The 125,367-nt window shown below is 35.0% G+C and overlaps 8 protein-coding genes across 13 annotated transcripts; 5 read left to right on the forward strand and 3 right to left on the reverse strand.

Annotated features, from left to right (window-relative positions):
• The first annotated feature begins 8,242 nt into the window (after positions 1 to 8,242).
• On the forward strand, positions 8,243 to 15,100 carry LOC136812453 (uncharacterized). The gene is made up of 9 exons (XM_067068949.1): positions 8,243 to 8,441; positions 8,713 to 8,924; positions 9,746 to 9,853; positions 10,609 to 10,697; positions 11,064 to 11,134; positions 11,996 to 12,073; positions 12,932 to 13,084; positions 13,352 to 13,456; positions 14,031 to 15,100. Exons 1-9 carry the CDS (start codon positions 8,373 to 8,375, stop codon positions 14,088 to 14,090), a joined length of 945 nt encoding a protein of 314 aa, XP_066925050.1. The 5' UTR covers positions 8,243 to 8,372; the 3' UTR covers positions 14,091 to 15,100.
• Positions 15,101 to 16,149: 1,049 nt separating this feature from the next.
• Positions 16,150 to 24,755, reverse strand: LOC136812456 (heat shock transcription factor, Y-linked-like). Of its 3 annotated transcripts, XM_067068957.1 has the most exons (7): positions 24,407 to 24,755; positions 24,063 to 24,118; positions 21,138 to 21,227; positions 18,663 to 19,170; positions 18,210 to 18,429; positions 17,553 to 17,638; positions 16,150 to 16,659 (listed from the first exon to the last, which is right to left on the reverse strand). In XM_067068957.1, exons 2-7 carry the CDS (start codon positions 24,114 to 24,116, stop codon positions 16,298 to 16,300), a joined length of 1,320 nt encoding a protein of 439 aa, XP_066925058.1. In that variant the 5' UTR covers positions 24,117 to 24,118; positions 24,407 to 24,755; the 3' UTR covers positions 16,150 to 16,297. The 3 variants fall into 3 exon arrangements, with proteins under 3 accessions (XP_066925058.1, XP_066925056.1, XP_066925055.1); XM_067068955.1 differs by lacking the exon at positions 24,407 to 24,755 and having other exon boundaries at positions 24,063 to 24,387; XM_067068954.1 differs by lacking the exons at positions 24,063 to 24,118; positions 24,407 to 24,755 and adding an exon at positions 21,516 to 21,728.
• Positions 24,756 to 25,083: 328 nt separating this feature from the next.
• On the reverse strand, positions 25,084 to 46,261 carry LOC136812454 (arf-GAP with dual PH domain-containing protein 1-like). 4 transcript variants are annotated; one of them, XM_067068953.1, is made up of 12 exons: positions 46,241 to 46,261; positions 45,735 to 45,798; positions 39,110 to 39,212; positions 38,426 to 38,565; positions 33,816 to 33,907; positions 33,044 to 33,135; positions 32,715 to 32,827; positions 31,916 to 32,077; positions 29,304 to 29,387; positions 27,771 to 27,833; positions 26,554 to 26,625; positions 25,084 to 26,259 (listed from the first exon to the last, which is right to left on the reverse strand). In XM_067068953.1, exons 3-12 carry the CDS (start codon positions 39,192 to 39,194, stop codon positions 25,945 to 25,947), a joined length of 1,218 nt encoding a protein of 405 aa, XP_066925054.1. In that variant the 5' UTR covers positions 39,195 to 39,212; positions 45,735 to 45,798; positions 46,241 to 46,261; the 3' UTR covers positions 25,084 to 25,944. The 4 variants fall into 4 exon arrangements, with proteins under 4 accessions (XP_066925054.1, XP_066925053.1, XP_066925052.1 ...); XM_067068952.1 differs by lacking the exons at positions 45,735 to 45,798; positions 46,241 to 46,261 and adding an exon at positions 45,583 to 45,705; XM_067068951.1 differs by lacking the exons at positions 45,735 to 45,798; positions 46,241 to 46,261 and adding an exon at positions 44,363 to 44,437.
• A 5,146-nt stretch (positions 46,262 to 51,407) lies between these two features.
• Positions 51,408 to 66,374, forward strand: LOC136812457 (aconitate hydratase, mitochondrial-like). Its single transcript, XM_067068958.1, has 20 exons — positions 51,408 to 51,632; positions 51,823 to 51,996; positions 57,252 to 57,305; positions 57,449 to 57,528; positions 57,717 to 57,783; positions 58,007 to 58,198; positions 58,502 to 58,594; positions 58,853 to 59,011; positions 59,274 to 59,424; positions 59,794 to 59,990; positions 61,173 to 61,278; positions 61,533 to 61,626; positions 61,897 to 62,034; positions 63,596 to 63,732; positions 64,009 to 64,262; positions 64,525 to 64,622; positions 64,800 to 64,893; positions 65,100 to 65,232; positions 65,477 to 65,598; positions 66,031 to 66,374. Exons 2-20 carry the CDS (start codon positions 51,967 to 51,969, stop codon positions 66,157 to 66,159), a joined length of 2,328 nt encoding a protein of 775 aa, XP_066925059.1. The 5' UTR covers positions 51,408 to 51,632; positions 51,823 to 51,966; the 3' UTR covers positions 66,160 to 66,374.
• A 4,209-nt stretch (positions 66,375 to 70,583) lies between these two features.
• Positions 70,584 to 81,310, forward strand: LOC136812458 (glutathione hydrolase-like YwrD proenzyme). The gene is made up of 9 exons (XM_067068959.1): positions 70,584 to 71,595; positions 71,763 to 72,043; positions 72,892 to 73,054; positions 73,260 to 73,466; positions 73,785 to 73,938; positions 74,358 to 74,613; positions 76,670 to 76,832; positions 78,917 to 79,087; positions 79,687 to 81,310. The coding sequence occupies exons 2-9, from the start codon at positions 71,766 to 71,768 to the stop codon at positions 79,987 to 79,989; spliced, it is 1,695 nt and encodes a 564-aa protein (XP_066925060.1). The 5' UTR covers positions 70,584 to 71,595; positions 71,763 to 71,765; the 3' UTR covers positions 79,990 to 81,310.
• A 3,909-nt stretch (positions 81,311 to 85,219) lies between these two features.
• LOC136812459 (dynein axonemal light chain 4-like) lies at positions 85,220 to 86,877 on the forward strand. The gene is made up of 3 exons (XM_067068960.1): positions 85,220 to 85,429; positions 85,821 to 85,904; positions 86,348 to 86,877. Exons 1-3 carry the CDS (start codon positions 85,352 to 85,354, stop codon positions 86,510 to 86,512), a joined length of 327 nt encoding a protein of 108 aa, XP_066925061.1. The 5' UTR covers positions 85,220 to 85,351; the 3' UTR covers positions 86,513 to 86,877.
• Positions 86,878 to 87,767: 890 nt separating this feature from the next.
• Positions 87,768 to 101,208, reverse strand: LOC136812460 (ribonuclease H2 subunit A-like). The gene is made up of 9 exons (XM_067068961.1): positions 101,160 to 101,208; positions 92,664 to 92,817; positions 92,332 to 92,403; positions 91,177 to 91,303; positions 90,859 to 90,946; positions 89,387 to 89,524; positions 89,121 to 89,202; positions 88,841 to 88,964; positions 87,768 to 88,340 (listed from the first exon to the last, which is right to left on the reverse strand). Exons 2-9 carry the CDS (start codon positions 92,788 to 92,790, stop codon positions 88,193 to 88,195), a joined length of 906 nt encoding a protein of 301 aa, XP_066925062.1. The 5' UTR covers positions 92,791 to 92,817; positions 101,160 to 101,208; the 3' UTR covers positions 87,768 to 88,192.
• A 15,163-nt stretch (positions 101,209 to 116,371) lies between these two features.
• Positions 116,372 to 116,848, forward strand: LOC136812379 (ADP-ribosylation factor-like protein 2-binding protein). The gene has a single exon (XM_067068875.1). It carries the CDS (start codon positions 116,372 to 116,374, stop codon positions 116,846 to 116,848), a length of 477 nt encoding a protein of 158 aa, XP_066924976.1.
• The last annotated feature ends 8,519 nt before the right edge of the window (positions 116,849 to 125,367 follow it).

A 125,367-nucleotide genomic window follows, 5' to 3' on the forward strand; every position in this document is an offset into this window, starting at 1 on the left:
GGTATGCGCACTGCTCTTGTTTTGAATACCGTAAGTTGGTCTAATTTTGTCATCCTTCTTTAGAAATAGGAATTTCCGGTGGGGTTACTAGTGGTCACCCATAGCAGTACCTATAGAGCAAGAGAAAGGTGTAAAAGCCTCGAGCCGTCTCTTTTCAGACTCTCCCATCCTACACACTCGATATACATATCGCTACATTTTTTCAATTGAAAACCAATCAAGGGAGCAAGGGAGAGGAACTGGAAAAATGTGAAATAACATGATCTATACCAGACTTCCCCTCACTTGATAACAATCAATTTAACTGTTTCCGATATAGGTATATCGAGTAATAAGAGAGGTAATCAAGTCTATTCTAAAATCTTCAGGAGTTTCTGTAAAGGGAATATACTGTGAGGGTCACTTACTGTGTTAGTAGAGAAAAGTCCAATTACCTTGGACATGTCTTTTCTATTTCTATTTCTATTTGGTTGAGTTGCAGGAGACTTTGAGGCCTATTTTCGCAACTATAGATGCTTTCAATGAGCACCCCGTCAGCACCTTGGACTGACTACCCAATTCCCCTCACATGGCATGGGTTGACCCGAGCAAAGGTTCATTCACTTGTGAAGTGAACCGCTGCAAGTGGGAATCGAACCTCAGTTACCTGTGCAGCAGCCAAGATCAATGACCACTATAACACAGCACCTTCTTTCTTTGGCAGTTGTTGGTGTTAGAAGAAGGGAATGTAAATTGAGGTCCTCCATAAAAGCTGCCTAAATAATAAAGCAAAGGGGGCATTTTCGCATCAATCTATGATGGTAAAAAAATGTTGAGTATAGTTTGCTACAGTATCAGGGTCACTGGTCAAGGAGGTGTCAGTCATGATATAGTTAGAGCATTCTGAGTTGGCTCCGCTTGATTTTGATTCACAAACACCAGACCAGACTTTTTTTTCAATGAAAATCAAAATATCTGGTATAAAATTTTAAAATCTGTCTTTGGATTCTTTGGGTTTTATCTTTTTACTTTTTTAGTTTGGTAGTGGTTGCACTGTTTTAAGAACTCCAGGTGTTAGCCATGATTTTAATGTGGATCTAACTTTGCATATTGCTTGTGCTTGACTGTGTGCAGATGTTGATCCACAAGGGCTTTCATTTTATCGTTGAAGACATTGAACCTCGAATTTGAATGATAGGAAAATTTCTCAAATAAAGGGTTCCATTAAAGATGAATTCTTCTTGATTGAATTTTGACCAATCTTGAAAAATGTAGGATTCTTACAGGGACACAACGGTCATAGGATGGAAAGAGACAAAACCGAGGTTAATGGCCAGATATAGAGTAGCGAAGGTAATTAGATATAGCTCCAACTAGAAAAAATGCTGTCAAACAGTGTCCAACAATTAATCTTAATGATGGTCCTGTTTGTTAATAAAAGTGTGAAATATACAGGGCTTTGAAGAATCAGTTGGTGTATATATATAAAAAGCTTTTCCCAATCATGTAATGCAAAATCTCCTTTCTTTTCTAGAGGACTTGTAGTCTCAGTGTCAGTAAGTGTTGTGTAAGTAGGGGAAGGAGGAGGGTTGTTAAATACAAAACAATGGACCTCACAAAACCAGACATTTAGTGGAACTAAACTTAAGTAAACATAGGAAATGGTTCAAAAGTTATTGAACGCTTTGTAGTCAAAATTCAAAAACTTCTTAAAAATACAAAAACACATTGAAAAAATTGAAATTGAGCATTTATAAAGGTTTTTGAGGAATTGCTCAAATTCACAGTTTCTTTTTCTATTTTTCCTATACAATGTTATTTGAAACTAGCCATACCAGTGTCGTTCACTTTAGGATCAATATAAATTTTCTGTCCAACTATCGATTTAAAAAAGTGGGTGTTTAGAAAACTGAGTGACATTATTAAAATGAATTTCTTGAGACAAAGGCAGACATAATTCGCAAAAGAGAAGGGTCTACCTCTGACTCTATTTTGAATGTCAAATTCAAAAAAATAAGAAAATTTCAAGTTTGAATTTTCAATACATTAACACCAAACCCCAATGGAAAAGACATAAATGCTGAATGTTTTTATGCTTAAAGATTTCGGTTGTATTTGGCTCTCTTATATTTACCAGATTTCAACAAGCTAACTCTTTTGCTGTCATTCTTCTAGTGTCATTTCTTTATACTATTAATTTAGCATTTAGACATTTAGAATGTCCTCAAAGGAAATTTCAGAAACATTCGTCCAAATCAAATCGTTTTAAAAAACACAGACAGGCGAATTTCACCATTTCAATTTACATCAAATTTTCTAAATCTAAGCATTTTCAATTAGGAACCAGCAAAAAGGGAGAAGTAGATGAGGAGTAGATTTACAGATTAAAGAGGTTCCTCTTTTTTCTATTTCCAAATAAAGAATGATAGATGGGGGTTTTCATCTCCCACAAGTTTCCCTCCAGTGTAGAAATTTCAAGTGTGACTTTTTATGCACACTTCAAAGGAGTTGGAACTTTAAGTGATGATCTGTAAATAAATTTAAATAAATTATAGCTGAAAATGATATACACATTTTTTTTATAAGAATATCCAAAATTTTTGAAGCCTTCGGATGTTCTTAATTTTTTCAGTTTTAAGCCAAAAAATGTTCTTAACTTAATGTTCTTATTTTTATTTTGTGACCATTTTTACCCATTTTCCTAAGAAATTGGGTGTTTCTGAGTCTGCAAAGCCTTAAATGTTCTTAACTTGTTCTTAACACTTTTTGCTATCTTTTAATTATGTTCTTGTATAGTTTGTTCTTACATGGTTTGTTCTCATAAAAACAGCGTGTATTCATTTTTCCTTAATTTTTTGTTTTCTTGACTAAGCTAGTCTAAAAACTAGCGTATCCTCTTTTAAATGGGAGCATTAGTTTTATCGAGTATTCAGTAACTTGTAGGTCGAAATTTACCTTTCAGTATGGTATGCTTTAAAGCTGATTCTGTTCACATTATCTGTACAGCCAAACCGCATAGATTTTTAAGCAAATGCAATGTATTATGGTAAAGCAAAATAGTTATTTCAATTGGCGATTTAATGTAAAATCTAATTATGAACCATCTTTGATAATGTTTTATCAAGACACAATATGGGGTATTACAATTTCTTATTGTTTAGTAAACCTATGTCGCAAAAAATGTCTGTATTTTTTACTTTGAATGACATTCTTTTCTCGGTAGGGCCATCCCTTTTAAAATAATTTCCTGTGAAAACAGAGGGTTTTTCCCATTATCATCTTTTAATCTATTATTCAACATTTTTAAAACTGGTAAAATCCTTAAAACAGATTAACTTGATTTCTTATTAAAATTTAAAACATTAATCTGACAATTTTTTACTTTTCGGATGACATTATGATTGATTTGGTCTGATGTTAAGACATCCCTCTTCCTAGACACTTTCTTTCTAATATAATTATTTAATTGAGTTGGTTTTTGGACCTAGAGCTAAATGATGATATTGGCGAAAGTTGTCATGTACTTTTGTTTTCACGTTTACAGACAACGATCAGATCAGTTTTGCTGATGATTGCATTCTTCTTTTCTTTGTTTCGATAAAAGATGTATTTTATAATCAAATAAAAGAATGCCATTCTTTTGCTAAAATTACGAGGTAGAACTGTGAATTTTTGTCTTGTCCTATTTTTATCAGGTTCCTGCATGCTCCACAGCTAGGGTTCTTCTAGCGTAGATATCCAAAATGTAGATTAGGTTTTATTTTGATATTTCTGCTCTTTACAGTTTTGTCAACCTGATGCATGGAAACCCAGGGTCAGTAAAATTTAGTTTTGTGCAATAAACAAATCGATGAAATATGCATCCTCTTCCTTCAGATATTGGAATGAAAACCATTTTAGGAAGACCAGGCTTTAAACTAGAAACATCGAAAATAAAGTTTAATCCAGGCTAGAGTTTTTCAGAAGTGTTACTGTGATTTGTGAAATTGAGGCAGGTTGAAACAGCTTTTATACATATACAGATCTATAGCAATAATAATATTTTTTTCTTGAATACGCGAAATTTGATAGCAAAAGATGAGAATTTGGAAGAAAATTTGTTTCGTTTGGAAAAATTTGGACAAGAAATGAGATATTCAACACCAGGTTATAAATGTTTAATTTCCCAAGAAGAAAGAAAGAAAAAAACTTTGCTGCTTTGAACAAGCTTTCATTTAGCTTTGGTACAATAAAGTTTATCTTTTTATTTTAGATCTTAAAAAATTGATTATTATTATAGATGGTACAGATTTTGCAAAGAGCTTTAATCGTATTAGACCTCTTCTGATAAAAATGATGCAACCTTTTCCATTGTTTATTAATGACCTTTTTATAAAAACGATAAAGCTTTGACAGAGAAAGGCTGTACTATTTTGTTTTGTTGTGTTTGTTTATGTTTATGATCGTAGAAGTAGTTCCTGAAATCTCAGATAGATCTTTACAACTGCTCTGATAAGAGTGTGTGGGTGATATGCCAGACTTAGTGGTTTGTGGTAGCCCTCATTTCGTTCTACGCTCGTTTTTTTATAAGAACATCCAAGTTTTGAACCCTTCGAATGTTCTTAACTTTTTTTAAGCCTAAAATGCTCCTAACTTGTTCTATCTTCATCATTTTGTGGGTATTTTTTGCGATTTGTGAAGAAATTGAGTGTTTTAAAATGTTCTTAAAATGTTCTTAACATTTCGGTCATCGAAGGCTGATGTTTTTATAACTAGTTTGTTCTTATAACAAAGCATGTTTATGATCTCCCGTGTACACTTTTTTTAATAAGAACTAGTAAAATTTTTCCTAGGCTCGGCTGTTCTCATTTTTTTGGCACTTTGAGCCTCAAATTACTCTTATCCTGTTCTTATTTATAGAGTGTAATTGAGGTATTTAAGGCGTTATACCCAATTTTTACTACTTTGACCCCTAAAATGCTTGAAATTGAGTAATTTCAGGGATCAGTATTGTTCTTAAATTGTTCTTATTTTTTGGCGATTCTGAGTCTCATTGTTATAAAAAAAGGTGTAGTTCATCAAGAAGATGTATCTGGCATGCACAGAACTAGCAGTGTTTGGACAGCGCTTTACATTCCTACTTGAAAAAGAAGGAATCTCTGAACTTCAACTGAATAATCATTTTATTTTCAAGGACCAATTTTAACTCTACTTAATTCTGCATATAAAGGAAATTGATTTTAGGAGCGCCAATAAGAACATATTATTCTCAGAATTCTCAAAAAAATAAGCACTTCTAGACTCAGCCCAAACTAAGACATTCTAGTAAAAAACTGTGTAATAGATAACGATTCACCATAGACCAATCAGCACCAGGCTATATCATTAGACGAGGACAATGATTCCGTATAATAATAAACATAAAAGAATGGAGTTGTTTGCAGAATGATCTCCCGGTGCATGTGTAATTTGACACTGGTTCTCTTTAAATTACTTCTGTAAGTCTAAAACCACTTAAGATTTTGATGTTCTTGATGTTAAAGGTTTTGTTTTTAAATAAGAGTGATATCGTTTGCTTACTCATCAATTTTAATTCACAAACCTTTTCACATTGGATTGACACGGATGTGGAGCAAAGTTGGTCAGAAATAGGAAAAAGAGAAGCATTTTTTGCTTATATCAGCATAATATAACAATGTCAAGACACTGTCCTGATATGAAATATGTGTCTGATATGAAACGGAAACACTTATGTAAAAATCGTTTTTGTCAGGTATAAACTAATTCAAATGTAATGAGAAAGAGAAACTTGAAATATTTAAAGACACAAATACTCGTTTTTTTATAAGAAAAACCAAAATTTTTTAAGCCTACGGATGTTCTAAAGAATTTGTGCTTATAATCACCGTCTTGTGAGTACTTATGTGCAATTTCCTTAGAAATTGGGTTTTTAGGATCCATAAAACCTGAAATGTTCTTAACTTGTTCTTAATATTTTGGTCACCAAAGCCTTTTATTTTTATATAATTTTTTCTTATAAAAAATCGAAGGCTTTCTACAACTAGTCATGTGATTTCTAAACGACGGCATGTGCCGCCAAAAAATGGCTTTCAAAATCGGACCCTTTTAGTGTACTCTATCAAAAAGTACACCCTTACAGTGCATTTCGAAGGTCTCGAAAAACGTACCCTTAAGGGCGGCACATGCTGTGGGTCGGACCATATAAGTGCCCCTCCCCGGTATTATTTATGTTTGTAGCGTGGGTGCTCATAAATGGGTCCAAAGAGTGTGTTCTCGTGGCTCCACAAAACAAAATGTTTAAATATGTTTTAAGGTTTTAGTTTTACATAAGTGTCTCCGTTTCTTATCAGACACATATTTTATATCATGCTAGTGTCTCCTATTGTTATATTGTGTTCGATTTCGTGCTGAATAAGCAAAAAATTTCTTATCCTCTTTCTGACCAATCTTGCTCCACACCCGTGTCAATTCAATGTGAAAAGCTTGAAAAACTTTTAAGCTTGCCATGTGCCGCATGCCTTATTTATGATTACATTGGGGGTGTGACTCAATTTATTATTATTGTACTTGCATATATGCTGCAGATTCATTATTCTCACGTTCGACAATAAAAACCAATCAAAAACAGGAAAGTTTGGTACAGCTTCTTTTTGTCGCCATTTTAAGATTGGTTTTGTTACTAACGTTATATATTGTTTCTAATTTCGGTTTTCTATAAGAAAAAGTGAAAAGTAGCACTCTCAATTATTAGCAGGGTAGACAATGGCAACTCATCTTTAGTTCTCTGTTAGATGGCCCTCTTTTCTCCCTGCTTCTTCTAATTGTGGATTCAAGTGGGCAGAAAGTTGGAGGTCTAAGTCAATGCATTGCCCTCTTTTGACGTTAATGTAAAGACTTTTTTCAATCTTTTCAGGCCAACTATCCGCCCACTTTTTACATATCCTTAGAATTATATTTAGACAGGGCAGAAAGTAGGCCATTTAAACTTATTAATTACATCTTTGATAAAAATTTTGGGCAACTGAGAAGTGAAAGTGAACAAATTCTGATTCTTACAGAGCAAAAGTTATTTCTTATTCTCGCCTAACCTTAACGGATTGAGGTGTAAAAGAACTTCAACTTTTCCCAATAAGTCCAAAACAATACAGCTCTTTAATCGCATTCATTATTTTTTCAATAACACTGTACTTTTTATCATAAGCCGAACTCCAACTTTACCATTGCAAAACTTGGCTCCTATTGGACTTGAGAATTTCAAAAAAGTGTTATTTTATTGGTATCGGATGAATATGATATTCTTCGGATGAAAGAATCAATTTTTGGCGTTTTTGGGAAGTCGTTTATGATCTATGTACACGTTTTTTTTATAAGAACATCCAAAATTTTTGAAGCCTTTGGATGTTCTTAACTTTTTGAGTTTCAAGCCTAAAAATGTTCCTATTTTCCCCATTTTTAATGTATTTTTCCCCATTTTCTTAAGAAATTGGCTGTTTTCGAGTCCGTGAAGCCTTAAAATGTTCTTAACTTGTTCTTAACATTTTTGCCATCGAAACTATGTTCTTATATAGTTTGTTCTTATAAAAAATACGTGTATTACAATAACATGGGTGTTATGATAATACGATATTTGATACGGGGTAATATCAGTTTGTATTATACTTTAATTTGTCCCGTCCATTATTTTTTGCCTATTTTCTTCAATATCTTCTGAACTAGTCGTCTGGCATGCTAGAATAGACAAACGCGGCTCTTTTTCGAAATTAAATTCCACGAATATTCTAAAAAAAAATTAAAAACCACTTCTAAAATTGGTCTTTTTAGGGGCAAAATAGGCAATATTTTCAACAAAAAATTCTCTCAACCGCGAAATTAAATCTGCGAAACTTCCGAATTTTGAGCTGTGAACCGCGAAAATTTCTTCCCGTAAGGTAGGTTGAATCCCCATGGCCCCCCATGCCACAACGCCACTGATCAACAACAACCTTGGTTCACAGTTGATAGATGCTATAGTCTTTATCTTAGCTTAGTCGTATTTCAAAGATGAAAATTCTTATGGTTTGTTTTGTCTTTTGTCTTTTAGGATTTTGGGTTGTTAAAATTCATTGGTCATTTTATTGTTGTCATATGATGTGGGAAAAGTTTTAGTGTTTTCTGAAATTTGATTAGCTTCTTCAGATATAAAAATCCGAGCTATCAATGTCAACAATTTTAAGCTGAGTGAAAAACAACTCAAACTCATCCTAATGTTTTACCTTTCAGGACTAAAAAAGAGAAAACAAAAAAACCTAACGTTAAAAATCAGCTAGTTACCGAAGGCTTGATTCTGATAGAGAAGTACTCGCTTTCGATTTAATACAAGAGAGGGGCGGTTTCCACCCTTTGATTGTGGTGTAATGGGGCGTGAATTGGAGTTGGATGTGATTATCAAACAGCTTCTTGATGTCCAAAAAACTCAACGACAGGTGAACACGTTTTCATTACTTTTCTATTTACATTGAAGGCTCACTTCAAGAGTGCTCTAACAAATGGGGGACATAACATAATTTCGGGAAAGGCTTTAGTTATCCATGTTTAAAAAAATCGTGAGTTCACTTTTTGTGAGTTTGGGAACTAACAATTTGACAATTTTTTTTAACTCGAAAGTTTTAACTCTGGTTTCGCCGGGCCTCAGTTCAATAGGTACCGTACATTTTTATGTAAACTGTTTCGTAATTCATTTCGATCTTTCAAAAGGCCGCTATTACTGAAACCAACATCCGTCTGCTATGTATGAAAGCACGTGAAGTATTTCTGGAGGAAAGCAACCTGACAGAGGTTCAAGCACCTATACACATCTTTGGTGATATCCACGGACAGTTCTTGGATTTGTTGCGACATTTCGAACAAGTCGGATTCCCTGGATCAAACGATAATAAATATATTTTCCTCGGTGACTACGTAGATAGGTATATAAGTTTTTCTCTTACTTTACAAATTTGTTCTATCTTATGCTATTTATTACCTAAGAATTTAATTTTTTCTAACAAACTTTTAAGTCATAAATCTCGTACCCAGATCCACTTGCACCACTTTGGTTTTACTTTATAAAATTGCGTGAATTGCTATCAGAATCAGAAAAAGTGAACTAGGGACTGGGTTCGAGTTTGGAGAAGTGAGGTTTATCGTCGGTATTCCCGGAAATGGGTTGTGAATTCTGGTTAATTTTGTCTCAGATTTTACGAATCTTTAGTGTTGGGAAAATTAAGAGTGGCCTTCCATTCTGATGATTCTGATAAGGGACATAGTTACACTTTCTATTCTTTCTCACCGTAAAATTTACATTTATACTTCAATCGAATTAATTTTTTAGAATTAATTTTTGCTATTTTCGCAAGTAAATTTTGAAATTTAATCTTGCGAAATCGCAATTGAATTCATGCGTTACACTAAAATTTGTCAATTTACGTGTTTTCAGAGCCGCTTTAATCTAATTCTTTCGCTGTTTTGCAAAATTAAATCCACGCGAAATTTTTCAAAACGCTGATTCACGAAAATAAATCGAGAATTTATTTCTGAGTTAAAAATTTTTTGTAGACGGTGCTCTCGTCCGTCAGAGGGATAGTAAACGCGGGAAAATATAAATGCGTAGAGTTTACAGCCATCGCGGCGGTTTACGGCGGTAGAGTTTGGAACAAAAACTGTAAACACCTCCGCCGCCTCCTAATCTATTCCCTTTTCTATTGATCTTGTGTGGATCGTCTAAGTATTTTGTATCTCTTTCTTTCAGAGGACAATACTCATTGGAAACGATATGTTTACTGCTGTGTTACAAACTGAAATATCCAAAACAAATGTTCTTATTGCGAGGGAATCATGAATGTGCTAGTATCAATAGGTAACCTACAGTATCTATTAAAGTCTATTTCAAATTAGCTGACATTCTTCGTTTTTCATTTTCGTTTTTCATCTTCTTTTTTCCAATTGTTTTTCTTTTTTGATAATATTCCACTCCGTATTATCTTTTTAACGAGCACAAAACCGCTAACTAATTAAAACTGTATCGAAAGTTATTGAGGTTTGAAAAAACACTGCCAGCTAATTTGAAATAGACTTTAAACGTTTAGACGTTGATGACGACAGACTTCCATTCCTCGTTCAATAGTTTAGAGCCTGAATAACTGATCTCTAAATATTTTGTTGGATTGGGCATGCCATATAATGAATTGCGTGTCTAGTTTTTGAGCTAGCGAGTCCGCCATGTTGCCTTCTATTGCTTCACAACCTCCGAGATTCGAATGTTTTGAATGAAATTCGAACGCTGGTAAAATAGAAAACAACATGGCGTCAACTTTAAAACTGGACACACTTCCACGGGGAATTTATGACCAGTTAGCCTATCTAGTGAGTACAGGATTATGATATCTGTTTTCTGAATTGTTGTAATGCCAGTAAAAAGTACACAGAATATACATTTATGGGTTGGAATTTAATGAACAGGCCAAGGATGGAGATATAGTCGATATTTTACGTGGATAGCCCAGTAATCTATGACTTTAGACAGTCTTTCGATTGTTTTCATTGGGTCCACGGCCAGTCGGCTTGGTTATCTATGATAATTTTTTTTATTGTGTTGTCATTTTTTTCTTTCAGGATTTATGGTTTTTATGACGAGTGCAAGCGTAGATACAACATCAAGCTATGGAAGACGTTTACTGATTGCTTCAACTGTTTACCGATGGGTAATGCAATAAAACCTTCCTTTATTCACTTATGGTTATTTCTACGGGGGTAGGGATTAGACAGCAGCTTTTATAACTTTTTGATAATTAATTTGTTACAGTGGAGCCTCTAATTCAAACCTCTATTACTCCGATGCTTCCTTAACTCGAACAAGTTAGTTGTTTTAATTAACAAACTCTTATTGATGAGTCTCTATAACTCAAAATTTCCGTAACTTTAACAAAATTTGCATTTCCCGTGGGTGTTAGACTCCACCGTATTTTTAATTAATCATCAGTAGTGTATCCGAGAAAAATGCGATCTTGTGACGGCAAGGTTTAGAATTTTCACAATTGTGCATAACTCTCAAATTGTCTTTTTAATAGCCGGCGTTGTCGAAAACACTATATTTTGTGTCCACGGAGGACTTTCACCTGACTTCCAGCATCTCGACCAGGTATTTTGATTTGTTTTTATTACACAAGGATTTCTCGTAGCTAAAGGCTAAAACAGGATTACACGTTTTTTTTTATAAAAACAAAATATGGCCAAAATGGTAAGAATAAGTTAAGAACATCTTAAAGCTTTACAGACTCTAGAACATCGAATTTTATAGGAAAATGGACAAAAAATACTCAAAAAATGCCGAAAATAAGAACATGTTAAGAACTTTTTTAGGCTTAAAACTCAAAAGTTAAGAACATCCCAAGGCTTCAAAAATTTTGGATGTTCTTATAAGAAAAAACGTGCAAGTCGCTACTCCATGGAGAAAGTTAATATATATAAGTATACCCTTATGATGCAGCTACTCGATGAAGGTGTAATTGCAACAAGTGCGCACTGCATCTGCTTTTCCTTGAAAAATTTTGCAGTAGCTCCGTTTGACGTTAGGCAAAGTTTAACATTGCAATGATTTTCTTTCTGGTTCAACTTAAGAAAAACACCGTTCAAAAATAGCGTTATATCCGTTAGACCAGACCAGGCTGTATAAAGGTCATTTGATCAAGTCAGCTTAGAGTTGAGAGAAAAAAAGTTTGATTTGCTTGCATAGTTGGTGTTACGCACTGGCGGATTTAAGACAATAGAGCAATTACGTTGGAAACATGCAAAGTAGTGTAACGCTCGTTAAAAGACAATGAAATTACAATTACAAATCTCTTCCCCTGATAAGTTCGACAGGGTCTAAAACTGCCTATGGTTACGATCATACGATGGAGCAATGGTGATGCTTCCATTTTGACGATTGCTTAGATCAACCATCGTGTTTTCAGATATCTTAACATAATATTCCTTTCTTTCTATCTCGCTTTCTCAACAGATTCGAAATTTTGAAAGGCCAAGCGATATCCCTGATTTTGGATTAATGAACGATCTACTATGGTCAGACCCTGACGAGGTAACCTTTCCCTTTTCTTACTTCTTTCAATTTATTTTATAACGAGCATGTCCATGAAAGAATTTGTAAAGTACTGTTGCGAAGAAGGTATTTTCGAGTTCATGCACGTGTATTTTTTTCTGAGACAGAGACGGTAAACTTGAATTTGTTTAGATGGGCTGTTTCGTTAACTTTCTTGCCACTTTTTTAAGCCCTAAAGGTTATTTGGAAATATGGTTATTATTTGGAAATAATGCCCTTGCAACAGGTATGAAATTCGGTTGCTAAGGAAAAAATACAATAACAGGGTTCACAAAAAAACCTTACACCTCAAAAATATTAATGCTACAGCTTTGAAATTTTCAGAACCTTTAGAGCTTAAAAGAGTGGCTAGAAAGTTAACGAAACAGCCCATCTAAACAAATTAAAGTTTATTTGCAACAAGTCATACAACAAGTGTCTGCCACTTGGTCAGGCTCGTGTATGCAAGTTTTCAAAGTATCCAGGCATAGCTTATGCTTATTATATGCTTATGAATCACCCCGAGCCAAGCTTTTAGTGGAATTTCAGAAATCTTGTAAAAATTTGTTCAAATTTTTGGAGCAGTGGAATGTAGGAAATCGTGGAATGTCTTTTTTTTTACTTGACCTCAACCAAACCTTTTTAAACAGATAAAAAATGACACCTTAAAAAATTCAGGCTGACATAATATATGATTATGTTATGCTTAGGAATTCTGCAAATCTGACCGTTCATATGCTTATAAGTGTTATGCTTATAAAAAACATGTACCAAATAAAAGCTCTTTTTTACCGGATTTCTGAGCGTCTCGTAAAGAAACCTAATAAGGTTGCTGAAAGATTCTGATTCTGATTTCAGGATATCACAGGATGGGGTGAGAACGATCGTGGAGTGTCATGGACTTTTGGTGGTGATATTGTTAATTCTTTCCTCAAGAAGAACAATTTCAGTTTAGTCGCAAGAGCTCATCAAGTTATCGAAGATGGCTACCAATTCTTTCAAAAACGAAAAGTATGCAATCTTTGATTGTAGATTCTCTTCCTAACTTCACTCTCTAGTGTTATTAATTTTCTCGGTTTAATTTTCTTGCGAAGGTCTCATATTGCTCTGAATAAAAACGGATTTTGCTGCGCAGAAAATCCTCTTAGGTTCTTTCAATGATTCTTGATATTTAGCTGTGCTATATTTTGGTGACATCCAAGCTAAAGCCATTCAATGAATTTGGATAACAGGATAATTCTATCAAAGTTAATGATGAGTCATTTTTTTCGTTCACAGCTTGTCACGTTGTTTAGTGCGCCGAATTATTGCGGTGAATTTGATAACGCTGGAGCGACAATGTTCGTGTCAGATGAGCTAGTTTGTTCTTTCAGTATTTTAAAGGTAAGAAGTCATTATGTTTTTTTTCAGAAAATTTCGCGATTTTTTTGGTTCGCGGAAATGTCTCACGAAATTTAATCCGATTAAAGTCTTGCCCGATTGAATTTTCTGTTCTTATAAGTAATAGCAGTAGAGAATACAGCCTTAGTTTTTTGAAAGAAAGAAGTTTTAGAAAATCTCCACCATGAGTTTTCGGAAAAGCAAATATTTCGTTCATTCTGTTCAACTTAAATTTTTTGAATAAGTATTTGATCCCATCAAATAATCAAGAGTCTAAGCGTATCATCACTCAAATCCTTCCTGGTAGAAAGGGGAAGCATGTATCCCAAATCATACTATACAGATTTATGATCTTATGTCTTTGGTAGTAGCGTGGTGGCAGGAGGTTATCCCCGCCAAATGGCCAATTTCTCTTACTGAAAGGCATTGGTATATCTAACGGGCACCTTGATTTTGCCGTCCAAGAGGTTAAATTAAGAAATTTGTCTCTCGAGTTCACTCCGACCTTTGGACTACTTGTCTTGGCTAGTTAAACGTAGGCTTTGGTTAAATTCAAGATTCTATTTTTTCTTTGCAGCCTAAAAGTATGGCTGAACTGGAAGCACAACTCGAAAACAAAAACAAAAAGAAGAAGTGAATTTCAAATGATTTTTAGAGTAGAGTTTTTTGAATATTTTTAATTTCTAACTTTTAGATTTAAATTTTAAGAAAAGGTCGTTTAACGACCAATCCTGATAACGTTTGATCAACTTAGAGATTCGCTTTCCGATTTTAGAAGGTTGAACCTCTAGTCAAAATACCTGAGATTTTCTTGAGATTTTGCTTATCTTTTATTTAGTTCTGTTGTTTTTTAAAAGAGATTTTTTCGAAGATGTTTTAAAGTTTGTAAATATTCATTCATTCAATATTGTTTATATTTCATGAAATTTATAGCGAGTTGAGTTCATCCAGAAGATTAGCAGCTATGACCTCCCTTAAGTAATTCGCTTTTGAGAGCAATAAAATTGCTGATTTTGAGTTTTTGTCATTTTTAATTTCTCTCGTAACGGAAATGTTTACGCTTTTTTAGCAAAAAATTAAGAGCACTCCCTGCCTCAGATTTCAACGATGGCTAAAAAAATGCCAATTTTAAGCCCCTTTTATACAATAAGTGAATGTTGTAAACAAATATTAAGCCAGAATATTACGAAAAAAAACAACAAGAATAGCCGAGCCTCAACTAAAATCAACTGGTTCTAATAAAAAGAAAGCGTACAGTAGGGGAGTTCGTACATGAAATGAACCAAGGTTTATAGATCATTTTATTCGAGGTGAATCGAGAATTTTTTTCACGATATATTCGCAATAGTTCTATTTATACTGAGACGATTAATTTGTCTAAGACGAGCAATTTAGAAAATGAGCATTATGGAGGAGTGTACTTTCCATTCATGTTTCAATAAATAGGATCTCCTCCACAGATCACATTTTGCAAACTAAACGTCTCAGACGATTTTTTCGTCTCAGTATAAATGGAACTAATGTCTTCTGGTAACTCAACTCTACAGAGAAATTGTAAAATAGTTTCACACAATTTATTGTATTATACAGATTTTCCACGGTTTTCATATTTATTTAGGCGAAAGAAGATGGTCTATTTTCTCATAATCTTATAAATTGTCCTTAAGTTTTTGAATTTCCATCTAAGAGTTCTAGTTCTGATGTTACAAAAAAATTATTATTTTTTCCCTTTCTTCACCGTTCAATTTTGCCAAATACCTTATCGGGGAAAAAAATGTCAGAGTTTTATTTAAGCTAAGGCTACACTGGTGGCCTTAGCTTTAGTCGGGGTTTTTTTTCGTCGGGGAAACATTTCGTCACCTAGAGCCATTTTCGTCACTTTCCCCCGACCAAAATTTCAAATTCGTCACTTTTCCCCGACGAAATTTACAATTTAGTCACTTTCACCCGAATAAATTGTCCAAATGAAATGGTTTCCTTCACTAGCTCGAAAAAAGATCTTGTAATTCGACGTTTAAAGCATTAATTTCGGTTAATAAAGGTGTAAAGTATTTAGATTTTAATTTTGGTTTGGGTTTAAAAAATCGGATAAAAGTTTTGGTCGGGGATAAAAAAATCGAGTAAAAGTTTTGGTCGGGTGATGAAATATCGGGGAAAAAATTCGTCGGGGGGAAATTTCGTCACCTACTCAAAATTTTCGTCACTTTCCCCCGACATTTATTTCCCCGATAAGGTAGGATTAAATGATAAGGTACTCTGTGACCTTTAATTGACCGTCGGATTTTTTCACTGTCACGTGTATTTCTGATACGAAAAGTCCGAAAATGACCTTTGGTCCCAAATGATATAATAAGAAAGGCCAGTCAATAGGAAACTGAGGTGGTTTGCAGTAATTAAAAATTTTCATTTTTCTAAATTTTCATACAATAAATTTCTAAAAAGAAAGTCCTTAGGTTGGACTTTTCATGTCCTTAGGTTGGACTTTTCATGCTATAACAAACGATAAATTAAAAAATAATAAGTTTGATTTTATAAGCATAAAATTTCTAAAATTGCCTAAGATAAAAATTGTGAACAAATTATTGAAAAATTACATAAAATATTCCCTAGGATTGTGTGAAGAGAAGTATTGACTTTCTATTTGATTTCGAATGTTTCAGAAATTGAGATCTTTAAACTCTCTTTTGACACTCTTTGGAATGATCCGAAAAAACGCTACTAGTTTAGGATAAGAAAGGGTCGAAAGTGTGGAGAATAACAGGGGTGAAAATTTTAAATTCTAAATTTCTAAGTAAATAGTTACAAATGGAAGCTAAGTTTTCCAAAAGTTCAAAAAAGTCATTTTCAGTCATCACAGCCCAGCTCGTTTTCTTTGTTTGGGTAAAACAAAGAAGCACAGAAATCAGCTAAAGGGTTCAAATTCTCTTTTGACATGCTTGAATCAAGTAGGGATTGCTCAGCAGCGGGCGGCAAACAGGGCGGTGTTGTGAGATGGGTGGTTTTCTCTCGAAGAGACACTTGTCGGTTCGTTGATGGAGATTGTAACTGGTTGATCTGACAGTCGAATCTCGGTGACACATCTTCGTTTGTTGTGCTTGTCGAGGAGTTATTTATGTTCGAGATATTTCCCCAGTCGATTGCTTGCAGGTTTCGTTTGACGGAAGAAGCGGGAGAGAGACGTTGTGCGGAGGTTGTCGCCATCATGGCTGAAAGGCGAAAATCAAAAATGTTTTTCGTCAAATTCGCGAGAATAAATGTCGAAAATTTCACAACACTTCGAAAATTTCTGACCCCAGAAGTATTCAAGGGTAAAGAAAGGTGTTTGAATATTACAATGAAAAAGCCAAGTTTGACGATCCCTAATTAACCTCTCTTTGACTTTGCAGATTTAATGGTGCATTTGCCCTTAAGAAAGGATTATAGATTAGGGTGCATCAAAAGATTACCCTGACACCTGTTTTTAGGATTCACCTGATTTGAAAGTTTTGTGTTCTCTCGATGAAAGTCTAAAGCTTTTAAAACTCAGGGAGGGGGATCGGTACTGAAATCTCAGTCATAAATGTATACTTCTCAATGTGCTAACTAACTCAAATTACCCTTAAAGATTATTTGAATTAAAGAGAGCATCAATAATAATAATACCATCTTTATCATCCTAAGGGCTTTCGATGCGCAAGCTAAACCGGCGTTTGCAACGACGGGAGCCGTCTAGTGTATACCAAAAGAGTTTTAAAGAGTTGTTATTTTAGTATACATGTACTAAAAATTTCTGGAACATTTTGACATAGAGACCAATTTTTGTCTTCCCAGGGCAAATATTGTCTTCTCAAGACCATTTGTCTCAAAAAATGCTAATTTTTTGCAACATGAAATTCAATTTTTTGTAAAAATTAATAGGCCTTAATACTTTTAAACGAATTTTCTTTATGAATGGAGCAAACATTAAAGACATCTGCTGTAAATTTTCTTTAATTAAGAAAATTTAATTGTTTTTGAAAAATTTCGAAAGGTTGAGTGTTGTCCCATAACGACAAAGCCATGTTAACTGTTTTGCACCTAGTTTGAATGTTAAAAAAAAGTCGTTTCACAACATTCTTACCATCGCGTCCAGCAGTTAAGAATTGATCAGGTTGTGGTAAAAGGTTAGGGTATTGCATCATAATTTCACTTGCTGATGGATTGTACCTGCAAACAAAAAGTGAAAATTGTAAGCTCAAATGAGAGGGGTAAAAATGAAGGTTAAAATTAAAATATTAATTTTATATGAAAAAAAAATAATAATTTTGAGTGGTAGGCGTTTAGCATATAAATTTTACAACTTCGCAAAAATTGTACAACATCTTCAGCAACTCTCTCAGCAGAAATACCAAGCATTTCCTTCATTCTTTAAAGTTTTAAAGTGAGTAACAAGTATTTGTTGATTGAAGACAAGAGCTCGTCTAGATCTCCAAGATAACACTAATGATACTGTTAACTTAGGCAAAATTATGTATGGGGCGTACTGCTGGTCTGGGTCTATTGTTTAGGGTCTGGCTAATCTGGAAAATTTATTAATTGAATATCCGACACGGTCGATTTTTGGTTAATTCTTTTCTTTTTCTTTTTGTCTATTTATTTTCAGGGTGGAAAGTTTTCGTCTTCTTTTCGATTTTTTGTTCTGACAGGGTCACAAATTTACCAAACATTCATAATATTTGACGGCGGCACGTTAAGGTCTCCCCCTCCCCCCGCTTAAGACGATCAAAAGGAGACTTACGTTTGTTGAAGATTTTCAGACTGTGATTCTTGGAGTTGGGTTGAAGATTGTTGTTGATTTGAAGCAGATGAAGATGCTACCATGTTTGAATATTCTAAAAACATATTTCGCCGTTTCTTTGGGTTACTGACGGACGACGTTGACGGGTAAGATTCGACGGGAAAACCTTGAGCTTTTGTTTGTTTGTGTTGCTTGACTTTACAACGTCGTCTCACTTGCTCTACAGGAATGTAATAAAAGTTGTTGGGAGACTAACTAAGGAGGTGAGACAGTACTAAAATCTAAGACCATGTTCACACTCTACGGTTCCGTTTCGCTACGATATCCTGACGATAAGTGAGTGACGTTCTCATATACCAAAAGAGCTTTCAAGTTAGGGCAAAATCAAAAAAATTAATAAACTTGGGAGCTATCATTAGACACCTAAATTAGAGAAAATAGAGCTTTACTCACCTAAAAGTTCTTGACGTGATCTTTTGAAAGATGAATGCGCAAAGACGGTTTCTGGCCAACTCGCTTTATCTTTGACGTTCAAATGCGAAAAGTTTTTATCCTTGTCCAACTGGACTTTGTGAAAACCATACAAGTTCAACTGGCGAATGAAAGACTTCATGCTGGTCGTTTTAAAGATACGATCTCGAGGTTCGATCAAAACCTTATCTTCAAATCGCCCCTCTGACGTAATAATGACGTAATTCCCATCATCACTCCACTTGATTACGTCATCATAAAATTCATGATTGACCAAATACCATAATCGAAACGGGAAACTTTGACCTTCGAAAATGGGGAGAACTTTGTTAGCTGTGGAAGGAGCTTCTATGAATGTAGGGTGTTGAGCCTGGAGTGTCTGGTTAGGCCACGCTTGTTGATGATAGGGTTGTGTGTTATGTTGTTGTAAAGTCTTTTGGTGATGGCTTGCTGGTTGTATATGCTGAGGTAATTCCACGCCTAAATTGAACTGAAATTTGAACATGATTTCAAAAATTAGTTTGGATGAAACAAGTGCCCTACCCTAGGCAAAGCTGCTAGAAAAAACGACCCCAGGTGCTCTCAAGACACCCCTGAATTGTTCGTGATAGAGAGTTAGCCTGAAAACCATCGTGATTCTCAAAATATAGATGTGTAGGAACAGTTGAAGACCTTGTTCACCTGCAAGTGCCCCATATTGCCTGCGCTATAAAGGGATAATCAGATGGTTTGAGATATTTGGCCTGAAGAAAGCTTATGTGTGAGCTTGAGTAAAACCTCCAAGTATGTTTGGGTAATTATTTTCCACAGTCGAGATTTCAAAATTTGAAATTTCTGAAAAAGGGTTCTCACACGGTTCTTACGTTGAAATTTTTTACTAAAAGTCAAAAACTTGTAATTAATAGACTTTAGAAAATATTTAGGTAAAATATTTTGAGATTTTGCTCAGGAAAATAAAAAGATTACACATGCCAAATATCACAAACCATCTGATTATCTCTTCTTTTAATTCAATTTAGCGTTGAAAACTTTTTTCATTAAATCGATTAATTTGACGATCTGTGACGATCAAATTTCTCAATGTTTCCCAATCGTTTTGTTTGATTAAAACCCTGACGTTGTTGCAACAGGCATACACATCAATCAGTTACATCAATATGCCAAAAACATTTTGTTCAACCACCTTCACTTCAAGATTTCAGCCTTGCACTCCATCACAGAGCCTATTTGAGATATTTTATTAACTAGCCCAGAGAAAAATTTTAAACCTTTATTATTTGAATGCATGCCTTTTTAATACTCAAATATAAAAAAATTAGAAAAATTTAACTTGGTCATTAGTCAAAAAAGTCATTAAAATTGATTAGGCTCTGCGATGGAGTGCAAGGCTGAAAGCCACATGAATATGGTTCATCCTATAAAAGGAAGTTCATTCTATGGTGGCCTATCTTGAAGTGAAGGTGGTTGAACAAAATGTTTTTGGCATTTTGATGTAACTGTCAATGATCTATGAGTTAGCTTTAAAAGTTCAAAAATAAAAAAAACCATGAAATTCAAACAAATGAAGTAACGTGAAGTAACCCTGAACGGAATAATTATGGGCGTTTAGGATTTATCCTCAATCAAGATGGCTAGAAGCCTCTATGGGGGCGCTCTGGAGTTTGAATCAATGAAGTATAAGCCCGAAGGGCTAGAAGTCAATCTCTTTGGTAGGATTTGAAGCCAACAAATCCTACCAAAGTTGCACGGCCTTGAGCGGCTCGCCTGGTTTTTACACAAATGACAGATTGAAACTAAAATTTGCCGCTAAATTTCGAAAAAAAATATCAATCGTAAACAAAGGAATTGCTAGATACAATCTGTTGTCAAAAAGTCGGCGCATTTTTTAAGGCTTCACTTTTTGTTGCCTGAGAAAGGTTAGAGATTGAACTCTAGCCCTTCGGGCTTTAAACTCAATGGTTTGAATGAATGCGCAAATGTGTGAATGGGGTATTTGGAAAACTTTTCGTGAACAGAAATTGCATGAATTTAGGAAAAAATATTCGTGAATGTGTGAATTTGGAAAAGAAAATTGCACCATCGCGTGAATCATAGGTCTTTTGAAGGGCCTCTCTAAAGAAAATGAAAACTGATTTTCTTCGTTTATAGGCTTGTGGAATGGGTAAAAATCTGTTACTAAAGATTGGCCTAAATAAAGTACACTGGAAATGGCCAAAAATGAGCAAAATAGACTCATTCTGCCGAATATTTTGCTCAAAGAAAGATTTGACAAATCAACGAAGTTTAAAGTCCAGGAAAAAGTATAAATTTAGGATTTTTGGTCCATTAGAAAAAATCCTCTCTCGGGATTTTTGAGAGATTTTCTTAAGTCTTAAAATCATCCACTTAACATTTTCTTTTCCCCATAAGTATTACTAAATTTTTAAGAATTTTGAAAGGCATTTAAAAAAAACTTACTGCATTGAAAGCAGGTTCATAGACGGAAGAATTTGGAGGGATAAGTTTTTGTTGTTGAATTGCACTCCCATCGGTGATCGGAACGTATAGCTAGAAATGAGAAAAAATAAGGATAAATTTTAGTCAAAACCTAAGAACAATTTAAGAACGATCAATGAATTTCATAATCCCCCTAGTAAGACAGGTTGAAAATTCAAATCTAAATGAAAGGTATATAATGTCGTAATTTGTTCAGATTAAGGTCCCCTCGTTGGATCTGGTTGGATAAAACCTGTTGACACATTTGTTTTCTGTGAAGTTGATATTTATCAACGTACTGTAATCAACGTAAATTTTCTGCGAGATTAAATTTGTAGAAAAGTAGAAAGTTATAATTACATCATCTAAGACTCCAACCCTTGAAATTCTAATGCCAGCATAACCATAAAGTCTCAATCTGAATGCATTATCAAGTGATCTTGTCACGTGACCCCATCTCCAGGAATCAGAGAAGCGAGAACGTTTACAATTCGAACGATGCATAGAGACTTTCCAGAAATCCCAAACTAACAAAACACAACTTTCAAAACAAAAAACCAACACAAAAGAGCTATCAACAGCACAGCAGTACAAGCTAAATGTTTTGAAAAGTGTAAAAAAATTTCGAATGCTTTGATGTCGATTTCATGCTTGACCAATCAAAACACTGCTAGGCTATAATCGATTTCATTTTTAACGATCGGGAAGAAAAATTTCGACCCAGTACTCCGCAGTTATCAAAACACAACACATGCTTTCATGAAGTCGGATTTAGAAGCTGACAAGAAAAATATGACAAGAGATTAAAAGGCAGCGGCTAAAATCAACTAAAAGTCAACTTACAAAAAGGTATTTAAATTTTACGTATCAAAAAATTCTTTATCGATTAGTAAGCGTTTGAAGCTAAAATATTTTGAAGATTCTTGGGAAATTCCCCTCATTTTTTCACCACAAAAACTCCAAGCCTTTGCCTCAAAATTTTTAGACTTCGGGCTTCGTGTATCAGATTTGGATTCGGCAGCCTCAAATTGAATATTTTCGAATATTCTTCTTATTTAACCATCCACTGCCCATGACCAGTGGGTAGAGACAAGAATTTTTGTAAATTATTACCCGAAAGTACTATTAATTCATAATGTGAACCCCTCCCCCTTCCATAAGGGGGGTGTCTCACTTTACAAGAAAGGCTTGATACAGGTTTTTTTTATAAGAAAGAACTTTATATAAATTTTAAAGTGGTTTTTCTTCGCCGAAAATAAGGTTCTCAAAGTTGAAAGAAATACCCTTCTTGGCAAAATTCTTCATTTTCTTCTTCATCAAAATTTTTTAATGTGATTTTTAAATTTTCAGATTCAGGAATAGTTGGACTAACAGTATGTATAACATGCCATAGTTTTATTGGTTACATCAGGCAGAAATCTACATTTTGTACAGGGCAATATTAAAAATTCATTATGGTCAGAGCCCTTGCGAACATTTTCAGGCTTGAACGGACTCTAAAACATCCAATTTCAAAAGAAACCGCACAAAAACACTCACATAATGCTGAAATTAAGAATATTTTTAGGCTTGAAATTCAAAAAATTAAGAACATCTGCAGGTTTCAAAAATTTTGAATGTTCTGGTTTGGCTTTAATGGTTGGGGAATCTAATAAAGGTAAGGTGTTAAGAATATTTTTTTTTTTAACATTCTTTTATTAGAACCCAGTTTATAAGAACATTGAGGCTGAAATTCGTCGAAAAATTAAGAACATCGTAAGAACATGCCCAGCCTCAGTTTGGAAAAAAATGACAAGAAACTACAGCAGAAAAGGGCCAAAAACGTTGAAAAACGCAGAGTCAGCAAAATTTCAAACTCAAATATCTCATGATCTAGCCTAGGAAACCCTATAAATGACCCCTCTAATCGATAGTACACTTCGAGACACATCTGTTAAAATTGGTATCTTTCGCTGAAAATTTTCTCAAAAATGCTGACGTCAGCACAAAATATTGCATTTTTGAAGACGTATCGGCCAATTCCGGGGGACTAAGTCCGCCAAATGAGACAAATGACCCCATTTTGGAGATCTACTCTTCAAGCTCTATCTGATGGCACAATCAGTTTTAGCTAAATAAGAACTTCAAAAATCGACTTTCTAAGGACCCCCAGGCTAAAATGACCCTACCCCCTTCAAGCCCCCATAAAAAATTTTCCCCGGCTTTGCCAGCTTGGCAAAAACTGGTTTTGGGGTCCCAAGGGACCATATGATGGGAAAATAAAATAAAAACCCATATTTACTAATTGTAAGGGTGATCCTGGATCGCCGCCGGACTAATCCCAGATTTACCAAATATCCATATCTGAAAGGGTCCATTTTTCACACTACAGCGGCACGTACCCGTTGTCTGTCAAGGTCACCCCCCCCCCCTTGACAAATTCGTGTTCTCAATGCGTGCTCGAATTATGGAGACACTACTGTATATTTTATAATACAAACTTTCGTAAAGAGCAAGATTTAAACAATTTGCCCTTGATGGCCGCATAAAATCAAAATCAATTTAAATTTAAAAATATTCAAATAAATTTTGTCAGCTTTCTTACCATACAGTCTTGGCTCATCATGTTTGAAAAATGAAATAGATTTGTAGATTTCTCTTTTGTTTGTTCGTGTCTATTTCTATTCACTAGGGAATTAGTTCTTTATTTCCCCTTTGTTTTGACATTTATAGATATAGAATTCCATTTTTTATTTGCACATTGATTTAATCAAAGGGGCCGAAGTCTTTCCTTCTGGGTAGGACCTTTCTCCAGTCAGACAAAGGGAGAAAGGTCACGCAATATTTTTTCTTTGTGTGCAATAAATAAGTTTACAAGTTTATTTCTTTTCCCTTTTGGACAAAAACAGCTAAAAAGTCTAGACTTACCGAGATTGGGTTGCTGAAGCTGATAGCTGTCTCTTCGCATTCTTTATCAGCCATGACTGTGTGCGAAAAAGAAACAGAAAAGGAGCCATCTTATGTCTTAGCTGGAAAGATTTTTGGCTTCAACCTCTACCAAACACAACAGAATCAAATTGGGCTTCAGACCAGAGGAGACTTGGCTTTTATGTAGATTTTTTCGAACATTCAAGCATTCGATTGGGGTTCGACATTCGAAAGACAAAAAATTCGATCTGAATCATTCGAATATTCAAAAGTAAACACTAGCTGGCCTTCTTTCAAAATGGGAAAATGAATAAAATCACGATAAAAAATAAATAATGCTGTACCTTCAGTTTATCTTCAAAAAACCTAAAAAACTTGCAAAGCTTTCTAATTAGAAAGCACTAACAAAACGTTTCGAAATCGAACAAATCTCAGACGAAAGATTTTCACTTTGGAAATTCCAGCAAAGAGAGGACAAAATATGGACAATAGACCTAAGTTTTGGGATATTCGAACACTTTAAGCAATGCAGTGACTTCACTTGAAAATACGCGCCCTTTTTCGATTTCTTGCCCTGCCCTTCATATTCTTTTTCTCTTCGTCGGTGTCTCACACCTTTTTTATTAGAAACGTTTGAAAGGCAATCCAAGGCAATCTCTAGAACTCGAAACTACATAGGGGGAGTTACTTCTTAGGCAAATGGAGGGTACGGATATGTGCCGACCTTACTTAAGGGTACCTTGTTAGTTGTACCTTTTTTGAATTCAAAAGTCCGTTGGAAAAATCAGAAACTCAAATTTCAGTCCCAATAAGCGAGCCAATAAGGGTCGTAAAATTTACAAAATTTTCCCTTTTTTCTTCCCTTTTAGTCCCGCTATACTAAGGGTCCGAGGGTCGAATTTCGGGCAGCACACCCTCGTCAGCTCGCAACCCTAGTTCCCGCCCTAGTTAGTATCCCCGGGTACACAGGGAAGGATCCCAAGACTAGGCAAGCATCTAAGGAGCTACACAAACAACGCGGTTTTCCAATCATTATCATAATTGCAGGTACAAAAATAATGTATGTAAATTACTTTTATAAAAAATTAAAATTACTGATAATTTACCAAAATAATATATTTACATTTGATATCCCTTTATGTGTGAAATGAATCGCCTCGCACGAAAAAGCAAGTACTTTTATCTCAAGTATCTCTCCACTATATAGCATATGCATTGTACGTAAAGTATGACGAGAAGTATGAAACTGTGCACGTAGAGATATCGGGTTTGGGAGTATTCTAAAATTCCAAGGGGACCGGGGCAAATTTGCTGCCAAGTTCTTTTTTTTTGAGTTTCTCGCTCGATTCTGGTAGCGCTCATGTAGTTAGTTTACATCGCATGTTATTATCTGATATTTCGACGGCGTATGGCGGGCGTGCACGCTAAAGCTCTAAAGGAGCGGACCAATTTTCGCGGAATTAGATTTCGCTGTTCACAGCTCAAAACTTAGAAGTTTAAATTAATTCTAATCTTTGCTGACGTAATCATTTTTTCAAAAGATTGACTTTGATGAGCTACATCTTTGGTTAGAGTTTGAAGGGAATTGGATGAACAGATGAAATTTGAAATGTTTAGATCTTATGTCATTGATCATGACGTCATAATCTGTTTTTGTGGTTTTTCGCGAAAATGAGCGGGAAAACAATTAGGCAACACATCAGGTTAGAAACTAGACCATAGTACCTCTCATGTTCAGCCCTTTTTCTGGTCATTTTCTGTCGACTAATGCGATCTAAAGATGATAGTCATTTTCAGTTTTTGAGACATACCATAAGTTACTTACCCGATTAGTAAGCTTATTCGTTAAAATAAAACTGCAATACGTGTGTAACGTATTTTCTTACGTAGCGTAAGACGAAGTGCGTGAAAAGTTGGACATAAGGGATTGTCTTTTATCCGTTTCTTTAACGGCACTTAAAAAGTTCAAGTCCTCCATTCCTTTTCGAAAAGCATTCATCCATATATTCAAATCTTCACGTGATGCAGCGCAAAAATTATACGTCGGTTTTCGGCCTTTTAGTGAGGAATTTTCGTGTGCTCGTACCATGAAGCAGTGTTCAGAAGGAGATTGTGGATGGTTACCATCGATACCCTCCATAACAAAACATTCCATTCCCGCTTTCTCGATTGAGACTTCCCCAATTGGTTCTGAATCCTTTTGAGAAAAAAAATTAAAGTTAGAAAATTAATTCAAAAAACGAAATTGCAATTTTTCAAAATACTTCCTAAGATTTTCCTGTTTCTTGCAACTCCATACGAAGGGAATGACTCCCGCGGCGGCCTGCAACCTTTTGCAGTGGAATTAATTCCAACTTCTATTATTCGAATCTTTCTATATTCGAGCTAATTTTCAGTCCCCGTTAATCAAGTGGAAAAGCCTTGCAAATTACTTTCTATGTTCGAATTTCTCTGTAATAATATCAAAACTATAAAGCCAAAATTTACTTACCAGGGCTTTTTCGAAGTATAAAAAGCGATGGAAATCGACACAAACATATCTTTTACGCCAACTGTCTCCATCCTAAAAAAGTGATAAAACAAATTATAAGAAAACTCAAAAGAGTGGAGACAAATTTAGGTTTTAGGTTAGACGATGCTATCGTCCGTATAATATATTATTATGATATATAACATGGTTTGTCTATTATAAAACGTAATATGTTTCGCGTCGGATAGAGTCTGTGTTTAAGACAACAGCCATCCCCGTAAAAAAATCCCGTCTTCACGTTTGTTCCTCTTAGATGTAACTCATAGCATAGTCTAGTTTTAGGTAATCTCCCGTACAGAGCCATTGAACCACTTAGTTTTGTAGTGTTATTGATGGGTTTGAGTATGAGTTTCACGTGAAAGGGTATGCCTTTTTTAATCTTTTGCAAATTTTCCCCAAAACTTCTTATTCGAGGATTAGCCATAATTTTATGCCAAACTTATATCTACCGACTCACATTTACTTCTAAGCCGTCTGACTACTTGATTGGTTTCTACCCCTAATCTAGGTCATAGGCAAATGGAAAGTTAAATTTGGATTTAACACAGGTTAAATCGCGGTTTTACTTTTACTTGATAAGCGCTATATACACTCTCTAACTGAAAGCTGACAGGATGAAATATTTTACCTCCCTCCCTCCCTGCAGTTATGGTTGTAGGCGATCCTCACTTATTTATACTAATACACGTTTTTTTTTTTTTAAGAAACACACTTTTAAGAAACATGAGGCTCAGAATGTCTAAAAACTAAGAAACATCTAAGAAACATGCTGAGGCTGAGAATGAGAAAATAGCATTTTTTAATTCGTTTTTTTAAGAACCTTCCAATCAAGGTTCCAGAAATATACATACATAACAGTTAGAAACACTTGAGAAAGTCAGAAAATCAATATGTAGAAGATATGAAAGTACCGTAAATTAGTCAATTAGACTATTGTATTATCGACATGCGTCCTTTAAGGCTTTAAGCTTGATACAGTTTAGAAACATGTAAGAAACATTTAAGGCTCAAAAGGTCGATTTCTTAAGAAACATTGAGGCTGCTTGGTAAAACTAGTTTCTTAAAAAAAAAAAAACGTGTATTGTACTTATCGGGACAAATTTTCCCAAAAACTTCTTGAAGGCATGACGGCGCATAAATAGGATGGAACCAAAATTTTTTAGTTAGACCAATCTTACTTTGCCTCCAGTTTTGTGTAGATATCCTGATTTGATAAATTTCCTTGATTGCAAAAAGTCAACCTAGAAAAATTAAAAAAAACTATGATCATCATCTGTATGCTTGGTTAAAAAGAGAGCATAAACTTTAGACTGCAAGTAGCATTATAAAGGGAACGTCGACTCAAACCACTTTTTTTTATTTTTCCACGAATAACTTTTCTTGAGAAAAGCTTTCTCGAAATAAATTTTCATTTTAAGTACATTTTCCGGACGTCTGGAACTTAAATTTTCAAAATCCCCTCAACAGTTAGCTTTTGCGGTGTCACTATACCTCAGCCCTCCATATTAAAATGCTTCCCACGGCACTAGAATTTGCTGAATAAGAACAAACGTTGGTAACGTAGGTATTAAAAAATGTTTTTCTTTCTGGCCTATCTGGCCTGGCTAAATAAGTCTGTTTGGAAATAGTAGCTTTAATCATGGATTTGTTATAGAGACTCTGGATAAACATCAAATGAAACGGTGGAGAGAGAAGTATTGTCTTTCTATTGTTTCAGAAAACAATTGATGTTCTAGCTTTATCCGCAAAGGACAACTGTCATGGCGGCGCGAAGGACTCTGATTTTGAAAAATGATTAATACTCTAATTTCTAAAAAGTTTTTTAACTTTTTCTATTCGTACTTTTGCTGGCCAAAAGTTTGAAAATAAATGCTAGAATACCAAACGGATACATTTATGAAATCTGATGTGAGAAAAAAATCATCAGATGAGTAAAATCAAACAAAATGCTTATAATGACACGAATTTTGAATTGGGAATATCTTTCCAATATATCTCCTAGAAGAGCTGAGATTGACATATATTAGATGTGAGTCTCATAGCTCCACTGTGGTCTGAAAATCTTTTGGTGGCACGGTGGTGGCATGGTGGATTTTTTGAGGTTGAAGTTTAAAAATTTCTGGTGTTAACATTCAATTTCTTATACATAACATGTTTTTCCATCTTTCTCGAAATTTAAAACGTCAGAACGACGTATAATTAGTAATTAACTAGACGAGTTTGAATCTCAGAGGAGAACTTAAAGTCTCATTTGGGAATTGGATAAGTGTATTTTGATGAGAAATGCAATTAAAATAATACGGAAAATCATTTAATGGTGGAAGGAGGGTGAACAATAATGTCATTACTGCGGACAAGGCTTGTACATGAGAAATTGGCAAAAATCAGCTCATTGTTTTTCCAGTGTCTATAATAATTCCATGCTTTAATAGATGGAGATTGGCTGAAAAACTTTTTGACGTCAAACAAAGTGACGTGCCATGTAGCCAATTCATGTTATTCGTGACGTAATATTTTATATGAAAGCACTCAAAATAATCCGTACGTTTGCCACTAGTTTAATTGTTAAAGTCAAAATTAGTGGCAAACACCCGGTCTTTTATGGGTGCTTCCGTAAATAACATGACGTCATAAATATCACGAATAGCTAATAGCCAGATCAGTCCACGCCCATATTAAAAGACGACCTTAGTCCAGAAATGATCACATACCACTGGACGTTCAACTTCGTATAAATAGGGTGTTAAGAATTTCAGGCGTGCTCCACGAATTGTTAGATACCAGTCAACTATCTCCTGAAAGAAACATCAAAATGATATATACTATTTTAAAGGTTTTATCTTACATAAGTATGTTCCCGTTTCATATCAGACACATATCTTATATCAGGACAGTGTCTGCTATAAGCAAAAAATATTTTTCTTTTCCCCTTTCTGACGAATCTTGCTCCACATCCCTGTCAATCCAATGTGAACAAGTGATACTTTTATGGACCTACCTGGTTATCAAAACTAATCAATGAACATTGAAACAATGAAACACATAAGACATAACTGGACAAAATAAAAAATATATAATGAAAGCATGTCTATTGGGAGAAATTATCAGCCCTATTATTGAAAAAGCTAAAAGAAATTATTATAAACGCTTTTCTTTATAAAAACAATCCACTTTCAGAAAATACACAGCTTAATAAATAAGGTTTCTAGAAAACTCAAACCATCGCCTCTACCGTGACATTTTCTACTTTGAGAAAAAAAAAATCAGTTTTATTGACAATCGAATCATGATTGATGGTGGGAATTGCTATCAATGATGTTTTTTTTTTGAGAAAAAACAAAGAAATGTTAGGAAAAAGCCCAATAAAAATCTGCAAAAACGGCGATTTCCGGCATATTTCCGGCATTTTCGGCTGTAAAAAAAATTTTCTCAAAAAATCGAACTCTGTCATGTTTTGAGCATTGCGAATACGCATATTTCTGCAAAAAGATCAGAAAAAACTAAGGATGAAAATTCGAGAAAATGTAAAAAAAACCGGTTTTTCCGGCATATTTCTGGCATTTTCGGCCGGAAAAAAATGTTTTTCGAAAATCGGGCTCCGTCGCATTTTAGGTATTGTCATTTTGCATCAGTGTGCAAAATTTCATAAAAAAATATAAAGTACAGCTCGAGAAATTCAAGAAATACTGTCTTTCCGGCGAAAATAGGTTATTCCGGTGATTTTTTAATAGTTCCGGCTTTAAAAATCAATTTTATTGAAAATTGAAACACGCTTGATGGTGGGCATTGCTATTAATAATGTTTTTGAATGAAAAAACAACCAATTATATGGAAAAAGTCTAATGAAAATCCAGAAAAACGGTGATTTCCGGCATATTTCCGGCATTTTCGGACTTGACCATGTTTTGGGCATTGTTAATACGCATCTTTAAGCAAAAAATCAGAAAAAACTAATGATGAAATCTCGAGAAAATGTCAAAAAAACCGGTTTTTCCGGCATATTTCCGGCATTTTCGGCCGGAAAATTTTTTTTTTCGAAAATCGGGCTCCGTCACATTTTGGGCATTGCCATTTTGCATCTTTGTGCCAAAAATCAGAAAAAACTAATGAACCAATCTCGAGAAAAGCTGGTAACAGACGGACGGACGGACGGACGGACGAACAAAGGTTAATTTATAGGACCTCCAGGTAGGTCCAAAAATCTTGTGAATTAAATTTGATGGGAGTAAGCAAAGGATATCACTCTTATTAAAAAAAAACCTTTAACTATTTTTGAGTTGCGGAAGCACCGCGATCTTCAGAATAATTTTTGAAAATCTGGGAAATTTAAAGTTTAATTTTTGTAATAATTTCAAAGTAACTTTTCAAAACGACCCTATCCTTTTAATAAATAAAGCGCATATGTGTACAATTTGAGCACAACTAATTTTTACTTCCCTATCAAATACCCTCCCTTTCTTTACGACCAAATTTAAGCATTTTTCTAATCCGCTAAATCCGATTAAAGATCACCGTGAAGTTGTTGCGCTATTTACAAGGGACTGAACCCTAAAAATCTTCAAAATAATAATTTTAAATTTAGGATTTCTTTGGGTACCCTGTTTAAAGTTAATTAAGGAATTTTGGAGTCTACTGCTGGCTGAATAACTTTTGATCATGTCCAATGTAAATAAGTTAAGTTTTGAGAAGCATGGTGTCATTGGGACCCAATGTTCTACTTTTATTATTTTCTCATTGAGAGCAAGTCTAAATTCTGTTACATCGCAGTGAGTCATATCCTCAACAGTGTTATTATTAGGAGCGATGGCCGAGTGGTCAAACACCACGTTCAGCCGCTACGTTCCGTTTTGCTCCAAAACTAAACAGTTCCGAAACACTGTGTGAACGTCAAAAGTGGAAACGTCAAAATAGAAGACGCTACAAAGCAAAACAGATCGAAAAGACTTCGCTCCACTATTTTCATCTGTAACGTCTGAACATGATCTTGTAAAAATTCCAAATAAAAGGGGTGGCTTGGACAAAAAAAGAGGGGGGTTAATTTTTTAGGGGGGGGGCTAGGAAGATTTGCCAATTTACAAAAGAGTGTCTTTGTTTTCCATTCATTTTTAAATTTCTCAACAATTATTATTTTTATAGTTAGAAATTGTAAGAGTTTGTGAGTAAAAGGTCGAAAAAAGAGGGGGTTAAACTGAAACCTGGAAAATAGAGGGGGGTGCCATTTTAAGGGGGGCTTGATACCCACTATATGGTAACCCTATGTAAAAATGTTTGCTGATTGAAACAGTCAAACGAAGCAAAGTAAAGGATCTGGGTCCTAACTTACAAAACTTTTGTCCGCATATACATAAATATGCCTTTGTTTCGATTGGTTGTTTTGCATGATGGGAAAAGTGATTAGCATGCTATGTTTTTCTCCGGTGACGTCACTATGAACCATCATTAAATTAATTCCACTGATGCTAATCTTGTGTTTAGGTTCATTGTCCTATGAAGAGGAAAATAAATGAATGGGATGTATAATACAGTCAAATAAGTAGAATCACAAAGTGTTCAAGAAAATTCGAAAAATTCGAGCAAATATTGAAAGCACCGCGTGTAGCAGCTGTAAGTTACACGTTTTTTTTTTTATAAGGAACCTTAACTTTGCTCTGAGCCTGGAGTTTTTTATTTTTACAGAGAATTTCAGCCTCAAAGTTCCTTATCGAGTTCCTTATTTACATAGCTGCTAAGTTTGGATAACCATCTCTTACTGTTCCTTAAAACTTGTTTTCTTATTCTCAGCATGAGCAGTTCCTAAACAATTCCTTATTTTTTGAACCATTTTGAGCCTCGAGTTCCTTATAAACGTGTTCCTTATATAAAAAAAAACGTGTAGTTCTTTATTCCCGATATAATGTGTAATGTATTTTATATAAGAGTTAGAGGCTGGTTTTGGTAATTTTGAGTCCAAAATGTCCTTTAACATACTATCCCTATTTCAGTATATGCATACTATAAATGCCTCCACACATGGCACACTGTAGACCATGGCTTATCGTAAGAGAATCTGCCCAATTTGGCGCACCGACTGATCTTTTCATCCCGATTTGGGATAAATATTATATCAGTAAAGACTTTCTCACCCCTTGTTTGATGTACATTTTGAGATATCCTTCCTCCGCGGATAAGACGAAAAATCTGCGTTGCCATTTACTGTCCTTCTTCTTTTTTTTCATCAGAAAACCATACTTCGAACCTGAAAATCCATAAAAAATTAACACCTTAAAATAGTTTTCAATCAAAACGAATAGGTTATTCGAACATTGAAAATAAGTAAAAATGCAAATTTAGAAGGCTCCGATAATTAACTAACATTAGCCGCACTTAGTATATGGAATAGAGGGTTACTTGTTTTACCGTACAATTGAGAACAATGTCTTATTTTAGGATCTGAAATAATGATCCACCTTACCTACGCAATAAGGTCTTAATTCCTCAGTCACTTGATTTTCGGTGAATTCTTGTCGCTCGTATTTCGCTCGTATCCATTGCTCAATTAGATCACTGAAGGTGAGACAATTAATTTTAAGGAAAAACTTGATGACGAAAGATCCCTTTAAAGCCGCATTTTTACCGTCTTCGATCTTGTGGATCCAAATTGCAGGTCTTCCTCAATCGTTTTATTTACCCCCCCGTCCTTAAAAGGGTTGATGATTTAAGGACCGAAGTGTATCTGTATCCCTATGAGTCGTTTGTTTTGTCAAGATTTTATCTATTAACATTTTTTTTGGTTCAGATTGAGCAAATAGCTAAACAACAAATTACCGTATTACTATTCTTTAAAACGCCCCTCGTTTATTTGAAACAAGTAGCTCGTGGGGTACCTGTCGCTTTTCAAATTGCCGTTGGTTGAAAATGATTTAATAAACGCCCCTTCCTTTAAACGTGCCCTCGAATAAACAGCTCTCCTCAAAACTAAATAATTAAGCTCAAGCTTAGACGACTGACTTTCTGCCCTGCCTATTCTAATTGTTAAAGTAAGCAATTTGGCAGTTAAATGTTTGCTTGAAAAAGGTTGAAAGCAGACATCGCATTGATGTCAAAAGAGGGCAATGCATAAACTTTAGACAGCCAACTTTCTGCCAACTTCAATTCATAATTAGAATAGGCAGGGCGAAAAGTGGGCCGTCTAGATCTAAATAAACATCAGGGACTTTTATTCGAATTTATACAATCTCACTTACTCTGGTGAATGTTTATCAACAATTGGCCAACATTTTGGGACGTTTACTTGCCATTTTTCTACACCTAACATATTCCCACCAGCTTCCATTTGCTAGAAAAATAAAATGTAATATAATTTTTTGGATGGATGGGGTTTTGTAAGCCTATTTGGCTGTGAAGTTAGGTGTATAAGGGATACCTTATCGGCCAAAACTTAGTCGGCCTTATAATTATTAGTCGGCCCTAATTTTAGTCACTAAGGGTCGACTAATAACTAAGTTTTGGCTATTTCTAAATTTTTAGTCGGCCCTAATTTTAGTCACCAAGTCAAAATTTAGTCACTTAGGGCCAACTAAGTTTTGGTCGATAACGTACAATGAAAGAAATTCCTGTATTATTAATCAGTTTTGATATTTGGATGATTTTGATGTGCAAACGGTTTAAGTAGTATTCATCTTATGGATCAGAAATCACTAGAATAAGCCACGGCAGGGGATTTCACAGGGTTGATAAAATCGGGAAAATTTGCCAGAGAGAATTTTTGAGAAAGATATTAATGGTAAAAAAGCCACTTTGCTGCCAGGGAGTGTCGAAATCTCATATAAATCTACAGTGTGTCTGGAGAGAAAGTAATCTGTACCAGAGTATACACTCACGTTTATCGCTTCGTAGTACACTCTGTGCACATTGTCTGTTTGATTAAAAAAATTCCCATACGTGGGTAAAGTATGATTAATAAATAGCAACACTTCTCTCATCCTCTCCCCTCTCTCGCCAACACTCCATCGCAGCGGCCGATTTGAAAAATCTCAAATGAGAAAAGACAATGACAACAGACCCTCTACGGCAATGAATTTTGAAATTGTGTGTACAGACAAGAGAAAAAGCGGAGCATATTTAAAAAATTTTTATCTTGAGGAGTTTCACGGACACACTGTATTTGGCTTTTAAAGAGTTCTGTTGGGAAATTCTTTACTAAAAGGTTCTACTTGAAATTTCAACTTTACTTTCTTTCCAAAATGTTAAGACAATTCATACAAATTATGAATATAATAGATGAGATTTTAACAAGAATTTATCATAAATTGGTACACATATTACAACACATAACCAACAGTAATAACAGGATCTGGTGGTTTTGTATGCACGATCAAAGTCGATGATCATTTTTAACTAAATGTGAAGATAAAGTCGAACAGTAATATCAGAATGAACTTGTCCTGTATCGTTTCTCTGGTTTTCTTCATGGCTTTCAGTTTGTGTAGAAACAGTGTGATAGCCATGAAAATTCTCTTCCCTGTTGCTGGGCGGCGGGTGTTTTGTAGTGGGCGGCGGGTGTTTTGTAGTGGGCGGTGGGTGTTCTGTAATGGGCGTTGGAAGTTCTGCCGTGTGCGGTGGGTGTTCTGTAGTGGGTGGTGGGTGTTCTGTAGTGGACGGTGGAAGTTCTGTAGTGGGTGGCGGGTGTTTTGCAGTAAGCGATGGGTGTTCTGTAGTGGGCGGTGGGTGTTCTTCAGTAAGGGGCGGGTGTTCTGAAGTGGTCGGTTCGAGTTTACCCTGTACATAATCATGATTTAGTTGATTATGGCATTCAGAATATAATTGTGAGTTTTGATTCGTTTCTTGTACTGGGATAACCTTGTCTACCAAAATGTTCCTCGGCTGCCGTAAATCTGGCTGATCAGGGCGCTTCGCTGGTTCAATTCCTCTCTCATGTCTATCCTCGTGTGGATCATTATTTTGATTAGCTTCAATATTTCCTTCAGCCATATATCTTGGATTGTGCTCCCCATTCTGTAATAGCGGATCTTGTTCTGGATTTTCAGGACCCTGATATCTGCAACAATATTCAGACAGAACATCGCTAGTCCAGACACAGTATAAGAAAATTTGTTGTCGGAATTTCCTCTCGATTGCTAGTATAAGTGTAACATTAAGCAAGGGAGCAATCAAAACGAAAGAAAGCAGTAAATCTCCATCATCTAAAGAATTATTGATCTTCCATGCCTGTAATATACATTCTCTTTGTGATGAACAAAGATCCGAGATACGAGATAGATACCTTTATCAAATATATTGAGATACGTGGTAATGTAAAAAGTCAATCCAGCACCATGAATTATAGACAATACACAATAAACCCAGAGTGAAAAATCATCCAATACCGGGTTGAATGCATTATCTCTCCAGCAGCAGGAAAACCTCCATGCGCTTTTCACAGCGAGTATGTAGATAACAAGACCACCCAATGTTATTGGGCTCAATATGATAGCATAATACGATGTGATAATGTTCTCCGGGTAATAAAACGCAACAATAGTATTGATTACGATGAAGACAAAACCTTTACAGACAAGAGAAATATAAAGCTCCCCTCGTAAGTTTTGGTTGGCTGTTTTGTAGTGTAGGTAGTAATCGGTGATTATAAATATGAGGACTAGTAATAATTGAGCCATATTAAAGCCGAGAAATGGTATTAGGGTCTCTCTCCAACTAAAGAATAAGTCAAGAACAACTGATTGATAGTCATAGTATTTATCGTTAATATTTATATCGCTTAAAATCCAATTTAATGTAACAAAAGAAAGTAGCTGTAAAAACGAAGCTTGCTGTACCAGGAAAATGATAGGTTTGTTAAAGCAATCTGCACCGGTTTTCTGAAGCAAAACAATTAAAACAATAAATCCAATGATAGTCCATACATTCAACAGTGTAATACCTGATAGGAAAAGACCATAATGATTCACTACACCGGATACGAATACCCCAGAATTTCCATATTGATCCCCAAACTCTAATTTGAATGTTGAGTGTTTTTTACCAAATAGCCATACTGTGATAACAGTTAGTGAACAAATGTATACAAATACGTGGATGGATAGTAATAATTTCGCCATTGTCATTTCTGAAGCCTGCTCCTCTAGTCTGAATCCTGCTCCTCTAGAGATTAAAATATCTGTCCATCACTCAAAACTTTCGGTAAGAAATTTTTGATTGGTTTGGTGGCTGACTGCGTATTGTATACAAATCGCGAGGCGATTGGACTTGCAATTATTGAATCTACTGATGCTTTTATACTTATCCTTAATGAACCCCACACTGTTCCATTTCTATCCAAGAGTTTATATATGTATGTCTATTTTGCTTACACTGCTACGGTATCAATTGGTCGAATATCCCTTAAATTCAAAGACAGGACAGAACTGGAAATATGTCTCCGTAATGTAAACAAGATATGATATGCATGTGATGTGTGTGTCGAATTTCACATAATATCAAATATAGACTGAAGTCGTTTATAATCCGCGTAATACAGTAATAATAGTTGTTATACGATAATACCATTTACCAATTGTTACGGTATAATGAATTGCTTTGTCATATATATAGTCTAGAAGTATAAAACCTTCAACTACTCAAAATGGAAACACTAAAGACCAAACCCACAAAACAAAAAGACAAGACAAATCACAACAAACATCTAGAATGAACATTCACAGAAAATCAATCAGGTCGGAGTTGAAAAGGAAAATATGATGACATAGAAATCCATCAATGCAAAACTAGTGATCTAAAATGAATATAAGGAAGAAAGCAACTCAATATGAGTTAAGATGGAAAAAAATAACTCAATATGAGTCAAAAAAATATTTCATGAAAACACATAATCTGTTCCTCAGTTTTCGACCTACACAGAATTTCGGCCTCTTACGAAAATATCCTCCTATATGATGGAAATAGGGTTGTGTAAGTAGGCGCCAAGCAGTGTTAATTAGACACCACCACAGATAAAATATAGTAAAACAATGTGTTTAGTGAAAGAAAACCACGGAACCAGTCGAAGAAACTAAAATAACAATGAGAAAAGAAGTATACTTTCTACGTGTTTCTACTAGACAAAGTTACCACACCTTTGACACGTTTCTGCCACAACGTTGAAGAAAGCATACTAGAAGAGAAGGAACTGGGATTTGATCGCCACTATCCAACCCTGTGGCTCTATATAATTTCTTTATCATACCCCACTTTTTCTTAATTAGTCGTCTGGCATGTTAAACTACATCAAAAACCATATAATATTCAACGTATATGTAGAGGTAAAAGTAAAGGTATGAAAAGCGCTATCTCCTCGAAATACTTGGTTTCAAGAAACAAGCTTCCCGAAACGCAAAGTCGAAAAATAAAGTCGACATATGCGTAGATAGCCTTGTAATGTAGGACTTTTCGACGGTCTTTTAATTATTTTGATATGTGGAATATTGGGTATTACCACTTGACACTTGCACTTGAAGCAGGAGCAACGGGCTAATGATATACTTTCATCTCGTACACCCCTGTCTCACAGCCCCGGTTAAACTTTTTCCTACAGTTGGGATGAAAATTTCGATTGAAATCTCAATAGGGATAAAAATTCTATTGTTCCAAGGTTAAAATATGTTTAAAATAAGGCATTATTAATTGAAGGAACACGAAAACTTGTTCAAGTTATAGAGGTTTTAAAACTTGCTTACTAGAAACATGAAGAAATCTCTTGAAAAAAAAAATCCTCCAAAATTACAAAACATCTTAAGAACTTTTTGTTAAGGCAATTTTGTTGTTGAGAATCACTGCCATAAAAAGCTAAAACACCTACCTTGACTTTGGCGTCGTCAAATGTGTCAAGCAATATGGATTTCGTTACGGAGAATCTCGTTCCCAGGGCCCTGTGATGGCCTGAACATTTGATGCAAATGAATAAACCAAGATTCAATGAAACAAAGTTTGGTTCCGGTTCTGAACAAACAATAACGATGACGAAACATGATTAAGGACATAAGCATACAGGCTAATAATTTACTTCTGACTCGGCTCGCTTTCTGAGTCTCAATAAATAGACTTCTAGTAGTTATTGAGAGATACAATTCATGATATTCATGACGTAATGCTTCATACGACAAGACCCTGGTTTTTGCCAGTAATGGCAAATTTTGTACAACTTTTGTCTAGTTAAAATTTACCACTACTGGCTAAAACCGGGGTATTTCCGTTAGAAAAGATTACGTTATGAATATCATCAATTGACTAAAAGAGCCTTGGGAGCTGCTGGGGGCCAATTTTTAATGACGTTATTTTACACATAAACAATGAATTTTGATCATTATACAAACATCATTTGAAACTAAGTGATGAGAGGAAAGTGCTAAAAACGTAGATAATGAAAATTGTTCTTGTTGTCCTATTTGGTCCACCAGGGCTCCTGGATTTTTACAGAATTTACATTAATTATTTGCTGGGTATAATTATTTGATACAATTATTTGATAATTAATATTGACAACCTTCAGTTCCACAATCAGCACACTGGCTGTTACCAGGGATACGCATCAACTCTTGAAGACGATGAGCACATTGCTCCGATGACATCGCTAACGTGCTGAAAAACTAAAGAAAAAAGAAAAAATACAGGTTACGTTAAGAGAACAAATTTTCGCAGGAACAAATTTTCGCGGAACAAATTTTTGCAGAATTCAATTTTCGCGGTTTTTCGACAAATCCGCGAAATTAAATTCCGCGAAACACGAATATTCTCATGATTAAAAAAAACACCTATAAAATTGGCCTTTTTTGGGAAAAATAGGCCATATTTTCAACAAAAAATCCTCTCTCAACCACGAAATTAAATTCCACGAAAATTTCTTTCCTTAAGGGCTTTGACCACTGTGAATTTTTCATATTGTCGTGTATAAAATGTGTTTTTATGACTGATATAACCGACAAAACTATGGCATGTTATACATTTTCTGTTAGACAAACTATTCCTGAATCTGAAAATGAAGACATTTGCGAAGACAAGTATTTCAACTTTGAGGAGCTTATTTTCGGCGAAGAAGAAAGATTTTGAAAATATTTTTGCTAGATGGTGTATCTTTAACCAAACTAACAATAAATTTTCGGAAAATTTTTGTAAAAACTTCTTTGTCTCAAAATCTTGAAAATATTGGTTTTGACCAATTTTTCATCCCAATTTTTCGTACAAAAAGAGTTATAACTTTTGAAACATCAATTTAGAAAGAAAATTTTTAGATAGTTCAATCTTTTGCAGACAATTCAAAAAATTACCCATTAAAACTTAGCACTTTTTGTAAAAGAGGGTAATATAACATTTTATTTCATTATTTCAATTCATTTGTATAAGACTGGTCTCCACTTTTGCGCGAAATGGGCGACAGCTTTTTCGTAACCTTTTTTGCCTGAAGAAAAGATTACGTCATAAAAAAGTTTCGCGCGAATACATTACATTAATTTATTTCAAAATTTCTGAAATTTTTTAATCAAGTCTTTATGATTAAAAAATTTACAAGTGTAACAGTCCTCTTTTAAAGAAAATAAAGACCTATAAATTCTTGAAAAAGAAATCATTTCTTGCGATTCTTTACCATTTTTTTTGGTAAAGAGTTTAAAGTTTTTTTCTTCACTTCTCTCGAGATCAAAGGCACCGACATGATAGTTCTGTACATTTTTTCGATGAATGGATTTTCTAGCGTTTAGAATTTTTAAACCGTAGTATGGCTAATATGAGATAGGGGTGATAAAAATTTGCGATGAATCCTTGGTTAAGCCTCTTATGAAGATCTATCAATTTTCTCTTGAGTCTTGTATTTTTCCTGATAAATGGAAGAAAGCAAACGTTGTCCCAGTATACAAAAACAAGGGGGACAAGAGCGTAGTTAAAAATTATAGACCAGTGTCTCTTTTGCCTATTCTTGGTAAAATTTATGAAAAATGCATCTTTGACTCCGTCTACAGCTATTTCGAAGAAAATCAACTTTTCACAAATTCCCAGTCAGGTTTTCGTAAAGGAGACTCTTGTGTATCTCAGCTGTTATCCATAACGCATGATATCCTCAAAAATTTTGATGTAAACCCACCCTTAGACACCCGAGGTGTCTTTTTAGACATTTCTAAGGCCTTTGACCGAGTTTGGCACGAAGGCCTTCTTTTCAAGCTTAAGTCATATGGGGTTTCTGGCTCTCTCCTTCTTTTGATCCAAAATTTTCTATTTGGAAGGTCACAGAGGGTAGTTCTTGATAGTCAATCCTCTGAATGGACCCCGATTTCAGCAGGTGTTCCTCAGGGTTCCATTCTGGGACCCCTCTTTTTTCTGGTATATATTAACGATCTCCCCGAAGATATAATTTCCTTGATAAAAATATTTGCTGATGACTCTTCTTTGTTTTCCTTGATTCTTGATCAGATTCGCTGTTCTCAAGAACTGAACAGTGACTTGCAGAAGATAAATGAGTGGGCTCATCAATGGAAGATGTCCTTCAACCCTGATCCTTCTAAATAGGCCGTCGAAGTCTTCTTTACAAGGAGGGTAAACCTAGATCCTCCAGTAATTACATTCAACAATTTACCCATTGCGGTTCAAGATCATCATAAACATCTTGGTCTTATACTTGATCAAAAGTTAGCCTTTGATCGTCATCTTGATGAAAAAATTAAAAAAGCCAATCGAGGTATTGGTCTCATCAACCGGCTTCGCGAATTCCTCCCACGGGACTCACTTCTCACTATTTACAAAGCCCATGTAAGACCACATCTTGCGGAGATGTAGTATACGATCGTCCAGGTAATTCCACTTTCTCTGAAAAAATCGAATCAATTCAATACAATGCCTGTCTTGCGATAACAGGATGTTTCAGAGGAACATCTAGAGAAAAAATTTATCTAGAGCTAGGTCTTGAAAGTCTAGCAGACAGGCGACTTAGCCGCAGACTTATTCTCTTCTATAAAATAATTAATGGCTTTGCGCCAACTTATCTTTCTAATATCCTTCCTCCCCAGAGGGGGGAGGAGGTTGATGAAGATGAGGATGCTGGTGGAAGACGTAGGATTAGACCTCCTTTTGTGCCACCCTTTTGTCGAACCGAACGATATCGTGCTTCCTTTTTTCCTTTTTGTATCAGTGAGTGGAATAACCTGGACGAGAACATACGAAATCTTCCTTCAATCTCGCTTTTCAAAACCGCGATACTCAGATTCTTAAAACCCAATGCCAATTCGGTTTTCAGACTTGATAACAATAGAGGTGTGGTTCTACTTAACCGTTTAAGGGTCGACTTCAGTCATCTTCGGGAACATAAATTCAAACACAATTTTGCAGACACAGTTGATCCTTTTTGCAACTGTCGAAATAACTCTATCGAAACTACACAGCATTTTCTGATGCATTGCCCTGATTTCTCCGATGATAGACATGTAATGTTTGACAGCCTTCTTCAACTTGACATATGCTTGCTACCATTTAACCCAAGAATACTCTCCAGAATACTTCTCTTTGGGGATTCGAATTTTAGTAACAACCTAAATCATGATATAATAAGTATAACCGTAAAATTTATCCAAGATACTGGTCGATTCGAGGGTCCGTTGTTTTGATTGTTCACAATGCTCATTTAGCTTGTTTTTTGTTTAATTTTGCCTAAGTTTTCTATTGTTTTTTTTTTCTCGTTTTTCTTTTTATAAGGTTCCTCTCTCCTGGCGGTATAATCTAGCGGTTTTTTTGCGGGAGGGCTGGAACCTTTTAGTGTTTGTATTCTATGTTCGTGTCATTACTTATAAATAAAAAAAAAAAAAAAAAGAAAAAAGATAGGGGTGAAAGATAGGATAAGAGAAAGATTTTGCATGAAGGATGGATATCAGCCACGAGTTTCTGTGTTCATCCTGAGATATAGAATTCTTCTTTTCTTCTTGGTCACGTAGACGAAGAAGTTCAGCAAATATGTTGTTGTAGGCACTTTTTTCGTTCCTCAACTTTAGCCACTTGCGTATTCAGCAAGACCTTTTAAGCTCGACTTTTCTTTTTCGAATATTTCCTCTCAAATTTCCGTTACAAAAGAATTAGCACAATACGTGCTGCAGCCTTCCTCCTTTCACTCATGTCGTTTGTTGAGTGAGAAAATAAGTTGAGAAAAAAAGATTGAAGATTTGATACAACATTTCGAAAAGACTTTAAAGAAAATAGTTAATTTCTTTAATGTATTTTTGATTAAAAAATTTCAAAAATTTTAAAGATATTAATGTAGTGTAACCACGTCAATTTCGACCAATAGAATTCCTTTATTTTTCAACCGACCAATGACCTTACAAAAACGTCAAAAAGTTTTCGCTCATATTGCGCGAAAGTGAAGACCGGCCTTTACACAGCAGTCTTTAGCAAAAGAAGGAATAACTTTCAATCTTTAACGCACCGCGTGGACACAGATTTTTAGAAAATATTTTGTTTATTCTGCTCTGTCAGCATAAAAGGCGCGCTGATTAAGCAATTCAATTGAAATTTGACGTTATCGTTACAGTGGATGTGAGCAGTACCTGTCGATAATATATCTTTTGTTTTTTCTGACTGTTTACGTAGAACTGTATATCTCCTATATTCTTGGTTTGAAAAAAGCTTTAACTAAGACAGGCAGATCTAATACATACATAAATCAGGGGTATACCTCAAGGGAAGAAATTTTCGCGGGACAAATTTTCAAGCTATAGATGAAAGGTTAATAAAACAAAATAAAATAAATCTCTGAATTTCGTTGCAAACCTCATCAGTTTGACTTTGTCTATAAATCCTCAGTCTCTCAAGATCGGAAAGTCGGCGAACTCCTCGTCTCGCCCCAGGACTCTCTCTGTCACTGGACGAAAGCATCCTCTTAAATTTTAACATTTTGAAATATCCAACAAATGAAAAAACAATTCCTCCTATCCTAATAATATGCTCAATATTCAATGATCAACTTTTTAATGAATTTACTCGGTCGTATAAAATTATAGCATCTTAAAAACCCAATGGTTTTGTATGGTTTTACACTCAGTATTTAGTATCAAAATAGAACCAGAGCTGAATGAAACAATCTGACGATGAAATCAAAACTGACTAAACGATGATATTCTCAATTTGAAGCTCAGCAATCAAAGTTGTCGTTTCATAACAAACTATTTACTTTTTGCCAAACATTCTTCACATTCAAAACAACACAACATTGTTATCAAGTACGGTCACGTTAATTGACCTATTAATTGAAAATTAACAACATTGCTATCATTAATTCACTTCCATAGAAATATCTATGCGATCGAAGGCGCGCGGGCGATTTTCAGTATTTCCACTTATCCCTCACTATCTTATCACAAGCACTTACAATAAAACGCATCAACATCGCCCGTGTGACCCCGTTCTTGGGGTGAAATTCAACAACGTTGCGGAATTTGACACAATAAAGTTTCGGGATTCCGCAGCGCTGCGATTCTATGGAACTTCCCGAACTGATACACGGAGATTTGTTTTCTAAATATCCCTGGGTTAATTCAACTGAAGCTATCCAAATTATTAGTGAGTTTATGTATTTGCATTTTTGAGGACGGTAAAGTGACTGAAGCGATTTGGAATAACCCGTAGTTTTGACCTGCAAAATCGAGGACGGTAAAAGTGCTGTTTTACCGTCGTCCTCAGCTGGTCAGGATCTACTCAAATTATAAACCTTACCGTCTCCGTCGCAGAAAAATACACAAACATAAACTCAGTATTACGTACTTACAGGGCTGTCTAAAAGTTCTTGCAAAGAATCCATACAACTTCTTTAGCTTCTCAGATGCGTTGAAGAAATGATTACCTTTCGTTAGCCTTTGATCAGCTGCTACTGAGATGTCTCCAAAGAGTTCTAACCTTTCTAATCCTCGATTTTCATTTCTCAATCATTTATAGAGAAAAATCGACTTTATGCTATTTGATTAACCTTTCTGGCTTCTTAATAGTATCGAAGGAATATCAAATCCTCTATTTAAATGACGTCATCTACTCTATGATTTCTATTTCGGTTGATTATTAAGATTAATTCTGGCACTATACTGCAGTCTCGATAGTTGCAAAAAGGTATTTACAGCTTTGTTAAAGTGATATGCAGGTTGCTTAAAGCCGAAAAGCGACAAAGGTTTTTGAGTTATAAACCTTACTTAATTTTAAAAGATCTTTTTCCCTGGAAACTAAATATTTATCAAGAACTAATATCGTAAAGTGGGAAACCTAAATCTATTTGAAATATAAGGGACTCTTATAGCTAACTCTTTCTCAGGACTCTTTATCGAATTTTAAAGCCATCTCTTTTATGGTATCTCCACATGTGACGAAAGTAATGTTTTATACCAAGGAATTTCCCTGATTATTTTAATAAGCACTCAGTCAGCTTTCGAATTGAGTTTAGTTATATAAGAATAAAACGGTTTGTTTATAAATATGAAATTGAATTTTCAATCTCGGAGAGTTTAAACTACAAACAAGTGCAAAAGTGCGATTCTGAATGAAAAATACTATCTGTATATATTTTAAAAATGCCACAGAGTATAACCTACATGTTCGTGTTTAGTACATATTGCGGAAAGAGGTCTGATCCCCCTTCTTGACATCCCCATAACCTTTAAAAATGTCCATCCCCCAAGGATTTTAGACAACAAATAGCTAACAAATATATGAAATATCTTTAGAGAGAGAAAGCGAATTAATAAACATCTTTCTTCTTTTTGACCCAGACTATAACTACAGAAAACTTTCTTTCATGAAGACCAAATTTCATAGCAGTGATTGCAAATAATCTACAATATATATGTAAGCCCCCTTCTTAAACTATCCCTCCTTCCTTGCTATCAACCCCTTTTTTCAGGAAAATTTCTGAACCCCCCCCTCTTCTAAATTTTTCCGGAAGGCGTCATCCCCCCTTAAGAAAGGGGGGACGAAGTAGGTAGTACACTCAATAAATCATACCTTTTTCATCCTTCTTGAATTTTAAAAATGTCCTGAGGTGAGTTGGCTTCAAAACAGGCTTGAAAAAGGCTTTCTAAAAACTTCAAACTTCAGAAATCGTAACGTAATACACACATACATTACAGTAAAGAAAGCATAACATAAAAACATACCTTATCACAGCTTGTTTGAGAGTTACAGTTACTTTTTGATTTCTTTGTTATAAGCTTGTATTAACTAGAAGAGATAAAGGATAGATGAATATAGAATTTACTTTTAGTGGTTAAATTATCAAACGATTGAGAAGTTATATAATACACTTAAATTCGTGGAACAGAAAAAGTTGATGTAGTATAAAACTATCAATTATCATTGTTTTAAAAAGCAATTTCTTTCACAAATAAAACTTGGAAATTATTAAAAACAACAATTCTATTAAACAATTTCCTATTACAAATTTACTTTTCAAAACCAGATAGTTATTACATTATACACATAGTGTTACTATTTGCTTAATGTCTCAACATCACCCAAAGAGGAACGATAAGAATTCTTGCATCAACAAGCTATTATTCAAATCCTTCAGCAAAATACTTTTGTAAATTGATCCCGAGATTTATATTACAGATATTTATGAATTTCTTTTGTTATAAATAAAATCACTGAATTGAATACCTACTTGAAACAGGGATATGTTATAGCGGAGCTGGATGAAGGACGAGAATTCCTTAGCGGATTGCTTCTTTGTCTTTTCTATTGTAAACTGTTGAAAATAGAAATCCATCTCTGTCCCCTTGAGTGTTCTGTTTTTATAAGAAAAATTAAGCAGGCGAAGTATTCATGCAGTACGTTTGCACATATTTTGCTATGATGTTCCCGCTTTTCATCAAAATAATATTTGTAGAATATACCCCAAAAGCTTCCTTGTAAATGAAATCTATTTTTATCAGCGTGTGTTATGAATTTGAGAAGCTTTCATGATTTCTCTTTAAAAATTTCGGATGTAAATATTTCGACAAATATTGTTTCAATTGACTTGAAATTTTTTTCGATAATCAGACATACCGACTTGCTATCTGAAAATATCAGTTAGAAAGTGAGGCACCCTGCGGTGTAGCGCGGTATTTCAAATGAAAAAGTACTATTTATAATCTTAGAGAAGAAACTTCTTATAACTTTACTAAGGAAAACAATGTTTTTTATTTTCTTTAATTGTCATTCACCAATGTTTTACAGACCCTCTTGATAATTAAAAGTTTTTAATCGTGAACGATAAATGCAGCAGCAGAATCATTGGCTAAGAGGAAATCCAAATTTCACGAGTTTGTAATTAAAAATGTTAAATTTCATATCAAATTTTAATGTCAGGGACAGAGATAGAACAAGGCTTTTTTAAATGTACGTTATCCAGCTCCGCTATAACATATCCCTGCTTGAAACCTAGTTCTAGAGAAGGAGACTCTTGCTGAGTTTGGGCTGTAGACGTTTTTTACACGAACCTTTTGGTTTTGAAAGCTTATTAAAATAGGTTTCCTAATTTCTAGCTTAATGCCTTATATTCTTTAAAGTACTTAATATTCTCGTTTCAATACAGCCAAGCCAAGTTATTAGTTGCCCATTTCTTCATAATTCATAGCCTTAAATTGCTAACTGCCATTCATTATAAATTGCATATATGCAAATCAAAGTTAGTTGTTTACATGTTACTGATTTATTTTATTTCATGCATTTCCCTTTCCATTTAAGCAAGATAGTGAATTAGTTATCAGCCTTGACTCTAGTCCGGTGTCCACTTAAAGCTTTTTAATAGACTGGATGGTTGATTAAGTGGCCCAGCAGTATATGGATGGTAATATGCCATTTACTTAGGCAGACTGTAAAACAGTCTGCCAGATTTTAGTTGTTTTATGGAAAGTAAAAATAGAATTAAGCCATGTTTTTATTTGAGAATAAGAGATTGAAAATCTAATATTGATGTTTATTTCTCCTTTTTAAATTATATTTTTCAACTCCAAGTAGCTTTTTTACTATTTGGATTTTTAACATTTTCATTCAAAATGGCGATCTCGTCAAATGCTCCTGCTAGTCTACGCCCAGGGGGGGGGGTACTTAGGCAAATGGAGGGTACGGTATGTGCCGCCCTTAAGGGTACCTTTTTTGGACTTCCAAAGTCCCTCTAAGGGTCGGAAAAATCCAAAAATCAAATTTCAGTCCCACTAAGGGTAGGAAAAATAGGAAAATTTCAACTTTTTACCCTCTGAAAGATCGAAATTTGGTCAAAATTGGTCAAATTTGTCCCGCTAAGGGTCGTAAAATTCCCAAAATTTTCCTTTGTTTTCTCCTTTTTAGTCCCAGTAAGGGTCCAAAGTTCGAAAGTCGGGCGGCACCCCCCCCGTCAGCTCGCAACCCTAGTACCCCCCCCCCCCCCCCGGAGTCTACGACACTGAACTCAGTGTCTTTAAAAATTATCAAAAAACAAAGTTCAGCCAGAAGTAGACTCCAGTCTACCTTGACTCCTGTGCAGGAAGTCAAGGCTGGATTCCCACTTAGCGCTGTGATTTACTTAGAAAGTGGATGTGCCTTCTCCTGGGTTAACTCATGTCATGTGAGGGGTGTTGGGTACCATGCTTTGATAAAATAGGCGTGGCGGTTGGTAATACCTGTCAGGTCAGACCATTTCATAATGTACTGTTCTCCCAAGTTGTTGGAGTATAGCTACTACACACCAGCAGCTTCTGTATCTCATATCTTTTTAACATACAGATGAAATACTTTTTATATATCAGATTTTTTAATTAATAAGACAAGCTTTTTCCTGGTACTATTGTATTAACTACTGAAATTGAAATTTTGCAAAAATTTTGGTCAGCTTGGGTAACTTAATGCATGTCCCAGAATTACATTAATTTTTCTGCCCCAATTCCAGTCCCTAAACCATAACAAACTATACATTTTTGGAAGCATATTTGGATGTAGAATACAGTATTTGGTGTAACTTAATTTTTTTCTCAGCAGAATTTGAGTTTATTTTAAGAAAACGTGATTATGATGTCATTATTTATGACGTCATAATTTTAAAATGTTGAATATCTCAAGAACTAATACTCGAAATTTCATGAAATTTGGACCAATGATAGAACTCATCAAGAGGAGGAGAATCTTTTTTTTTTAATTTTAAAATTTGCTGATGTCAGCATTTTATCGCGAAAATTCGAATTCTTTTGCAATTTCTGCTGACGTCATTGATTTTGGGAAATACTTTCAAAAAATTTTGAAACATCTCAATGTACTTTATCACTGGTCCAAATTTCATAAACTTTTGATCTATATTTCTCAAGATATTCAACTTTTTGTATTTATGACGTCATCAATCATGACATCATAATCAAGTTTTCTTGAGATATCTCTAATTATATAATAATAGCAATAACGTAAAACCAAACTATCAAAATCAGATGAATAAAGATAATATTGATTGACATATTGATTATTGATTGCAATTGTTAAATCTTAAAAAAATCTTAGAGCCAATCGATATCATTCAATCAATGAATAATTCAATTGAGAGTACTTTAATGGGATATATTTTCGCGGGGATTAAATTTCGCGGTTGAGCTCATCCGCGAAATTTTAAGATTTCGCGGGGATTAATTTTCGCGGATGAGGGATTTCCTGATTTTTCGCATGGATTTAATTTCGCGGATTGGGGTACAAATTAAAATTTTTGAAAAGGGTCAACAATGAAATAAAATTTTTCCAGGAAAATTAAGAATTTTTTTTTGAAGTAATAAGAGGGTGTTTTGGAATAGGGCGAGGAGATATGTATTACAACTATCAAAAGTTGAATTTGAACTTCCATGGTGCGGAGCTAAATTTGCAAAAAAAATTCAAATTTTTCGCGGAAACTAATTTTCGCGGATGGGCCTTTTTCAAATTTCCAATGGGACTTATTTTCGCGGATGACACCCAAATCCGCGAAATCCGCGAAAATTAATCCCCGCGAAAATTTATCCCATTAAAGTAATAGATACCACCGTAAGATCCGGTAACTTACATCAGTGGATGCTAACATGCATAGACCTTTTTTCAAAGAGGCAACCTTGTTGAATAATTATGTAGTCCAGCCATACAAACAATGATACAGCAATGCATAATTACTGTTTCATGTTTCTTGTAATAATTATGCATGGGCGTATCATTGTTTTTCTGCTGGACTACATAATTATTCAACAGGGTGGCCTCTTTGAAAAAAGGTCTATAGCCCTCAAGTGAATGACCTGGTTGGTCATTAAAATACAAAGTTAAATCAAAACAAACCTGATTTACCAAATTTACGGTTGTAAAATGTATATCTCACAATAATAAGTGATGCAGGGGGGGTCACTTGGTCAATTTCAGACATCATGCCTGTTTTTGGGGTGGTGGTCAATCTTTCAAAATGTTAAAAAGCAGTTAGTACAGATGTGTACTAACTGCCAAAGGGGTGGTGTCTGAGAAAAGTTCAAGAAAAAGAACTGTACTAACCAGTACTAACTGCATTTCCTAGGAAGCTCTGACTACCAGATCTTCTTTCCAAAGGCTTAATATGCGCTTTTTTGTTTGAAATCTGTTCTTGGTTAGCTCTAATTTTGCTTCTGTTTTTCTGTGTCGTGCCGTTCTTTTAGAATCGTTGATGTTTATCTCGTTTGGTAAAATGTGCGCGCGATATATACTAAATTGCCCTATATGGCTAAACTTTTTTGAAAATTCAGTGTTTCGAGTATGACTACATGACACCAAAATCTCGTGTTTCCTCAGATCGCTCCGTTTTCGCACTAAATCCTCATATTGCAGCAAAAGAACCCCTACGATTGGTTTGTTTTCCCCGTTTTCCCGCGCGTTTATTTATTTGAACCGGTTGCTATTGCCTACCTACAAAAACTTTCGTTGATGTTTACATAATCCGTTTTCGTTTTCGCTATAGAAATCCTGGTTGACAGACCCTTTTTCAATGTCTAATACGGATTATCCTGCCCGTTGTTACCTGTTTTTTTCATTAAACCCCCATTATTTTGCCTAGGAGCCGATTTTAGGGGGTGGTACCCAAAAAATAGAATTCAAAAACAGTTAGTACAAGTGTACTAACTGTCAATGGTGGTGGTCAAAAAAAAAATTGTCAAAAATCAGTTAGTCCGGATGATTTCTTGTACTAACTGCTTGCCCCCCCCCCTGAGTGATGTCTTGCATAATTTTGTTTAATATCATTATTAAATTTGAGATTGCACATCCACAAGACTCGGACAAAAGGTCTGCTGAATTTTCAAAAATTCCTCAATAATGCCAAGAAAAGCCTTTTTGACACCTCAGAAATTCCCCAAATGAACCACAAGGGATTATTTGGCAGAAGACACCTACAGGCTTGCTAGTCCTTGTGATTTTTAGACTTCCAGAGAATGACTGAAAATGACTGAAAATGGGCGAACTTGAGGTGGGTGCACCAGATCAGAGCTGATCAGAGAGCTCTGAAAAGTTGTTTATAATTGATTAAACCATCTCAAATATATTCTAATAGATGTCTTCTCGAAAAAGTTGAAGGCCAAAACTCATTGAACCTTCGATCTTCAATCTCAGACAAAAAAAGGCTTTGAAAAGCTTAGTCCAGCCCAAATATCAACTCATAATATTAAATTGAAATTTACATAGCTTCTCATAAAAAAATTTAAATTTACAGGAGCTTCTCTCATAAAAAAAAAACATGCATACAAAGTGCTCAAATCAATTAATCATTAAAGCTCTAGGGTAAAATTCAATAATACTCTTTAATTGCTTGAAATGATTTCGTCATTATCTACCAATTCTGTCTACAAAAGCAGAAAAAAATCAGAAAGAGACATCTTATAAGGACAATAAATTGATCCGTCCAAGTCAAATTACACTACACAACCACAACAGTGTCTATTCAAATTTCACTTTCGATTTCGTGTAAACATGCTTTCCAAAAATGTGTAAATTGCCGAACAGAAACACGGGCTTTTGCTTTTGCTGTCCGTTTCATGAAAGCTATGGTGTAAAACCAAACAATCACATTTGTGGTAAGTTTAGAAGTTTTGCATCTACTAAGCATCACAATATTTTTCATCAAAGTAGTATTTGAGAGAAGAAAATTGTTTCAATCTTTAAAAATTTACAATTTCAATTACAGAACTTAAACGATCGATAATTTTATTTCGAACAGGTTTTTTCTTAATTTTTTTAAATCTTCCGCTTGTCTTTCCGTTGAAGTCCAAGGAGCCAGTCAACGAAACGAAGTGCACCAACTTTTGCAGTGGCGAAGCTACAAAGTTTGTACACGCCGCTCCAAAAACATTCTTCCATCCACACCTGTACAACAATTGCTCAGCTACACGATTAAAGTAATCAATAAAAATGTCACTTCTACGAGCAGGAAAACACAAGGTATTTTTTACTTATTTCTTTGACCCAGCCAATAACAATTAATTTATTGCTATGCGTGTAAAAATGATACATGTCTGCCGAAAATTTACCTACGTTGAGATAATTTTGTATGATATTAACAACACATCCATCTTATGATGACCAATTTATATTATTATCCAAATATGTTTGATTACGATCTTTGTTGGAGAAATTTTCAGGGTGGTGAAGTATGACACCACGGTGTCAATCGAACTACGTATCGAACTTGTAAGTTTGAACGAAAATGGTGGTCGAACCATGAGCAAGATCGAAAAATTGCGATTTGATTGTTGAACCCAATCAAATATCGACCATATTGGCCAATTCCTGGGTATTATTCGATTGTGTTCAATTGTGCTCGAATGAAGTTTGATCGAGATTCAATTATTTATGTTTGATAAGATTTGGCTATTCCATTTTTAAACCATACAGGGGTATTGACAAACCTTTCCAGGGCTGCCAGGAGTAACCTGATAACAGCTGTGGAGTTTTCTTAACGCGACACGCTGAAGCCCTAAAGATGGCTAAAAACTAACATCTGAGGAAATGAAAATGGCCGTATCTCTATGGAAAATTTGAGTCAACTTTTTGCCTCGTGCCAAAAACTTAAAAATTAAAATGGCGCTCCATGAAAAGTGCGTTTTATTGAATATAAATATAGGAATGTAGGAATATATATTGAATATAGGAATTAAAATTCTGTCCCACAATGCTTTGCGAGTGGAAAGGTTTCAAATTGGAGGCGGAAGGTGAAAATGAATGTTTGTTATTGTTTTGAAACTCAAGTTTTTTGGTCTTTATACTTTATAAACTTCATAAAAGTATTCAGTAATGGTTTGTATTCATTTTCTATAGCTTCAGTTTTCTTCTACTGATAATATAAAGATGTTTGTTTATGATTTTTCTCTCTTTTTAATAAGTGATATTTGTGTATGATGTTATTATACTTTGTTTTCTCTTGTGTGATCAGTTTAAAGCAAAAAAGATTCTTTTTTGAGTATATTCATCCATTAAAGAACCTTGTTTGTGAAATACAAAAATGTTTTGCATGCTTCTTTTCCAAAAAAGTTCTGAATTTGCTTTGAGAGAACTTGACATATCTCCCAACCTAAAAGTTGTTGGCCACTACACCCTTCCCTGTCGACATTGCACTCGGACCTGTTCCTCTTAAATAAAATTCTATGCGATCCGCTTACAGGCGCGTGCGACCATATAAACTATCCCCTGGAAATCAGGGGTCGACACCCTTGGAAAGTGAAATTTTTTATGAAAAAGGGTCTGGAAAATGACTATTGATGTCAGTTTATGAGGAGAGAGCCCCCTGGAAACCTTTAATAACCCCCTTGGAAAATCTGAAAAATGAACAAAAATCCCTTAGAAAATCAAGGCTCAGACCCTCCTGGCTAACCTGATAACAGATTGTGTATTTTCTGGCCCAGTACGCTAAAGCTCTAAAGACATGGGCGAAAATATACAATCTGAAGAATAGACCTTTTTTCAAAGAGGACATCCTGTTGAATAATTATGTAGTCCAGCCATAAAAACAATGATAGAGCCATGCATAATTACTGTTTCATGCATATTGTAATAATTATGCATGGTTTTATCATTGTTTTTATGGCTGGACTACATAATTATTCAACAGGACAATGATAGAGCCATGCATAATTACTGTATCATGCATATTGTAATAATTATGCATGGTTTTATCATTGTTTTTATGGCTGGACTACATAATTATTCAACAGGACGTCCTCTTTGAAAAAAGGTCTATTCTTCAGATTGTATATTTTCGCCCATGTCTTTAGAGCTTTAGCGTACTGGGCCAGAAAATACACAATCTGTTATCAGGTTAGCCAGGAGGGTCTGAGCCTTGATTTTCTAAGGGATTTTTGTTCATTTTTCAGATTTTCCAAGGGGGTTATTAAAGGTTTCCAGGGGGCTCTCTCCTCATAAACTGACATCAATAGTCATTTTCCAGACCCTTTTTCATAAAAAATTTCACTTTCCAAGGGTGTTGACCCCTGATTTCCAGGGGATAGTTTTTTATCCAAAATTTCCAGGGGGGGGGGTAGTGAATTAAAAGTTTGTCAATACCCCTGTACAATTTGTTTTGGAATAGCCCATTGATTGCAATTGAATTAGTTCACCCCTCTAGAGCTTTATAGCTTTAGCCTGGGCGGCTACAAATACCCCATTGGAAAATCAGATAAGAGCGAGTGCGTAAGTATCGCACAAGACAAGGGAGATTAATGTGAGTGAATGTAATCGAAGCAATCGAACAGCAAATCCTGGGTAATATTCAATTACAATTCAATTGCAATTATTTGATTGTGTTCAGTTGATTTGACGTTCGATTCGTTCGATTGACACCGTCTGGGTATGATAGCGTACTACTAAGATTTTAGAATATTATATTCTATACAATAGATGAAGCTCTCATTTTTAAATTCAGTTCCTGGAAAATGCTGTTGTAAAGGCTGAGGTTTTAAAAATAAAGGTTACTGTAGACTGGTATCAGGGTCATTAAACATCTTCCCATTCATGTTGCTTAAGACGTGATCAGGACTATCGGATAATCACTGAAGCAATATTGATTTTCTTTTTGTCTTTCAATATAGTGGCAATTTTTTTGCACATATTTTTGAGGTATCTCTCCATCAGGCCAAGTTGGATAACGTATTTAGAAAAAATAGAAAACCATGCTGACCAGAAATCTAGGAGGCATGCCTCTTATAAAAATCTCAAAACCTGAATAAAAAGGCAATTTTCCATTATATAAGTAGATCCAAAAATGAAACAATAAAGGTCAATATAAAAATCTTTAAAATATATTTTTTTAATAGTATTACTATTATATTCTAGAGAGATTGAACTCTAATAACCTGTTAGCATGAATCATGTGACCACACTTTTGTACCCTTTCTTTTCTGTGCTGCTCTGTGTAATCTGCAAAACTTAAATTTGTTCCAGGATCGTGCTTGCTACCAAACCATAGTGCAGAAAGGGGTCTGACCCCCCCCTTCTTAAATGATCCCCCCTTCTTGGATTCCCCCTTACCTTTAAAAATGCCTATCCCCCAAGGGTTTTGGGCTAAATGTTTTATGGAAGAAAGGGAAGGGAAACAGTAAAGAAAAATTAAGTCTGGAAAATATAACACCACTTTTTAGTGAAAATAAAGAACTTCCTTTCAGTTTCATGCAGACCAAATTTCATAACAGTGCTCCCCCTCCTTGCTATCCCCCCTTCTTGCTACCCCCCCTTTTTAATGAAAATTTCTGATCCCTCCCCTTCTTCACTTTTTTGGAAGGTGTCATCCCCCCCCTTAAGAAAGGGGGGTCCGAAATATGCAAACAATCCAATATCTGAATGAAGATGATTTTATCCTTCATGTTTCTTGAAACCAACAGCACCAATTTGTGTCCAGCCTAGCTATTTAATGTTAAAATTGTTATCTTCACAAACTTTTAAGGCTCTTTTATCGCCTACTTTCACAACCATCCCAGCAGTATCATCAATTTGGTCTTTTTTTTTTAAGATCTCCTGGGCTGTTTTCTTCCCACAATACAGAAATCAAATTGTGGTTATGAGAAACACACTGTGGGTCCGGTAAAGGTGCTATCCATCTGATTCTTTCTCAAGACTATGCTATCTTTGACAATCTATCAAAAGCTATCAAAGCTTTCCCTTCACCGTAGAATGCTCAGGAATATGCGAGACAAAACCTAAAGTAAAACATTGCTTTCAGAAAGGATTTCAGCATTCTGAACTCAAAGTGCAAGGCTATCTTTGATATCCTCTGCTATGATATCTTTGGGCTGTGAATCATGAATGTGTTTTAATTATTTCATTGTCTCTACTTCTTTCATATAAGACTTATCTAAACTGAGAGGTAGAGGTGTCGGGTTTGCCCCAGATAACAATGTCAGTAATTTGAACAGCTTAGATCCCTCCAGATGAACTTAGATTTTCTGACATTAGAAGAATACACTTTGGTCTACAATACTGTTACTGAAAAGAAATCTTATCTTACAAGCCAGCTGCAGAATCAGCACTGGTGGGAGTGTTTCAGAGAGATCATAATTAAAATATATGCCCTAGAATATGCCCTAAATGATTTAAAACCAGTCCATTTTCACAAATGCATTTGATCTTTTTGGATGATTTCTCTGGCTAGTTTGGTTTAAACACTAAAAAGAAGAAGGAAACAGTATGATTTATTATTGATATTATATTATTAAAAGGATATACAGTCCAGACACACTAGGGCCTCTAAACTGGTCCATCTACATAATAATTACAAAAGTGATCTTGAATCGTAACTTAACGGGTGCTTTATCCATGCCTGAGTCGGTTCTTTTTAAAATGCTTTGATTGACTCAGCATTAACAAATTGTTTGCTGGTTCCACGCCGGTATGCATCTGTAATAAAATCACTTTGTTTGCACACCCAGGGGGGGGCAAGCAGTTACTACAAGACATGATGTGTAGTAAGTGCTTTTTCAACACTTTTTTTCACGACCACCACCCTTTGCAGTTACTACACCTTGGTAGTAACTGTTTTCAGAAAAGATTTCCAGGTACCACCCCTGTTTTTGAGTGATATCATCAAAAACATGCTCGAAATTACCCTAAATTGTGATTATTTTTCAACCTAAAGCCATTTTTGTGCTAGATTTTCTTTTAATTTACTTGGTTAACAGCTGTTGAGAACATTTTGATGATAATTAGGGAAAGCATAATTTCAAAGTTGGGTCTGAGAAAAATTTCAAATTTTTTTTCGTCCATTTATAACAAAAACATTTTTTTAACAAAGAATTTTTTCACAAAAAAATTCATTTTTTGTGAAAAATTTTGAAAGTTCTTTAAAAAGAATTAAAATATAAGCACTTACTACACCAAAAGTGCTAGTTTTAGTGTTTGGCACCACCCCCAAACAGCAGTTACTACACTGTGTAGTAACTGTTTTCATAACTTCTGAATACAGTACCACCACGGTAGTAAGTGTCATACTGTCTTGTAGTAACTGCGTGCCCCCCCCCCTGGCACACCCCTTAATAATCCATCATCTGAGAAATTAGGGATCAATTTGTAATCATGTTTAAGATGGGGACAAGTTCGGTGAGAAAACTTTTTGACAATGGTATTTTTGTCATAAAAGTGAAGGTGTTTGTATATCTGAACCATGTCGCCATAATTGAAATGAATATATAAATATAGATTTTTTATTTTAGCTTGCAATTAAACAGATTTGCCAAAATGTCAGATTCTTGTCAAGTGGATCAAAGGTTTGCAATTAATTTTTCTTCTGCTTCAATCTATGAAAAGGTTTCTGTTTCTACTGCCATTTTTGACTTTACCATTCTAAAATGCTTCAATAATTTATGGATTATATTATGTCTAATTGTTTTTGTTTCTGTTTTATTTCCAGGTTCCCATCAGTCATTTTGACAATGATACATATATGCCCTATGATAAAATGAGTGACAATCTCAAAATTGTAAAAGACAGGTAGGTAACCTAGTTTCAGTGTTGACTCTCACCCAGCACCTGTTGTCACTCAAAACTTGCAATGAAAACAGTTTATTTGATTTGTTGAGATTTTGATTTGCTTGACGCTGTAGTATGAGGATATCATGTTCACTGCTATAATACCCTGATTTTTTGAAGATGAAAACTGATTATTTACCCTACTTCAGACTTGGACGACCACTCACTATGTCAGAAAAAGTTGTTTACAGTCACTTGGATGACCCAAAAAATCAAGTAAGTTGTGGAAGGATAAGTTTTTATAGTATTATTATAGTAATCTGTAAAATTGCAGGTTCTAAAGAAATTCTCACCAGAGGGTGGTACTGCATCAAAAAAATAATCACATGAAATTTTATATCTTATATTATTTTATGTCTTCAATTTATCGTTTTTTTTGCATCCCAACAATTGAGGCAAGATCTTTTTTATTAACATCCCTAATGCTCAATTTTTATAGGACATTGAACGAGGTAGCTCCTACTTGAAACTTCGTCCAGACCGTGTGGCTATGCAAGATGCTACAGCACAGATGGCCATGCTTCAATTCATCTCCAGTGGTCTTCCACGAGTTGCTGTTCCATCTACTATTCACTGTGATCACTTGATCGAAGCTCAACTTGGCGGAGACAAGGATTTGAACAGAGCCATTGTAAGTCTATTATGTTTCACTTAATTGCAACTTTTCTAACTGTGGAAGGAGACTATAAGTAGCATTTTTAAAACCATGTCTGGATTTGGACATTTCCAGATTCTGCAAAATGGCAGCTAAAGCCTTATCTCATCCTGTGACTGTGAGATTTTGAATATGTATAAATTAACACATTTTATTGACAGTGCAAACCTTATTAAAGAATGGTCACATGTAAAATTAACTTCTCTTTCTCTGGGAATCTCTTTTGTCTATTTTTACAGCAGCCTTTGATTCTTTGATATTTTTTGTCCCTTTTCTCAGGATATCAACAAGGAAGTTTACGACTTTTTATCATCAGCAAGTGCCAAGTATGGTGTTGGTTTCTGGAAGCCTGGATCCGGTATCATCCATCAAGTATGTATACATATATAAGAGTTGATTGTTTATTATATTCTTCTCCAAATTAAGATTTAACAGTCCCAGTCCCAGATCTACAATACATTAGGCAGTTCTCAAGTTATAGCCAACGTAAACTTAGCAAAGCTGACCAAAACAGTTTTCATTTTTGTCAATTTGCTTCAGATCAATTTTTATTCACAAGTCTACCTGAAAGATGTACTATACCTGTAATAATACATATTTTATGTGGTCATTGTTTTTTCATTTTTTCAGATTATTCTAGAAAACTATGCTTTCCCTGGTTGCCTGTTGATTGGAACTGACAGTCACACCGTAAATGGTGGTGGTCTTGGTGGAGCTTGTATTGGTGTTGGTGGAGCTGATGCCGTGGATGTCATGGCTGGTATCCCATGGGAACTGAAATGTCCAAATGTATACAAGAATTCGATTTTGTTAATATTTTCTTTCTTGGAACATCACATAGGGCCTAGCGAGGAAGGGACAAAAAATCTAAACTTTTAATTGTTTCTCAGTGTTTGTATCATGCTTCTTTCATGCTTTTCTTTTTTGCTTGTTTCTCATTTTGGAAGGTCAAAATGCGGAGTAATGTCCTTTTCTGCTTTCTTTCTCTTTTCTGGTTTGTATCTTTTCCATGCATTATTGAGAAAAAGATTCGTGTTACTTCTACAATCAGGTCATTGGTGTCAAACTCACTGGTGAACTTAGTGGATGGACTTCCCCCAAAGATGTGATCTTGAAGGTTGCTGACATCTTGACCGTCAAAGGAGGGACTGGAGCTATTGTTGAATATTATGGCCCAGGTGTCAAATCAATCTCCTGTACTGGTGAGTAATATTTGTAGAATGGTTGAAAAGAGTACTCTGATCAGGAAATTGTCGGTTTAGATTTGATAGAAGTTATGTATGTATGTATGTGTAATGACCCTACTAATTTGGTATATATGTGACCCACTAAACCTAACCTACCTCTAAATGCCTTTTGTGGATCTGGAGTTGCTCAAAACCTAGACTTCTTTAGACTGAAGACTACTTCAACAGTATTGATACAGATAGGAATCCGTCGATCTGGTTTTTAGTAGAGCACTAACCAGGATATTGCATTAATATTATTTCTAAAAGAAATGAAATAATATTTGAAATTGTGTAGAATGAAGAACTTGAAATTAGGAGTTGAATTGTCAAATTTTATTACAGGAATGGGTACAATTTGCAACATGGGTGCTGAAATCGGGGCAACTACATCCATTTTCCCGTTCAACGAGAGAATGTCTAAATACTTGAACTCTACTGGACGTGCAGATATCGCTGCCACAGCTGAACAATACCAACACATTTTACAATCTGACGAGGGAGCTGAATATGATCAAATCATCGAAATTAATCTATCTGAGGTATGGCGACGTTGATATTTTCTGAGCTGTGAACTTCGATCTAAAGAAGGGAGAACCCACATGGTTCAATTTAATAGAAAATGCTCTTTGATACAGGCGATACAGGTGCAGCCTTCTGTGAGACTGTCTTCGAAATTTTAACTATCTTATTATTCAGAAGATCTCTTGGTTCAAGCGGATTCCAAGCAATTAAAATTAAGGTTTTTTGGGGTCTGGTTTTCAGTTTTCTGTTTTCTGTAGAGCAGTAGTTTGCATTTTGTAAAGGATGATATTTTCATACAACTTTTTATCTATCGAAAGGCAATTACTCACGATTTATCTCGTGTTTGATTGCCTACCAGGAGGTGTGTTTAGGGGTTACTTCTATGTGATGCTATCATGTTTCAAACAAACGTAAAAAAATGTTATCAAAAATAACTTCGTTGTTCCTTCCGTTTGTGTGGACTTTGTCCCCTTTTGTCCTAGAGGATTTACCTAAAATAGTGTTTATTCTAGTAAATAGATCTCTTACTGTAAAAAAAGAATGATTACATTTTACAGTATATTTAAAGTGTTATTGATAACAAGCTTTTATAGTGAATTTACTAGGGATGTTTTTCTTTCACTTCTATTGGATGATATATTCAACGATCTCCCAATTAAGTGACAATGTTTACATTCTACATTTCGTTCTGCATTTTATCAAACATCTGTAACTCGAGTAGAATAACATTTCAAGAGGTCATATAGTACATTACCAACATGCTAAAGCACGAGCACTTACACGTGGCTCGTACAGCTTTCATGATATTAGCTCCCACAGGCTCCCTCAGACCACCAAAAGGGAAAGAACCTGATCTTTTTATCATGATTCAAAGTATAACTATGCGAACTAAATCGCATTGTTTTCCGCATACTTACTGCTATCATCCTAGATCATTTCGAAACACCTATATGTACTATATGTGTATTCACTGTAAAAAGTCTATACTTTTAATAAAAATTGTAAAACTTACTACATTTCAAGAGGGTACATGTCTCGTAAATTTAAATTCTAGCTAGGTGATTTTGTTTCCTAATCTTCAGCCTCATTCTGCATATATCATCTCTCGCTGTATTTACGATTTTCTTTAATGATTATCAATTAATACTTTTTAAAAAGGATTGAATTATTTTCATGCCATTTCCTACCATTTATTTTAGTTGGAACCACACGTCAACGGACCTTTCACACCAGATCTCGCTCACCCCATCTCCAAACTTGGAGCCAATGCCTTAGAAAACGGATGGCCTACTGATGTCAAAGTCGGTATGTTATAAAAAAAAATCTCCCGTTATTATTGAAGAATTTGATTTGCTACATAATTTGTCTTGTTGGCACTTAGCTAGCTAAAGATAAGCAATAAAGGAGTTCTTTTGATCGTTTGCTTTAAAGCCTTTTTTAAGTTTTTCAGAAGAAATAAAAATATATGGGACAGAAGACGTTGGAGTTTAGAGACCAATACTGATATGTTTAAACTCTTTTTTTTCGTGTATGTTGTATATGAATTCTTCCGATTCTAGGTTTGATTGGCAGCTGTACTAACAGCAGTTATGAAGATATGGGTCGATCTGCCAACTTGGCAAAACAAGCTCTTGCACACGGTGTCAAAGCTAAGTAAGCAGGGGGGAACTTTTGCAAACTAGTGACTTTAATTGTCAAACATCCTCAGTGTGTGTGGATCCATAGCTTCTCCTTTCCCACTTAAAAAGTGGTATTTCTTTTGTATGCGGAGTGATTCAAAATCGATCTACGCTGCGCAGGTCGAAAAAACCTTCAATGTTTGATATTTGATAAGGATTCAGATGTTTAAAAGGTGCATATGACCCCCGTCACGAGTGATACAAAAATACATTTTCAATTAATACGCTTTATTTGATCCATCAGGTCTATCTTCACCATTACACCAGGATCTGAACAGATCCGTGCCACCATCGAACGAGATGGTATTGCTGATACTCTCCGTGAATTCGGAGGTGTTGTTTTGGCCAACGCTTGTGGACCTTGTATCGGACAATGGGACAGGTACGGTGTCATAATTAGTGACTTCCTCATTGTAGTTAGTACACACTAACAGAAGGTCATTTTTAAAGTTGGAAAATCAGCCATTCTTTTATCAGAAGGAACACAAAAATCGGAAGTTGATCACAAACGCCCCTGGAAATCTCACAATCTATCGCGAAATATTTAAGCTTCTATACAGTATGTGGCCCCCAAAACGGCGATCAAATTTGAAATTTCTCTCGAATCTAGAGGAAAAGATATTTTACAAAAATTTTTGCTGCATGAAAACCTTTAACATCTCTACTTTATTTCCTGGAAGTTCTTTTTCAAAATTTCCAATTTCAACAATATTTTTCAATCGCTTAAAGATAGGTAGCTTTTTTCTAATGGCCCCCAAAACGGAGGTTTGAAATTTTAGCGATTTCTCGAGCTTTAAGATATGAATACAAAATTTTGACCATAGTTTTGAAATATGATTTAGAGGGTTTTAGGCATAAATTTATTTGATAAAATTTTTACAGTATACCCCTGGTTGTCAAAATGCAGGTTTGGGGCCCCCAGAACGGAGGTGTAGTTAAAATCAAATTATTAGGCCCAGTGGTAATAGGGGGAAAAACTATGAACATATTTGTGTTTCCCCTTAAATTTACGACCTGATGGATGTAAAATTTATGATTTTTATGAAATATTTCAAGATTTTCGATATTGCCAAGTCCAAACTGAAAATTTAGAAATTTTCAAAATGACAATTTTGATTTAACAACGTCTTAATCAAGTTTTTGAAAACAAATCTCTTTTGAAAATAGTTCCATTCATGTATGGAATAAGCTGTGAAAATTTTAGAAAAAAAGCTTAATTGAAACTGAAACTACTAAGCTTTAAAGATATTTTGCTCCTATATTTTGCAAAAAAAATGACAGAATTTGCCGTTTTTGCTGATTCAGCGAAATTTTTGATATATAATGTTATTTTTTTGTTATAAACTATTAGCTCAAGGTGATAGGAATAGGATTCCAAGATTTTTTGCTTTTTCTCATATTTAGAATTTTCAGTTTTGTCAATGCTGATTCTAGGGCTCCAAAATACTGGTTGACCTTCAAAATGCTATATCTTTTACCCAGCCTCTAAAGTCACAGATGTATCTGCATTTTCTGAACGGCATTAGGTGTAGAAAGTTTCCTATACCCCGTTTTCATAACTTATTTTCAATATCCAAGGAGCTAGAGTGAGTTATATGCAATTTTTATCTAATTTTGGTGTTAAAATATTTCCTTTAGACGCAAATATGTTATTTTGAATCTGTCTCAAACCAGCAAAAACATGCTCATTCTTAAGTATAACAATCATTCTTTCAAAATAAACAAAAATCGTTTAATTCTGATAAATCTACAAGTCAGAATCTTCATTTTAATGAAAACCTCCGTTTTGGGGGCCGTCTCCGTTTTGGGGGCCGTCTCCGTTTTGGGGGCCATATACTGTAATTAAATGAATATTATGACGTTTCCTCAGAAATATTTGAGAAGGCAATTATCAACTAGCCCCCCTTTATTTAATTTTTTCCAATATCTTTCTTTACTTGTAGACAAGATGTCCCAAAAGGCGAGAAGAACACTATCGTTTCCTCATACAACCGTAACTTTACTGGACGTAACGACGCTAACCCGATGACCCACGCTTTCGTAACCTCCCCTGAAATGGTCACCGCCCTCTCCATCGCAGGTACGTCAACTACCTTATCGGCCCTTTTTACGCCGGCCCTTATTGGCGTTATTTTTAGGCTCTTTGCATAAAAAGGGCCGATATGGTACTTAAGTTTTGAAGAAAGCGATCAAGGGTTCTTAGTCCTCCTTTCTTCTTTAAAATTGTGCTGTTAGCAAATGGGGGTACTATAACTTATGATAATTTTATAAATGTTTCTGAAGAGTTCACAACTGAATAACAAAAAGTAGAGGAATGATGGTTTTTTTCCATTTTGTTTTCAATTCTTTTCCACAGGTGACTTGCGATTCAACCCATCTACCGATGACTTAGTGGGTGCCGATGGACAAAAATTCAAGCTGGAAAGCCCATTCGCTGACGAACTCCCCGTCAATGGATTCGACCCGGGCATGAACACATACCAAGCTCCCCCATCTGATGGAGGCTCCCTTAAAGTTGACGTCGACCCTCAATCACAACGTCTACAATTGTTGACACCTTTCAATACTTTTGACGGACAAGATTTGGTTGATATGCCCATCCTTATTAAGGTGCCTTCTGTGATTCTTTTAATATCGAAACCCTTATGAACTTGCGGTTAGACCAGAAAGATGAAGAGCAACAACAACAACTGCAAAATCACTTCCCTCACAACTACACCAGTAGATAAAGTGCATTCCCCTTGGTTTGCTTCAAGACGAACCACCTCTTTATTTTTCCACTTTTGGGTCGGAACAGTCATTGGATTAGATCACATTTCCCTCGAAGTATCAACGTTGGAAATCAACGTGACATGATCTTTTCTTCTTTCAGGCTAAAGGTAAATGCACGACGGATCACATCAGTATGGCTGGACCATGGTTGAAATACAGAGGTCACTTGGACAACATCTCTAACAATATGTTAATCGGGTGAGATGGTTATTATCTCTTGTCTTATGAAAATATCTCAGGCAAAATGATTAAAATAGCAAGTCTAACTAGGCATATCTTCACATGTTCAAAACTTTCAACTTCTTGATGATTTCATACCTCAGCTGGTTCAAGATCGTCATTCATTTGAAAATAAACATACTTCTTTTCTTACAGAGCTATCAACGAAGAGAATGGCGAAGCTAACACCGTCAAGAATCAATTTACCGGTGAATATGGAGCCGTGCCAGACACCGCTCGTCAATATAAGGTGAAAGATAACAGCGTTATAGTGATTGATGATTTAATATCTTACGAATTCATATTCTTTGTTTGAAATCGGAATTTGTGTTGTTTTAGATGACAGTGCTTTTGGATTTCCGATGCAATTTTGACCTATCCCCCTGCGCAAAAAAACAGTTTTCAATTTTCACAAATTCAATTTCAATTTAATGCAATATTTTCTCTTTGACACAGGCTCAAGGTATTGGATGGGTGGTCGTTGGAGACGAGAACTATGGAGAAGGAAGCAGTCGTGAACACGCTGCTCTCGAACCAAGACATTTAGGAGGAAAAGCCATTATTGTTAAATCCTTCGCCCGTATCCATGGTGAGTAAAGGATCGTACTTGCCCAAGGTCTCGCTTCATCTGATTAAATCATTATACCCTTTAAGTTTCTTTTTCTTGTCTAAGAACCCAAACTTTCAAAATGATCGTTGACTGAATTTGCCCATTAACTCAAATTAGAAATGTTAAAAAGCCTCCAATAAAATCGTATTTTCTCTAATTTTCATCCAACTTCTTTCAGAGACGGTCTGCTTGTTGATTCGACAATCTCTTTCCTCCCTTTCAGAAACGAACTTAAAGAAACAAGGAATGCTTCCATTGACCTTCGAAACCGCTTCCGATTATGATAAAATCACACCCACAGATCGCATCTCACTCCTCGGACTAAAGGATATCGCCCCCGGAAAAGTAATTATTTTTAATTATTGTTAATTTATTTTTGAAATTTCGTAAACCGAGGCTCAACATATGCTTAACCAACGCCTAAGTTTTTTGAGAATTGAGCCTGGATATGCTTGTAAGCGTTATGCTTATAAAATGACATGAATGGAGAAATGATTGCCGAATTCAAGTGACGAGCGAGCTTTCGTTCTTTGATGATACGGCGAGACTCCATAACTCGAACCCGCATGAGGAACAGAAATTTGTTCGAGTTAAGGAAATTTTGAGTTAGAGTAAGGTTTGTAACTGAAGGGGCCATAAAACTAGACATTCAAGTTATAGAGGTTCGAGTTAAAGAGACTCCGCTGTAACAAAATAGATTCCGTCGCATAACTTCTTATTTAATTGAATGAGATAAGACATGAAAGACTCTGGACAATAATTCAATTTTTTTTTCAGCCAATTACATGTGAGATCACGCACGCTGACGGCGGCAAAGAACAAATCACATTATTGCACACAATGAACGAAGGCCAAATCGGGTGGTTCAAGTCCGGTTCTGCTCTCAACAAAATGGCTGGCAAATAAGTTCAACCAAAAAAAAAATCGCAAAAAATTAAAGATTTTGATATATTGCGCACACGTCCGAATTTTTTATTAAATGTTTATCTCACTGCTGCTGGCTGCGTTTTTATGTAATTTTATTTGGAGCCATTTTCTTCCACGCCACCTTATAGTTTTCTTTGTAAATGTCAGTTGTCAAAAATTAAATGTCAGATAATATACAATATTATTATTTTTAACTATCTCAAATTATTTCAAATTATTTTTCTGTTTCTACTAAGTTTATATTATTATAGAATTTAGCTCTACCCACACTTGGTATAGAGCACTTTGTTTCCACAAGTTACTGATGTTGTTACTAAGTTTTTTACTCTTTACTCTTGAGGCTGGGCTTAAGGGCTCTGACCATAGTGAATTTTTCATAATTGCCGTGTTTAAAATGTGTTTTCTGACTGATGTAACCAACAAAACTATGGCATGTTATACATTTTCTGTTAGACAAACTATTCCTGAATCTAAAAATTCAAAAATTGCATTGAAAAAGTTTGATGATGAAGAAAATGAAGACTTTAGCGAGGAAGAGTATTTCAACTTTGAAGAGCTTAGTTTCGGCGAAGAAAAAACATTTTGAACAAATTTTCGCAGTAGATGGTGTATCTTTTACTGAACAATAAAAATTTTTGCGGAAAATTTTTGTAAATGCTTCTTTGTCTCGAAATCTTCAAAATAGTGGTTTTTCATCAATTTTTCATCTGGATTTTGCTTAAAAAAACATCATAAATTTGACCATCTTTTTAGAAAAATTTCCGAAAAAAATTTAAAATAGTTCAATTCTTTGTGGACAGTTTGAAAAAAGTTCGAAACAAAAAGGTTAATTACCCATTAAAACTTAGCACTTTTTATAAAAGAAGGTGGTGCAACATATTATTAACGTCTTCTTAAAGTTCATAACGTCATTTTAGCAATTAAGTTCTTAATTACTCTTAAGGGATTTGATTAAAAAGCAATTTATGAAGGCAATTCTTTGTTAAAAGTGTTAAAGAATCTAAAACATAACTTTTATGTTCAGATACTAAAATCAATTTTCTAACTATGGTCAGAGCCCTTAAAAAATTGTTGCTTTGCCGTCACACGACCGACCCTATCTCGAAACCTGCCGACCCAAAAATTTTTATTGCCATTTTAAAGAAGATTTTTTTTCCTTCAAAAACTTCAAACAATAAAAAATCAAAACTCGCATCTTGTTTGTCTCAAGCATAAGAATCGTAAATTCCCTGCTAGCACTTCTGTTTTTTATTCAAAATTACCTAAATGTAAACAAACTGTTAACCCTTCCATGGACGAAAATTTCATAAATCGCCAAAATAAAAAAAAATTCCGACCGACCGACCGACCCACCTCCAAAATCTAGGGTCGGGTGACGGCAAAGCAACAATTTTTTAAGCCCAGCCTGAGGGCTAGCAAGGGGTTTGCTAATTAGAAAAAAAGGTGAATTCATTTGTATCTCATTGAGACACATTTACCTCCAGTGTCTCAACTTTTCTTAAGTCCTGGCTGCTTCTCAACTTCAGTTGCGCTAGAACTTTAAAACGGGCATTTGCGTGTAGTGTTTTCTAATTTAGTTGAAATTTTTATCCTTGTTTCATGCATTTTTCTGTATGCTTGGGCGGGCTGGGCAAGATTCTCGTTATAGTCTAGCTATTAACTACATGACTACATAATCAAAATCAATTTATCTCTTTTTAGATTTAGAGTGAAAAATAAAAAATAGGTATTAAAAAATGTCCTCCATAAAGAAGTCAATGTTTGTGCGAAAAAACTTCTCCAAGGTTGATCATCTGTCACATGTCACACTCTCAGATGGATTTGATAAGGATGCGATGCTACTGGCCAATATTATTTGATATTACAAAATTTTGGTATGAAACGTCTATTCAGGTAGTACCGAGTTAATGTATGTGTGTTTTTTTCAGCGACGGAGACGGTAAGGTTCTAATACACTCTTCTCGAGATGCATAAATTTATTGTTGTCCTCGTTTTAAAACAGATTTCATTGCTATAAAATTACATATTCACAATGATAATTGTGTTGTTTACACCTCATGAGACATTTTGAATTTCAAGTACTTTTGTTTTAGAGTTAATGTTTGCCTTTTGGGAATTTAAATTGGTTTAAATGTATAATTTCATAGCAATGAAATCTGTTTGAAAACGAGGACAACAATAAATTTATGCATCTCGAGAAGAGTGTATTTGACTAGATCATGAACAACTGAGGACGACGGTAAATCAGCACTTTTACCGTCCTCAAAAGCGCAAATACATAAACTCGCTAGTATATTTTGATGAGAAAACAGAGTGACTTGTCACAAATCTTTTGAAAATTGTTCATCCTGTATTTGATGGTGGTCGAATTATAAATTCACTTCTCTTTGATGTTCAGGGAGTAAAAGTTATTCAATATATTGAGCGAGAAGAAACACTCGATGGGGATTTGATGAGAAGTATTCATCTTTATGAATCTCTATCCCTTGAAAACCGTGAGTTTTTAAACCCGACGAGTCAGAAATTACACTGAGATATCTGAATGAAAAATACGATGTAATATACAACTTTGGCTATCACGAAAATGATATAACAACATTAGTCGTGGCTGTATATTGGGCTTTTCCAGAAAAAGTTTGAATATGGGGGTGGCGGATATAACAATTTTCATTAATTTACCTCCCGGAAAATTGACTTTTGGCCCCTCGGACAACGAACGGGTTTTACCCCCCGGACAAGATCAGTTGACCCCCCCCCCCCCCCGGACCAGGCAAATTTTGATGATTTTTCGCTACCCCCGCACAAAATATCCTCCACCCCCCCCCCCCCATGTACGGACATTTTCTGGAAGAGCCCATTATCAGGTTTCTCACACAGACTTTGAACGAGTGAACATTGAGTTAACTCCATTCTCTAGAGAAAATCTTCGGTTTTCTTTTCTTCCCAAAAAAAAACATTCCTCCCTTTCATATGTGCAAAAGAAGGATTTAATTTTATAAAATAAGTTTATGAAGAAAGATTGTGAAATATTGGACGTTATCATCAACATGAAAAATATAAGCAATCTGATTGGCTAAAAACGCGTACATAAATGCTGTGTTTCATATTGTACCGTGCAAATACAAGACCGCGTTCAAAAAAAAGGGGTCTGGTAAGCGAGAGATCGTATTTTGAACTTTCTTTCTATATCTTTTACGCTTTTACCGAAATTTATCTGATTTATTCCCAATGTTTTCGTTTTCTATTCAAATCACAAAAAAAGTTGTCAAATAAGAGTGTTTTGATTTTTAATGAGCGTTCGAATCATTTTCGAATGTTATAGTAGAGGGCATTTTGTAAAATCGCTCGACTGTTTTGTTAGAAGCACTTGTTATACATTTTTGGAAAGCTAAGGGGTAGGTAGCGAGCACCTCACTAAAAACCGGGATTTTTCATCTCGTTTCTTAGTGAGTTCCACTTTGAAGATTTTCGAAAAATAGAAGCCTTTCAAGTGTTTTGACGCAAATTCGATTATTTTGCTACTGCAGGAGCTTCGAAAGTTAAAAGTGACGTCAAAAAATCGAATGTTTAGAGCCCGAAAACCCGGGCTCAAAACATTCGAAAAAGTCGCAAAGTGGAATAGACGTTAATTGCGTAAAAAAACGCGGATGACATCTAGTATAGGCTAAGGGGTAGGGGAATCGAAATTACTATGTTTCCAATTTTTTTTCAGACACTTTTGTGTGATTTTCGGACAAATATGACGGTCTCAGGCAAAAATCATAGGGGTAAAAATTAATGAAAATTTTAGCTCGAGAAAACGGAGACCTGTAGTATATTTTTGGAAAGCTCTCAAAAAATTAGGATTAGAGATTTATTGCAAGTATAGGTGATTTCAGTACCTAACTCGAGATATTGAGCTTCAAAAAGCGCAAAAACTGGACAAAATAGCTGTTTCTGGCTGAAAAACACGGTTTTCAAGGGTTAATATCTCGAGTTAGGTACAGAAATCACCTATACTTGCAATATATCTCTAATCTTAATTTTTTGAGAGCTTTCCAAAAATATACAACAGGTCTCCGTTTTCTCGAGCTAAAATTTTCATTAATTTTTAACCCTATGATTTTTGGCTGAGACCGTCATATTTGTCCGAAAATCACACCAAAGTGTCCGAAAAAAAGTTGGAAACATAGTAATTTCGATTCCCCTACCCCTTAGCTTTCCAAAAATATATAACAAGTGCTTCTAACAAAACAGTCAAGCGATTCCAAAAAATCGAACAAAATTCCCCCTACTATTATTGTTATGATGTTGATTTCACCAAAATACAGGAAGCGAAAAAAACAAAACACAGAGAAAGACAAATGGAGAGAGAAAGTATTGTACTCTGTACCGTGTGATAACTTTTACTTATAGAGTTTAATTTTGAAGGTATTTTCACTCACTCTTATCAATTATTAGATTGTTGCAACTTTCATATACTCGATGCGTTGAGTAGAAATTCACTGCATATATTGTCACAAAATCGTAGCACAACCTTTATTCAATGTGTTACCAAGTTCGAGAATGGAAAATTATCTATCTTGTCAACGATGGATGAATAAAAGTTGAATCTTGGAATCCAACCATCAATATTATTCGGTAATTTCTCAACATTTTGGAGCATCATAAAAATATTGGATCGTTATTTGTTACGATATCGTATCGTTGTAAGATTTAGATGTAAATGTATTGTGTTTGTGGATTTGAAAATCAACCAAATATTTCACCAACATGAGGTTTCCCATCCTCCTCTTCATCTATCAATAAATTGGAATTTCAATGAAATTGTACATCTATACAAGAATAATGATAGACTACACTTGGAATACACAAAATCAAACTCATGGGCTCGAAATTTGAGTTTGAAGCATACTGCGAGAATATCAGCTTTGACATCATTCAGCTGTGAGTACCTTTCAAAGCAAAACCTTCCAAAATCACTAATTGAATATTTTGGATATGAAAAGGCCAGCCGAATCATCTAGCTAACCTTCAAAAGACTAACATTATAAATTAATTATAAACGTCAGCTGAAATGACCTGCAGTGAACCCTTATTCTATTATTCGAACTTTTGTTATTCGAATCTTTCTATAATTTGAACTTATTCTCAGTTCCCGTTAATGGGGAACCCTAAATAAAAATTCGCTATAATTCGAACCACTTTGTAATTTGAACAAATCGGACTTCCTAGTCGAATAGAGAGAGTTACAGTTAGCTGCATTTGATTGTTTATTTAGTGATGTAATGTGATCAGATGCAACTCTTTAAGAAGGGAATTTTGTATTTACTTAAGTAGAGTCCGAGGTTTTGTACAAAGCTCAAAACTTTCTGTAATTTTCTCAATTTCTTTTTTTGCAATCCATGAATGCTTGACCACGTACTTAAATGAGAAGTAAGTCTTATTTTTTGTTGACTTTAATTTTAATTTGTCACACAATTTCGTTGCTATTTCATTTAGTACTTAGTTTTGTGTTTTGCATACCTGATATCAAATTGTGTGTTATATTAGAGTGCTTGATGTTTAATCTTATCATGATAACTCATCTTGGTATATTTAAGGTAATGAATAAAATATTCAACAATATAATGCGAGGCTTTCATACATACAACACTCGACGATCAGCTGTACTCTCTAAACACGCAGCCGTTGCTACTAGCGACCCTACAGCAACACAAGTTGGTATCCAATTACTTCAAAATGGTGGCAATGCTGCGGACGCTGCTGTTGGAATTGCGGCTACATTGAACTTGGTAGATCCAGGCTCGACTGGGATAGGTGGAGATGTGTTCGTCTTGTTTTATGACGCTAAAACGAAGAAAGTTAAAGGCTTAAATGCAAGGTAAGAGGCTAAATAGTACATGTTGAATACCAGTTGAGTTGGATGAAAGCCTATATAGGAGACTGTTCATCTAACGTTTCCAAACCATCTAAAAAGAACGACAAATAGCGAGTTTATGTATTCGAGATAAATCGAGGGGGACGGTATAAAGCAAAGTTGACATGTCTCCAAAATCACCGTCGACTTTGCTCGACGACGGTGAAAACACCAAAATACCGTCGTCTGTTTAGGTGAGCAAAGGCGACATAGAGCCGTACATCGACTATCGACTTTGTTTTGTATCATTTCACTTACCGTCGCCCTCGATATCCTCCGATACATAAACTCGGTAATAACTAATAAAAAGCGACAAAAAGAATGACAAACCCTAACCCTAACTATCAAAGAACGACATATTTCGCCATCCACAACCCCGAATGAAAGTGACTGTACCATTTCTACAGATTCATTCCTCTTTGTTTGTCACGGGAATTAACTACATGTGGTTTAAAAAAACGCAAAATTACGCATGCGTATAAGTCTCTATTTGGGTGAGCTGGAAACATTAGATGAACTAACTTATAGATTGATATCGTTCGTTCGTTCGTTCGTTCGTTCGTTCGTTCGTTCGTTCGTTCGTTCGTTCGTTCGTTCGTTCGTTCGTTTTCGTTCGTTCGTTCGTTCGTTCGTTCGTTCGTCGTTCGTTCGTTCGTTCGTTCGTTCGTTCGTTCGTTCGTTCGTTCGTTCGTTCGTTCGTTCGTTCGTTCGTTCGTTCGTTCGTTCGTTCGTTCGTTCGTTCGTTCGTTCGTTCGTTCGTTCGTTCTTCGTTCATTTATTTGTTCACCCATTCTTTCCTATTCTAATTTCAGCGGGAGATCATCATCGAACATGTCTTTGGTTTACTTGAAAGCGAAAGGTATATCGCGCGCTCAAGGTCACATCCGTATCCCATTGAACAGTGCGGACAGTGTGAACGTACCGGGCGCCGCCGCTGGATGGGTGGATACTGTTGAATGCTTCGGAAGTGGAAAAGTAAGTTGTTCAAATGTTATTATAAAAGTAAATGACTGAGATCTGTATCTTTTTTATGGTCATGATATTTATAGTCATAATAATAATTTGGCAATAATAAACGCTAGCCGTGTCCTGCTAGATTTGAGTATGGCCTAAAAGCCTGGAGCTGTATATTATATAGACTACCGTAATATCCAGTTTATGCTTATTTTTTATGTTATAGTTATCATTGAAAGAGATTCTCCAACCGGCCATTACATTATGTAAAGAAGGCTATCCCGTCCACGAATTTTCTGCTTACCTACAACAAAAAAACGAAGGAGTGCTGCAACGTACACCGCACTCCTTTCCAGATGATATGCTACTAAATGGGAGAGCACCGCAACATGGAGATGTCGTGAAAAATACAAAACTTGCCGGTATCTTTGAGGTATATTTAATTTGCTTTGGAGAAGATCGTCTTTTTTTTTTAAGTTTTAAGAGATACCGTTCTTACGGCTACCTATCCAAAAGTCTGTTCTGATTGGTTGATAATCACAAAATGATGATGTAATAATGATGTACTAAACCAATCAGTGCTCAGAGAGGCGTTTGATTGTTGAGCAAACTTTTGGATAGCATAGTATAGAAAAACTTAACAATAAGTCATTTTCAAGAACACCGAATAGTTTCTTAGATGCACGCAAATAACATTAAGTTTCTTTTCAACATTTTACCAAACACTGGCTCCTTAAATCTCGATTTATAGAAATTGGCAGCCGAAGGAAAGAGGGGATTTTACGAAGGTAGTATTGCGCAATCGATAGTCGATGCTGTTCAAGGTTGTGGAGGGTGCTTAACCATGCAAGACATGGCCTCACATACTAACACATTTGATGAACCTATATCCACTGACTACAAAGGTAACCGTGTTGATAAAATATATTCTTTTTTGAGATATGTTAAGGAGGAAAGCCTTTATGCTGGCAAAGCAGTGCAGAATGAACAAAAGAATTTCTCAAAATTTGTGCTCTTGTAGTGCGGAAGGGAGAAAAGTTGTTTTTTATTTTAATCAAAAAAGCTGTTTAAGTAAATGGTAATAAATGACCTAAATGAAAGTTCTTGGATCACAAGATAATTGGAAAGTTCATCAATCCATGGGGATTATTATTAATTTTTAAAAAGTTTATCCTTATATTTTTAAGCGCGAAACTCTTGTTTCTTTAACATGACACCAGGTGTTTGCAAACGGTTTCAATCTTTATAGTTTGAGCTTCTTCTCTTCGGTGTTTCTGTATAAAAGATTAAGCCGTAAATATCACGAATCTATCTTTTTCGTCAGGTATAAGGATCTGGGAGATGCCTCCAAACGGACAAGGCCTCGTTGCGTTAATCGCTTTTAATATACTAAAAGAAATGGACCAAATTCCCGGCGACCGACTCTCGGCACCATATATGCATCGGCTGATTGAGGCCGTACATCTCGGATTTGCGGACGGATTTCGACACATCGCTGACTCAGCAAAACCAGATGTTTTAAAGAGACTCTTGTCTGACGAGCACGCGAAATCAAAAGCAGAATTGATACAAGAGGAAAAGTAAGCGAATTTGATAGCCTGTTATTTGATAGAACAGGGTGATAAAAAGTCGCCCACTTGATTTTTCTCTTTTTATATTCCCCGTATCGTATTTTCCTTAGTAAATTTAGTGTGAAACTTAAAGGGTTATAGATTAGTATTTCTTACATTTTTGCGAGCATTTTTCATCCATTATTTCGCAGTTAAGGGCCTTATAGAATGACGATAATTGTTTTATCATGTTCGTAGAATTTTGCCCGATCGGTCAACATGCAGGAAATGGAATGGAGAATTTTCTGGAAGTTTTTTTAAATTCAAGCTCTCTCCTCCTGCAGTCAAAATACTTATACGCATTTACTTTTGACTTTCGGATTAAACAAGATATATACATATACCAATCAGTGAATTTGCTGAATGAAAGTCAAATTACAATCTGTCTCCTGTCTTAGACATTCAGGAGATTGATTCATTTTTCGACCCAAACAGTTTGTCCCCAATAATGAACAAATGATTAAAATGATAATAAATAGTAGAACAATGATTGAATATGGACAAAAGTGATTATTGTTGGTGGTTGAATTGGCAACGAAATTCCACTGTAACTAAATTAATTTGACATTCGTCATTCATTCAATATACTCTACTCCCAGCAAGAATGCTTAAAGATCCTGTGTTATGGTACTTCGACAGTAAGTACAAATATTTTTTTCTTTGTGTACTTTTATAAGACTTGGTTTTATTAATCTTTTATGTTTAACCTGTGTTCTTGTTGATACTTACCTGGCACTATTTGGGAAATTATTATCAAATATTGAAAGAAACTTTAGTGAACTATTTTTGAGGAAATTTCAGTACACTCACCATATAGGCGGTCATCGAAAAATTGTTCTATTCACGTCACCCGCCCGCCGCATCATCAAATTTTCCGCTGATTTTCCGGTGCGGAGATGCAGAAAAAAATCTGGGAAAAGCAACTTGTTCTTTTAAAGTACAGCTTTTTTCTCAATTGCACTGACGACCATCGAAAAATTGTTTTGCTCGCGTTACCACCCGCCCCGCCCCGGGAATGTTTTGACCGCCCGTCCGCCCGCATGCATTTTTAGCACCCGTTGCGACGCGAACAAAGCATTTTTTCGATGACCGCCATATCATCTAATTTCATGTTTCTTATTTCCCCTTTAAGCTTTTTATGAATGAAGATTCGTTTACCTTGACAACGCAATATTACCTCGTTATTGCTACTATTACCACGTTACGTCATGATTTCCCATCCTTCTACACGATATTGCTGTTACAACTGCAAGATAAATGGCATATCTTTTTAATGTAAACAATTTTATCCATGAGATCCCTTATCATCCCGTTGGAAAAAGTCCTGAATGTACGCTATTTCCTGTTAATACCTGCTTCCTTCTCATCAATATTGCCTCGTTACTGATACTATTACCACGTTACGTCCTATCATCTTCCATCCTTTACACAACGCTGTTACAGCTTCTAGATTACTGGTAAATCCATTTAATGTAAACAATTTTGGATCACGATATCCTTTGTTAAACCGTTGGAAAAGCTACTAAGTACGTTGTTACCTGTCAATTTTTGGTTCCTGCTCGTTATGTTCCTGGCTCATAGCATTTCTTATGCTGTTTGGTTCTACTATGTTTCATTTATATTTCAAATTGGTTGAAATAAATATAGTTGCATGTCTTTTGACTGGTTTAGTATCTGTAACTGTCTGTAATTGATTCTACCTGAACACTTTTCCTAATGAATGTTTTTAAGATTTGTATTTTATTCTTTGTAAAAAGTAATTCACATTTTTAGAAAACATATATGTTTCATTTATGTTAGCTTATTCATTGATATCTCAAAGAAAAAACTGAGAAGAATCATTCTAACTATTCCAAATCATTTCCAAACTTTTGCTATAAAGCATTAAAAAGCCTTAATTAGCATTAATTAGTTTTTAGAAGCATTTGTACTAGCGGGCGGCAGTTAGTGAAAGCTATGGCTAGTAATAACGTAATCTTAAACTACGCGTATCGAAAAATCGGTTCTGTTGTTTTTGTTTTTTCAGAATCGCTTCAGAGCATTACCACTATCCGACAATCAACAGTGGACAAAACACTGTATATTTCTCAGTGGTGGACAGTGAAGGAAATGCTTGCTCATTTATCAACAGTGTTTATAACTACCATGGGTCGGGAATCGTTCCGAAAGATTGTGGCTTCGCCCTACAGGTGCGTTTGTACTGATACCGTACACGCTTTTTTTTTTATAAGAATAGCGTACTTTGGTTGAGGGTGAGCATTATTCTTATTTTTCTATTGTTCTAAACAATAGGCCTATTGTTTTAAACCCGAAATCTCACCCTGATATTCTTATAGAAGTTATTCTTATAAAAGAAAAAGCGTGTATCTTCAAAACACTAGATACAGTTGACATTCTCTAATACACAAGTTGCAAAATTAATGTCCGAAGACAAATCAAGCTTTTACTCGAAATTCTTATGTGCTTGTTACATGACATTTACTTTTGATTGATTTGAATTTATTGACACTAATAAAGTTATCAGCCGTAAGTTGTAAAGCATGGGAATAAAATCACGTGAACTTTTTCAAGTAATCACAATGCTTTGACTGCATTGATATAATTTTGCAACCCGTGTATTCGATTTCAAATTATTTTCATAAAGGATCGTATCGGATAGAGCGTCAATCTGCCTAGTGAAAGTTAAGCCTTAATATAATTATTGGAGCGTATCGAATAGTATAACTTCGAATGAAAGAGCTTCAAGCTTTTTTCCTTGTACTGTTATCATCAGACTAGAGTCCACCTCTGATTTATTTTTGCTTCCAGTTAAAGTAAATAAGACGATACTATCTAGAAATAAGCGAAGAGATATCGTCCGTTAGAGGGGTGGTAAACGCAGGGAAACTGGGTGCTAGTCATTCTTCTTGACGTACAGTAACGTCATTAGATAGTCGGATAGTTACCTGAAAGACTAAACTAACTTATATGTTCACGCTTGCTACAATCAGTTCCAGAATACTTGGCACAAAAGGAAGATTCCCTACGAAATTTTATAACCACAAACAATTTGGAAGCGCTCTAAATTAGGTTGAAAGGGTAGAATTTTAACGCTAGACTTAAGATCTGAGGATCCAAAAGTTCAAAAATGCTCCGTTAGGGCTTGAAATATAGCTTAGAAACCAATAAATCCCTTCCAGATTGAAATATTCGATGAAATCAAGTTGCAAGCTCGAAATTGACATTCTCGCTATTTTCGAAAAATGGTAAAATAGCCAAAATAGCCAATATGTTATGGCACTGATTGTAGTATGGGACGGAGTGCCAATAGATTATTTCAAAACCCCATTTAAGTTCATTAAACATTATAATAAAGGAACAAAAATAGCTTCCAATTTTGAAAAAAAAAAACACTGGTCACTTAAGTTATGATTTTCTGTTCTTCTCCAAAAAGGACTGTATCGTATGGATTTGTTGCATGCTCTAAGTAATTCCAAAAACACCGGGCAATTTATCAACTCCACCCAGTTCACCAAGATCCCAGTTCTCCGGGTTACATTTCCATGAGGGTGTAGCAATGATTTTCTCTTAATTAGGGTTCAGTTATGTAAATAAAGTTGTTTGTAGCCGCTGTCACACGAAAATCATTTATGGTAAATTTACTCCAGACACATAGAACTCTATTGGGATTTCCCAGAAATAGTCCGTGCCCCCTCCCTGTTGGGGATATCGGATATCCAGGGAGTTAACGATTTTTATTCAAAAGTGCATATTCAGGGGATTAACTATCTACAAGGGAGCGAATATCCAGTGGTAAGCATCTTTATAAGAGAGGATATCCAGGGGTTTGAGAATATTTTTAAGAGTCTTTACTAATAAAGTAGGATATCCAGGGGGTTCGATACTTCGAAAAATCAATATCCTCAACAGTGGGGGCAATTTCTTTTTCTGGAAAAGCCCATTGTTTCAATAGTACGTCGTCAAATCTAAATCTATAAGTAGGACATACTAGATTGTTGGAAGATTTGATGAGCATAAATGTGATCCAATTTTTATTCAGAAAATAGTTAAATCTAACAAAAGATAGTTGGGGATTACTAGAATCTTGAAAAGAGAGAGAGAAGCTGACCCCCCGATATCATCGGACCGGGCCCTATCCTGGGATAGTTTCCTACCCCTAGATAGGGAAATCACAGCGCTTACGATACATTGTACTCTGTGCTCGCGACACATCAGAGCCGTGCTGTATCTAGAATCTTGGAAAATTGATGTTAATATCCAATTTTTTATTCAGAGTCGAGGTGGTAATTTCTCTCTGGAAGAGGATCATCCGAACTGCGTTGGACCAAACAAGCGATCATACCATACGATAATACCTGGAATGGCCACACATGCAGATACAGGAGAACTGTTCGCTTGTTTTGGTAATATGGGAGCTTTCATGCAACCTCAAGGTCACGTGCAGGTAAAATGTTTTTTTATTGCTTAATGTATTCACAGGAAAAAATCTGTGATTATTCATGACGGTTTTTTGGTACCTTGTTACACTTATTTAACTACTTAGGGTATTAACGTGAATTGATCATCCTCGCGTAAGTTACAACTATTTGACAAAATTGAGCCAATCGAAAATACTGCCTTTCGCGTTAATAAATTGTGGCTCTCATTTTTTCCGTGATAAATACTTAATTACTGAAGAAAGATAATTCTGTTAAAAGTGTGATAAGCTATATCCAGGGCTGCATATGGATTTTCACGAAAGATTGAATTAAAAAGTTTTATTCGACCTGAAATACACGTTTTTTACAAGGAGAAACTAAATACGATAACGTATAAGGCTTCGATTGCCAAAATATTAAGAACAAGTTAAGGATATTTTAAAGTCCACCACGATTTCTCAAGAAAATGGATAAAAATACTTACAAAATGGTAAAAATAACATGTTGAGTGCATTTTTAGGGTTAAAGTTCAAGAGGTTAATTTCTTACAAAAAAGACGTGTAGAGCTGACATGGTTATCACAGAAAAAAGATAATCATTGTTGATTAAGAAACTTTTTTTTCAGTTAATGACGAACTTGATTGACCATCAGATGGATCCACAACTTGCCATTGATATGCCTCGATTCAATATCATTTACCCTGACAACCCTCAAACAAGACCAACTGTTCATATCGAAGACGGCGTCAGCCAAGAGACTATGGACGAACTTACTAGATATGGACATAACGTGAAACTGACCACGGGTTGGGATCGAATCATGTTTGGACGTGCGCAAATTATTTTGAATAAGCGAGACACGTACGGTAACCGAGTGTTGTGGTCTGGTTCAGAGAGTCGCACTGATGGATGTGCAATGGGCTATTAATCCTGAAATATTCATGGTGGAGACTCTCTTTACACTGGAAAGCAGACGTATACTTCTAGTGAAAACGGCGAACTTTCGCTCTGTCTATTTCTTATGATTGTTAGAGTAGGTTAACTGTGGGTAGAAAGTTAGCAGCTAAAATTTTCCATTGTAAAGGATTGAAAGAAGTTTTGACATTTACTTCAATAGAGGGCGACGGAGAGGGGTAGGTAGGTTCGAGAGTTGGCCGTCTAAACCTAGCCCGGTTAGTCTAAACCAGGATTTAGTTTGATATTTTGTTACTTTCGCCTAAGTTTCAAAAGAAAGTTAAAACTTCAGAATTAGTCTGACTAAACTTCGAAATTGTGATTGTTCGTTACAAATCGTCTAATTCGGAAGAAATTATTGTTTGGAAAGATTGAATCACTTTAACCAAAAACCCGCTAAAATTGACCATGAAAAATGTTTTCAACACCCCCTTCTCATAGACCCGGTAGGATTTTTTCAGCCAGTGCGGATAAAAACAACGGACTAAAACTCGATGGGGATTGATGTACCCATATTTTTATGGCTGGGGATTTAAAGTCTATTGTTTTCAAGTCAGAAAATTCAGTAGGGTGGGAAAAATAGCATTATATTTTGCTGTGAGGATTGGTTTGTTTGATTATTTTTAGTGGGAACAAAAATTGGAGGATAACTTTCCAACGGGGACGATAATTCGGCCAATTGGGTCTGTGAGAAGGGTGTTTCCAAAGAAGATTTTGCTCTTGACTTTTCTCTGCTTATAAATTACTATCTTGTACCTCAAAGCCACTTTTTGGTTTTACGGACGTAATAAAATCCAACCAATGCAAACTTTCGTAAGCGCTATCAGAATTATCAAAAAGAGAGCTAAGGGACTGGATAAATTTGTATAAATTGTATAATTTCCTCAAACACATACTATTTCCAAATAGACGATATCGGCTTCACATGAAAACTCAGATTTGATCCCGAGAATTCCCCATAATGCTTTGTGCGGAAAAAATTTCACCGTGAACTTTTTTCCGCGCAAAGCATTGTGGGCAATTTTCGGAGGTCAAATCTGAGTTTTCACGTTAAGCCGATATCGTCTATTGATAGCTGTTTGCTGAGTTTATTTAGACAATGGTGGGGGAATTCGAGGGATATCATTTTTGATAAGTAAATAGATTTTGCACGTAATTTGCCACATTATATTTTTTGTAGGGAACATTTTTTTATACGGCAGAATCAAAGAATTTGTAAATAGATGCCGACCATGTGGCTGTACTAATGTCTTTGGAAGAAAATGCTATTGGAAAATAAATACCTTTCTTGTTCAGCTCTTTTGATCGTTTGATCGTGCGATTAGTCCCAATCCCTTAAAATCCTTGTGTTACAAATTTGAATTGCAATTTAATGGTCTTAAATCTAAGAGAAAATGAAACCTGACGTTTTGTTTTTTATTACATTGTTTTGCAATCAAAAAACAGGTAATGCCAGGGGATTATCTTACTTTATTATCAGTAGAAGAGAGAGGCTCACGGCTTATTTATATTAAAACTTGATGTTTAATACCTTTTTCGGATAGTAGACTTCATCACCATCATCCTTCGATCTAGGTCTTTGAAGACCTAGGTCGGAAACATACAATAACCCTCCCTCCACAGCTCACGGTCGACTATCGCGGTCTTCAATTTTCCCAACTCGAGCCCTGTTGTTCTTCTTAAAATGTACCCTTTTCAAGAGATTGGGCAGATTGGTATGACACCTGTCCAGACTTTTGAGCATAGCTTTTGTCATTGTGCAAGTCTCCGAACCGTAAAGAAGAATATTGGCTCGACAAGACTTTTAAAAGTTTGGAGTTTGATTTAGTAGATTTAAAAGTGAATACAATACACAAGCTTTTGAGACTATACTTTACATGTATATAAAGCCTAGGATAAACGCCGATGATGATGTATATGCCTATTTCAGATTCTCAGCACTGGCATGGAACTACATATGTATACTTTTGGCTCCGTAAGAAAATGTGCCAGACTTGATGGATTGCTTTGATGATCTTATTGATCTAGTCTAGATTTTGGATGAATGATGAATACTAAAAATGGCTAAAGTGAAAGAACCGTACTAAAACGTCGCTGGCTGTGCTATTAACGATTCCACAATACACCGTGGATGAGGTGAAAGTGCATTGACCTTTTTCTCCAGTGGTTCACACCAGATTAACGCACTGGATGGAGCCAAAAACTGTGTGTGTATTGAAAACTGACAGGCAGTGCAGTATAAACCATAGCGGAGACGGTTCTAACGGGACGACTCCTAATTCTATACCTATGCGTCTCAATATATACAAAGACCGTAAACTAAAAATCGTAAAAGAGAGAATCCGTAAAGGAGAAGCCAGTCATCAATCAATAAATAGCGCGGCGTATAATATATTTTTTGGATTCGTAACAAGGGCTCATCCGATATTTTAAGAACCCGGGTCTTTTCTTCAACAATCCGGTACAGCCGACTGACAACCGAGCCGCCATTATGGTTTCATAAACAAATCTGAATCATGCAAAATCGCAGCAAAAAAGCTTGTAAACGGTAAAGTTGGAATCAAAGATCAGAAGGTTTGTTTTATTTCTAGTCCAGTAGAGTTTTAGGCCTTTACCTTTGAAAATAGTAAATGGCTGAGTTGTGGTACAAAGTTTCCTTAATATTAGCCCTTTTATTCTATTTATCTGTTTTAGTTCTTCTTATTTAGAAGAACTTCTAAACTAATAACTAAAGTTATAATAGAAAAGGCATGAGGATTTCCTGTATTTTTTTTAAGTGTGGGGGTGGGGGGAGTGTGTATGAGATCCAATTGATTGTCTAGTTTGTGTCATAGAAGCTTTAAATAATGGGTCAAGCGACGAACGCGATGGTTTTTTGCATAAATAATTCCACACTTCAGTGTTGATTGATACCGTCCAACTGCTACTGCTCCAACTTGGGACTATCTGACACAACATGGGACGGCCATTCCACCACCATTTCACTGAACGTCCAAAGTCATTTGATTTGAGTATAATGAACCGCATATTAAAAAATAAACGATTTCTCTTTCGCACCGAAGTAGGCTTTTAAATCGAAATATGAAAAAAATCTGTAGTGGAACACAAGAGCGAATGTGAGCGTTTGACGTCACTTGCGCGGCAAGTTACACACTTGATATTTGTTAATCTCATCAGGCGGTTAGGCGGCAGGCGTTCTCTAATTCTCCATTCGGCGTCCGGTCATTTTAAATGAAAACAAAAGTTAAAAAGGGCGCGCTATATCAGCAGTGAAGTATGATTGATAAACTTGGTGGAATTAGTAACCAGTGGGAAATTAGATTAGATTAGATATTACCTATTATACAAGTTTTGTGTCTTTTTGAAAGAATTCTCCTTAAATTACGTGCTTTTCTCAATCGTTGTGTTTGTGCTATGTGTCATGTAAACCAATTTGGCACCTGGAAAGAGCACATTAGCACAAAATGATCTACTTCGCAGAGTTGATCTCAAACGAGTTGATTCTTATGTTGTCAAACAACAAATGCGTTGGATTGGTCATGTCCTTAGAATGCCTTGGGAAAGACTCCCTCGTAAGATGTTAACCTGTTGGGTTCACTCTAAAAGACCTAGAGGATGCCCTAAATTCACTTTTGGAAGGTTGTTGAAGAAATCTATGCGGTTTGCTAATATAAACAGTCAAGAACAAGTGCAAGTTAGGATACCTTTGGCAATCTCTCCTACTTAGGAGAGTATCTTAAATTGGATGCAAAAGAGTTTCTAAAAAAGCAATCAACATCCTAGTTTGGATACTAAAAACCAAAAAACCTGTATTTTTCACCAACCAGAGACATCCGCGCTATCTTACCGCTTCCAAGATGTTAATAATAAGCAAATGAGATTGTGTACTGAATTTTATCAAGTTTGGCTGGCGGAATGCTAAACTATAGCCCAAAACCACTCAAATGTGCTAACTTTTTCGCACGAAAATCACCCAGGCTACCCAGGGATTTACGGCTACCATTTTAAAATTCGGGCCGTTCCGTAAAAAGAAAAACAAATCTTTAGCTTGTGTTCGCAAAATTTTAGGCTCTGAACGGCAGATTATTAAGGATGTTAATTTTCAAGGAACCCGCCAGAAAAATTACTTGAAATTTTGGTCAGTGGTGCAAATCTCGATGAAAAAAAGGTTTGCATAGTTTTCCAAATGCGGATCGAAGCAGTAACCTAAAAAATTCAGGTCAAAGTGTTTGCTCTCCTATCTGGGATACCTAAATCTCCAAATTAGGATACAACTCTCCTGGTTAGGAGAGATTGCCGAAGGTATCCTACTAATATTACTATTACTACAAGTTTTGTTCAAATTGGCACGGTAATATTGTCCTGAGTAGGCAAGCGTTAACGTTGCAAATCTTCAACAAAGAGTCACTTATTTTGCTCCATTAATTACCTTATTTGGAGATGTTTTAGAGGTGCAATTTCAAACCCTGGTGATCAGGCCATGTCAGTGGAAGTACCTTGATTTTTGAAGCCTCTTCCTAGGAGAATGTGTATAAGAAATTTTATAACACTTCATGGCAGATATTTAAAAAAGACAATCAGAAAACGAAAGCTTCTTTTTTTTTCATTTTCGCATCTATGGGGAAGAACGAAATTTTCAGAAGATACTTTATTTGATATGAGGATTCCCATTTCCATAAAATCGCGACCCCCCATGGTTGCAAAACGGTGGCTATGGGTAATTCCTTTGTTCTTTTGCTATATTCTTTTGTGACGTAAAGACGCTTCACAAATCGAAGTACTTTCACTAACTGCATGTATCTCTGCTTTTAGGTACTAAATATCTCTTTTCAGAACTAAAAAAACTTGAATGACCTACTTTATCCGCTGAAAAAAGCCTACTTTAGTTTCCAGCATCATTTTTGTATCTTTTGTTTGGACACATATTTTTTATTTATTTCGATGTTTGACATAAATTTGAAAACCAATTAAAACACAGCCATGTTGGTTGGTTCGTGCAATAGCCTTTGAAATGAGGGAAAGAATATGTGTAATCAAAGGCACCTCACCCATTGTTTCTATTTCCATTTGAGTCACAGGAGATTCTAAGGCCCATTTCTGCAACTACAGATGTTTTCAATGAGAATCCTTTCATACCTTTGACTGACTATCCAATTCCCCTGACAAAGCGTGGGTTGACCCAGATTGAGAAAAAGGGTCCAAGCATTGGTGTACTAATGGGTTGTTTTTTGTTTAGTCTTTTTCAGCATGAAAATAATATAATTATTTTGTATTGGATTCAATCAGCGACTATAACAATTTTGTTTCAATACTGAATAACTTAACTTGATGAAAATATGACAGAGGCCAAGGAAGATGCAGGCCAACAAGATGCTTATGATTATAAAAGATTACATAGTTATCCTCTTATAAGGGTGAGTAAGGGAATTAGTTTTAGCATGAACTAATTCTAGAGGAATTCACAGCACAAGGGTAATGATTAGCTGTTTGTCCAGAATTAATTTTGCTTAGCATTCTAAAACAACCCCAACCACATTATTTATGCTTCGGGTTTTATATTTCTTTACAGTATCCTTTTTAACGTCTATCGTTTGTCGTAGTTACTTTAAAACGAAATGTTTCGATGATTCTAGAATTTGAATCTTAAAACACCTAGTTAGTTAAAAAGCAATTTGAATTCACAGAAGCATTAGTGTAAAAATTGTTACTTGTTGGTAATTGATTTTGATGCAAAAAGTTTTTGGTAATAATATCTTAATTTAGTTAGAAATTTTAAGCATTGTTCTACAATGATTTCTCTTTTAGTATTCGGATATGAGTGAGGAGATGCGAGTTGAAGCAATGGAGTTGTGTGTCACAGCTTGTGAAAAATTTGCAGCAAATAACGAGGTAATCTTTCTCTTGAAATTGAAAATCATCAAAATTACCTAATTCTCCATTCATTTTAAGCGACTGACCAATTTTCAATTCCTGCTAAAAAACATTAAAAGTTTTAACCTATTTGAAGTTCAGATAAATAGTGCTCTGCGTAGCATGTACATCATAATTAAATTTTAGCTGAAATTTTTACAAGTTGCAATCCCTATGAAAAAACTGTGAAATTTATTACCTTTCTTTTGATATTGTAATTAATTAATGTGCAAGAGTAATCAACGCTTAGGATTTTGGGATTGAAGGTCGTACAAAGAATAAATTTGTGCAGATTTGTTACTATTTTTAGATTTGCCGCAAAGTGCTTTTGGTTTACAAAAGAAAATGTTCATAGGGTTTTTACTCAGGTTCAGTGGAAAACATCACATTTAACAAAAGGGTATTTCAAAATTTTTGTTTAGGCTGCAGCCAAAATGATTAAGGAGAGTCTGGACAAAAAGTTTGGTTCATCTTGGCATTGTGTGGTAGGTGAAGGATATGGATTCGATATTACACACGAAGTGAAAAACCTCTTGTATTTATACTTTGGTGGATCCATTGCTGTCACTCTTTGGAAATGCTCCTAGAAAGAAATTTTAAAACTTTTGATAAATATTCAAATCTTTTCAATTACTGACTTGGATCTAGGGTGTTGAAATCTGTATTCATTGTGTAAAAATAGAATCAAAATGGATAGAAACTTTTTGGGTTTAAATCTTGTCCTAAGAATCTTTTGAAAATAATGTATTATGGATCATATCCTATAGAAGCTCTCTTAATATTGACCATCAGAAAGTTGATGACGGTGGCCTAGAAGGTATAAGAGTCAATAAAAGTAATATTTATACTTTCACTTGTAAATTTAGATTTATTATATTTTTTGATTTCTCTAATTATTAAATGTACATAAAAAAACATGTTTGAATGAAAAATGATTAAAATTCTAAATTGATATACAGTCATATTTCTTAACACCGGACAGTTCCAGTTAAAGTCCGTTACCCCCTATGGACAACATGAATGATTTTACGTAACAATTGACTTTTGAAAAACCTCAGGATTTCCGTAACATTCAAGAATTTTTGAGGAAAAATCTTAGATTTTCCAATACTTAGCCAGAAAATAGAGCAAATTTTATGGATATTCCGATACGGATGACCCAGGATGACCAACTAATTTAGGTAAATCCTGCATTTTCTGGGACATTTTTCAAAAATTTTCAGAATTTCCAAGAAAAAAAATTCCAAAAAACCCTGTCATCCACAGGAGGGGGGGGGGAATGTTTTTTTTCTCGAACTGCCCATTGCCTTACTTAAAGTGTATCTCGTAAATATCTTAAGGGGACTCACGTTTGCATTCTGAGTTTACCACAGAAAATAGTAGGAATCTTATTGACAACTCTAAGTCAACTCTACTAAGCCAATGCAAAATAAATCAAATGTCAGAACATAATAGTTTTGTGAAGGTGATTTGATCTGTTATTTTTGAGAATAATTGACAATTTGATTGATTCATTGAAGTATTTATTTTAACATAAAGAAATGAAAAAAAATAATGCTCAACAAATAATAGCATAAAAATCTTTCAATTTTTATATATTTCAGCGTTATAAATAAACAAAACAATCTTGAAATAAACCCATATCACAGATATTTGTAATGGTGCATTTGGATTGCAACCAATATGGTAAGTCAGGTTTATGTTAATTAATTTTACTAATATCCATAAAAACAGTATTTTCTTTATTGGCATCATCCCATCATAGTCATTATAAAAACAGTGGAAGGCTTTTTTCTCTTTTTATTGTAAAAAGATAGAGCTTATGTACCAAAATAGATTTATTTTGCAAGCTTTTTGATCATGTGATTAGAAAATAGACCAATCCCAAGAGGAGATTTTGGTAATGTGATCAAAAAGTATTCAAATCGCAACTTGCCTTTTGTTTGTAACAAAAGAAAATTAAACAAAAAGCTAAAACAATACATTGCCAGAGCGAGTTTTTTATAATGACTATGATCCCATGTGCAGTAGTAAGTTGAGAAACAAAATGTCCAATACAATGTCAAATTATTTTGTAAATCATTTATTCATTTATTACTCCTTTCTTTTAATATCATGTACACAGTGATGGTTGTAAAGGTTCATGGTCCGAAAAGAAATACATTTCCTTATTGTTCACCTTGAGTGTGTGCGTAAAAACTGTACGATACAGTTAAATAATCGAACAGTTCACTCAAATGATTGACTGCAAAGTTGAAAATTTCTTATCATAAAGAGGAGACTTGTTGAAGGTTTCGTTCTTTGAAGAATCGACAGTGGTCAACTTTTTGGTTGTTTTTCTCTTGAGTGTAGAATGACGTGATGGCAAAGGAACTTTTCTTCTTTTTAGGTTTTCCCTCATCGTCATCATCCTCCCTAAGAGAGAGAAAATAATTTTTTTAGATTAATTGTTTAAATCTAAGAACACAATAATTTGTGAAATACTATATTAATAGCAAAAATTCATATCATGAAGTTCTCTTTTCAAAACAAACACTGGGTATTTGCCACTTTCTATACTGATGGTTTAAATTTGTCAATAATGACAAAAAATGGTCTTTCAACTATATAAGATTTGTTGAACTTATGAAATAAGTAAAACTGAAATATGGTAGTCTATTGATAAGAATACAACTACCTTAAAGGGAGAAATTTTGGTAAGAATTTAATTTGGCGGATGAATTTTATTTTTGACCAAAAACACTATCAAATAAGCAAAAAACCTGTTTAAAGCCCTGGGATAATGAATAAACAAATTCAAATTTGATGGATGGCTGAAAAAAAAAACTTTTGTGAGAACTTAATTTGCAGGATTGCTGCTAAATCTGCCAAATTCGTTTTGCCAAAATTTCTTCCTTTAAACTAAATTATCATACCACGTAACGTCTCGGGCATGTTTTTTTAACATCTCGCTACAGGTTGACCATCCAAACCTCACAAATTGTGGATGTCCAAATACAGGATCGATGACGTCTTTCAACCATTTTTGTGTCAGTGAATCTATCAAGAGAAAATTCAAAGAACTTATACCTTCCAACATAAAAAATTTTCATACATATTACAAGAAGCCATTATCAATTTTTGCTCTAAAGAGGGCAAATCTGATTCAAGTGCCATTAATAAAAGAGTTTCTGCTATTATGATTTAAATATTTACCTGATGTATAACCACACCCATATTCAGTAGGGAATTCCCCTTCACCAAATTTCCACCCTTCTAAACATTGATCACGTGCAACCTTTGAAAAAAAAATTTTGTTCAATAAAATTTTTTGTACACAAGAATTTTGTCTAAAATACTAAATTCGAAAAGAAATATAAATATTAAACTTAATCATACAAGTACTAGCATCATCTTAACTTTGTCGAAAATGTAAAAAAGTGGACTTATAATCATTTAGTTTGGTTTGGGGCTGATCATACCTTAGCACAAATACTAGCAGCACTGACAATTGGGAACTTGGAATCAGCTTTTGGTGTCACAGTAACATTTATTGATTTGAAAATTTCTGATAATTTGTCCTGATATTTTTGAGCTGGGCCAACTGTGTCAACATACATCTATTGAAATAAAGAAATAGAAATATTCATAATCAAAACTAGCCCTCGTCGTCCGAAAAGACTCTTCTTTACGATGATAATCAAGCTTCCTTTACTGCTGTCATTTTTGAGACATTAAATGTATTTTTTAATTTTACTTTTGGGCACCTAATAAGCCCCTAAGTATAACTACCTAACAATAATTCCCCGGGGGGGATCCGCTGATCAATCAATTTCGAATTTTTTTGCCCTGATTCTGCTGTATTAGTCTCACTTTCAAAAATTTCCACCCTGAACATTACATAACAATAGTTATTGTAAATATAATTATAGTAAATTTTTTTGGTCAACATGTTTCCACGTAGGGTTACAGCAAACCAACATTTCAAAGTCCAGCCTGAACAAAAATATTTTCTTGTATATTGAATGAAGCATTAATTAAAACACTTTCCTGTATTTTCCAAGGAAAATTATGTAGTGAAAAATTTCCAACTTAACATTTTTGTGGGAAATAAACTAAAACAAATTTGTTGTATTTTCCAGGGAAAATTACTTAAAATAATTTCTTGTATTTCCCAAGGAAAATCATCTTGAGCAATTTCTTGTATTTCCCAAGGAAAATCATCTTGAGCAATTTCTTGTATTTTCCAAGGAAAATTATCTTAAGGAATTTCTTGTATTTTCCAAGGAAAATTATCTTGAGCAATTTCTTGTATTTTCCAAGGAAAATTAGATAAATATATTTCCTTACCATTCATTACCTGTAGTAGGCAAGGAAAACAACCTTAAGCTAATTCTTGCATTTTCCAAGAAAATCACATCAGACAATTTTTTATATAAACCAAGAAAACTAACTAAAGCAATTTTTTGCTATTTTCATTATTTGATATTTCATTTGGTAAAAATGAGAAACTGATGTTGACTTCCTTGAGAATTCAACATATAAATTGCCTAATGTAAAATTAATCTGGATCACTTTAAAAAAATCATCAATGAAATGTTCAATTGCATCTCTGATCTTTTACATGAATAAGTGAATAGACCAAAGAGTGCTGTAACATGTATATCATAATAAAAACCCATTTTCCTTCAAAAATACAGGAACTAAAGTTTTTCTAAATACAAAAGAATATTTTCCTTTGAAAATACGGATGAAAAAAATATTTTGGGAAATTGCCTCTGAACAGGACAAATAGTAAATCATTAAGGGTCAAGGACTCTTACTATACAAATATCTATCTTATCATTATCCCAATTATCTTGAATAAATAGAGAACAAAGAGAGCAATGTGACTCATTTACCATAGGGGATTTAATCCAAGGGGATGTTTAAAAACAATGTCTCCGCTCCATACCTCCTTGATGTCAGCTCCGTCTTTAATTGTAACTTTGGTCAATTCAATTGCTGCATTGTGTGAAATCTCATTCAAACTGATTTTTGTGCTGAAGGTACAAAATCAAAAATAAAGATTTAGTGTTTCTATGTTAGGCTGATACTAAAAAGGAAGCATTAATTTTATTTTGACCAGCAAGTGTTTACGCCTTGGTCACACTCAACAAAAATGTAAATATCATACATAATCATCTCAAAATATCTCCTAGAAAAGCAGAAAAGTCTCATGAATTTCACAGTAACTAAGCAATGCATGTTATAGAAAGGTTCTAAAATATACCTTCTCAGCATATCATTTGACAGTGAGGTTGGTGATATAATTTTGATAGCCCATCCAATGTTTTCAATGTTTTGCTCAATTACTGATAAAAGTTTATCTCTGTCTTCTTTTTTCAATGTTTTGGAGTCTGTCAAAGTAAGACAATGTAAATTTTAAAAACATAAAGTTAACAATTCTTTCAAATTTCATGAAAAGGGATTAGTTCCAACTCTAAAACTAAAAGTTGATACATTTCTACCGGGTGCGCCATAAAAAAGTTTCTCTCTTTGAAACTAATTTTCTCAAAATCTAAAAATTTTAAAAGAACCATTCCTATTTCATTGCAAAGAAGTAAGATAAACTTAAATTTTGATGGGTCATTTATCAAATTCGATTCATTAGATCAAAAGTTATGCTCAATTGAACAAAAAATTTACTTTCAGAAAGTGCTCGAAAACGTTAAAAATCGATCTATCAAATTTTTATTTTAAAATTGGCAATCGCAATAGCCTTTACGTGATTAAAAGCATTTTTCAATAATTAAATACATAAATTTTGAAACTGATGGGTCAAAAGGGTTTAAAATCTTCATCAAAATCACTTAATTTAATTATACCGAAATCATATTTTCCTTATATTTTTGGTTCTAGACTGGATAAAGACTTTGTAATGATGGATGTTCCTCGAAACCCATATTTGATGTAGTTTTATGAATTTTACCAGATTTTTTGGCCTTTTTCTACGAATTTTCTTCTTTTTATTGAAATTCAACCTTCCTTTATAAAATAAAAGGTCATTTAGGCAGCTAATTATCATTTTTAATGGCTGAAACGAAAATAATGATGCGTCATGTAATTATGCTTCTGTTTAATTTGATAGGTCGATTTTTAACGTTTTTGACCACTTTCAGAAAGTTATTTTTTTATTCAATAGAGCATATTATAGAACATCTAATTAACCAAATTCAAATAATGACCCATCAAAATTTGAGTTTATCTTTCTTCTCACAAACGGAATAGGTATGGTTCTTTTAAAATTTTCAGATTTCGACAAAAAAACTTTTTAAAGAGAGAAACTTTTTTGTGGCGCACTCGGTACAGTTTATCATATATAGTTTTTAACATTGAAAGAATTGTATCAAACTGAGCATTTTTCATTAAAATTTGAAATACCAACCCGCGAATCCTAGTTCTTTCAATTCTTCCATAAAAGATATTGGACAGTAACAAATGCCATAAACCATCGGACCTAAAGACAAAAGATTATTTTGAAAGGAACTTTGAAAACTTTTCATACTTTTCTTTATCTAAGCTCATTAGATCTTAATTGGGCCTATAACATCATATCATACAATAATCAAAATCAAATTATATTTCGTTTATTTGTATAAATAACAATGATATTATTATTATACATTTTAAATTGTTTAACTGTAAAAGCAAGATCACTCTACTTTCCTTATCTTCAATGTCTGCCAGTATTAAAAAGTGTATTAAAAACTTTCTTACCTAAAACAGGTCCTCTTCCAGCTTCATCTATCCCTAGACAGCAAGGACTGTTTTTACAACTTTCTGGGATAGGTGATTGAAAAATACGAGTTTCTACATTTTCCTCCAAATATTCTGTGATGTCCATTTCTAAAACAATCTTGGCTAAAAATCACTGAAATGTAAAAATATAGTGATCTATAGTCCATAACCAATATCCAGCTGATAATTCTAACAACCAAAAACAAAAGAAAATCTAAAATTATTCATTCTGAAAAAATTGAACGTGAAGTAAAAAGAGATTAAAGATCTTATAAAATATATTCTTTATCTCATAATCTACCTAACTAGCCGTCCCGTCGCCCAAGACAGCTCTTCATCATTAAAAAAAACTCACTTCACTCGCTGTCATTTTTGAGATATTATAAAGGTATAAATGCATTTTCTCGTATTTTCAAAGGAAAATGAACAAAATATTTTCTTGTATATTAAATTTTCATCATATTGAAATATTTTCCTGTATTTTTAAGGAAATTTCCTAAAATAGTTTCTTGTATTTTCCAAGAAAAATTAGATACCTTACAACACTTATAACTACTCAAGTATTTAACCCAGGAAAAATGCACGTGACAATTTATTTTGTTATTATTAATTTTATCATTATTTTGCTTTTTGTTATGAAAGGTCAATAATTAACACAAATCAGTCATTACAAAGTGTTTTACATAGTATTTCAATTTAACACAAATTTTCTTCGAAAATTGTAAAAAGATTAGGGCGTCTTTATTAAAACAAGCAACATGCTGAATGGACCTACATGATGATGAGAATCAGATAAAAATAGGACAAATAGCAAGAGAGTAAAAAAGTGTAGTGAGCAGCTTGAATAGATTACCGTGAGTATCACAGCTCAAATTAATATCAACCTGTGAAGTAGAGTTTAAATTCGTATGATACTGGGGTGAATAAATATTTTAGCGTGATTTCCCAATTGATGATAAAAGGTGATTTTTCCCGAAGTCCAAAAATACCCATGTTAGGCACTTTTTGGCCCAAATTTGCCCAAAAAATTATTTTTTCATAAATCGGGCTCCATCAGAAATTAGATATTACAATTCTATATCACTATGCAAAAAAAAAATAAGTGAAAAAAAAATACCAAATCCAATTGCGAGAAATGCTTTTTCCCTAACCGCTAAAAATGACATAAGGAAATTATTTCCCCAAATAAGAAAATCCGATTTTTACGACCAAAAAAAATTTAAAAGGTCTGGAAAATTTTCAACATCTGGAAGGTTTTGATTACAGAATTTTGCAAGACTATGTCAAGGGTTTTGCAGCAGGAGGCCTTGTAACCCAGCCCTCGTTTTCAGAGATTTGTGGGAGTCAACCAAAATATTTTTAGGTTTATGAAGAAGAGTAGCTCAGTCCAAAATAATTGAACTTGTGGAACCAATCCAACAATTGAACTAAATGAACTCCATCGAACACTTAAAGTTTGAGTAAAAAAATTAATCGAATCTAATTGAACACTCACAATTTTTGAAGCAATAGAAGTTTGATTGGTTTGGTCATTAAAAAGATCGATTAGTCCGATGATAATCCTCATAACTTCCCTCACTTGCAAAAACTTTATTGCGGCACGCAATAGCCATTTTGACAGTTCCTGGACTTAGTTAGGATTTATTGTACCAGATATTTGTCTATCCAGAATAAAGTCTGTAGCTCGACTCTGTTGCCATTATGCCCACGACCTCATGGCAGAATACTGTGAGATCAGGTAATTTGCATCAGCGGAGGCTAACATGCATAGCCCTTAAATGAATGACTTGGCTGGACATTAAAATACAAAGTTAATTCAAAACAAAAATGGTAGAGTAGAGCTGCGAGCAGAGCTGCGTATAGTTCATTTGTTTTGAAATTTTGCTGCTTTGATTGGTCAGTCATTTGATGGCTATGCAAGTTTCCCTCCACTGGTGCAAGTTACCCAACTTCACGGTACTACGCTCCAACAAGACTGCCTCTGGCGTTGAAAGGCAGGATACAGGAAAAGTGTGTAATCTGTTATGGGTTCAAAGTAACAAGCAAAAAATGAAATCAACATAAAAGGGGTTGCGGAACGAGCGTTCTGTTTTCGCAAAGCGAAGAAATCTCAAAATGTACAAGAAATCGACTCCATTATTAATATGCAGAATTTAAAGAACAAACTAATAAGACCTTACATTTCACCTAGAATATATTAGCGAGTCATAACAATAATGCCAAAAAAGAGGATGTTGGAAAATTAGAAAACAAAAAGTCATTTGTGCTCGATTTTGTAATACTTGTAGCTTTAAATAAATTTCCCTGATTAAAAGTACAAGAATATCTGTTCAATACAACTTTCCACAAAAGTAAATAACAAAAATAAAAAATTAAAACTCTAAAGAGTATAGCATTGTAACATGGACGTAATAACATAGGGGTATTACAGTTTAGACTAAGAAACTCACGGAATGCAAAAATTCACATACCTTAAAGGAAGAAATTTTGGCAGGAATTTAATTTGGTGGATGCCCGAAAAGTTTTTTAGATGGAATTTAATTTGGCGGATGGATGAAAAAACTAAATTTGGCGGGAATTTAATTTGGCGTTTGCTGAAAATTTTATCCTTAAAATGGCGTAAAAACAGCAAAAAAAATGCAAAAACACCTTAAAAGAGATCATATTTTCAAAAAGTTTAATTTGGCGGGAATTTAATTTGGCGGATGGCATAAAAAAGAAATTTTGGCAGGAACTTAACTTGGCGGATTCTGGCAATTTTATGAAATTGATCTATCTATCGTCAAATTAGCTAAATCCCCCCCGTCAAAAAATTGTATTTTGGCCAATTGCCAAATTAATTCCACGCCAAAATTTATCCACTTAAAGTATATTCTAAGGCGGCGATCACAAACATCTTCATTTCAATTCACCAAAAACACGCTCAAGAGTTTTGAGTTAAATGCTTCAAAAGTGCTTATTTTATTTGGGAGTTATTTAAAGTGTTTGAGCTGAATAATGATCACCAGCACCAGAGAATTTGAAATTTTCTACTACTGACTGAAAAAGATTCAAATAAAATGGAAGTGTATTAGTGATTGCTGCCTTAGTATATGTAAAAGTTATAAATGTCATTGAACATCACATGTCACAAAACATGATCACAAATTGACCCCCTTCTTGTGTTGCATTAATACGTACATAATAAGCGTTTCAAACCACAACAAAGTCTTTCTAATGCCATGATGAATAATTAAGCAACTCCTGCAAATATTTTGTCTGTTCTTCACAGCAGCGTACCTCCTCAATCAGCCTCAAGGAATGTTACTGACCACAATCACTCAATATTCGATATGGCGTATGATCTTTTTCGTAAAAGTGTTACTACTTGAATAGTCGAACAGTATTGGCTGACAATGTGACAAAAAAAATCATTGTTTGGCAACAATACCCGCTGAATGTTAAGTTTAACCATGACATAATTCCAATAAAATCATAGGGTCTAAAAAGTTAAAATATTTCGAAATCCGAATGTTGTTTTATAAATCTGACTTGGCTGTTGCAGATATTTGGTTTGATCAAGCAATAAAAATAGTTTTCCATGAGATTAATTGATGTAATAGTAATGGTTACTCCAATCAATTATCACAAAAATGTGCCATGAAGTTTGAATGCCACAAAGTAAACAACCATCATCACACCATTTCACAAAATTTCAGCAGTTGACGCATGACAGCCACCACCATCAGCAAGTGGAGGATAGGACAGCTCTCACCTCTCCCAGAGGAAGTGGTTAAAAAACCTCAAGAATGATACTCGTTTAAAATTTCCAATAAGTGTGAACAGCAGCAACGTCATTTTACAAGCAAAAGATGCCTTCCAGCTTAAAAAATCAGCAGGATCCTCTGCCTTGACAGCTTGACAAAAATCGCCATCTTTGTTTATTTTTCGCAAGTGTGCAAAAGTGAAAGTAGCAGCAACGACACAAAAACAGACATCTCGCACTTGATTGGATAGTCAAACTCGATATAATTTTAGTACCACTTTTACTTTTTTCAAAAGAATGCATATTAAAAACAAAAAACGACAAAATCAGAAGCAAAGTTTTACTAAATTTAATTGTCAATAAAATTTACGAGGTAAATGCTTCTTTTCGCTAGCTAAACAGGTACCATTCTTCAATTCAGAGCAAAGTTGATATTTTTCATTTTGGAGGTAGCAGTTTTGGGGACATTTTTTTGAACATATACAAATTTACGTCCCGCGTACGCAGATCTTGCCAAAGGATGCGGAACGCGCGTTTGAGCGCGCTGCGCGCGCTCAAACGCACATTCCGCAAAAAGACCAGGACTTCAGTTTGTTGAAAAATAAAATACCTTAAGGGAACTAATTTTGACGGGAACTAATTTTAGCCGATTTGCCGAATTTAGACGAAATTCGCCAAAATTAGTTCCCGCCAAAATTAAATATTTTGCTCACTTGCCAAAATAAGTTCCCACCAAAATTTTTTATTTATTTTTTACTAAATGAACCCTGAAATTCATCAAAATAAGGCAAAATAGAACACATTTACGCTGTCATTCGCCAAAATTAGTTCCTGTCAAAATTTAAAAAATTTCGCCATTCGACAAAATAAGTTCCCACCAAAATTAATTTCTTTTAGGATTTTTTCTGCCCGCCAAAATTAGTTCCTGCCAAAATAATTTCCCTTAAGGTAAGCTCCGGAAACCAGTTAGACAGTTTCTTGATTAAAGTAAACCCAAGATTTTCGATACCTTTAGAAACAAACCCTTTCCAATTTCATGCCAGTCCAGTTATCCCCAGAAAAATAGCGGAAAGACTCCAGAAAAGTGACAAGAATCTTAGTGCGGAAATTGGAATCTTATACAAAGGAACCCAAGATTTTCGGTACCTTTAGAAACAAACCCTTTCCAATTTCATGCCAGTCCAGTTATCCCCGGAAAAGTAGCGGAAAGACTCCAGAAAAGTGACAAGAATCTTAGTGCGGAAATGGGAATCTTATACAAAGGGAGGGTGGTTTATTTTTTTCCTGGCTTGAGCAAAGTGATTGGTATGTATATATGGTGAAGATCAGAGATTTGACCTCAAGGAGAGCAAGTGTTGAAAATACTAAATAAAATAAAGATGAAACATAAAAAGGGACTAATATTTTTATAATGATACGTTTTTTCCATTTTTTTGAATTTTTTTAAATATATAAATCAAACCAATCAAACATTCTGTCAAGAAATAAGAATTTTATGCGAAAAAGAACCAACAAACCAATAGACATAAAGTTTAAAAAGCCAAGCAGAAACACAAATACAGCAATCACACAAACACCAAAAACCAAAAACTCTCCTTTGTAGAGGCTAAAACCGCGAAAACCTCTTTAGAAGAGTTTCTTAGTAGACATTACAGTAGTAGGGATTTCCCCAGACATGATATTTACTAAGTTTCGAATTCGAACGAAAGAGAATACATTCGAATCATAACAACAAAGGGTTTTCCGTCAGCATAAATAATAAGAAGATGCAACAGATCAGAAAGGTTTCCCTTAGGCTACGTCATATCTTCCTCCGAGCGTAAAACTCCTACTCTTCGGGATATGAGCACTGCTCTTGTTTTGAATATTGAAATTCTCTGGATAAATCGCATGCGGACTGAGGTTTTAATGAAGCAATAGAGAGTTTCGAAACCTAAGCCAATCAGCTGTGCTTTATAAACATTCTTTTATTTGAAATCTCTATTGATAAAATCTTTTTGTTTATAATTTCTATTATGTTTAATCAAAAGCGAATTCCCAGTGGGGGTCACTAGTGGTCGCCCATAACAGTGCCTATAGACCAAGAGTAAGGCCTAAAAGCCTAGGTTTCCCTTTCTTCCTTCTCAAAAAAGGTAAACACATAAACATTCGAATGTAAAAAGATTCGAAGTCGATTTTCTTTGATCTAGCTTTCGCATGAAGCTCTTTAATATTTATATTGGCTGGATATTGGCTTATCTAACAAAAAGTATTCACATGGTTGATGCTTTGTAAGAGGGAAAACCCGTTGAAATTTATTAGCAATTGTTCGAGAAGATCTCTGAGAAAACCCAGAATAAAGATCTTGCTATAAAATTTACGTTTTCGAGTTAGAAAAGTAATATACGGAGGAGATATTTTCGTGTTTTTCTACACTATACTATGTTCTGTAAAATACAACTATGCAAATCAAAATGGCGACAAGCATTTCCAGTGACTTTTTGATAAATAACGAGATTACTCACGGGAATTTTTCATCCCCCCCTATATACCCATCCCCCCCTTTTGTAATGAAATCTTCCCCCCCTTTTTTTTAACAGAAAATCCGTTTCGAAGGAAACTCGCTTTCCCACCTACCAGCAAAATTATCAACAAGAAAGAGTATGAAGTATTATAGTCACAAGCCAACAATGACAGAATATAACTAGCGTTTTTCATTAATCTTGATCATTTTAAAATCTAATCTAAAATGTGTGTGTTCTGTTGAAAGTTCTTCAGGTCCCCCCCTTTTTTATTTGATCCCCCCCTACATTCCCATCCCCCCTAGTTTTTTCGGCAGATCTCGGTACCCCCCCTACAAAGGCCCTCCAGAAAGTTGGCATCCCCCCCTATTAAAAAGGGGGGGGGGTGCAAACTATGTATGCTCTGTGAATTCTGTCTGCTGTATATGGGTACTGTATGCAAGAAAAAGCTTCTCTTTTCAGTCTTTTGAGACTTTAAGGAGATTGGAGAGTGTCCTAACCCCCCAGATGGAAATTCTTATTTCATAGGCACTAGTAGGGTTTACAGCCCTTTTGCTGCAGTCCCCTTACAGAATTGAATAAGTCAAGAAAAGTCACTCTTCAACTAAAGAGCCCTAAAAATCTCGATGAGTGATCGGCTCCCCCATGTTTTAAATGATCTAAAATCATTTGTTTAAGAAGTTAATACCTTGACAGGGTAAATAAAATTATGCAGGTCAAGGCAAATAAAATTATGGTATTATTAATTATTGTTTTCTTCAAATCATCATCTCTAGTGGCCGAGTGGATAAAGCGGTGAACTGGCAAGAATAAGAATGTCAATTTTGAGAGTTCGAATCCTATACGGTGCGTTGAAGTTTGTGTTATTTTGTCAGCATTTTGACCAAACTTTTTCTGGTATTATGAGCTCTTTTATTGATATTTCAAAAAAAATTCTCTTTATAATTTTAAGAAACAAAAATTTTCTTAGTGTCACCTCAGTGCAGTTTGACTCAAGTATATACAGTATTTCAAAATGGATCAGGTTGGTTAGTGGGTGGGTGGAGAGTCAAGCTGTCAAGAGTCAAGAACTTGCCCTTCTCTTGAAAATCCAGTATTCCAAAACTTTCAACTAAAATAAATGCAAAAAAAACAACTTTCGTCTTTTTTTATTATCTTGCCAGTTCCATCAATATGCCAAAAACATTTTGTTCAACCACCTTCACTTCAAGATAGGCCACCATAGAATGAACTTCCTTTTATAGGATTAACCATATTCATGTGGCTTTCAGCCTTGCACTCCATCACAGAGCCTATTTGAGATATTTTACTAACTAGCCCAGAGAAAAATTTTAAACCTTTATTATTTGAATGCATGCCTTTTTAATACTCAAATATAAAAAAATTAAAAAATTTTAACTTGGTCATTAGTAAAACAAGTCATTAAAATTGATTAGCCTCTGCGATGGAGTGCAAGGCTGAAAGCCACATGAATATGGTTCATCCTATAAAAGGAAGTTCATTCTATGGTGGCCTATCTTGAAGTGAAGGTGGTTGAACAAAATGTTTTTGGCATATTGATGTAACTGCTTGCAAACACTTTTTTCAGAACCACAAGTGAAAATAAAAGCGAAACTAACTGAATATGGAGCTAAAAAATGATTGACAGGTCTAAAAAATGATTGACAGGTGCGGGTTTGCTCGCGCAGGTTAGAAATTCCTGTGAGCAATCTCGTTTATTTATCAGAATGTTGGATCATGGATTTTTTTCATCATCCAAAATTTAAATTTACAGCTTTCTACCCTTTATTTTCTGGTAGAAAATGGTATATTTGTTAATGTTGAAAGTAGGTTAGAAATTCCCGTGAGCAATCTCGTTATTTATCAGAATGTTAGATCATGGATTTTTTTCATCATCCAAAATTTAAATTTACAGCTTTCTACCCTTTATTTTCTGGTAGAAAATGGTATATTTGTTTTGTTGAAAGTATTATCTTTCAAATTCTCCTTATTATAGCCTCCCTCCCCCTTATTATGCATTATGTATTATGCAATATACATTATGTTTTATGCATTTTGGACCTATCGATTAGCTAATCGGGCTAATAAATAAAGCTAACACAAAGAAAAAAGTTTTAAGGCCGCCAGCACAATTAAGTGTTTTGGCACAGCCAGATTATTTGGAGGTGCAAAAAGAGACACTAAGAGTAAAATAAGCCTATGTCAGTTGAAAATAAATAAATAAAATACCTTCAGAACTTCACTTCACAAAGAAGGTAGGAGATGTCAGACAAACAAGGAATGGTGAAAAAAAACTTTCCCGCGCAAATAAAATTCCCCTTTCACTTTCTAATGTCTTTATGCGTATGAAAAAGTTTATCATGGAGGTAAAAACAGGTTCAACTTAATAATAATGATTATCTCCATAAGGTTATGTAGCCTCGAATAGCCTGAAGACATAAATTGAAATATATTTGGACCACAACCTAGACAAGGGAAATCGCGAAAACTGGTGGAGTGAAAAGAGGAGGCGAGGAAAGCATCAAGACATCTGTCAGGGCACATACTATTTTTTTTCTGTTTTCAAAGACAGGTTGTAGGTTGTACTCGTGTTAAGGACATATTAGCTAGAGACATGACAAAACTCTTTACCTTTTTTCTTAGTAGTGATTGAAGCAAGAGTGATGAGTTACCAGTAATTAACTGCTGCTCTGTCTAACTTGACAATTTTTTATATCTTTATCTTAGCTATTAGGGGCCGTCGACAAACGACTTTCCTTTTTTTTAACGGCCTGAGGCCGACCAACTCGAACAAGCACAGGAAAAGTTTGCTGGTACCGATATCAAAATAACATCCGATGGCGAACGGCACCTCGGGGCGGTGATTGCTGGTACGGATGAAAACAAAAGTCAGTACATCAACCAAAAGATCGACGATTGGACCCATGAGATTAATCTTCTTGCTGAAATCGCAGCAACTTATCCACAAGCAGCCTACTCAGCCTACGTCAGCAGCTACCAACATAAGCTGACGTACTTCCTACGCACCATCCCAACGATCAATGACGAGCTGAAAAGAGTCGACGAAGCTGTGCGGCACCGACTGATTCCATCACTAACTGGTGGACGCATCATCAACGACCAGGAAAGAATAATGCTTTCCTTACCTCCACGTCTCGGCGGAATGGGACTGAAAATCTACGCCGAAGAATCGAGCCACGATCACAGAGACTCGATGAGTGCAACCGTGGCACTGCAGAATCAAATCCTTCAAACAAATGACGGTGCACCCGAAGCGAAATCCAAGTCTCGTCTTCACAACGAACGGCAGCAACGTCACCAGGAAAAGCTACGAGCTTTCTTGGAGACAGCCGACATCAACACCAAACGAACGATGGAGACGCTCAATCAAAAAGGTGTTTCAAATTGGCTGACATCCCTCCCTTTGAATGAACAAGGTTTCGAGCTGACCAAGCAAGAGTTTTGGGATGCCATCAGAATTCGATACAACTGGCCTCTCGACCGATTACCATCAACTTGCGCGTGCGGATCATCGTTCGATCTAGCACACGCGCTCTCGTGCAAGAAGGGAGGATTCGTGTCTTTGAGACACAATGAAATTAGAGACATTACGTCCAAATCGCTAAGAGAAGTGTGCGTAGATGTAAGAACTGAACCCCTATTAAACGAACTTAATAACGAAGATCTACCAAGACATGCAAATGTCTCACGCGAGGCGAGACTGGATATAAGCGCTCTCAGTTTTTGGACTGCTGGCCAAAGAGCATTTTTTGATGTGAGGGTTTTCAACCCGTTTGCTCGAAGGTACACCAATTCAAAAATTGAGAACTGCTTACAGCTTGGTAAAACCCGTGTGTTTTCATTATCTAAACGAAAGTACTTACACATAGTCGTGACGTCGAGAAAGTCAAAACGGTAGAGAACATCGTAGGGACTTAACCTCTACGCCGAAGAATCGAGCCACGATCACAGAGCCATGAGTGCAACCGTGGCACTGCCGAATCAAATCCTTCAAACATGACGGTTTGCCACCGAAGCGAAACCAGTCTCTCTTCACACGAACGGCAGACGTCACCAGGAAAAATACGAGCTTTTGGAGACACCGACATCAACACCAACGACGATGGAGACGCTCAATCAAAAGGTGTTTCAAATTGGCTGACCTCCCTCCCTGAATGAACAAGGTTTCGAGCTGACCAGCAAAGTTTTGGGCCATCAGAATTCGATACAACTGGCCTCCGGACGATTACCATCAATTGCGCGTTGCGGATCATCGTTCGATCTAGCACACGCGCTCTCGTGCAAGAAGGGAGGATTCGTGTTTGAGACACATGAAATTAGAGACATTAGTCCAAATCGCTAAGAGAGTGGCGTAGTGTAAGAAGAACCCTATTAACGAACTTAAACGAAGATCTACCAAGACATGCAAATTCTCACGCGAGGCGAGACTGGATATAAGCGTTCAGTTTGGACTGCTGGCCAAAGAGCATTTTTGATGTGAGGGTTTTCAACCCGTTTGCTCGAAGTACACCAATTCAAAATTGAGAACTGCTTATCGCTTGGTAAAAACCCGTGTGTTTTCATTATCTAACGAACTACTTACCTTAGTCGTGACGTCGAGGAAAGTCAAAACGTAGAGAACATCGTAAATCCTTGTCAATTAAGTGTATAAAAAAACGAATCAATCGTAAGGGCATAAGAGGTTTCGTTTTCCCAAAGGAGAATTAAAAACGGCACATTACATTTAATGCGTGAGTGACTTTTTAATCTATAAAGTGATCCAGGCGACTGTATTCGAAAACTTAATCCAAAATGACTTATTGAATGAATGGCATCATTTGCATCTATTTATAGCTATATTTGGCAGTCAGGCAAATCCTTAATGGGTTCCCCCCCCCGGGGGAGGATACTAGGGTTGCGATCTGGCGAGGGGGGGGGGTGCCGCCCGATATTCGACCCTCAAACCCTTAACGGGACTAAAATGGAGAAAACAAAGGAAAATTTTGGGAATTTTCCGACCTTTACCGGGACTTTACCCAAAAAAGGTACCTTTAAGGGTGGCACATACCCCAAGGGGTTTTCCTGACCCTGTGCAAATTAGCTAGAACGTGTCAGGCAAATACGCCAATTTCAACTTTAAAGTGAAAACGGGGGGAATGAAGATAACGAGCTTCATTTTTCTTACAAGATTCTTCATTCTTTAAAGTAATCAAAGTCTTTGATTTAATAAGGATTGTGCCCATTTGAAGAAATTCCACCATTCAATCTTTTGTATCATATAGATACTATTCAGTTGCCTACACAATCCTAACCACCCCCTGCCTCAAATTCATATCCGTATTCTCTTCCCAAAGATTAGACTTACTTGCTTCACTGCCAAAAGGACTGACAATCTGATTTCAACCTTTGAAAGTTTCACGTTCAAAATGTTTTTTTTTTTTATTCAGGAAAACGGATCAAATGAAGCGGAGACGATTTGTCCAATATCACAATCATGCGGGACTGCTCTCACTAAACTCAAGAAAGTGTCCGAGAAGTGTAAGTTACATTGTTATATGTATGAAGCAATTATCTCATCTATGTTGAAATCTAGATTGTTTTTTGTGCTTCTCATCAATTAGTGTACGTTGTTTCTTGTCGCCGTAACTTCGGCAGTTTATCTACCGACTTTGGAGCGACTGTCAATTTGACTATAGTTTCAAGCCTAAAAAATCTACAGTACCATTGATCTTCTAACAGTCATATGAATGATAATACTATTAAATTTTTCTTCTTTATTTAGTTACCGATTGTTACCATTATGAGCTGTTCAGGGAGAGCGTGATGCTTGAGAGTCGTGAAGAAGAAAATAAGAACCACCTTTTTTATTAAATTTAACAATTCATAAAATAATATACGTTACGAAATACATAAAACGGGCCACAGCATTTTTTGAAAATTCTTTAAGGGCCATTCGCATTCGTTTATAGACAGAAAAAAACATCTGTAAACCTGGGAATAGTTAAAATTTATACACCCCCGTCTCCTTAAAGTAAAATGTAAGACTTATACACCCCTGTCTCGGTGAAGTTTTGAAATCTACCATCAGGAGGACTATGAAAAAGGTAAAATACACCGTTAGTATCGTTATAAGCATCTTTCAGCCTTTTCAAGCCCTCGACCGAAGCATCTCCGAGCCTGTCAAAATTTTACCCGATGAAAGTTCCCATTTCTCAATGCTCTTTATTTCTACTTGGCCTTCATATCCCTATCTCATCAAATGGAAATTTAAGGTAGTTAAAAGGCAAACCGTAACGAAATTCTCACGTCCTTTAAGTAAAAATTACATCGAATGGAAAAACATCGAAACATTATAAAGATATTTTTGCAGCTGAACTCAAGGAAATCGAACTAAACTCGCTAAAGGTGGAAGTTTCACCCCTTGTCCGGTGGTAACAAGCGTCACTGAGACAATATGATGTACCGTTCCCCCAATCTTCCCGTATTCATGAAACTCTTTAAAACATGCGGGACATGTGAGACAGGGGTGTGTTTCTTTTCGTAAAATTAGTCAGAAAACCATGTCATCGTATTGGCGAATAAAAGCCATAATAAAAGTCTCACCTGTCGTTCATAATTGACATAATTCTGAACTTTTTGTTACATTGTTTTTAATGATTTTCAGTTCATTATTCCCAAGATAATTACTTCGCACTTTAACGACTTTAAAATCAACTATCATCGTTCGTTACAATTCATTGCACATCGTGTTTTAGACGATTCCAATTTCAGATAACTTGAGCTCCACCGCAGACGATTGAAAAAGTCAATTCTTCGTGTGCTTCAACTTTACAAACTTCGCCAATCCTGGGGGTGATAAGTTTATATGAGAGTAATCGTCACGAAAAGCGCTAATAAAATATCGAAAAATGGAGATTCCCAAGATTGGCGAAGGTATCTTAAATCTTGGTTTAAAAAAATCTCTTTGATCTTTCTTTTTTTTCTTTTGTTAATTGCTTACGTCATTGATGACTTGCGAGATATTTCTCATGATGAAAACACACGGGTTTTACCAAGCTGGCTTATCATCCAATGAACGCGAAAAGAAGAGACAATATGGTGAACGTATTTTGCAAGCCGAAAATGGGACTTTTTCTCCGCTTGTTTTTGCGGCAAATGGGGCGATGGGACGTGAATGTACGTTATTTTACAAGCTCTAGCTGAATGATAGCAGACAAAAAGAACTTTCTCAAAGTATAACGCATTAGAATATCATATGCTTCTCGCTCGTTAATCTACAGTGAATGATCGTGGATCGAGAGGTCGAGCGACTCCCTCAAGATGAAGTTTAGTGTTTTTTTTTTTTTCCTTTCTTATACCTAATCATAATTTGTAGTAGAATTGTATTTAAATCCAAAATCCATGCGGGACAGCTCGGTATAGTATTTTATATTTTTCAATACCGACTTGTATTTAATTTCTCTAGTCATTACGTTCCGAAAATGCTGAACGAAAAAAATTCATAACCTTTATCCTAAAAAAAAACAGTGGTTTGAGCCGGGACCTTCAATTTTGAAACTCCACGCCCCGCAGCAATCAGGGCGGAGGGGAGCAAGAGTCAATGAGGCGGAGGGAAAAATGCCGACTTTCGTCACGTACCAGTCTTTTCTCGTCGAAGCATTAATTGGTGACCGGGAATAGGTGATGTCGTGGGTTGCTTTGTTTCTAGCCTTTTTCACATGTTTCTACTTTTTGGACTGATGAAATTTGTAAGTGAGACTTTCCTTTTTTTTAAAAACTTTTTTAACGGCATTGCAGTGACCCCCTCCCACCCCTTACGGCCAGAAGCCGTTAAAAAAAAGGAAAATCGTTTGTCGACGGCCCCTTAAACCTTTTCATTTTTGTATTTTTGTGTAGAATTTGCGAGATTAGGTAGGCATTTTTTTGTCTTATGCAAATATAAAACTAGAACTAGAACTAACTTAGGACGATTGGTTGAAACACTGTTCAGTGTATCTAGACCTAACTCTTCACACAAAAATTATGGGAAACGCATGTTTGGACTTTGTACCCTATGCTGCACTCAAGCACTTAAGCCAAAGTCCCGCAAAGGCGGGACAAAAATCAGTTTTTTGAAGTTTGCTAAAAAACGCCACATAGAAGATCTTTCAAATTCAGTATATATGTGAATAGAGCAGTAAACAATACAAATTTTCTATTTTTCCTTTTTTTTGCAAAAGTTCTAGGAATGAAAATAAAGGGATAATGATAATTGAATACTATCCATTGATGACCCGCGGCACTATCGTAAAGCTAGAATCGCTTTGGTACTCTTCGCTTGAGAAAATGATTGACAGATTGAAGTTTTTCACCCATGCAGGAGTTCGCGGAGCGTTCTCGGCTCAATCCTCGGACCGCTAAAAATGGTAGACTGAGCTGTGATAGATCATTTCGATGGAAGTTGTTGGAATGTTTACAAGGCTCTTGACAGAAAATCGTTTGTTTTATTGTCAATGATGACAGTGCGGTTATTAATTTTGTTAGATCTGACAAATTGATGTTTGTGAGTGCACTTTATAGTTTTGATTCCCATTGAAGAATTGTATTCTGGTTTTCATGTTATTAGATGCTGTTTTAGAGCTTTAGGTCTACACTGCTGTTAAATCTCTTTGACAACAAATTTGTTTTGATAAGTCCACCAAGTTTATCAATCATACTTTCTGTCATAACATGTCACGATAACTTTACTGGTAGCGAGCCTTTTTACGCCTTGTTTAACTTTTTTGTTTTCATTCGGAGCGGAAGACCGGACACCGATTGGAGAATTAGAGAACGCCCGCCACCGCCTAACTGCCTATTGCTCGATGGGATTAACAAATTTACAAACGAGTGTGTAACTTGCCGTGCGAGTGACGTCAAATGCTCCATCGTTTTGCCACTAATATGGTCTTCTTCGTTCCAGACATTCGCGTGTGTTCCACTATGCCTCGTCATGTTAGAAACTGTCTATCGAACCTCTACTCACAGGATTGAATGAGTGAGTACGCAGCTGAGTAACGTATCCATGAAAGATTATCTCAACCTTTTTTTTAGAAAATGGGAGCTGTCTGTCCAAAGAGGTAATGAAGCAATGCGACGGCACCTTTAATCCTAGTAATATATCCGGTGGTTTTTATATTTTGGCCACCCTTTAAATTGTTGTATATTTCTAGAGTTTATCATCTCATACATAGTTCATTAAATGACCCTAACGACGCACGACTGGCGGAAGTACCGAACGCAAAATGTCCGGTGTCGAGTGAGAAAGCTTTTTACAACTGGACAAACCAAACACTTGACATGTCGTAAATCAGTCCAGTGCGTCTGGTGCGTCATAAAACGTTTTTAAGAAAAGTCTGACGTTAAGAATTAGTGTATTGTAACACGTCGGACAGTTTTTTCCGGTTTAATTTAATGATACTTTTCGGGACCGGACAGTCTCTGATACTCAGGGTACCCTAATGCATGGTGTACACGCAGATATAGTAAAATTTCATGTGGTATGACATGCCCCCGCATGCCCGGTCTACAATATACTTTTATATTTTACGCCTTTTAAAGGAGCCATGTCTAAAGGAGGGGTTAAGACACCAGAAACGGTGCTTCCGTAAGTTTCTTCGTCAATGCAACAGCACTTTTCTACAGCGGCGGTAAATGGGAACCAAAGTAGAAGACATACTTTGCCGAAAATATTGGTTTTCCCTTGGCAGCAGCGGCTGTAGAAAAGTGCCGTAGCGCGAATTAAGGCTTACAGGAAACCCATTCCGTCGTCGTGAAATACCTACCGAACGACGCGGATTTTTTTTCTGAGAAAGGACGAAGACTTTCAGAACTTTTACTTTTGGTTTTTAAGTGCAGACAGCCAGGGACCTATGTTTAACACGGTCAAATACATCTTCGTCAGTTAATGGATAAAAAACCGCAACGACGGAACTTAAAACTGACGAGCATCGCGAGAGTAGTCTATGATAATTGAATGGTCATCGATGATAATCGAATGGTCATAGATGATAATCGAATGGTCATCGATAATGATCGAAGGGTCATCGAATAATTTATCATAATCAAAGTTATCAAAGAGTCATCGAAGGGTCATCAAAAAGTAATCGAATGGGTAATCGAATACTCACCCAATATACTAAATTTCAGTGATCGAATGCATTCGATTTTTGTAATCGAACGCGTTCGATTACATTTAATCGAATGTAGTAATCGATAAGTAATCGTTCGATTACTTCGATTATCTTCGATTACGGAAGTAATCGAAGCGTTCGATTAGTACCGTCTGGACTATGGATTTTTTTCATATTTTGATTTAAAAAAAAAGCCTACTCGGTACGAAAGAGAAATCGTGTATTTTTTAATACGCCGTTCATTAACTCAAATCAAATGACTTTGGAGGTTCTGGTGAAATGGTGGCCAAATTGCCGTCCCATGTTTTGTCAGATAGTCCCAAGTTAGGACTACATTTCCAGACGGTGTCAATCGAACAATTTCAAACAAAAATCCTAATCGAACCAATCAAATGTAATCGAACGCGATTGAATAATTGCGTTCGATTTTGTTGTTTGTTCGAGTAAGGTTTGATTGGTTCTATAGTTGAACAGTTGAACAGTTCGATTGGTTCAATTGATTGTCAATTACATTTGATTAATCCTTGATTTCGTTTGATTACGATATGCTCAATGAGTTTGATTGCGATTAAATTAAATTGGATCACTCCGTTAGAGCTTTTAGTGTGGCAGGCCGAGCGCTTGTATCGTACGAAAGCAAATAAAATCAAATACCTTATCGGGGAAAACTTCATCAGGGAAAAGTGACAAATATTTTCCCCAACGAAAATTTTCCCCGGCCTTAATGCGTTTACCAACTACCAGCAAGTGACGAATTTTTCCCCGACGAAAATTTTCCCCGACAAAGTTTTCCCCGATAAGGTACAATTGAATCACTCGAATGTTATCGAACATAATCAAATACAATCAAATATAATAGAATCAATCGAACGACAAATCCTGGGTAATATTCTATTGCGATTCAATTGTGTTCGACAATCAAATTGCAATCATCCGATTGTGTTCAATTGCGTTCAATTGATTCAGCGTTTAATTCGTTCAATTGACACTGTCTGGAAATTTTCGTGATTTTAAACATAATGGATAAAATAAAATAAATCAGTTAAAAACATAAGCGCAGATGTTTAGACGCTGGTAAAAAGGTTGAAAGCATAAAATGAAAGTAGGTGTTGACTCAAAATATCAGAATGAAACAAACAGTTACCGACCATGATGTGGTCAGCTTAGGAAAAAACATGTGTGTTGTTTTTAATATTAATAAGCTCTCATAATCATTTAATCCCCCTTGACAGCTGACAGTTAGGCTGGGCTAGACTTACCTCTCTTTTCTCTTTCCTATTCCCCAGCACAATATACATACAACAATGCTGCTAAATACTCTGTCTGTCAGTCTAAGCTTAAACTCCTATATCAGGATTAGAAACTAGGCTAGTCTTACCTCTTTTATCTTTCCCTTTACAACAATACAATGGTGACAATAAGTTGACAGAACACATTAATCTCTGTGAGAGAAGTTTTTATTGAAATCTGCAATGAAAACGAAAGTAGTCTCTTCTACTAATTGCTTCCAGACGCTCCTTCGCAGCTGTTTATCAAATTTCAACCAATGAAATTGCCGCATTTCACACGACCCTTCTTTTTGGCACCAGTGGCCTCTCAGTGCCTTGCATGGCGGGCAGCTGTAAAGCTTGACTTAACTTGACTTATCTGCACACCTCATGGTTGAGGCTTTGCCCACTTGTTGACCTTCTGCCGTTGCAATGGGAAGACCTGTGTCTTCCCTAATGACATCTTGCCATCTTATCGCTGGTCTACCTCTCCTCCTTATGCCTTTAAACTCACTTTTCATACATTTTTTTACAAGGCTCAATGTCTATCGATGTCTGAAGTTTAGCTTTTCTCCCAAGTTGAATGAGTGATACACGATCCTGAAGTCTAAGGGTTTTAATTTCTGCGGTTTTGCCCTTTTTTGGACAAATTTCTTTCACTTTCCTAGCAGGGTAATTTCCAAGCACTTTCCTTACCACCGTTTTGGTCTTAAAAATTTAGTTTCAATGCTGTGGTATTAAATGTCGCCCATGCAACCATGAAAATATTTGCCCTCTAAACGTCCTAAATAGGTGATTTCTTGCATCTTTGTAGCCTAAAAATTCTAACTTGATTATGAAAAAACAACCTTGATTTGAAATGTTTTAGAGGAGTTTAATGTGAATGTTGATGTGAATCCTTATCTTTTCATAAGAGCAATATTTTTATTTTGAACTAAATAAACTAATCTTATTTCCATATTGTTGAAGAAGGTAAATTTGAAATAAGTACTTTAAAGTTTCATTGCAACCAAACTATACTTTCCATCTGCCACAAACCTATTTTTGATGCATCAAATATTTTGCTAATTTAGCAATAAATCATGAAATCACAGATAAGAGTCACGGTAGTTTTATGTTAACGAAGAAATGTATCTTATTTAAACACCTATTTACACCTAAAAATATAAACTATTAATAAATATTAGTTTTTAACAACATCAAAAACATGAAGCTTCTGGTTATTCTTTTTATCATTAAATTAATCGACCATGGAAACATTTTTAAAATATAAACAGAAATATGCAAAGGTCAATTTATACGATATACCCAATTGCAAAGGGATCGTTTGATAACGTTTTACTATAAATCAAAAGATGCTCCTATTTATCAGAACAAAAAAAAATAACTTTGAAGCTTCAATGATGCTGGCCTGAGAACTTACGATTGTAGAGATTAAATTTTCAAGTAAATGAGGAAAATTATCTTATTTACCCTATTTACAGCTAGAATATAAACAGAAATATGCTCAATTCGAAATTGAGTTTTTTGGCACCTAATAATGGTGGTAAAAAAGCGCTTGGGAATTACCCTGCCTAGGGATTTTTCAAATTTTTCGATGAAATTGGAAAAAATTGTATTTTGCGGGAATTAATTTTTGCAGTTTTTAACTACCAAAATTTTTCGCGGGCTAAAATTCATTCCCACGGAAATTAGTTCAATAAAAAAGGTAGTGAAAGATCAAAGAAATTTACCATTAAATTCAATTACAACAATTGATAGCAAATTCTGCCGTCCAAAGCAAAAAGCAGGTAAGTCCATAAAAGTCAAGATTAAGAAAAACTCAAAAAACCTTTTGACCTTAGCCGAGGTACCTTTTCTCTATTAACTAGCTCAAGTTTTGTATTTTTGGAAAGAAAGTAACTGTAGAAAGTAAAAGGCTAGTCAATTTCTTTTACTCAGCTATAATTATTATCGATTTATTGAGAGATTGTGGACTTACCTGCTTTTGACATAAGAAATGAATGTCTTGGTTATATATTATTTTTTCAAAAAAATAAGGTAAGTCCATGTTTAAATTAACAAGACGAGTTCAGAGTGAGGGAAATTTCGAAACAAACTTTAGAATTCTAGAATGAATTCGAACATTCGATTAACACATTCGAAATGCTAAACGTTCGTATCTGGAAAATTGACAGTGCAATATCATCTTTTAAAAGAAGGTAAGTCCATAATTAGACTAAGGTAAGTCCATAAAGAAGGTAAGTCCATCTCAGAGAAATAATTTATTTTCTTTAAAAAGAAGGTATGTCCATTACTGTGATAATAGGTGGACTTACCTTCCTTTGCTTGGGAATTTCCTTTTTTCGATGGACATACCTGAAAATGACATGGCCGTTTTTCCCGGTAGGAAAAATATTTTGAATTCTTTTTTTCAAAAATAGGTTACTTGGGTGCTACAGAGTCAATTTTTAGCAAAAAATAATTTTTCAAAATTTTGGACTTACCTGGTTTTTGCTTTGGACGGCAGAATTGGGGGGCATTCAAAAGTTGTAAATATGAATGGTGGCTATCATGAGCTAAATCTTGGTACCATTATAAACTTTCCCCAAACTTGCCCCTTCCAAAAATGAAGAAGAAAGTAGCGACATCACGATGGAGCGCATGAAGTTACCTGCACTGCAAATTACACGCTTGTAATTTATTAATCACTTTATTGAGGCAGTAGGGGGGGTTGGGGTTGGTGACGGGCGCTCTCTAATTCTCCAATTAGTTTTGGCCATTTTGAAGGAAACAACAAAATTAAAAAGAGCAGGCTAACAGTGAAAATTCATTTGTCATGGTCTCTGTTGCGAGGTTAAGTTCCCATTGTAAGATAAGAAAAAAGAGTGTTTAACAGCCTTAAATGTCCCGTACTGATTTATTATAGAGTTAAAATGCCATCAAGACTAGCTAAAGCTTTATTATGTACAGAGAAAGTGTCATTGACACTGACAACAGCCATAGCATCATAAAGTTTTTGTATGTCTTGATATTTTAAGCACAATTTACAAAGCGTCAGCCCCCCTGCTGGTTTGGGGGGTTACACTCTAAATTTTTCCCAAAAAAGGAGGGGACTGGAAGTGTGCCACTTTTTTTGGGGGACCTTATGGGCCAAATTGAAAAGTCCCGTTCCTGTCACGGAAGGAAATCAGAGCCTTTTTTGGTCTTTTTTTGAAAAATGGTAAAATGAATGAAAATAGTATTAGTCCTGAATTAAAGCCTTCATAGTACTACTACTTCCAAAGCAAAATAAATTTCATAAAAGTTTTTCCTCGTTGAATAATTGAACTTTGAAGGTTCTGTCACGGAAGGAACGCAGCGAAGACATTAAAAAAGACAAAAGTATGCTGATTCAGATTCCTGTGAATTTAAAGAGAATTTTAAAACCAAAATACCACCAGAAGAAACTTATGTCTATCTGCTTGTCATTGAAAAAAAAGACTGAGTAAAAAAATAATTTCAATGGCCAGGCCTTTGCAACTGAGAAAGGTCAGTGTCACGGAAGGACACCGTCACGGAAGGAAAAAATTCCTATTTTTCAAAATCAGCAATAGCGTAAGAAATGTTGACTGAAACTAGTGAAGTGACACATCATATCATGAATCATAGCCATTTTTACTATTCAGCTCATTTCAAAACCTTGGAACTGTATTTTTATTGTTCAATTATAATGGTGATAATAATTAGGAAATTTTACAGGAAAGATTATATTTTTTAAGCAAAAAAACGTAAAAACGCGACCTTGCAAGCCAGTGAGCTACTTCCAAAGGCTCTAATTAGCATATTTCCATGGTGCTGAAGCGATTTAGAGGATTTAGAACCAGCTAGGAACAGTAGTTTTGCCAGAAAACCGGTTTTTAGGCCTCATGAGCCGCCTGGGCTATACGCTGTAAGCTTACAGCGCTGTACTGGAGCCTTAGTTTTAAGCTTATTCTGAGCTCCATACAGGGCTGAGCTGGTTCCCAATGGTCATAAACCTTGAAGGACACTCCCCTGCAATTGACTAGACCCATTGAAGTCCAGCGAAGGGGGCAGAACCGACAAATTTTCACTAAAATAGCTTAAAAACGCTTAAAAAGCTCTATTTAAGCGTTTTTAAGGCTTTTTTAAGCAAAAAACGTAAAAACGCAACCTTGAAAGCAAGTGAGCTACTTCCAAAGGCTCTAATTAGCATATTTCCATGGTGCTGAAGCGATTTTGAGCGTTTAGAACCCGCTGGGAACAGTAGTTTTGCCAGAAAACAGGTTTTTAGGCCTCCAGAGCCGCCTGGGCCTACACTGTAAGCTTACAGCGCTGTACTGGAGCCTTAGTTAAGCTTATTCTGAGCTCCATACGGGGTTGAGCTGGTTCCCAATGGTTCTAAACCTTGTAGGACACTCTCCTGCAATAAATTAGACCCATTGAAGTCCAAGATTTCTAAAAATAACAAGATATTTTTAATCCGTCCGAAAGTGACACGGAAGGACAATAAGATATGAAGGAGGTTGCTTTGGAATGTAATGTTCATTTTTTGTTAGGGGGTACCAATAGTTAGAACTTGCAATAATATCAAGAATAGTGGACTTGCACAAAACTGGTGAAAAAACTTTTTGTCTTGAAATTGTCACGGAAGGAATTCGATATTTGAAAAAAAGTTTCTGCTTGCAGTACTTTTTTGTTGTTCGACTTATTTCAAAATGAATAAACCTATTAAACTAACTAGGGTATGTACTTGTTTTAAAACAACATTTCATTTTTGATTAATCATTTTATTATTCAAAAGAAGGTCCATTAATATTTAACACTTGTCCTTCCGTGACAAACCTCACTAGTTGTGTCTCGATAAAATCACCTGCTTACAGAGTCTAAAAGTGCGACTTGGTTAATTTAAAAGTTGAAATTGGAAAATTTAAGGGTTATTTAAATAAAAAATCACAGTTACTTATTTTGTTTGTAAGATTTTTGATTTTGTGTTTTGGTTGACGACTTTTCAATTTGGCCCTTATGTACTTGGGGGGAGCTAAAGTAACGTGGGGGCTAAAATAATTCAGCTTAATAGTTGGCTTTAATTACTCAAATTGAAGCTCATGAATCTGGAAAATTTATGTCTGCGGCGCAATATTTTTATAGAAAGTGTGCAAAATATTTTATCTTGAACTTAGAACTGAACGAAATTTACATTGGAAAACCCTTTTTTACTGGATCAATTTTTTGAAAGTGTGACTAACAAAAAATTCATAAATCTTTGGGGGACTTAAAACTCAGGGGGGACCTAATTTTTGCCTGGGACCTAAACCCAGGCTGACGCTATGAATTTAAGTGAACATACAAAAGAAGATGTAGCCATTTCTTAATATTACATAATTATACCTGGTCTCGGGGCTGCGTGTCAATATTGAAAAAATAATAAGATGATGTTTGAATTAAGATAAGGGAGGAAGTGATTATAGGTGACCCTAGTCAATGGTACATTTTTTAAAAGAAGTTGTTTGTTTGTATGTCAGCTCTAGCTTAGACAGCCGACCTTCTGCCCTGCCTATTCCAATTGTTGGTGTAGACAAAATGTGGGCAGAAAGTTGGCAGTTAAAATCTTTGATTGGAAAAGATTGAAAGAAGTCATTGCATCAACGTCAAAAGAGAGCAATTATTGACTTTAGACAGCTAACTTTTTGTTAGTTTTATTTCACAATTAGAATAGGCAGGGCAAAATGTGAGCCGTCTAAACTAGAGCTCATTCTTGCTGTCTTGTTATGCTTTGTTTTGAAAGAGATTTCTTCAGAGTTAATTTTTTATCAACATTTTTGTTAACATTGAATTTTTTCTCTGGTAGTTGTCTGGGCATTGTAAGATCTCAAAGTGTGCACTCATCTGTTTTGTAAATTATGGGAATAATAAAGAGCACTTTGCCGGGGCAAAAAAAAATGCGGAGTCAAAGTTAGCTGAATTGACAGGAGTGTTATTTCTAACAAGATAATTAAATTGAACATTTTTGTATTTCAGGTCAAAATAAGAATAAGCAACAATGAATAATATTGATATATTAAGTGAGGACCTTGCCGTGTCCAAATCATCATCTAAAGATAAAAATTTTGATGTGATTGTTGGGCATATTGAAGACATTGTTGTGAGTGAAACTTTTCAAGAGATGCAATCAAAATTCATGAATAAATATTGTACAGAATTTGAAGATAGCGAAGAGAACAAATTATCTTATACGCCCATTTTCAATGAATATGTAGAAATGTTTGAGAAATTTATCGGTGATGAGCTAACTAAACGACAACCTGGTTTCCATATGAAAGACTTTATGAAACAACTGTCAAAAAGATCAAATGAAATCAGTGAGGAACTTTTCGAAATGTTATCTTCGTTCACTGAATTTTTAGTTTTTAAAGAGCTGATGGTTGACCATAAAGCTTTCACAGAAGGACGTTGTGTTGATTTTTCAATGGATTTAACAATACGCCCTATTAAGAATGTGGATCGTGATGAAAAGTAATGTTTATGGGAGGTGAACGGATATGTGTTCATTTAGTTGCAGTTTTCAAGGAAGGCTTTGTTTTATAAGCTGCTCCCTTTTTGGACTTCCCATAGAAGAATTTCTCAAAAGTCAAATCTACTTTTTACAAAGTTTGTTTACAAAAGGTTTTTTCATAATCATTCACGCATAAGATTGTTAATATATTATAAAAGAGTTTTTTTCGTTGTATAAACTATTTTTTATCCCAACGAGCAGTTTGCTACATAGTTGTCGTATAGGTTGGCATTTATTCCAATATTATGCTACATATGATTCTTTTACTCTATGGTCTTGACGAAAAATTATTTTTTGGTATGTGGTACTAAAATTCTATAATTTAATAGTAGTAGGTTTGCCAGCACCATGAAGAGATTTTCTACAAATCATTTGAATTACTTTGATGTCTTTTGGTGAGAAGCTGCAATAAGACCATAATTTATTTTTAAATTACCATGATTATTTGATTAGTGGTCTTACTATTTGGTCAGTTCTTGAGGGGCTAAGCACCTACAAAACAGCCTTGAAAACCTGATTTTTAGCTGTCTTTTGGTGAGAAGCTGCATCAAGACCATAATAAAATTTCATATAGAGTTTGTTTTAGTTTATTTAATAGTTTTTATTTTATTTTCAACCATTGTACACTAAAGTATATCAAAGTTTTGGTTATAAATTTTAAGGCTTAGGGATTGTTTGAAGAGATGATAATTTTTATTCAGCTTTTGATTACTCTACTAGAAATGAGGTTTTCTAAATAAGACGATAGACTTACTAATAAAAAATCTTACTTATTTTGGAGCCGATCCTAATGCCACGGCATTTTTCACGGGTGAAAATTTTTAAATGATAAAATTGAGATGATTTTATCCCTGGACTCTGGACAGTACCTTGATAGCCAGGAATACTAAAAGGGATAATCAGATGGTTTGAGATATTTAGATTACAGAAACCTTCTGCGATCCTTGAGTAAAACCTCCAAATTATTTGCATAACTTGTTTTTTATTCTATAAGCATAACGTTTATAAGCATATACATGCTCAGTTTTCGGTACCTAAACAATGACTCTATTGTTTCAGAACAATAGAATGCTAAACATAATGCAAGCCTGATATAGGGGTAGACACTTGCTCATTAAAAAAAACATGAATTGCAACTCGAGATTTCTAAAAATGGGTTTTAACTCTGTTCTTAAATTGAAGTTACATTGTTTGTTTTCTTACTAAAAGGCAAAAACTTGTAACTAGTGAAAATAGTGAAGCCTATATATTTTAAGGTTTCGCTCCAGACCATAGAATGAATCCACACTGAAAATATTTTAAACCATCTGATTATCCCTTTGAAGTACTGTACTATTTTATGTATACTCTGACCGACCTTATACCGTTCATGTTGTTGCAATTTTGTTGTAATAGATATTTGGTAACCTAGATTTAAATCCTTACTAGCTTTTTGATTCATAAAATCTTTCACACTCTAATTTTCGGGTAAGGTCTGGAGTTGTTTAGCATTTTAGCTCATTTTTAAAAGTATTTGCTTTGACCACTCCCGATATTATACCATATTTATTCTCATGGACTCAAAAGCTATTGTTTGCTATGGTTAGATTTACCTAAAAATTCTGAGATTTTACTTTGCGAGGATAGTGAAAGAAATCGACTAATGTGAGGCCTCGAGCCACCTTAGCAACCTGGTGGTATTCTAACAAAAAGTCTTAAGAATGTTTATTTATGATGTACTCTGGAGGGTTGTTTGTCGTTAATTTAGATCATTTTTTATTTTCAGCAAATTTCATAAATAACATGTATGATGAGTTTATCAACACTTGTGTATTCATATTGTATCAACGATGTGTATTCCAACGAAAAAACATCTTCTATTCGTCAATTTGTTATCAATTAATGGCAGGTATAAATTTAAAGGTTAATTTACAGAAATTACTCTAATTTTAATTGAAGACATTTTGATTGACTTTCTTTAAAAACAAAACTTTCTTGTTTGCGATTTAGATTTCAATACCGGGTGGCCCAAAAAAAGTTTCCATAAATTTCAAATTTTGACGTAGACCGCTCTAATTGTGCTATCGACCTTAAATTTTGTATGGGTAAACTTTAACTTTTAAATATATGGTTGATTACATTTAGCTTAGATTTGTAAAGGACGAGCGGGGCGATAAATCCGTAATAGCCCCGCTTTTTTGTAATCGCCCTGATGTAAACAAAAATTTCTATTGGTTGAAAGAAAAGTATCGTACGATATTTTGATTGGTTAACAAAATATCGTACGAAATTTTTAAGCCAATCAAAATAAGAGTGTCAGTCGAATGTTTTTTTATAGTTTCGAATGTTTTTTTAAGTTTCGAAAAGAATAGCGATTGAGTGTTCTTCAATTCTTTTTTTGACCATATAATTAACGCGGAATAACATGGTATTATCGGGTGATTTTGGATTAATAACTCCTCGTTTCATTGAAAACACTTCAAAATAGCCCTCACTACGTCCGGGCTATTTTGAAATGTTTTCAATGAACCTCGGGGTTATTAATCCCAAATCACCCTCTAAACCATGTTATTACTAGTACTTATAGTGCACTCCTGAAGATTCCAATGTTAGAAAATGAGTTTTTTAATATTGTTACTTTTTTCCACAGTGGGAATGAAAATTTCTATCAAAATCCCAATGGGGACAGAAATTCTATTATTCCAGGCTTAAAAAATCCTATATATTGTAATTTTAATTTTCTACATTAAAATAAATGGGTATGAAATGAAAGTATTTTTTCTCAACAGGGAGGAAATTTTGACTAACTGTTCCACCGTGGCCGGCGGGACTCCCATCGGGTTTGTGACACAGTGATGCTTTTAGTATTTTGTCTTTAGTTTTAGAACGTCATGATTTTGACATACCGGTTTATATTTCATATTTTTCTTTCTTTTAAAATCAAAAGAAATGATGCGTGAGATGTTTCCAATGTACACTAAGATGGTCTGTCCTTTTTTAGGGTTTTCAACCATCAAGTCATCATCCATATAATAAGATGAAAAAGAGCAAAGAGCTTCGGTGATGAACTAAAGGTTTGTAGAATTTCTCAGATTCTCTTTAATTGATACCATAGTCCGTATAAAAAACCCTGGTTTGGAAGCTTATTGTTTGACTTTTTGTTAGCTTTTTCCTTTGTTAATATCGAAAAATAAATTCGATTTGCTCAGTTTTTGATCACGAAACCAAGTACTCCTCTTGGTATTGGTTTAAGGTTCAATCACATGATCAATAAGTGAGCAAAACAAACTGATTTCTCATATAGGCAATGGAAAGAAATAAAAAGCTTCTCCGGACCGGGGTTCTTTATACGGACTATGATTGTACATATTCTTTGTTGTACATTGTCGCAGAGTGGAAAAGTAAAAACCTTAAGTGATTTAGGAAAAAAGCAATTGTGAAACGTCTAGTTTGTCATAACTTGGGATGTAAATATATTATGAAAGCCAAACTATTTGATGATTTTAAAAAACATTACTGCAATAGTTGATGCTTTCTAATTCGACGTTCTACTATTCTATACTCTCCATTATTCGATAATATTGAAAGCCACCATCAACAAGAAAGTCTCCTAACGACACTCTACGATTTGATATGCTCCCTATTCGACAGCGTGAACTGTAGCTCGTTACAAGTTGTGTTTTATTTTCTTTATTGATTATAATGGGCTTTTCCAGAAATAGTCCGTGCCCCCTGTTGAGGATATCGGATATCCAGGGGGTTAACGATTTTTGTTCAAAAGTGGCAAAAGTGGCCTCCTAGGGTTAAATATCTACAAGGAAGTGGATATCGGGGTAAAGTGTCCTTATAAGAGAGAATATCCAGGGGGTTGATCATATTTTTAAGAGTGGATATCCAGGGGGTTTTTACTAATAAAGTAGGATATCCAGGGGGTTCGATACTTCGAAATATCAATATCCTCAACAGTGATATAATAAAATCTTTTTCTGGAAAAGCCCAATGATGTTTCAATTTTACTCTTCAGAATGAACAGCGATGTCAGAATCTTTGGCATGTATCCACTAATGTAAATGAAATATATTTGAGGGCATCAAATGAAGATGGAATTGGAACCGTAAGTGATCTTAAACTTCTCTCTATCATCAGTCTCTCATCTGGCTCCCTTGAACTTTAGCTTAATGACAAACATGATATTCCTTTACACACTAGATTGACTAACTAGTAATTTTCCCGTGAAAGTTTGTCCAGTTTCTCTATTCACCTTGGATTTTCGAACGTTTCAGTTTAAAAACAGCCGTATCCCAAAACCGGAATTGAAACAGCGCGAATAGTCAGGTCAAGACCTGTTATAATAGGAAGCGCAGTCCAGTTACAATAAGTAGTTGGATATCACTGATAATGACATCGAAACTCCAAAACTAGGATAAGACGTCTCAATTCGAGCTATTGTATAGTTCTTTAGGATACACGGCAAATCGTCACCTCAATCAGTTTTCCACAGTTCATAACAGCTTGAATTTATTTTTATTAATTTCGCCCTAGCGAAAGTATTAGGATAGGCATGGTATGGCGGCGGTATCGGAAAAAAAATTAGAAAACGAATTGATACAAACTTGATACATTGGACGAACTCACTAAATTTAATTTACAAATTACACGCTCGTATAACCACGGACGATTTTCGCGGGTTTTCTTTGGATTACATCATATATCTTTGTGTCTTAGCTTCACAGAATTTTGATTTTTTCTATATTTTCTTATAAGCATTTACTTTATAAGAATCAATTACTCTTGATAGACGGTGATATACCCTTTCGGTAATTAGTTCTTACAAAGTAAACAAGGGATGGCGCACAATATGAGCATGTTTATTTTTCTTATGAGCATTTACTTTATAAGAATCAAATCAATAACTCTCGATAGACGGTAATATACCTTTCGGTAATTAGTTCTTACAAAGTAAACAAGGTATGGCGAACAATATGAGCATATTCATTTTTTATAAGCATATACTTTATAAGAATCAAATTAATAACTTTTGATAGACGGTGATATATACCCTTTGCTTATTAGTTCTTAAAAATTAAACAACAATTTTCCTTAAATTGGTCTTACTTTTTTAGCGATTTTAAGCCTCGTTGTTCTTGTAAAATTATTTCATCAAGGCTTGATGTAAAGTAGATTTCAGATTAGCTTCAATCTCTACTTCTTGTTTACCCTATGCAGTTTAAATTCTAGGCGAAATTTCCGACTTCAAGTCGTCTTGTTTCTATCAGAAGCATCTTAAATATTTTTGAGTTGTTATTTTTGTTCAATACATTTTTTTTCAAAAGTTTTTATTTATATTTCCATCTGGTTATAGTTTGATCATCTAATTCTTTGTTGCTCTTGATTTTAACCAGTTTTAACCAGGAACTTTTTATGGTTGCAAACATGCGCTTTTTTATAAGAATGGTGTATTTCCATTTCATCATGAATATTCTTAACTTTTTGACAAGAATCATCCTAAAATATTTTCAACAGTATTCCTTAGGTTGGGATCCAAACTCTAACTGAAATTAACATTTAATGCAGAAATATAGTTTTTTTGTGAATCTTGAGTATTGGGCTTTTCCAGAAAAAAATCGTGCACCTCCTGTTGAGGAGGTCCATTTCCGTTCCAAGGGGGTAGGGGTAAGGTTTGAAATGCAGTGGAATTCCATAAGGGTAGACGAAAATCCGTCAAAAATAAGCGGAATTCCAAGGGGGTAATGATTGAAAATTTGTAAAAATTCGGAATTCCAGAGGGGTATGATCCTAAAATTGTCTGGAATTCCAAGGGGGTAGGTCACAAAAGGTTGGACCTCCTCAACAGGGGGTGCACGGTTTTTTTCTGGAAAAGCCCAACTGGGGAATAGATTTGCACTAGAAATGACATCCTTACGTTCAGTTATCAAATTTCATGATGATGATATTCTCATCGAGTACATTCATATAAAAAGGCGAGTACACGATTCACTTTAAAGATAATCTAATGAAATAAAAAGATCTGCGATTAAAATCTTTTCTGTTCCTGTCATTTTTGCCAAATTTATACCATCTTCATATAAGCTTTTTCTTGATTTTGTTAATGAAGCTCAAAATATTTTTCTTAGTTGATCTCTTTATATAAGAATTTTGTAACATAGGAAATCTGCTTAAAGCGATTCAGTTTCGAAAATAACTCATCATAAAGAAGGCCGCATTTTCTTCTTGATTTAGAGTGTCATCATCACAAGTTTCTTATACAGTGTGTATGATTTGTCACATCAATTTGATATGCAAAGAGCAAAACTAAATTTTTTTTTTCTCGCCAACAAAATCAACAATCTGCTACCTAAACTGTGATTTTTTTTTGGTAACTCCATATTGCATATTGACCCTCAATCAATTCCACCCCGCACAGCTTTGAAGTACTCGTTTTTTATAAAAGCATTCAATATTATGGAAGGCTTCGGATGTTCTTAACTTTTTGAATTTTAAGTCTGATAATGGTCTTAACATGATATTATTTTCATCATTTTGTAAGAAATTTTGTGTATTTTCCTAAGAAATCGGATGTTTGAAGATTCCGAAAAGCCTTAAAATGTTCTAATTTGTTCTTAATATTTTTGCCGCCAAAGCCTTATATGTTCTTATACAGTTTATTCTTATAAAAAGAACGTAAAAATGATTTCAAGTGAACAGAGCACATACATGATTGAGAAAAACGTTTGTCTAAAGAGAGAAGAACAGATTCGTTTTTTTTACATGACATGATACCCGGAAATCTCTTTGGTAGAAATATGTCGTACAAGTGATTGGACATGTCATTATTCACATCCGTTATTTGCATCATAATCTCTATTGTTCTGTGTTTCTTGTTGTTTTGATATTATAGATTATGTCTCATTCCGAAAGTTACCTAGATCTAGATTTATTAGTAGGTGTTTTAAAGAAAAGCGAAAGATACCTAGGACAGAAGTGGAGTGACGGGATTTAGAGTATGCAATTTTTGGACGATACTTTCGCTTAATGATTTGCTGTTAAAAATAAACAAATAATTTGCTCATCCTTAAAATATTTTTACAATGTGAATCTTTGGTCTCGGAGGCGAAAGATTTTTCTGATAAAATAATTGTCGAAGTTGTTTGCGAAGACTTGTGTTCAGACAAAAGTATGCCCGTTCTTAAAGATTTTACTTTTACATAAGTGTTTCTATTTCATATCAGACACATATTTCATATCAGACACACAGTGTCTTGCTATTTTTATATTATGCTGATATAAGCAAAAAAATGTTTTCTTTTCCTCTTTCTGACCAATCTTGCTCCACATCCGTGTCAATCCAATGGGAAAAAGCTTGCAAATTAAAATTGATGAGTAAGCAAACGATATCACTCTTATTTAAAAATGAAACCTTTAAAGTGTGTAATTCAATCAAGAGCATAATCTTTGAAAGTTTGCCTCGAGTTACGACTAACACGTTTTTTTTATAAAAAAATTTAAAATTGTTTTAGAGTCCACAAAACCTTAAAATGTTCTTAACTGTTCTCAATATTTTGGCCATTGTAGCTAGATGTTCTTTTATAATTTCTTCTTATAAAAAGATGTGCATTAACACCAAAATAATAGCATCTAAAAGCGACCAGGTATCCAAGTAACCAAAACAAACAAATCCTAAAAATAGTGAAAACAAAAAGAGCCAGCAATGCCAATAAAACATGTGAAACATCTTAAAATAGAATTTTTCAATTATCGCAGATATGTATCAGAATCTATTGAAATCCACCATACGGGTCCAGGATCTCTACTAGTACTGGTTAGCCTTTCAATTCAACATACCATGCAATTCGTTCTCATACACGTTTTTTTTTAAAGAACATCCAAAATTTTTGAAGCCTTCGGGTGTTCTTAATTTTTTGAGTTTTAAGCCTAGAAATGTTCTTAACATGTTCTTATTCTTATTTTCCTAAGAGTCCTAAAGCCTTTAAAATGTTCTTAACTTATTCTTAATATTTTGGCCATCGAAGTCTTATGTTCTCATATAGATTTTTCTTAGCAAAAAACGTGTATTTCGCAGGAAATAAAATCAATTTGTCAAATTTAGCCATTTCAGGTTCAACATCATTGTTTAAAAATTATTTTTATTTTGATGTCGCTTTTAGCCTCACGTGTTCTTACAAATACCGGGTGATTCAAATTTGGGTCAAAAACTGTTTTGGATTTGTACACAATCATCTCATTATTATTTTTTCTGATTCTTTTGCACAATGATATGAAATGGTAAATGTAATTCTCATATTCTAAAGGATAGTGTAATCAATTACGCACTATGACAAAGTGCTCAGCCAATCATAGATGTTACTTTTATAATAGCTAATTAAAGGCATGTCACTAACGGCACATAGCTAATTACCTTCTTTATAATTATACACCAGAAGCTATTTGTGTAATTATGAACAATAGTATGTACATCCATCTATTATTTATGTTATCAAATTATG

The sequence above is a fragment of the Clytia hemisphaerica genome, unplaced genomic scaffold (assembly GCF_902728285.1).
Source record: "Clytia hemisphaerica strain Z4C2 unplaced genomic scaffold, Clytia hemisphaerica genome assembly, whole genome shotgun sequence".
Lineage (NCBI taxonomy): Eukaryota > Metazoa > Cnidaria > Hydrozoa > Leptothecata > Clytiidae > Clytia > Clytia hemisphaerica.

Coding starts and splice junctions, on each gene's coding strand:
- LOC136812453 (XM_067068949.1), top strand. CDS start 8,373: ATGGGGCGTGAATTGGAGTTGGATGTGATTATCAAACAGCTTCTTGAT. Junction 8,442..8,712: donor TCCAAAAAACTCAACGACAG/GTGAACACGTTT, acceptor ATCTTTCAAAAG/GCCGCTATTACTGAAACCAA. Junction 11,135..11,995: donor ACTTCCAGCATCTCGACCAG/GTATTTTGATTT, acceptor CTTTCTCAACAG/ATTCGAAATTTTGAAAGGCC.
- LOC136812456 (XM_067068954.1), bottom strand. CDS start 21,659: ATGCATCGTTCGAATTGTAAACGTTCTCGCTTCTCTGATTCCTGGAGA. Junction 21,228..21,515: donor GGGTTGGAGTCTTAGATGAT/GTAATTATAACT, acceptor TCTCATTTCTAG/CTATACGTTCCGATCACCGA. Junction 16,660..17,552: donor CTTAACTGCTGGACGCGATG/GTAAGAATGTTG, acceptor TTCGCCTTTCAG/CCATGATGGCGACAACCTCC.
- LOC136812454 (XM_067068950.1), bottom strand. CDS start 43,491: ATGTTAAAATTTAAGAGGATGCTTTCGTCCAGTGACAGAGAGAGTCCT. Junction 33,136..33,815: donor GTTGATAAACATTCACCAGA/GTAAGTGAGATT, acceptor TCTCACCTTCAG/TGATCTAATTGAGCAATGGA. Junction 29,388..31,915: donor TATATGCGGACAAAAGTTTT/GTAAGTTAGGAC, acceptor TGTTTCTTTCAG/GAGATAGTTGACTGGTATCT.
- LOC136812457 (XM_067068958.1), top strand. CDS start 51,967: ATGTCACTTCTACGAGCAGGAAAACACAAG. Junction 57,784..58,006: donor TGGATGACCCAAAAAATCAA/GTAAGTTGTGGA, acceptor CAATTTTTATAG/GACATTGAACGAGGTAGCTC. Junction 64,623..64,799: donor TCTAACAATATGTTAATCGG/GTGAGATGGTTA, acceptor CTTTTCTTACAG/AGCTATCAACGAAGAGAATG.
- LOC136812458 (XM_067068959.1), top strand. CDS start 71,766: ATGAATAAAATATTCAACAATATAATGCGAGGCTTTCATACATACAAC. Junction 73,055..73,259: donor AATGCTTCGGAAGTGGAAAA/GTAAGTTGTTCA, acceptor TTTATGTTATAG/TTATCATTGAAAGAGATTCT. Junction 73,467..73,784: donor AACTTGCCGGTATCTTTGAG/GTATATTTAATT, acceptor CTCGATTTATAG/AAATTGGCAGCCGAAGGAAA.
- LOC136812459 (XM_067068960.1), top strand. CDS start 85,352: ATGACAGAGGCCAAGGAAGATGCAGGCCAACAAGATGCTTATGATTAT. Junction 85,430..85,820: donor ATAGTTATCCTCTTATAAGG/GTGAGTAAGGGA, acceptor TTTCTCTTTTAG/TATTCGGATATGAGTGAGGA. Junction 85,905..86,347: donor AATTTGCAGCAAATAACGAG/GTAATCTTTCTC, acceptor ATTTTTGTTTAG/GCTGCAGCCAAAATGATTAA.
- LOC136812460 (XM_067068961.1), bottom strand. CDS start 92,790: ATGGACATCACAGAATATTTGGAGGAAAATGTAGAAACTCGTATTTTT. Junction 89,525..90,858: donor ACGGAGCTGACATCAAGGAG/GTATGGAGCGGA, acceptor TTATTTCAATAG/ATGTATGTTGACACAGTTGG. Junction 89,203..89,386: donor CTGCTAGTATTTGTGCTAAG/GTATGATCAGCC, acceptor TTTTTTTCAAAG/GTTGCACGTGATCAATGTTT.
- LOC136812379 (XM_067068875.1), top strand. CDS start 116,372: ATGAATAATATTGATATATTAAGTGAGGACCTTGCCGTGTCCAAATCA.